Source organism: Oncorhynchus masou, chromosome 31 (genome assembly GCF_036934945.1).
Source record: "Oncorhynchus masou masou isolate Uvic2021 chromosome 31, UVic_Omas_1.1, whole genome shotgun sequence".
Classification (NCBI taxonomy): Eukaryota; Metazoa; Chordata; class Actinopteri; order Salmoniformes; family Salmonidae; genus Oncorhynchus; species Oncorhynchus masou.
Window position 1 is genome coordinate 84,888,031 of NC_088242.1, and position 125,034 is coordinate 85,013,064.

At 43.1% G+C, this 125,034-nt stretch overlaps 3 protein-coding genes across 4 annotated transcripts; 1 reads left to right on the forward strand and 2 right to left on the reverse strand.

The window, feature by feature from the left end:
• The first annotated feature begins 13,205 nt into the window (after positions 1 to 13,205).
• Positions 13,206 to 75,277, forward strand: LOC135524620 (polyamine-transporting ATPase 13A3-like). Its single transcript, XM_064952325.1, has 31 exons — positions 13,206 to 13,403; positions 51,225 to 51,309; positions 51,648 to 51,821; positions 52,382 to 52,561; positions 52,755 to 52,825; positions 52,965 to 53,048; positions 53,649 to 53,718; positions 54,449 to 54,583; positions 55,214 to 55,286; positions 55,604 to 55,735; positions 55,883 to 56,059; positions 56,207 to 56,364; positions 56,561 to 56,749; positions 56,890 to 57,102; positions 57,379 to 57,498; positions 57,763 to 57,780; positions 57,883 to 58,036; positions 60,688 to 60,933; positions 61,624 to 61,796; positions 62,237 to 62,359; positions 62,453 to 62,532; positions 62,649 to 62,691; positions 62,789 to 62,898; positions 63,074 to 63,170; positions 63,312 to 63,384; positions 63,533 to 63,710; positions 64,015 to 64,199; positions 64,381 to 64,469; positions 64,638 to 64,718; positions 67,664 to 67,756; positions 68,617 to 75,277. Exons 2-31 carry the CDS (start codon positions 51,259 to 51,261, stop codon positions 68,827 to 68,829), a joined length of 3,783 nt encoding a protein of 1,260 aa, XP_064808397.1. The 5' UTR covers positions 13,206 to 13,403; positions 51,225 to 51,258; the 3' UTR covers positions 68,830 to 75,277.
• Positions 75,278 to 79,297: 4,020 nt separating this feature from the next.
• Positions 79,298 to 85,477, reverse strand: kcnn1b (potassium intermediate/small conductance calcium-activated channel, subfamily N, member 1b). Of its 2 annotated transcripts, none has more exons than XM_064953023.1 (8): positions 84,336 to 85,477; positions 84,138 to 84,233; positions 83,607 to 84,025; positions 82,937 to 83,078; positions 81,688 to 81,798; positions 80,267 to 80,394; positions 80,086 to 80,155; positions 79,298 to 79,999 (listed from the first exon to the last, which is right to left on the reverse strand). In XM_064953023.1, exons 1-8 carry the CDS (start codon positions 85,155 to 85,157, stop codon positions 79,718 to 79,720), a joined length of 2,070 nt encoding a protein of 689 aa, XP_064809095.1. In that variant the 5' UTR covers positions 85,158 to 85,477; the 3' UTR covers positions 79,298 to 79,717. The 2 variants fall into 2 exon arrangements, with proteins under 2 accessions (XP_064809095.1, XP_064809094.1); XM_064953022.1 differs by having other exon boundaries at positions 82,937 to 83,099; positions 83,577 to 84,025.
• Positions 85,478 to 90,540: 5,063 nt separating this feature from the next.
• LOC135524621 (coiled-coil domain-containing protein 124-like) lies at positions 90,541 to 105,674 on the reverse strand. Its single transcript, XM_064952326.1, has 5 exons — positions 105,588 to 105,674; positions 94,894 to 95,077; positions 94,499 to 94,703; positions 94,289 to 94,394; positions 90,541 to 94,017 (listed from the first exon to the last, which is right to left on the reverse strand). The coding sequence occupies exons 2-5, from the start codon at positions 95,050 to 95,052 to the stop codon at positions 93,816 to 93,818; spliced, it is 672 nt and encodes a 223-aa protein (XP_064808398.1). The 5' UTR covers positions 95,053 to 95,077; positions 105,588 to 105,674; the 3' UTR covers positions 90,541 to 93,815.
• Between the last annotated feature and the right edge of the window lie 19,360 nt (positions 105,675 to 125,034).

Sequence of the window (125,034 nt, forward strand, 5' to 3'; positions counted from 1 at the left end):
TTCCAAACACGGCGTCCAGTCCAGCTCCAGGGCAGGAGCCTTCCTCTGCACCGATGTCCAGGCCAGGGCCGGTGTCCAGTCCCGCTCCATGGCAGGAGTCTTCCTCTGCACCGATGTCCAGGCCAGGGCCAGGGCCGGTGTCCAGTCCCGCTCCATGGCAGGAGTCTTCCTCTGCACCGATGTCCAGGCCAGGGCCGGTGTCTAGTCCCGCTCCATGGCAGGAGTCTTCCTCTGCACCGATGTCCAGGCCAGGGCCGGTGTCCAGTCCCGCTCCATGGCAGGAGTCTTCCTCTGCACCGATGTCCAGGCCAGGGCCGGTGTTCAGTCCCGCTCCATGGCAGGAGCCTTCCTCTGCACCGATGTCCAGGCCAGGGCCGGTGTCCAGTCCCACTCCATGGCAGGAGTCTTCCTCTGCACCGATGTCCAGGCCAGGGCCAGGGCCGGTGTTCAGTCCCGCTCCATGGCAGGAGCCTTCCTCTGCACCGATGTCCAGGCCAGGGCCGGTGTTCAGTCCCGCTCCATGGCAGGAGCCTTCCTCTGCACCGATGTCCAGGCCAGGGTTGGTGTCCAGTCCCGCTCCAAGGCAGGAGCCCTCCTCTACACCGATGTCCAGGCCAGGGCCAGGGCCGGTGTCCAGTCCCGCTCCAAGGCAGGAGCCTTCCTCTGCACTGATGTCCAGGCCAGGGCCGGTGTTCAGTCCCGCTCCATGGCAGGAGTCTTCCTCTGCACCGATGTCCAGGCCAGGGCCGGTGTTTAGTCCCGCTCCATGGCAGGAGCCTTCCTCTGCACTGATGTCCAGGCCAGGGCCAGGGCCGGTGTCCAGTCCCGCTCCATGGCAGGAGCCTTCCTCTGCACTGATGTCCAGGCCAGGGCCAGGGCCGGTGTCCAGTCCCGCTCCAGGGCAGGAGTCTTCCTCTGCACCGATGTCCAGGCCAGGGCCAGGGCCGGTGTCCAGTCCCGCTCCATGGCAGGAGTCTTCCTCTGCACCGATGTCCAGGCCAGGGCCAGGGCCGGTGTCCAGTCCCGCTCCATGGCAGGAGTCTTCCTCTGCACCGATGTCCAGGCCAGGGCCAGGGCCGGTGTCCAGTCCCGCTCCATGGCAGGAGTCTTCCTCTGCACCGATGTCCAGGCCAGGGCCAGGGCCGGTGTCCAGTCCCGCTCCATGGCAGGAGCCTTCCTCTGCACTGATGTCCAGGCCAGGGCCAGGGCCGGTGTCCAGTCCCGCTCCATGGCAGGAGCCTTCCTCGGCATCTAGGTCCAGTCCAGGCACAGTGTTCAGCCTGGGTCCATGGCTGGATTTGCGGGAAGAGCGGGTTCTTCAGTCCGCACCAGAGCCGCCACCAAAGATGGTGGATCCGCAAGCAGAGGGCGGGTTCTTCAACCCCTTTGTTAACCCCTTTGTTAACCCCTTTGTTTTCAACCCCTTTGTTATGGCAGGCCTAAATAAGTTCAGGGGTAAACCTTTGCTTAACAAGTCACATAAGTTGCATGGACTCACTCTGTGTGCAATAATAGTGTTTAACATGATGTTTGAATTAATACATTATCTCTGCACCCTTCACACACAATTATCTGTAAGGTCCCTCAGTCGAGCAGTGAGGTTCCTTGTCATCGGCAAGGACTAGGAAGTTCTTAGGATGAAAATAAACTGAAAACAGCTAAGCACAGGCAAAATCCGAGAGCAAAACCTGGTTCAATCTGCTTTCCAACAGACATTGGGAGGAAAAATCACCTTCCATCAGGACAATAACCTAAAACACAAGGTCAAATATACACTGGAATTTCTTACCAAAAGGACATTGAATGTTCCTGAGTGGCCTAGTTACAGTTTTGATTTAAATTGGCTTGAAAAGCTATGGCAATACTTGAAAATGGCTGTCTGGCATTGATCAACAACCAACCTGACAGAGCTTGAAGGCAATACATACATACATACTCATACAAACATAGAGTTGATTGTGGTCAGAGAGAGAGAGAGAGAGAGAGAGAGAGAGAGAGAGAGAGAGAGAGAGAGAGAGAGAGAGAGAGAGAGAGATGTTCTGTGTTGGTTGTTGCTCAGACAGTTTTTGTAAAGTATTTTGTTTACGTCAAAAGGACTGTTTTGATTATTGAAATTGTTTGTATTATTCTGTTTTTGTTCCTAGGGGGAAGGCATCTTGGGAGTGCTTAGGCCTGCAGACATACATATACCCGTAGTATGTACTCTGTCTATGTACACTAAGTAAGACCTGGGCGGACCATCCCCTGCATTTTGGTTAGTGCGCCAGGTGGTGCTAGTTAGGTAAGTTGTGGGTGGGTAGGTAAGGTAGGAGAGGGGGCTCTTTAACTTTAACTTTCTTTGCTTTTGTTCTGTCCAGACCCCTTTTCTCAAAATGATCGTGTGAAGGAATAAATTCCGTGTTAATGGTAAAATTCTCTGTCTCAGTCATCCTTACCCGTACCTACAGTCACATAACTCTTTCACTCCACGGGGAGTTGAGTGTAGCAGGGTGTTGTGTTCCCTCCTCCAAGAGGTGTACGTAACAGGCGTCATAACTGACCTCAGTGTGCAAATGATGGCCATTGGCACGCTGGGGAAGTGTGCTCTTCACGACGGAATCCCGGTTTCAAATGTACCAGGCAGTCATTGTGTATGGCATCGTGTGGACGAGCAGTTTGCTGATGTCAATGATGTTAACAGATTGCCCCATGTTGGCAGTGGTGTTATGGTATGGGCAGGCATAAGCTATGGACAATGAACACAATTGCATTTTATTTATGGCAATTTGAATGCACAGAGATACCATGATAATGCACGGCCCCATGTTGCAAGGATCTGTACACAATTGCTGGGAGCTGAAAACGTCCCAGTTCTTCCATGGCCTGCAAGGTGTGGATGGAGGACCACCAGATCAAGACCCTGTCATGGCCAGCCCAATCTCCAGACCTGAACCCCATTGAAAACCTCTGGAATGTGATCAAGAGGAAGATGGATGGTCACAAGCCATCAAACAAAGCGGAGCTGCTTGAATTTCTGTGCCAAGAGTGGCATAAAATCACCCAACATGAATGTGAAAGACAGGTGGAGATCATGCCAAGACACAAGAAATCTCCAATTTAAAATCAAGGTTATTCCACCAAATATTGATTTCTGAACTCTTCCTAAGTTAATTAAAACATTAGTATTGTGTTGTTTAAAAATGAATATGAACTTATTTTCTTTCATTATTTGAGGTCTGACAACACTGCAGTGTTTTTGTTATTTTGACCAGTTGTCATTTTCTCCAAATAAATGCTCTAAATTACTATTTTTATTTGGAATTTAGTAGAAATACTGTCAGTAGTTCATAGAATAAAACAAAAATGTTAATTTAACCCAAGCACATACCTATAAATAGTAAAACCAGAGAAACTGACAATTTTGCAGTGGTCTCTTAATTTTTTCCAGAGCTGTTTATATATATTTTAAATGTCAAGAAGGGGGCCCTTAAATGTTTTTCCACGAGGTGCGAGGGTCCCACAACCATATCTCGTTTGGAACCACAAAATGCTGGAGCCGGCCCTGGGACTTTGTGTTGTGCCAGACACAGCATACTTTTCAATACAGGGTGTCATTTCAATTATAGAAACATAATTCATAGAATGGACTTATCACTTGAGACAACTGCAATTTAGCTGGTACACCATTGACATTTTTTTAAATTGAATTTACATTTTACTTCCAATTACAACCAAAAATATGGCTGCTGGTCCACCCAGTCGAATGTCAACTTTAATGGGAATGTCTATTCTAGTATCTATATTTCTATGATTTCAATAGGTTTCCTGTTAAACATTTTCTGATGTGTGAATCTTCAACCATCTTTATGGTACCATTTGAAAGCTGAAGTTGAATTGTACTCACATTTCAGTACATTTATCAGCCAAAACATGACTACCACCCTGTATTCAAGAGCATGCTTAGTGTCAACCGATGGTGGGCACAACAAACACCTCTGATGTAAAATAGGTTCTAAGTTCTAAGCTATGAACATGAGAAAAAGTGTTTTTAGATATTGACATTAAAGGTAAAAATCTGTTTTAAAAAAAATGTATGAAATAGTTTAATCAACCCTAGTTTGACAAAGATTTCAAATTATATCAAAACTCAACCGTTTCTGTTTTTCAGTGATGAAGACGGATGTCTAATGGTATGGTATGCAAAGTGGATAAATTTTGAGCACCTCGATCATGTGAATGCTTTGGCATTCATTCAGGTCAAAAAAGTCACTTTCTGATCACTTCTACCACGGGCAAACATGTATGAAAGGGGTGCTGTCAGAAAGGGATTGAAATCATGTGGAACGACTCATAAGCAACCTGTCAACCTTATAATTAGGAAAAGAGTTTAGAATTGTTAGGGTGGTGATTGTGAGATGTCTTTAGTGCCTTGTGGAAAATACATTTTCTATTGGCACCCTTTTGTCCCTCACATCTTTAGAATAATGGAGCTCTCTGAAAGTAAAGTCATGGAGGACGTCATTTAATCTGAAACAATTGCAAATGGTGTGAGTGAAAACAATTGCAACCTTATACTATTCACCAAACAGGAAAAAGCTAATGATGTGAACCTCCCCTGGTTAAGTGTGTCAAAGAGCAGTAGGGCCAAACAGGGGTTCAGAACTTATTGTAGTTAACATGGCTTTGAATTGAGTCGTTGTCATTTTGTCAGCAGTGGCATGCAAGTATTTGAGGTCTTTTTCATCCAATTACATAACATTTCAAATGTTATTCTTTCCCTCTGGTTAGAATTTACCAAGGTCTGACAAAGGTCAGACGTCCAATTACTTAGTAATATGGCGGGGGAACGACTCCCGCTCAGTATTGCATAATCTTCAATCACTAACACTGACAAATCATCTATAAATGGGGATGGGCTGGCAGCCTGCCAAATGTGTTCCTATAGGCCTGGGAAGTGCTATTCTTATTGCAGTGCCAGCTACACCACCGTTCAACAGTTTAGGGTCACTTAGAAGTGTCCTTGTTTTCCATGAATATATACATGAAATGAGTTGCAAAATTAAGAGGAAATATAGTCAAGAAGTTGACAAGGCTATAAATAATGATTTTTAATTGAAATAATAATTGTCCATCAAACTTTTCTTTCGTCAAATAATCTTCCATTTGCAGCAATTACAGCCTTGCAGACCTTTGGCATTCTAGTTGTCAATTTGTTGAGGTAATCTGAAGAGATTTCACCCCATGCTTCCTGAAGCACCTCCCACAAGTTGGATTGGCTTGATGGGCACTTCTTACGCACCATACGGTCAAGCTGCTCCCACAACAGCTCAATAGGGTTGAGATCCGGTGACTGTGCTGGCCACTTCATTATAGACAGAATACCAGTTGACTGCTTCTTCCCTAAATAGTTCTTGCATAGTTTGGAGCTGTGCTGTGGGTCATTGTCCTGTTGTAGGAAGAATGTCTCCAATTAAACGCCGTCCACAGGGTATGGCATGGTCTTGCAAAATGGAGTGATAGGCTTCCTTCTTCATGATCCCTTTTAACCTGTATAAATCTCCCACTTAACCAACACCAAAGCACCCCCAGACCATCACATTGTCTCCACAATGCTTGACAGATGGCGTCAAGCACTCCTCCAGCATCTTTTCATTTTTTCTTCGTCTCACGAATGACGTTCTTTGTGATCCGAACACCTCAAATTTAGATTAGTCTGTCCTTAACACTTTTCTCCAATCTTCCTCTGTCCAGTGTCTGTGTTCTTTTGCCCATCTTTATCTTTTATTTTTTTATTGACTAGTCTGAGATAGGGCTTTTTCTATGCAACTCTGCCTAGAAGGCCAGCATCCCGGGGTCGCCTCTTCACTGTTGACATTGAGACTGATGTTTTGCGGATACTATTTAATGAAGTTGCTAGCTGAGGACTTGTAAGGCGTCTGTTTCTCAAACTAGACACTCTAATGTACTTGTCCTCTTGCTCAGTTGTGCACTGGGGCCTCCCACTCCTCTCTCTATTCTGGTTAGAGACAGTTTGTGCTGTTCTGTGAAGGGAGTAGTACACAGCGTAGAACACGAGATCTTCAGTTTCTTGGCAATTTATTGCATGGAATAGCCTTCATTTCTCAAAACAAGAATAGACTGACAAGTTTCAGTAGAAACTTATTTCTTTCTGGCCATTTTGAGCCTGTAATCGAACTCTGCTGATGCTTCAGATACTCAACTAGTATAAATAAGGCCAGTTTTATTGCTTCTTTAATCAGAACAACAGTTTTCAGCTGTGCTAACATAATTGCAAAAGGGTTTTCTAATGATCAATTAGTCTTTTAAAATGATGAATGTAGATTAGCTAACACAATGTGCCATTGGAACACAGGAGTGATGTTTCCTGATAATGGGCATCTGTTCGCCTATGTAGATATTCCAGCTCCAATAGTCATTCACAACATTAACATTGTCTACACTGTCAGGGCCTCCCGGGTGGCGCAGTGGTCTAGGGCACTGCATCACAGTGCTAGCTGTGCCACCAGAGACCCTGGGTTCGCGCCCAGGCTCTGTCGCAGCCGGCTGCAACCTGGAGGTCAAACACACAATTGGCCTAGCGTCATTAGGGAGGGCTTGGTCAGTAGGGATATCCGTCTGGCTTCTGGGTTGGATGACCACTGTGTTAAGAAGCAGTGCTGCTTGGTTGGGTTGTGTTTCGGAGGATGTATGGCTTTCGACCTTTGTCTCTCCCGAGGCCATATGGGAGTTATAGTGATGAGACAAGATAGTAACTACTAACAATTGGATATCATGAAAAGCAGCATAAAAAATAAACAATGTCTACACTGTATTTCTGATCAATTTTAATGGAGCTTTTCTTTCAAAAACAAGAAAATGTACAGTTTCATTTATAGATGTCGGAAGTTTACATACAACTTAGCCAAATACATTTAAACTCAGTTTTTCACAATTCCTGTCATTTAACACAAGTAAAAATTCCATGTCTTAGGTCAGTTAGGATCACCACTTCATTTTAATAATGAGTAATGTCAGAATAATAGTAGAGTGAATTAAATATTTCAGCTTTTATTTCTTTCATCACATTCCCAGTAGGTCAGAAATGTACATACACTCAATTAGTATTTGGTAGCATTGCCTTTAAATTGTTTAACTTGGGTCAAACGTTTTGGGTAGCCTTCCACAAGCTTCCCACAATAAGTTGGGTGAATTTTGGCTCATTCCTCCTGACAGAGCTTGTGTAACTGAGTCAGGTTGTAGGCCTCCTTGCTCGCACACACTTTTTCAGTTCTGCCCACAAATTTTCTATAGGATTGAGGTCAGGGCTTTGTTGCCCTTAAGCCATTTTGCCACAACTTTGGAAATATGCTTGGGGTCATTGTCCATTTGGAAGACCCATTTGCAACCAAGCTTTAACTTCCTGACTGATGTCTTGAGATGTTGCTTCTATATAGCCACACCATTTTCTCCTCATGATGTTATCTATTTTGTGAAGTGCATTAGTCCCTCCTGCAGCAAAGCACCCCCACAACATGATGCTGCCATACATGATGCTGCCACCCCCGTGCTTCACGGTTGGGAAGGTGTTCTTCGGCTTGCAAGCTTCCCCTTTTTCTCCAAACATAACGATGGTCATTATGGCCAAACAGTTTTATTTTGGTTTCATCAGACAAGAGGACATTTCTCCCAAAAGTACGATCTTTGTCCCCATGTGCAGTTGCAAACCGTAGTCTGGCTTTTTATGATGGTTGTGTAGCATTGGCTTCTTCCTTGCTGAGCGGCCTTTCAGGTTATGACGATATAGGACTTGTTTTACTGTGGATATAGATACTTTTGTACCCATTTCCTCCAGCATCTTCACAAGGTCCTTTGCTGTTGTTCTGGGATTGAGTTTCACTTTTCGTGCCAAAGTACGTTCATCTCTAGGAGACAAAGCGCGTGTCCTTCCTGAGCGGTATGACGGATGCATGGTCCCATGGTGTTTATACTTGCGTACTATTGTTTGTACAGATGAACGTGGTACCTTCAGGCCTTTGGAAAATGCTCCCAAGGATGAACCATACTTTTGGAGGTCTACCATTTCTTTTCTGAGGTCTTGGCTGTTTTCTTTTGATTTTCCCATGATATCAAGCAAAGAGGCACAGAGTTTGAAGGTTGGCCTTGAAATACATCCACAGGTACACCTCCAATTGACTCAAATTATGTCAATTAGTCTATCAAAAGCTTCCAAAGCCATGACATCATTTTCTGTAATTTTCCTAGCTGTATAAAGGCACAGTCAACTTAGTGTATGTAAACTTCTGACCCACTGGAATTGTAATACAGTGAATATAAGTGAAATAATCTGCCTCTGATTGGGAACCACACTCGGCAAAAAACAAAGAAATAGATAACATAGAAATCAAGAAACTAGAATGCCCAACCTAGTCACACCCTTGCCTAACCAAAATAGAGAATAAAAGCCTCTATGGCCAGGGCGTGACAGTACCCCCACCCAAAGGTGCGGACTCCGGCAGCAAAACCTGACTCTAAAGGGTAGGGTTCGGGTGGGCATCTCTTCACGGCAGCGGCTCTGGTGCGGGACGTAGACCCCCTTCGCCCGCAGATCCCTTAGCTTTGGTGGCGGCCCTGGTGCTCCTTCACTGGAGGAACCGGGCCGCAGATCATCGCCGGCGGAACCAGAACACCGATCATTGCCCGGAGGCTCCGGACCGTCGCTGGAGGCTCCTGACTGGGGACCCGTCGCTGGAGGCTCCGGTCTGGAGACCGTCGCTGGAGGCTTCGTGCCATGGATCGTCGCTGGAGGCTTCGTGCCATGGATCGTCGCTGGAGGCTTCGTGCTATGGATCGTCGCTGGAGGCTTCGTGCCATGGATCATCACTGGAGGCTCCGTACCATGGATCATCACTGGAGGCTCCGTGCCATGAATCATCACTGGAGGCTCCGTGCCATGGATCATCACTGGAGGCTCCGTGCCATGGATCATCACTGGAGGCTTCATGCCATGGATCATCACTGGAGGCTTTGAACGTGGAGCTGGAACAGGTCTCACCGGACTGAGGAGACGTACTGGCAGCCTAGTGAGTGGAGCTGCCACAACACGTCCTGGCTGGATACCCACTCTAGCTCGGTGAGTGTGGAGAGCTGGCACAGGACGCACTGGGCTATGACAGCGCACTGGAGGCATAGTGCGTAGAGCCAGCGCAGGACACACTGGACCGGGGAGGCTCACCGGAGGTCTGGAGCACAGAGCTGGCATAACTCGTCCTGGCTGGATACCCCCCTTAGCCCGGCAAGTGCGGGGAGCTGGAACAGGCCGCACTGGGTTGTCCTGGCGAACTGGGGATACCGTGCGTAGAGCTGGCGCAGGATAACCTGGGCTAAAGAGACTCACCCGAGGCCAGGAGCGCTGAGCTGGCACAATCCCTCCTGGCTGAATGCCACTCTAGCACAGCAACTGCGGGGAGATTGCAGAGAGCGCGCAGGGCTGTGGCTGCGCACCGAAGTCATGGTGCGCAGAACTGGATAAAAAGGTGCTTGACCAGTCATTCTCTCCCCACGGTAAGCATGGGGAGTTGGCTCAGGTCTACAACCTGACTCCGCCAATCTCCCCGTGTGCCTCCCCAAAAAAATGTTTTGGGGCTGCCTCTCGTGCTTACTTCGTTGCCGTGACTCCCTCGCTGCTTCCACCTGTTCCCATGGGAGAGGATCCCTTACGGCCAGGATCTCCTCCCACGTCCAGTATCTTTTGCCGTCCAGGATGTCCTCCCATGTCCAGTCCTCCTGACCACGCTGCTTGGTCCGTTTGTGGTGGGATCTTCTGTAATGTTTGTCGTCGGAAGGAGACCAAGGTGCAGAGTTGTAAGTGTTCATGATTCTTTAATTACTCAGAACACCAAACAAAAACAACAAAAAGAATAACGAACGTCACGTACTGCAGGCTTCACAGAGCTAACAAAAAACAAGATCCCAACAAACACCAAAAGGAGAATGACAGTTTATATGTGATCCACAATCAGAGACAACGATAAACAGCTGCCTCTGATTGGGAATCATACTCGGCAAAAAACAAAGAAATAGAAAACATAGAAATAAAGAAACTAGAATGCCCACACTAGTCCCACCCTGGCCTAACCAAAATAGAGAATAAAAGCCTCTCTATGGCCAGGACGTGACAGTCGTGCACAAAGTAGATGTCTTAACTGACTTGCCAAACTGTAGTTTGTTAACAAGAAATGTGTGGAGAGGTTGAAAAACAAGTTTTAATGAGTCAAACCTAAGTGTATGTAAACTTCCGACTTCAACTGTAAGTGACCCCGAACTTTGGAACGGTAGTGTACCTTTATATTTTATAAAACTAAACTCTAGGCTTAGGCCATAGAGCTGTAAAGTTGTTTGATCTTATTTGGAGAACAAATGGGCTAAGGATTTAAAGTATTTCGTTTTACAACTGAATGATATTAAAATAATTTGCATAAATCATGAAGTTAACTGAAATAATTTAGGTTGTTTTGCATTTCACTAATTGCTTTTGCATTGAAATCCCATGAGGAAATAAGGACTTTTGCAATTTGCCAGCTGCATAATCTCACCACAGGACTCTGGCTCTGTTTCATCATACTCTAAAAACAACCCCAGCCACAAGAAAGCTGTTTGGAATTTGCTTTGTATTGTGTTTCTAGCACATTTCTGCTGAGTGCTCGTTCTAGCGGGGTAGGGGTGAGGCGGAGGGGTTGAATTGTTCAAGATTTGCATTGTGGCCCGATTGTTCTGCTGTTAAAGATCTTTGATTAAAGACTGAGGCAGGGCCAGTCTGCCTCGGAAGCAAGCAAAATGGTTGCCTAGTCTATAGGGGATTCGTCACTTGGCTCTGATATTTTGGGAGCTGTTTACAGTCTCCTGTGTGATGCTTGCTGGTCAGGGGCTTGGCTCAACATTTTGCACACTGCTCTCCAATGACTGAGGAGTTGATTGGTTGAACATGTGACATCATTGAGTATCACAGTTTGCAGGTTGGAGTGAAAAAATGAACATTGTTGTGTTTTATTGCAGTGTAGAATATTTCCATAGAGAACAAGAACACAATCATGTGATTAAGATGTAGACGTAAACAACATGTCATTCATAGTGAATATGCATAATAGATAAACAGTATCTCTGCCTTATAACAAAACAACGGTGGGATTTTGAAAAAGCAAATGCACAGTGGAAAAAACTGCCAAAAGAACATGAGAAAGTGTAGCAGTTTCCCCTGCAAGAATGACCAAAGAACCGAAGCCCAAAACCCACTGTCTGAATCTGTGGCATCATTGGACAGACTATAAAGAGCATATCAAGCAGAGTGGTGACTGGAGTGGCATGATCATTTCAAACACTGGTGAATGACCTGGTAATAGTTCCTCATTATATCACATTGTGTCAGATCTGTGTTTTGTATAGTGACTATATAAGGTAATAAAGGTGCAAATAATGTATCTGTCATCAAACTTTGTGTTTTTATTGTCATGTCTCATGCTTTCATTGGGTGTCATATATGTTACTGGTTTGCCATCATAAATGTCCTGTGGAGTTTACATAACAATTTGGACATTGATCTAGCAGTTTGTTGTTTCATTAAATATTGAATGACTGGGTTAAATGGCTCATATACACATTATATGGCTGTGTATCTGTCTTGTTATTCTCTCGACTACAAATGCCGTTATCGCTCCTTAGATGCTCAGTTGGCCTTGTAGACAGCTTGCCTGTTATGGGTTTGCACCGCTCATTAAACGGACACCCAAACTACTTATCAGCCTGGCTTTTGCATGGGCTGCACTAACTAACAAGACCCATTAGGGATGTGTCACTGTAGACCTCCCCTTATAAAACAGTGTCACTCCCTGGCCGCCTCGCAAGGTCAAGGGTTCAGTTCCTGTATTTTACTAGTAAGGCCGGGTTATCAGGGCTGAACTGGAAAAGGCCCGGCAAACCTGATAAGAGTCAGACTAGACGGAATGGGCTCCTCCGTCCTTCCCAGTAGCTCCCACTCCCCTGCCTGTCTGGCCCGTTTCTCGAACTGCGGGCTGGGTAGTCACAGACTTGTTTTAACTGATGGGCATTCAAGTGACTTCCCTGGGTTCTGATAATAGGACAATACATAGATTAGAGCAAAGTTGTGAAGCACATTCTTCTCCACCCCATTACATTTCCTTTGGTGAAATGTCTGCTGAAGACATTGGTCTGTGATAAGAACGAGGGCTAGCCAAGCAATTGCTGATAAACAGTAGAAATGTGCCATTAATTTAAAACCTCTTGACTACATCAACACGAATTCTTGTGACAATGAATGTCAGTGTCCTCATTAAATGTTATTTTATATTGCACATCTATTAAGGCTTATTACCATATTTGTCTCAAGCCCCTTTTGACATGCTGAAAACAGAGACAGCATAGCACACATACAGAGTACATGCAGATCCTGAAGCCCAGTCACTGCCAGTGCCTTGTGTTCTGATGTAGTCTGAATGCTGAGCTGGCATTGCCCAGCCTCTGGGCTGTGAGGTACCAGGGCCTGAGGTTGATTATTTTCCCTTCCGAGACAGGGGAAAATTAAAACAAACTGTCCTTCCATATAAATAGTTGGAATTCTGTTTGCACAACTGACTGGGAGCAAGGATTAGAACATCTGAGGCACCAGTCCTGAATGGGCTTTCTTGTTTTTCTTTAGGATTGGTGAGTACGTCATTGGTCGCTCGCTCTGAGGGAAGAGAGACATGGGATGTATTATAGCCGGTCTAAAATGTATGAGCTTTTGCTCGTCATATGCTATGACAGACTGTTCTCGGTAGTTTCAATAGATCTCATAATGTTCTGCCATCCAGAGTAAAATACAATAAATTGCCGTGTTAACGCAATTAAGCTATATTGTCTGGTCTTGAATGAATTCATGTTATTTATACAATAATATTTAATGCAAGAAGAACACACCTAACCAGATGGAATCATGAATGGAAAACACCCTTCCATGCTGTGGGTATGCATGCCGGCGTACAAGTATGTATGACATGTAGATTGTAAAGTTTAAATACAACAAATGTGACCCCAGCGAGGTGAGTGAAGATATTGTGATGATAATATAAGGCAGAAATATGTGCGCTATTTGACCACGGAGTTTATAACCGCGTATGTTCTTTCGTGATCTCATATCCTGTGCCTCACGCCTTCACTTCCTCTTGGTAAGTGAGGAAGTTTCAGGCAGTTAATCCGACGCCTCATTCGTTCTTTCACTGAGCTGTCAACATTTAATTGTGAGGCGACTACATTCGATATAAAATATATATAGCCAGCTATACTTCTCTGCAACAACGTTTTTCTTTTTGAAAACAGCTGCTCTCGTCTTACTATGACTCTCAGGTGATCGTCAAAGAGTCCAGGTGGTTCTGGTAAGTGTCTTTATTTAATTTGAGCTCTCCACATCACCCCATGTGTTGGAGATTGCTTGCTAGCGAGCTAAAAAGCTGCGTTTAAACAGGCAGGCAGTCACTTCTGATATTTTTTCCACTGATTGTTCTTTTGACCAATCACATTCACATCAGTTCTTTTTCAGAACAGATCTTTTTAGTCTAAAGAGAAATTAAAGAGAAAAAAACTCTGAATTTGGCTGCCTGTCTAAACGCAGCCTAAGAAAGCTAACGTTAGCAACTAGCCACAGTTCAGTCATGCTCAGCCATACCATAGTAGTGTAGCCAGTTCTTGTGTATCACGAAATGGGGATTCCTCCAGTCCGTTTGCTGTCTCTCCTGTGTTTCACATTGACAGCTAAACTAGAACGAGCGTCTTAAGCTAGCTATTTATCCAGCTCATTTAATTTCTATGAGCGAGCTAGCTTTCTTGCTCTGTCATATTGGTCCCCCTCTCCCTATTATCTGATAACATTAGCTAGTTAAGGTTACATGTTTTAGCTGCTATTGTATGCAGTTCATCACTGCGTTGTCTGTCGAAAGTCACTAAGATGACTAACATTAAATAACACAAGCATTTGCTTATGTTACTAACTAGGTAGGTAGTGCATGGGTGCTTAACTTTGTCTGAAAGTGGGGGTGCAAAAGCTTGGGAGTGTGTGTCCCCCCCCCCCCAGAAAATTTGGGTGTAAACATTTCAACAGTTTCTTAACAGGGGGAATCCATATTTATGAATGGAACACAACTATTTTTCTTAGGTTTAGCCACAAATTATATTGGAAAATAGGCTTTGGTAAACCGTATATACTGTATACCGAGATATTTTGGAAAAAGCCACAGGATGGTTTTTCAATACCATTGAAACTATTTACTATTTATTTTATACATTTGAATACTGATATGCACTTTAAGTAAATACCTGCAATCAACTTGCACAATAAGTTAGGAGATAAAGAACATTACGTTCTAAATTTCACTTGTCACAATATTATGAAGCTTACGGTAGTCCCCAGTCACATGTCACGTGGTATTTGTCCGGATCCTTGTGTGAGTAACTCACTGTTGTGCAGCATGCTCCAGGTGATCTAATTACAGTAAGGAATTCACAGCTACATTTTTGCCAGCTAGATATCTTATAACTATTAAATTAACTGTCTAAAATGTGCTAAATGCTCTGCAGTTGTGCGTTTTGGTGTGCTAATTTAGTAGCTAGTTAGCTATCTAGTTAAGTGGTTAGCTATGTCCTAAATCAATTATTTGCTTGGTAACAGTGTAACAGTATAACTTTAGACTGTCCCCTCGCCCATACCCGGGCGCGAACCAGGGACCCTCTGCACACATCAACAACAGTCACCCATGAAGCATCGTTACCCATCGCTCCACAAAAGCCGCGGCCCTTGCAGAGCAAGGGGAACCACTACTTCAAGGTCTCAGAGCAAGTGACGTCACCGATTGAAACGCTATTTAGCGAGCACCGCTAACTAAGCTAGCCGTTTCACATCCGTTACACTCACTCCCCTTTTGACCTTCCTCCTTTTCCGCAGCAACCAGTGATCCGGGTCAACAGCATCAATGTAACAGTATAACTTTAGACCGTCCCCTCGCCCATATCCGGGCTCAAACCAGGGACCCTCTGCACACATCAACAACAGTCACCCACAAAGCTTCGTTACCCATCGCTCCACAAAAGCCGTGGCCCTTGCAGAGCAAGGGGAACCACTACTTCAAGGTCTGAGCAAGTGACGTCACCGATTGAAACGCTATTTAGCGCGCACCGCTAACTAAGCTAGCCGTTTCACATCCGTTACAACAGCATAGAATCCCCTCATAGATCAGGAGCCTTGCTGCCTATTATTTGTTTTGCGCGTGCAGCAAACTGTGAGTAGAATTTGAGTAACTTATTTAAATTTTTTAAATTTACATTTGGGCAAAACAGTTAAGAACATTCTTATTTACCTATACTTGTATAGTTTAGATCCGAAGCTCTACAAAATGTTCGCAATGCACACATCAGCATTTAGTTAGTATTCTCTATGGAATTGTACATGTACACTGAACAAAAATATATACGCAACATGTAAATGGTTGGTCTCATGAGCTGAAATAAAAGATCGCAGAAATGTTCCATACGAACAATGCTTATTTCTCTCAAATTTGGTGACTAAATGTGTTTCCATACCTGTTAATAAGCATTACTCCTTTGCGAAGATAATCCACCTACCTGACAGGTGTGGCATATCAAGGAGCTGATCCTTATACAGGTGCACCTAAAAGGCCACTCCAAAATGTGCAGTTTTGTCACACAACACAATGCCACAGGTGTCTCAAGTTTTGAGGGAGCATGAAATTGGCATGCTGACTCATGGAATGTCCAACAGAGCTGTTGCCAGAGAATTCAATGTTTATTTCTCTACCATAAGCTGCCTGAAATGTTTTCGAAGAAATTTGTCAGTACATCCAACTTGCCCCACAACCGCAGACCATGTTTATGGTGTTTTGTGGGCGAGAGGTTTGCTGATGTCAATATTGTGAACAGAGTGCCCCATGGTGGCTGTGAGGTTATGGTATGGGCAGGCATGAGCTTTGGACCACGAACAAAATTGCATTTTATCGGTGGCAATTTGAATGCACAAAAATACTGTGACGTGATCCTGAGGCCCATTTTGATCAGATCTGTATTCCCAATCATGTGAAGTATGTAGATTAGGGCCTAATGAATTTATTTCAATTGACTGATTTTCTCATAGGAACTGTAACTTAGTAAAATCTTTGAAATTGTTTCATGTTTGTTTTTGTTCAGTATACTTGTTAGCATTGCTAACCTTCGGATTACAGAATATTAGCGGGGTTTGATAGCAGCGCCCCTTGTGTTCAGTGCCAGTATTACCAAATATCCCAGTATGACAGTCCCGTTACCTCCCAAGCCTATTGGGGGAAAGGTGTTTTTAAATGACTAGATTACTAACCTATTCCCTTCCCCTGAAAATCCCACTCCCAATAATGAAATAACAGGTCTGAAACCCTAACAACCCTGGGACTCTCAAACATCCCATCCCTGAAATTCCCACCGATAGTGATCGATTGATAGGTCTGAAATAGAGGTCGACCGATTTAATCGGAATGGAAGATTTAATTAGGGCCGATTTCGAGTTTTCACAACAATCGGTAATCTGCATTTTTGGACACCGATTGTGGCCGATTACATTGCACTCCACGAGAAGACTGAGTGGCAGGCTGGACGACCTGTTTCGCGAGAGCCACAAGAACACAAGGTAAGTTGCTAGCTAGCATTACACTTTCCCGCATTTGCCAGCAGCTCTTCGCTGTGCTTCAAGAATTAGGCTTGAAGTAATAAACAGCTCATCAACTCCTGAGATTAGGCTGGTGTAACTGATGTGAAATGGCTCGCTAGTTAGCGGGTTGCACGCTAATAGCTTTTCAATCGGTGACGTCACTCGCTCTGAGTCCTTGTAGTTGTTCCCCTTGCTCCGCGGCTTTTGTGGAGTGATGGGTAATGATGCTTCGAGGGTGGCTGTTGTCAATGTGTCCCTGGTTCAAGCCCAAGTAGGGGCAAGGAGAGGGACGGAAGCTATACTGTTACACTGGCAATACTATAATGCCTATAAGAACATACAATAGTCAAAGGTATATGAAATACCAAATGGTATAGAGATAAATAGTCCTATAATTCCTATAATAACTACAACTTCTAACTTCTTACCTGGGAATATTGAAGACTCATGTTGAAAGGAACCACCAGCTTTCATATGTTCTCATGTTCTGAGCAAGGAACTTAAATGTTAGCTTTTTATACATGGCACATATTGCACTTTTACTTTCTTCTTCAACACTTTGTTTTTGCATTATTTAATCCAAATTGAAAATGTTTCATTATTTGAGGCTAAATTTATTTTATTGATGTATTATATTAAGTTAAAATAGGTGTTCATTCGGTATTGTTGTAATTGTCATTATTACAAATAAATAAAAAATATAAAATCGTCCGATTTAATCGGTATCTGCTTTTCTTTGATTCTCCAATAATCGGTATCGGCGTTTAAAAATCATAATCGGTTGACCTCTAGTCTGAAACCCTACCAACTCTGTGACTGTCTCAACTACCCTGCTCCACTCTGACAATCCCACCCACAGGGATGGATTGACAGGCCAACCTGCTAACCTCTCTGGGGTAGGGGGCAGTATTTTGACATCCGGATGAAAAGTGTGCCCAAAATAAACTGCCTGTTGCTCAGGCACAGAAGCTAGGATATGCATATAATTGGTTTAGATAGAAAACACACTAGTTTCAAAAACTGTTAAATTTATGTCTGTGAGGACAACAGAACTGATATGGCAGGCGAAACCCTGAGGACAACCCCCCCCCCCCAATTCAGCTTATCACTATTTTCAATGGCTAGTACTATAATTTATAAGCCCAAATCCTCCCAAATTGCAGTTCCGAGGGCTTCCCCTGGATGTCAACAGTCTTTAGGAGTTTCAGGCTGGTTTTTGGAAAAATTACCTGGAAATTGTAGTTTTTCTAGGTGGCTCCCATTTTGGCTGTAGTATTTCCAAGCGCGTGGAGGAAAGCGCGTTCTTTCTTAATTACTTCCAGGAATGAACACACTATTCTCCGTCTTAAATTTGTTTGTGTATTAGGATACCTAAGGTTTGATTTATAAATGTTGTTTGACTTGTTTGGAAAAGTTTATTAGTAACGTTTGTGATTCATTTTGATGGAGGGAAACTGAGTGGATTATTGACTGAAGTGCACCAGGTAAACTGAGTTTTTATGGATATAAAGAAGGACATTATCGAACAAAAGGACCATTTGTAATGTAACTGGGACATTTTGGAGTGCCAACAGAAGAACATCATCAAAGTTAAGGCGTTTTTATATCACTATTTCTGACATTTGTTGCACCTGCCTGGTTGAAATATGATTTTCATGTGCTTGTATGCGGGGTGCTGTACTCAGATCATGGTTTGCTTTCGCCATAAAGCCTTTTTGAAATCTGACACGGCGGCTGGATTAACAAGAAGTTGAGCTTTATTTTGATGTATAACACATATATTTTCAAGAATGTTAAATATTTGAATTTAAGTATTTTTGAATTTTGCACTCTGCAATTTCACTGGATGTTGGCCAGGTGGAACGCTACCGTCCCACGTACCCTAGTGAGGTTAAGAATGTGCCCAGGATAAATAAAAAAAGTTATTGGTCGCATACACAAACTTAGCAAAAAAAGAAACGTCCTCTGTGAACTGCGTTTATTTTCAGCAAACTTAACATATGTTCATATAAATATTTACACAAGACTCAACAACTATTGGCAGAACATGAACATTCCTCTCTTGCAGGTAATCACGCACAGAACGAGAAGTATGACTGGTGGCATTGTCATGCTGGAGGGTCATGTCAGGATGATCCTGCAGGAAGGCTACCACATGAGGGAGAAGGACGTCTTCCCTGTAACGCACAGCATTGAGATTGCCTGCAATGACAACAAGCTCAGTCCGATGATGCTGTAACCGCGCCAGACCATGACGAACCCTCAACCTCCAAATCGATCCCGCTTCAGAGTACATGTCTCAGTGTAACGCTCATTCCTTTGACGATAAATGAGAATCCGACCATCACCCCCGGTGAGACAAAACTGCAACTCGTCAGTGAAGAGCACTTTTTGCCAGTCCTATCTGGTCCAGCAACGGTGGGTTTGTGCCCATAGGCGACGTTGTTGCCGGTGATGTCTGGTGAGGACCTGCCTTACAACAGGCCTACAAGCCCTCAGTTCAGCCTATTGTGGACAGTCTGAGCACTGATGGAGGGATTGTGCATTCCTGATGTAACTCGGGCAGTTGTTGCCATCATGTACCTGTCCCGCAGGTGTGATGTTCGGATGTACCGATCTTGTACAGGTGTTACACGTCGTCTGCCACTGAGGACGATCAGCTGTCCGTCCTGTCTTCCTGTAGCGCTGTCTTAGTTGTCTCATAGTACGAACATTGCAATTTATTGCCCTGGCCACATCTGCAGTCCTCATGCCTCCTTGCAGCATGCCTAAGGCATGTTCACGCAGGTGAGCAGGGACACTGGGCATCTTTCTTTTGGTGTCTTTGAGTCAGCGGAAAGGCCTCTAGTGTCTTAAGCTTTCAAAACTGTGACCTTAATTGCCTACCTTAATTGCCTGCCGTTAGTGTCTTAACGACTGTTCCACAGGTGCATGTTTATGTATGGGAAACAGTATTTTAAACCCTTTACAATGAAGATCTGTGAAGTTCTTTGGATTTTCACGAATTGTCTTTGAAAGACAACGTCCCTTTTTCAGGACCCTTTCTTTTTTTGCTGAGTTTATTTGGCAGATTTTATTGCGGGTGTAGCGAAATACTTGTTTCTAGCTGCAACGGTGCAGTGATATCAAACAATACACACATCTGAAAGTAAAATATTGGAATTAAGAAATGTATAAATATTAGGACGAGCGGTGTGTGTGTGTAGATATACAGTGCATTCGGAAAGTGACAGGAAAAAGAGGTCTGAACAAAGGAAAAAACAGGTAAAAAAAATATAATTACATTGACATAAGTATTTAGAGCCTTTTGCCATAAGACTTGAAATTGAGCTTTGGTGTATCTTGTTTCCATTGATCCTTCTTGATGTGGTAATTTCAATTGATTGGACATGATCTGGAAAGGCACACACCTGTCTATATACGGTCCGACAGTTGACAGTGTATGTCAAGAATGAAAACCAAACCACAAGGTTGAAAGAATTGTCCGTAGAGCTCCGCGACAGAATTATGTTGAGGAACAGTTCTGGGGAAGGGTACCAAAACATTTCTGCAGCATTGAAGGGCTCTAAGAACACAGTGGCCTCCATCATTCTTAAATGGAAGAAGTTTGGAACCACCAAGATTCTTCCTTAATGTGTCCGCCAGGCCAAACTGAGCAATCGGGAGAAGGACCTTGGTCAGGGAGGTGACCAAGAATCCGAGTTCCTCTGTGGAGACGGGAGAACCTTCCAGGAGGAAGGACAATAATCTCTGCAGCACTCCACCAATCAGGCCTTTTATTGTAGAGTGCCAGACGAAGTCACTCAGTAAAAGCTACATGACCGCCAGCTTGGAGTTTGCCAAAGGGCACCTAAAGGACTCTCAGACAATGAGAAACGAGACTCTCTGATCTGATGAAACCAAGTTTGAACTCTTTGGCCTGAATGCCAAGCGTCACATCTGGAAGAAACCAGGAACCGCTCATCTGGCCAATACCTTCCCTACGGTGATGCGTGGTGGCAGCATCATGCTGTGGGGATGTTTATCTGCGGCAGGGACTGGGAGACTGGTCAGGATCGAGGGAAAGATGAACGGAGCAAAGTACAGAGAGAGCCTTGATGACAACCTGCTCCAGAGCGCTCAGACTAGGGTGAGGGTTCACCTTCCAACAGGATAACGACCCTAAATACAGTCAAGACAATGCAGGAGTGGCTTCGGGACAAGTCTCTGAAGTGGCCCAACCAGAGCCCAGACTTGAACCTGATCGAACATCTCTGGAGAGACCTGAAAATAGCTGTGCAACACCGCTCCCCATCCAACCTGACAGAGCTTGAGGATCTCAAAATCATTTTTTTTTTGTCACACGTGCCCGAATTCAACAGGTCTTACAGTGAAATGCTACTTACAAGCCCTTAACCAACAATGCAATTGTTAGAAATATAAGCAATAAAAGTTATAAATACTTACAGCAGCAGTAAAATAACACTAGCGAGGTTATATACAGGGGGTACCGGTACAGAGTCGATGTGTGGGGAAACCGGTTAGTCAAGGTAATTGCGGTAATATGTAGATGTAGGTGGAGTTATTAAACTGATTATGCATAGATAATATCAGTAACAGTAGCGTAAAAGGGGAGCAAAGTAAATAGTCTGGAATACTCCTTCCTCTGGCACCCCCTGGTATAGAGGTCCTGGATGGCAGGAAGCTTGGCCCCAGTGATGTACTGGGCCGTACGCACTACCCTCTGTAGTGTCTTGCGGTCGGAGGTTGCCATAACAGGCACTGATGCAACCCGTCAGGATGCTCTCGATGGTGCAGCAGGTAGAACCATTTGTTCTGCAGAGAAGAATGGGATAAACTCCCCAAATACTGGTGTGCCAAACTTGTAGCGTCATACGCAAAAAGAATCGAGGCTGTCATTGCTTCCAAAGGTGCTTCAACAAATAACTGATTAACGGTTCTGTGTACTTATATAAATGTGATTTCATTTTTAAAATATTTTTTATATACTTTGAAAACTTTCTAAAAACCTGTTTTTGCTTTGTCATTATGGGGTATTGTGTGTAGATTGAGGGGGAGAAACTATTTAATCCATTTTAGAATAAGGCTGTAACGTGACAAAATGTAAGGAGTTTGAATACTTTCCAAATGCACCGTATCGTCGCTGTCTGGTCCACTGCCTGGTCTACATGTGCATTCCATCATCGCAGAATGATTAGGATTTGCCACAAGTCAGCAACATCACACGGCCTAGGATGTGAATAAGTGATTTCAAATAATGATTATAAGTAAGTGTGACCAACGTTATTCTCTTTTCCATGTCCTGACTGACTCAGTGGGCGCACTAGAAGGTAAAATTGATTGTTAGATGTCTTCTGGCAGTTTTCTCTCTCAGCTGTGAACTTGCCAGCTCAGCTACCTGTCAAGTCAGTTAGCTAGCTATAGCTTTCACAACTGATGGCCAGCTATTTGAAAGACACTTGACACTACCCAAACACTGAACTAGAGGTCTACCGATTATTATTTTTCAACGCTGATACCGATTATTGGAGGACAAAAAAAGCCGATGCCAATTTAAAAAAAAAAAAAATAATAATAATAATTAAAAATATATATTGAAATGTATTTATATATATTCACACACACACACGTTTGTAATAATGTCAATTGCAACAATACTGAATGAACAATGAACACTTATTTTAACTTAATATAATACATATTATGGGCTTTTGGATGGGTGTTCTTAAGGTGATTCCACAGGTTTGTGATATTTTTTGATTTAGCCGTTGCTGACCCGACGCTTACATCTTTATCACTAATAAGACACCTTGCTTTCCCTGGTGCCAATTCCATGTAATAGTCCCACACTGGTGCTCTGCTTTTCTCTGCCATCTGTAAAACACACACAGCTCTGAAGTGACAATGATACTGAAGAGTCTGCTTAGGAGACAAATACTCTCAACTGTTTGAATAAAAATAGAGTTTAAGTTACCTGTGATGAATGTTGAAAACAAAAACTGTAATTTCTATATGCAGGAAATCCTATTTTAATAATGGGCATGGTAAGAATTGACTACCAAAGTGTGAGTCATAATTCCCATGAAAACCTAGCAAAATCTGAAAGCGGTTCCTTCATTCATTTATTCCATAGGATATTTTTAGATTCACTTAAAATAAGGTCTGTTTCGTGTAGGCTTACACCACCTTGCCAATTTTATAACTGTAGATTTCCATAGGACAAGGTAACTCTGATCAATATTGGCTATATATAAGCAAAGATCATATTTTTTGTAGAGTGGATTTATGAAAATATGTTGACTAACGTTACCCTATCCTAGTGAAATTTACACGGGTATCAAAATGCTGAGGCGGTTTAAGCCTGCACGAAACACAGACCTTATTTGAAGAGAATGTCTTGATCTACTACTATCTACTCTCGCTAGCAACTTACCTTAGCTTACTGCATTTGCATAACAGGCAGGCTCCTCGTGGAGTGCAATGTAATCAGGTGGTTAGAGCGTTGGTCTGGTTAACTGTAAGGTTGCAAGATTGGATCCCCCGAGCTGACAAGGTAAAAATCTGCCGTTCTGCCCCTGAACGAGGCAGTTAACCCACCGTTCCTAGGCCGTCATTGAAAATAAGAATGTGTTCTTAACAGACTTGCCTAGTTAAATAAAGGTGTAAAAAAAAAAAAAACTGCGCCCAAAAATACAGATTTCCGATTTGTTATGAACTTGAAATCGGCCCTAATTAATCGGTTGACCTCTACACTGAACCCCAATGTTCATTATAGTATTTTGTTTTTGATTGGATGAGGGTCAAAGTACCAGTTAGTCATATCAATGTTCCCTTCTGTAGTGTATGCTATGCTTTCTCAATTTTTGTTACAGCGATAGTTACTCTGTTACTACACACTGGTTTGATGCAGGTTCGACATCATTGGTAAATTAATTTCTTCCCATGATTTTAAGCTTGATGGTTGAATTGTATTTAGATTTTTAAGACTGCTACAGCTTGGTTTGGAAATTATCTGCATTTTTCTGTCATACATTACTCTTTAAAAATTAGTTCACATTTTGTGGGACATTCTTTCATTGTTGAATCTGGATTCTTATTCAAATTGAATGATAATGAAAAATCAATTAAAGCCAACAGTTGTTTCTAGTTAAGTAGGCTAGCTTATTGTTCCTGTTGGCTAAACCACATTCTACTTCTGTGGAAGTAACTTAGTTGTCATGTTTTGTGACATAGCATATTTTCTTTTGTCCACTGAAATGCTTTTCAGGGCTTGAGAATAAACATTATCCATGAGTGTATAGAAATTTGTGGGTTTTTCTAGTAGATATGATCCATGTAAAAGCAATGAATGAAGGTTGAATAGAAAGACCAAGAAGGAAGTGGAGAACTATATGGAACTCTGCACAAATATAATATGCGCAACTTTCTTTCCGGTTCCTTAATATTTTTTTTTGCTCTTTGTATTAGTAGGCATACAGTATCAATATCATTTGATACTGTATGCCTACATTGCATAACCTTATTTTGGAACCAGGCTTTCTCCCGGGCGTGAGCCAGGTGGCCTGTCTTAGCCGAGTGTGATGTCTACTCAAAACAAAAGCATGCAGAGTAATGAGTAGGATTCTGTTTTCAAATTCAAAAGTGATTGCTTTTGATAGTTTTTATTGGGAAGGCAGATACAGACTTTGACATTTCAAAACATGTTTTATCGAAAAGGGATGTTCTATGTTTCTGAAAATGTATCCTGCTCCGTTGTTGATAACACGACTGAGCAGCGCGGATTTAATGTTAGCTTTAAGAAGGGCGCTCCTCCGGCACTGCTTTTGCCCGTTTCCTAGTTTGTCATTTTAGAAATATGGTAAAGTCTAGCCTAACTATGGCAGATGGTGTTAATGGTATTTCTCCTCTAACAATCCAGAGGTGCTGTCATGCCAATGATTAACCCATTGTTTGTGTGGCTTTAAGTATGAGTCTGACCTTTCCTGTAGTGGTTCACCGGTCAATGCCAAGACTTGCCAAACTAAATATGATGCTGTAGGTTCTGTTGACCCATAGCGGGTTTTTACTACTGACTGATTCACTATTCCCTTTCAGGGATATGATGATATCATTTTCACAATCACCCTTCAATTGGGAAGGATGAGTCACTCTTTGAAATTACAAATCATCATGAGACCTCTCTCTCTCCCCAGAGTGTTTACTCCTTGAGTCATTTCTGACCTTCACTTGGTGTGCCAACTAGGCCCTTAAGGAAATTAGGACTTACCCCAAATCAAGGAACTTGAGTGAACCTTGGGATAAAAGTGAACAGGAAATACGTTTATTTGAAAAAATAACTAAACTGCTTGGGAGGAATAAAATGACTTCTACCATCCTATATTTATTTTTATTTTCTGTGATCAGGAGCATCTTGGAGGTAGGCTAAATCTTTGATAATAGGAGATTAGCCTGGCTGTATCTTGGCCTCAAGTTTTCACCTTAGTTTCCTCATGAATGCTCCAACTGCAGAGAAAATCTTGATGCAAGGCTCTTGAGCATAATTTTTCGCCTTGATTTGTATCCCATTGATCATGTCTATTTCATTCTCAGGATGTAGACCAGTACCTTGTTGCTTTTTCTGCGTCTGGCTGCAGGGTTCAGGATCACGGTTAAAAATGCCTCTTATTGACCTTGCCCAGTTGACCCCTGAACTCCCTGCTTTCTGGAAAGTTCAAATGCATACAGGATGTCCTGGCCAAACTGGAGATTTGGAGGTGGTTAGTGAAGGCTTGGGAAGCGCGGCGCCAATCTCCCCTAGGCCTTTGAGCCGAGGCCTGTGTACTTTTCACAGGTGAGCTGAAATACAGCAGCCTATGACAGAAGGTCTGCCAATGTTGGTCTGGAGTTGGGGTGAGAAATATTCTGACATGATGCAAGTCCCTTCAGCAGCCCGGCACTGTTTGCACTCCGAGCCCCCTGGCCGCGTTGCAGATAAGCAGGCCTTTCTAGTCCCGGCCCTGCGGTTTACCTCCAACAAGCCCAAGACAAACTAGCAACCCCCATCACTGGAAGCATGATTTAAGAGCTTTTGATTTAAAATAGAAACAACCTTGAAATTTTGCACAGCGGCGTGAACCAGAGACAAGCTTTTCCGCCAAAACGAGGAGTCCAAACTTGTGTCCTCAAGGACTGAACATTGAAGTGAGATGTTATGTCACGCTGAAACTATATCCCAAGGGTTAAGTCCTCACATGTATACTCACTAAGCTCAGTGGGTTTTATAGCCTCACTGTTGCATGTGGACATAGACTTGTGATATGTGGACCTCCCTCCACTTTGAAGTGCTTATCAAGCATGTCTCTCCTTGAAAGGCACTTTGCTAGAGATCTAGCTAGATAGTTCAGGATCAGAGGGAAGTCATTACCTCTCGTGTTTTTTGTATTACAAAATTAATTCATAAAGAGTTCCTAGGTTTGTTCTGAGGACCTACACTTGCCGTGCCAAGAAGCATGTGTCTCTTATGTAAAAAATATTGCTTAATCTCTCTGAGGGTGTTATCAGCAGTTATTATCCACGGCCATTTTGATGTCTACATTTTGTTTTTGTCTTCTCCTCCGAGTTCCTCTCTCCTGGCCTACACACACCTCTAACCAGGGTGTAGATTTTTCTGTGTTTTATATATTTCCACACTTCTACACTGCCCTGTTTTGAGGACTGCCTAAAATTTCTGCCTGGTGGGATGGAGTTTTGACCTGCCTGGTGACACCAGGCGATTTAAATTAGTTAATAGACCAATAAGAAAGAGTTCCAAACCTCTACCAATAACATCTAGTTTTCATTTTTCTCATCTACTCATACCACTCCCAGAAATTCTTGCTTGAGAAATTGCTCTTAGCTAAGAAGCTATTTTTTACCATTTTAATTGGAAACAGAGTAAGGTACTTGTTACCCAGAAACAATTTGATATTGAGAATAGCTGCATTAGACCTTTTTTAACCTCACTCCCCGATCTCATCTCTTGATTTAAAGAAATGTATTTTACATTTTTCCCCGTCCTGGTTGGTGTATGAATGCCATCTCTAACATTAGCTCCATGGTCTTGTCTGTTCTGAGATATAGAGTTTGAGCGGTCTCCACTTAGGATTACGTGAGTCCCTCATCTTGACACTAATAAGATTTGAGTGAGACCTGACTACTACATTTGGCTATGGCTTAGAGTTAGGGACTCCTACTGCATCTTAAGGTGAGTTTGACTAAGTGAGTCATGTTGTTTTGACAGGTTGGGATTGAGTTCAGCATTGCATATACATTTGCAAAAGGCCGGTGCTCTTTATTTTCTGTTTAAACGTCAAGGTTTAAAAAAATGTTGATCTAAATACTCCTGCCATTTGCATTGTTTGTAAAACATGTTTCTACTTTACCTCTACAATCAATCCAGTTCAATTCAACTTTAATTGCACCCGTTTAACAGAAATTATTGCTCTTTGAATTAATCTCATACCACAAAATGTACAGTCGAGAGAGGGACACATGAATTGCAACCATGGATTTCACAGTACCTTGTCGGTACTTGGCTCAGTAGAGGCTCTAACAGGAGGGGGGTTCACACTAGAACAAAAGCCAAGGCAGCGCTGACCTGCGAGTCGAGGCAGGGGGTCCAGGGTCCTGGCCAGAGCTGATCTGAGAGCAGGTGACCAAGGCCACTGGCGGGGGGTGATATATCACTGAATGTTAGCACGGCCGGGAACAAAGCCCAGTGATTAGTAGGGGAAGTGATAAAGAAAGCGTATTGAGTTGAGAGCATGACTGCAACAAAACATTTTTCCTCCAAATGCTTCCATGAATTATGACCTCCGTCATTGGGTCAGGGCTTATTGTTAGCTATTCTCTCCGTGTCCAAGAACAGGAGAGGGAAAACAAGAGAAGGACTGGCGTCTGTCTCTTCTGAGCCATCCAAATAGCTGAGTTAATGGTTTTTGAAGACTTGGTTTCCCTGAAGTCAAGCCTTTCATTCAGGTTGTTTTGAAATGTATGCAGCCGGTGTGGGTGGCTGAATTGTTGCTGCTGACTAAGAAAAGCCTCCTTGATGACAGAGAGTGCTCAATCATAGAGTGGCGTGTACAAATCTGCCCAGCTGCCATCACAACTGTTTTCATCCTGAGAACAAACTCGTGACATTTAGGACAAAAATGTTAAAGAATACAAAACAAACCTGCTGGGTAAAGACTGAAGTCCTTTGATTATTTCTCCTTTTATTTAGAACCTTTGTGCAAATTTTCAATTAAGCATGTAACAAAATATATTGATGTATTTAAAATCTAAAAAGGTAAATAGAAAACACTTCAAAATAAAAATAGGCCTAAAAAATATGTTTTGGGACTTGCCTGTTTTGCATGTTATTTTGGTACATATCAATTTGCATTTGGTATCTTGGATCTAGTGTTAGCACCAACTCAGGAAACCCCCGTTTCTCCACCGTGTAAATTTGGGGCCATGTTTTTGCAGATGTAAGTTGTAATGGCAGCTGTTATCTCCTTCCATCTTCGTGCCATATGTTGTGCCACAGGCAAAAACCCTCTTGCAACGTCTGAGTCGGGCGTTTGTTTTGAGCTCTCAGCTCTACCTTTTTGCGTCTCATCCGTAGACTCTGTATTGTTTCACATGACTTTTGCGTAGTTGTTTGAGCCTGTTGTTGGGACCGTTCTGCGGCATATTTTGCAGAGGACGGATTTCTGGTCCGTGTCAGACTTTTCGTACCCAAATCACGTCCATGCGACCGAAGTAGCATACGAGCTCTGTGTCATGTTCACTCTCCTCCATGTTTTTTTTTGTGTTGCAAATTTCCTTCCACACGGCACTTGAGTAAGAGCGCAAAGCATCGTCCTATTGACAAAGTATTGCCGTAAAGTGTGATTTACAACACAACAATAAACGATGAGCATAATATGAAACAAAAGACGTTTTTCTATCATCACACGATATACACTGCTCAAAAAATAAAGGGAACACTAAAATAACACATCCTAGATCTGAATGAATTAAATATTCTTATTAAATACTTTTTTCTTTACATAGTTGAATGTGCTGACAACAAAATCACACAGAAATTATCAATAGAAATCAAATGTATCAACCCATGGAGGTCTGGATTTGGAGTCACACTCAAAATTAAAGTGGAAAACCACACTACAGGCTGATACAACTTTGATGTAATGTCCTTAAAACAAGTCAAAATGAGGCTCACTAGTGTGTGTGTGTGTGGCCTCCACGTGCCTGTATGACCTCCCTACAACGCCTGGGCATGCTCCTGATGAGGTGGCGGATGGTCTCCTGAGGAATCTCCTCCCAGACCTGGACTAAAGCATCCGGCGCCGCGCTTCCCAAGCCTTCACTAACCACCTACAAATCTCCAGTTTGGCCAGGACATCCTGTATGCATTTGAACTTTCCAGAAAGCAGGGAGTTCAGGGGTCAACTGGGCAAGGTCAATAAGAGGAATTTCTAACCGTGATCCTGAACCCTGCAGCCAGACGCAGAAAAAGCAACAAGGTATTGGTCTACATCCTGAGAATGAAATAGACATGATCAATGGGATACAAATCAAGGCGAAAAATGATGCTCAAGAGCCTTGCATCAAGATTTTCTCTGGATTCAGGTCTGGGGAACGGGCGAGCCAGTCCATAACATCAATGCCTTCCTCTTGCAGGAACTGCTGACACACTCCAGCCACATGAGGTCTAGCATTGTCTTGCATTACGAGGAACCCAGGGCCAACCACACCAGCATATGGTCTCACAAGGGGTCTGAGGATCTCATCTCGGTACCTAATGGCAGTCAGGCTACCTCTGGCGAGCACATGGAGGGCTATGCGGCCCCCCAAAGAACGTTCTCCACGGCGTCTCCAGACTGTCACGTGCTCCGTGTGAACCTGCTTTCATCTGAAGAGCACAGGGTGCCAGTGGCGAATTTGCCAATCTTGGTGTTCTCTGGCAAATGCCAAACGTCCTGCACGGTGTTGGGCTGTAAGCACAACCCCCACTTGTGGACGTCGGGCCCTCATACCACCCTCATGGAATCTGTTTCTGACCGTTTGAGCAGATGCATGCACATTTGTGGCCTGCTGGAGGTCATTTTGCAGGGCTCTGGCAGTGCTCCTCCTTGCACAAAGGCGGATGTAGCGGTCCTGCTGCTGGGTTGTTGCCCTCCTACGGCCTCCTCCACATCTCCTGATGTACTGGCCTGTCTCCTGGTAGCGCCTCCCTGCTCTGGACACTACGCTGACAGACACAGCAAACCTTCTTGCCACAGCTCGCATTGATGTGCCGTCCTGGATGAGGTGCACTGCTTGAGCCACTTATGTGGGTTGTAGCCTCCGTCTCATGCTACCACTAGAGTGAAAGCACCGCCAGCATTCAAAAGTGACCAAAACATCAGCCAGGAAGCATAGAAACTGAGAAGTGGTCTGTGGTCACCACCTGCAGAAACATTCCTTTATTGCAGGTGTCTTGCTAATTGCCTATAATTTCCACCTGTTGTCTATTCCATTTGCAAACAGCATGTTTGATTTCACAGAAGTGTGATTGACTTGGAGTTACATTGTGTTGTTTAAATGTTCCATTTTTTTTGAGCAGTATATATCGCCCAGCCCTATTTGAAAGTATTGAACTGATTTCACTCAGAACGTTGTTAGAAAACCAAGCCTTGTTTGAGTCACTCATAGAAAAGGCAACATGAAGTACGACTACAAACTGCCTGTGGAACTGTGTGTCCGTTAGCCTGTTGTAAAACATGGGTGGTGGTGCAGGTTTGTCCGTGATGTGCGGAAGTCCCTTTTAGGGTTGCAAAGGATTGGAAACTTTTCCGGTAAATTTCTGGAAATTTTCCACAGGAATTTTGCTTAAATTCATCAAAAGTTAGCTTATAACAGTGAACTTCTTTTGTGGGATACACAAGGCAATTCTAGGTCTTGTTGGATATTGTTTTGTGAAACTATCCCCAATTCAATGGAATTGCAACCCTCTGCATGCACAGTGCATTCTTCCATCACATGCACAGCTGATTCTCAAGATCTTGCACACTAGTAAGATGCTATTACACTGTGCTGCTACACTGTCTGAGCCAAGGACTACATGCTTTCTGGTAAGTTTTGATTACAATACTGGGTGGGGTGAATATATTTTCTGTGACACATTATTTTTTGTTAACTAGTAAATAGTAGCCTACAGGAAAGTGTGTTTTAAATCATTTCTAATCTATTAACAATTTTTGCTGGTTAGTTTTTGCTACCATGTGGGTTTTAGCTTGCTTGAGCCTGCTGACTGAGTGTTAATTCACCTGTTTCTTCCATACATGTTTCATTTAAAAACATTTATTTTACAAAGGAGTTTAATCTAACTGCTTAACTATTTATCTGTACATGGAATTGTATTTATTCATTTTCTTAATACATTTCTTTTCTAATCTTTACAGGAAAATTCCACGGGCACTATCTGATGTGTAGAGACATTTCACTGCAGCTAATGTAGAAGGAAAAGCTGCGTACATTTTGCAAATACTGTGCAAAATCATATGTGAAGAATGCAACAAAGATGTAGAATCATCTGGCCAAGTCCACGAAGTTCCCTTAGCTCTCACAACAAGCAACCTCTGACAAAAGCTGTGTATTGCAACTGGTTCAACTCTGATGCTCACAGGCAAGGTGTATTGGAAGAGATTTCTGAATGTTCTTCACCCAGCATACACCCCTCCAAGCAGACATGCTTTTTCTACTCATTTGATGGATACAGAGTTCAAGTGAAGGTCAAGCAAATCAGAGATGGCAGACTGTATTGCCATCATCTCTGATGGGTGGTCGAATGTTCGTGGGCAAGGACTAATTAACTACATCTCCATCTCTCAACCAGCATTCCACAAGAGCACAGACACAAGGGACAACAGACATACCGGTCTCTACATTGCAGATAAGCTGAAGGCAGTCATCAATGACCTTGAACCACAGAAGGTATTTGCACAGGTGACAAACAATGCTGTGAAAATAAAGTGTCTAAAGTGGAGGAGTTCTACCCTCACATCACACCCATTGGCTGTGCTGCTCATGCATTGAATCTGCTCCTCAAGGACGACATGGCACTGAAAACAATGGATACACTACAAGAGAGCCAAGGAAATGGTTAGGTATTTGAGGCTTCATCAAGTTATAGCAGCAATCTACCTCACCAAGCAAAGTGAGAAGAATAAGAGCACCACATTGAAGCGACACCCGTTGGGGTGGTGTTATCATGTTTGACAGTCTCCTGGAGGGGAAGGAGTCTCTCCAAGAAATGGCTATATCACAGTCTGCCGACATGAACAGCCCCATCAATAGGATCCTCCTGGATGAATAATTTTGGGAGAGGGTAGTAAGCAGCCTGAAACTCCTGAAACCTGTAGCCATTGCACAGGTTGAGGGAGACAATGCCATCCTGATGTTCAGACTCTGCTTGCAGATGTAGGAGAAGAAATCCGTACTGCCCCGCCCACTTCACTGTTGCTCCAAGCAGAGGAAACTGCAGTTTTGAAATACATGAAAAAAAGCGTGAAGACTTCTGCCTGAAGCCCATACACGCCGCTACGTACATGTTGGACCCCAAGTATGCTGGCAAGAGCATCCTGTCTGGCGTAGAGATAAACAAGGCCTATGGTGTCATCACTACCGTGAGGGCAAGGTTCTTGGCAGCCTGGCGAAGTACACTTCCAAGCAAGGGCTTTGGGATGGAGATGCAATATGGCAGTCGTGCCAACATATCTCATCAGCCACCTGGTGGAAGGGACTTTGTGGATCTGAGGCTCTTTCCCCTGTTGCCACACACACAACAGGCTGACCAATACAAGGGTTGAAAAATTGGTGGCCATCCGGGCAAATTTGAGGCTTTTTGAGCCTGACAACGAGCCATCCTCAACAAGGTTGGAAAGTGACAGTGAAGATGAGGTGTCAAGAGTCTGATGTTCAAGGTGGACATTGAGGAGGTCCAGGGAGAAGACATGGAAGCCTGAGAGGAAGACAACCAAATCTTTAGTTTCTAGACTATAAATTTACAGATGCATTTACAGATGCATGTTAAAAATGTTTTGGGGAGATGCAATGGATCATTGGTGATCATTCAATATTCCTTTTCTTTTGTTGTTCAGTGATATCATCCCATGTGAGTAGTCAACTCATTTAATTAAAGTTCACTTCGTAACAAAATATATATTTTTATTTCTATTAGAAGGATTTAATAATTTCCAATTATGTCTACTTATGATAAAACTTTTACCTTTATGTTTCTGTCTCTGGTAAATATGTCCAATGCAAAAAAAAAAACATTTTAAATGGTATTAATATTAATTTACATATATTCCTGTTAAATCCCAAGTGTCCGTCTCTGAATATTCCCCAAAATGTGCAACCCGACATGCAGTCAAAGTATCTATATAACATCGTTCAAAATAACATTGGGATACGCAACTATTGATTTTCCCCCCCATCACAAGCAAACACACTGTCCTACTCGAGTTTGCCAAATTAAGTAAAATCAAATCAAATTTTATTGGTCACATGCGTGTGTTTAGCAGATGTTGTTGCAGGTGAAGCAAAATGCTTGTGTTTCTAGCTCCGACAGTCTATGTATCCCTACTGTATGACCGTGGGCTTGCGTATGACTGGGCTTGCCTATGCGGGGTCCTACAGGCATAGACAGTCGGTTGACCTTAGAGCACCTGAGTGGCGAAGCTGTGACACCCAGCATGAACACTCCCACAGACAATGACAAGCTCCTTTCCAAACAGCTGGCCTGCCCTGTAGAACAGCTGAGAGGGAGAGAGAAGAGGCATGGGGGACATTGAGTAACACCCATCTGATGACTCAGGAGTCTCTGTGCGTGTGTTCTGCAATGATCTTGAAGGCTCCCGCCACCTGTATGAGTTGAACCTGACCTAGGCCTCTGTACCAGAGAGGACGGTGTTGAAGGGGAATGTCAGGGTCAACGGGCAGTTGGAATAAACCAGTACAGCCAATGATAAAAGGAGAATCAAAGATGCACCAAGAGACGCTACAGAACGTGCAGCTGGCTAAATAAACATCTATTCAATCAACTATATGTGTAGTGTCTGCAGCAACAGTCTGTTTCAAAACAATTAGCTAACCTCCCATGGGCCTGATTGCTCCACTCTAAAACTTCCCCAGTGTTTTGGTCATGAAGTGACTGCATTCCCTTACATCGTCTTCTTTCAATCAAAGCGTCCAACATCCGCAACAGATCAGCCCTAGACTGAAATCCAACCGAATAACCCATGGAATGTTTTATCACATATCCTGACATGATGCCCAACGCGATGCCCAAAGCAAGGGACTAGGAAGTCACTACAGAAGGCTTCCCGACGGATGACCGCGTTAGACTTCATGATGCCCACCAGAGTATGGCGGCAGAAGGTTGAAATTCCGCACATTAAAAAAGCATTGTACCAGGTGCACAGGGTAGCAATGAAAATATAAATAAAATACTATTAAATTATCTTTTTTTACAATAGCAAGCCTGGTTGACCCAGAGGGAGGTCCATCCTCTCCTTGTACATGTGCCGGTAGTGTGGTGCTGGAATGCCAGATTATTTATCTGGGCTAATTGCTGAGAGGGGGGCTAAGGGGGGAAACCGGCTAGCCCGTGCATGTCTGTGATTAGCTGCAGCAAGGGAGATGCACATTTAAACACACACCCCCAACATAAACAGGGTGGGTTTTACCATCGCTGGGCTGGTGTCGTATCATGCTGGAGAGAATCCCGATGAGTTCATGTATATCTGCAGCAGGGGCTGTGCGCACCACATCACTCATAAGGACAAAAGGCTCCAACTCTGTTGCTCTTACAGGACTAAGCTTGCCAGTTAACATTGGAAACCGACAAGCTTTTTCCTGCCAGTGGTTATTATAATCATCAAAGCCTCAACTTTTATTAGGTGTGTCCACTAAAAACACATCAAACAGATTCCGTAGTTGTGCAGCAACATATAGGTTGAACCCCATTGAAGCATTGCACACAGCAGGTGCCTCCTGCTTCTGCATACACAGTGTAGATCACTCTATGGTACAGACTAGAGACTATTCCTACCCCAACAAGGCCTCTGAGCAGACACTTTGCCTGTGCTCTCAAGGGACTGTCTTTTCTCAAGGCCCAAAGGTGAAGAAAAAAAGACGCCTGAGGGAGGCCGGTCGGCAGCGTTTTAAAAGACTTTTGGCAGAACATGCCATCGTATAAACAATGGAGCGACGCAAGGGAAAAGAGATGGGGAGAGAGGGAGCAAAGAAGGGGGGCCCAGCAGAGGGACTGACCCTGGCTGACTGTCGGGGCTGGAGCAGTGGGTTGGGCGTTGGGCCGTCCCTTTGCAACGTGCCCCTGCCCTGTGCCACTGGCCCCCGGCCCTGATCTTATCTGCCCCCAGCTCTCTGGCCCTTTCTTCCCCTCGCACACAGCGGGATATTTTTCTTGGGACCAAGCCCTTCCTACTATTTAACAGCAGGTCAGGATCCCGGGCAGGCGGCTGGGAGCTGGGCAGGTCACCCTCTAGTGTGTGGAAATGACATGGGCGGTGTATTAAAGACAAGTAGACATTTCATAAGTTTATACCAGGGGTGTCAAACATATGGCCCGAGTGCTGGATCCAGCCCGAGAGAGGGTCCAAGCCGGCCCGCTGGTAGTTTGGGGGAAGGGGACAAACTCGAGATACTTTTAAAATGACTAGTTTCTTGACTGTGTCCTGCTCGGTAATACTCATCTAAATTAAAGCTAAACCGTTAGTGAGCATCGGAAATTCCAAAAACGATGAATAGAGCACTATTTTTTTGCTAATTTTGACCGCAAGGAAATATAACCAATTTGCAGTGCGGCCTTCCGGACCTCATTGAAGACCAAATGCAGCCCCCAGGGCAAAGTTAGTTGGGCACCCCAAGTGTCGACAGTATACCAGTATGGGACTTTTGAGGCCACTCATTGTTAAACATTGCTGGATGGTTTGCACTGGAGTCAATGCACAAAGCAGAGCACTGGGGTAATTTGAGGCAGCATCATCCATTGGATTTGTCACCTGTGTGTGTGTGTGTGTGTGTGTGTATATACAGTGGGGAGAACAAGTATTTGATACACTGCCGATTTTGCAGGTTTTCCTACTTACAAAGCATGTAGAGGTCTGTAATTTGTATCATAGGTACACAAAAATCCAGAAAACCACATTGTATGATTTTTAAGTAATTAATTTGCATTTTATTGCATGACATAAGTATTTGATCACCTACCAACCAGTAAGAATTCCGGCTCTCACAGACCTGTTAGTTTTTCTTTAAGAAGCCCTCCTGTTCTCCACTCATTACCTGTATTAACTGCACCTGTTTGAACTCGTTACCTGTATAAAAGACACCTGTCCACACACTCAATCAAACAGACTCCAACCTCTCCACAATGACCAAGACCAGAGAGCTGTGTAAGGACATCAGGGATAACATTGTAGACCTGCACAAGGCTGGGATGGGCTACAGGACAATAGGCAAGCAGCTTGGTGAGAAGGCAACAACTGTTGGTGCAATTATTAGAAAATTGAAGAAGGTGATGGTCAATCACCCCTCGGTCTGGGGCTCCATGCAAGATCTCACCTCATGGGGCATCAATGATCATGAGGAAGGTGAGGGATCAGCCCAGAACTACACGGCAGGACATGGTCAATGACCTGAAGAGAGCTGGGACCACAGTCTCAAAGAATTACTAACACACTACGCCGTCATGGATTAAAATCCTGCAGCGCACGCAAGGTCCCCCTGCTCAAGCCAGGTTTCTGTACCAAATATTAAGTTCTGCTTTTCTGATATATCAAATACTTATGTCATGCAATAAAATGCAAATTCATTACTTAAAAATCATACAATGTAGTTTTCTGGATTTTTGTTTTAGATTCCGTCTCTCACAGTTGAAGTGTACCGATGTTAAAAATGACAGACCTCTACATGCTTTGTGAGTAGGAAACACTGCCGATTTTGCAGGTTATCAAATACTTGTTCTCCCCACTGTATCTGGAGAGACCTGAAAATAGCTGTGCAGCGACGCTCCCCATCCAACCTGACAGATCTTGAGAGGATCTGCAGAGAATAACGGGAGAAACGCCCCGAATACAGGTGTGACAAGCTTGGAATGTCATACCCAAGAAGACTCGAGGCTGTAATCGCTGCCAAAGGTGCATCAGCAAAGTACTAAGGGTCTGAATACTTAAGTAAATGTAATATTTGTTTATTTTCAATACATTTCTCAATAAGGCACCTGCAAGTTCCCAGACATTTCTGGGGGGAATGGCCCTAGCCCTCACCCTCTGATCCAACAGGTCCCAGACATGCTCAATGGGATTGAGATCCGGACTCTTTGCTGTCCATGGCAGAACACTGACATTCCTGTCTTGCAGGAAATCACGCACAGGACGAGCAGTATGGCTGGTAGCATTGTCATGCTGGAGGGTCATGTCAGGATGAGCCTGCAGGAAGGGTACCACATGAGGGAGAAGGACGTCTTCCCTGTAACGCACAGCATTGAGATTGCCTGCAATGACAACAGCATCATCGGACTGAGCTTATGTCACACCGCCCCAGACCATGCCGAACCCACCTCCAAATCGATCCTGCTCTAGAGTACAAGCCTCGGCGTAACACTCATTCCTTCGACGATAAATGCAAATCCGACCATCACCCCTGGTGAGACAAAACCGCGACTCGTCAGTGAAGAGCACTTTTTGCCAGTCCTATCTGGTCCAGCAACGGTGGGTTTGTGCCCATAGGTGACGTTGTTGACGGTGATGTTTGGTGAGGACCTGCCTTACAATAGGCCTACAAGCCCTCATTCCAGCCTCTCAGCCTATTGCGGACAGTTTGAGCAATGATGGAGGGATTGTGCGTTTCTGGTGTAACTTGGGCAGTTGTTGCCATGCTGTACCTGTCCCACAGGTGTGATTTTCTGATGTACCGATCCTGTGCAGGTGTTACATGTGGACTGCCACTGCGAGGACGATCAGCTGTCCATCCTGTCTCCCTGTAGTGCTGTCTCAGGCATCTCACAGTATGGACATTGCAATTTATTGCCCTGGCCACATCTGCAGTCCTCATGTCTCCTTATAGCATGCCTAAGGCACGTTCACGCAGGTGAGTAGGGACCCTGGACATCTTTCTTTTGGGGTTTTTCAGAGTCAGTAGAAAGGCCTCTCTCGTGTCCTAAGTTTTCATAAATGTGACCTTAATTGCCTACTGTCTGAAAGCTGTTAGTATCTTAACGACCGTTCCACAGGTGCACAGTCATTAGTTGTTTATGGTTCATTGAACAAGCATGGGAAACAGCGTTTAAACCCTTTACAATGAAGATCTGTGAAGTTATTTGGATTTTTACAAATTATCTTTGAAAGACAGGGACTGAAAAGGGCCATTTCTTTTTTGCTGAGTTTAGTTTCAAATCAAATAATTGTATTTGTCACATACACATGGTTAGCAGATGTTAATGCGAGTGTAGCAATGCTTGTGCTTCTAGTTCTGACAATGCAGTAATAACCAACAAGTAATCTAACAATTCCAAATCTACTGTCTTATACACAAGTGTAAGGGGATAAAGAATACAGTGCCTTGCGAAAGTATTCGGCCCCCTTGAACTTTGCGACCTTTTGCCACATTTCAGGCTTCAAACATAAAGATATAAAACTGTATTTTTTTGTGAAGAATCAACAAGTGGGACACAATCATGAAGTGGAACGACATTTATTGGATATTTCAAACTTTTTTAACAAATCAAAAACTGAAAAATTGGGCGTGCAAAATTATTCAGCCCCCTTAAAACCTCTTGAAACTCCCCATCCCGGATCCGGGATCGTGACTAAAGCCTCAGGCTCATTAGCATAACGCAACGTTAACGATTTCTGAAAATCGCAAATAAAATTAAAATAATGCGTTTGCTCTCAAGCTTAGCCTTTTCTTAACAACACTGTCATCTCAGATTTTCAAAATATGCTTTTGAACCATAGAAATGGACTAATTTGTGTAAGAGTATGCAAAGCTAGCATAGCATTTTGTGTAGCATGTAGCACGCAACATTTTCACAAAAGCCAGATAACCAAATAAATAAAATCATTTACCTTTGAAGAGCTTCTGATGTTTTCAATGAGGAGACTCTCAGTCACATGCCAAATGCGCAGTGTTTCCTGAAAGCGTCTGTGTGTAGGAGAAATCGTTCCGTTTTCTACATTGCGCCTGGCTACTGAAACGAACCGAAAATGCAGTCACCTACAACGTAAAACTTTTTCCGGATTAACTACATAATATCGACCGAAACATGGCAAACGTTGTTTGGAATCAATCCTCAAGGTGTTTTTTCACATATCTCTTCATTGACATGCAGTTCGTGGAAGCTTGCTTTCCTCTCTGTATTCCTTGGAAAAATACTGGCAGGTGACTTTTGCGCACCAATTTCGGCGCAGGACACCGGGCGGACACGTGGTAAATGTGGTCTCTTATGGTCAATCTTCCAATGATCTGCCTACAAATACGTCACAATGCTGCAGACACCTTGGGGAAACGACAGAGAGGGTTGATTCATTCCTCTTGCGTTCACAGCCATATAAGGAGATCATGACAAACAGAGCCTCAAAAATCCTTGTCATTTCCTGGATGCCATCTCATCTTGGTTTTGCCTGAAGCTCACGTTAAAGGGCACGCACAGAGAAGATCTTTGTATTTCTGGACACGTCAGAGTGTTTTCTTTCGAACAGTAGCAATTATATGCATAGTCGAGCATCTTTTTGTGACAAAATATCTTGTTTAAAACGGGAACGTTTTTCATCCAAAAATGAAATTGCGCCCCTAGAGTTCCAAGAAGTTAAGTTAATTCTTTGTAGCGCCACCTTTTGCTGCGATTACAGCTGTAAGTCGCTTGGGGTATGTCTCTATCAGTTTTGCACAGCGAGAGACTGACATTTTTTCCCATTCCTCCTTGCAAAACAGCTCGAGCTCAGTGAGGTTGGATGGAGAGCATTTGTGAACAGCAGTTTTCAGTTCTTTCCACAGATTCTCGATTGGATTCAGGTCTGGACTTTGACTTGGCCATTCTAACACCTGGGAATGTTTATTTTTGAACCATTCCATTGTAGATTTTGCTTTATGTTTTGGATCATTGTCTTGTTGGAAGACAAATCTCTGTCCCAGTCTCAGGTCTTTTGCAGACTCCATCAGGTTTTCTTCCAGAATGGTCCTGTATTTGGCTCCATCCATCTTCCCATCTTCCCTGTCCCTGCTGAAGAAAAGCAGGCCCAAACCATGATGCTGCCACCACCATGTTTGACAGTGGGGTTGGTGTGTTCAGGGTGATGAGCGGTGTTGCTTTTACGCCAAACATAACGTTTTGCATTGTTGCCAAAAAGTTCAATTTTGGTTTCATCTGACCAGAGCACCTTCTTCCACATGTTTGGTGTGTCTCTCAGGTGGCTTGTGGCAAACTTTAAACAACACTTTTTATGGATATCTTTAAGAAATGGCTTTCTTCTTGACACTCTTCCATAAAGGCCAGATTTGTGCAATATACGACTGATTGTTGTCCTATGGACAGAGTCTCCCACCTCAGCTGTAGATCTCTGCAGTTCATCCTGAGTGATCATGGGCCTCTTGGCTGCATCTCTGATCAGTCTTCTCCTTGTATGAGCTGAAAGTTTAGAGGGACGGCCAGATCTTGGTAGATTTGCAGTGGTCTGATACTCCTTCCATTTCAATATTATCGCTTGCACAGTGCTCGTTGGGATGTTTAAAGCTTGGGAAATCTTTTTGTATCCAAATCCGGCTTTAAACTTCTTCACAACAGTATCTCGGACCTGCCTGGTGTGTTCCTTGTTCTTCATGATGCTCTCTGCGCTTTTAACCGACCTCTGAGACTATCACAGTGCAGGTGCATTTATACGGAGACTTGATTACACACAGGTGGATTGTATTTATCATCATTAGTAATTTAGGTCAACATTGGATCATTCAGAGATCCTCACTGAACTTCTGGAGAGAGTTTGCTGCACTGAAAGTAAAGGGGCTGAATAATTTTGCACGCCCAATTTTTCAGTTTCTGATTTGTTAAAAAAGTTTGAAATATCCAATAAATGTCGTTCCACTTCATGATTGTGTCCCTGTTGTTTCTTCACAAAAAAATACAATATTATATCTTTATGTTTGAAGCCTGAAATGTGGCAAAAGGTCTCAAAGTTCAAGGGGGCCGAATACTTTCGCAAGGCACTGTATGTACATAAAGATATATGAATGAGTGATGGTACAGAGCAGCATAGGCAAGATACAGTAGATGGTATCGAGTACAGTATATACATATGAGATGAGTATGTAAACAAAGTGGCATAGTTAAAGTGGCTAGTGATACATGTATTACATAAGGATGCAGTAGATGATATAGAGTACAGTATATACGTATACATATGAGATTAATGTAAACATTATATTAGGTAGCACTGTTTAAAGTGGCTAGTGATATATTTTACATTTCCCATCAATTCCCATTATTAAAGTGGCTGGAGTTGAGTCAGTGTGTTGGCAGCAGCCACTCAATGTTAGTGGTGGCTGTTTAACAGTCTGCTGGCTGTTTTTCAGTCTCTCGGTCCCAGCTTTGATGCACCTGTACTGACCTCGCATTCTGGATGATAGCGGGGTGAACAGGCAGTGGCTCGGGTGGTTGTTGTCCTTGATGATCTTTATGGCCTTCCTGTAACATTGGGTGGTGTAGGTGTCCTGGAGGGCAGGTAGTTTGCCCCCGGTGATGCGTTGTGCAGACCTCACTACCCTCTGGAGAGCCTTACGGTTGTGGGCGGAGCAGTTGCCGTACCAGGCGGTGATACAGCCCGCCAGGATGCTCTCGATTGTGCATCTGTAGGAGTTTGAGTGCTTTTGGTGACAAGCCGAATTTCTTCAGCCTCCTGAGGTTGAAGAGGCGCTGCTGCGCCTTCTTCACGATGCTGTCTGTGTGAGTGGACCAATTCAGTTTGTCTGTGATGTGTATGCCGAGGAACTTAACTTACTACCCTCTCCACTACTGTTCCATCGATGTGGATAGGGGGGTGTTCCCTCTGCTGTTTCCTGAAGTCCACAATCATCTCCTTAATTTTGTTGACGTTGAGTGTGAGGTTATTTTCCTGACACCACACTCAGAGGGCCATCACCTCCTCCCTGTAGGCCGTCTCGTCGTTGTTGGTAATCAAGCCTACCACTGTTGTGTCGTCCGCAAACTTGATGATTGAGTTGGAGGCGTGCGTGGCCACGCAGTCGTGGGTGAACAGGGAGTACAGGAGAGGGCTCAGAACGCACCCTTGTGGGGCCCCAGTGTTGAGGATCAGTGGGGTGGAGATGTTGTTGCCTACCCTCACCACCTGGGGGCGGCCCTTCAGGTTGTCCAGAACCCAGTTGCACAGGGCGGGGTCGAGACCCAGGGTCTCGAGCTTGATGACGAGCTTGGAGGGTACTATGGTGTTAAATGCCGAGCTGTAGTCGATGAACAGCATTCTCACATAGGTATTCCTCTTGTCCAGATGGGTTAGGGCAGTGTGCAGTGTGGTTGAGATTGCATCGTCTGTGGACCTAATTTGGGCGGTAAGCAAATTGGAGTGGGTCTAGGGTGTCGGGTAGGGTGGAGTTGATATGGTCCTTCCAAATCAAATTTTATTTGTCACATACACATGGTTAGCAGATGTTAATGCGAGTGTAGCGAAATGCTTGTGCTTCCAGTTCCGACAATGCAGTAATAACCAACAAGTAATCTAACTAACAATTCCGAAACTAATATATTATACACAGTGTAAGGGGATAAAGAATATGTACATAAAGATATGAATGAGTGATGGTGCAGAGCAGCATAGGCAAGATACAGTACAGTTGACTAGTCTCTCAAAGCACTTCATGATGACGGAAGTGAGTGCTATGGGGCGGTAGTCGTTTAGCTCAGTTACCTTAACTTTCTTGGGAACAGGAACAATGGTGGCCCTCTTGAAGCTTGTGGGAACAGCAGACTGGTATAGGATTGGTTGAATATGTCCGTAAACACACCAGCCAGCTGGTCTGCGCATGCTCTGAGGGCGAGGCTGGGGATGCCGTCTGGGCCTGCAGCCTTGCGAGGGTTAACACATTTAAATGTTTTACTCACCTTGGCTGCAGTGAAGGAGAGTCCGCATGTTTTCGTTGCAGGCCGTGTCAGTGGCACTGTATTGTCCTCAAAGTGGGCAAAAATGTTTATTTAGTCTGCCTGGGAGCAAGACATCCTGGTCCGTGACTGGGCTGGTTTTCTTTTTGTAATCCGTGATTGACTGTAGACCCTGCCACATACTTCTTGTGTCTGAGCTGTTGAATTGAGATTCTACTTTGTCTCTATACTGACGCTTAGCTTGTTTGATTGCCTTGCGGAGGGAATAGCTGCACTGTTTGTATTCGGTCATGTTACCAGTCACCTTGCCCTCATTAAAAGCAGTGGATCGCGCTTTCAGTTTCACGCGAATGCTGCCATCAATCCACGGTTTCTGGTTTGGGAATGTTTTAATCGTTGCTATGGGAATGACATCTTCAACGCACGTTCTAATGAACTCGCACACCGAATCAGTGTATTCGTCAATGTTGTTGTCTGACGCAATACGAAACATATCCCAGTCCACGTGATTGAATCAGCTTGGTCGGACCAGCGTTGGACAGACCTCAGCGTGGGAGCTTCTTGTTCTAGTTTCTGTCTGTAGGCAGGGATCAGCAAAATGGAGTCGTGGTCAGCTTTTCCGAAAGGAGGGCGGGGCAGGGCCTTATATGCATCGCAGAAGTTAGAATAACAATGATCCAAGGTTTTGCCAGCCCTGGTTGCGCCCTGGTTGCGCAATCGATATGCTGATACAAGAAGAATAAGAGTGTTTCTGTGCAACACTGCTTCATTTTAGAATGTGATACTAGGGCTGGGCGGTGTATCATATTTTACGATATACAGGTATTTATGCTCGGACCGGTTTGGGTTTTTACTTTATAGCGGTATTTGAATGTTTGTTTTGTTAAATGTTATACGCTGTGTGTAACATCCGTTTTTATAGATTACATCGCTACTTCAAAATCAAATGTTATTGGTCACATACACATGGTTAGGAGATGTTAATGAGAGTGTAGCAAAATGCTTGTGCTTCTAATTCCGACAGTGCAGTAATATCTAACAAGTAATCTAACATTTCCCCAACAACTATCTAATACACACAAATATAAATGGGTGAATGTGTCACGACTTCCACCGAAGTCAGCTCCTCTCCTTGTTCGGGCGGCGTTCGGCGTCACCGGCCTTCTAGCCATCTCTGCTACATTTTTCATTTTTTCCATTTGTTTTGTCTTATTCCCCGCACACCTGGTTTACATTTCCTAATCACATTGTGTGTGTGTGTGTATATATATATATATATATATATATATATTCCTCTGTTTCCCCCCCATGTCCTTGTGTGGAATTGTTTTTGTTACATGTTCAGTGTGCCGCGCCAGGCTGGTTATTTCCCCCCTGCGTATTCGTTTGTAACCCATAGGAGGTTGGATTATTTTGTTTGTTTTGTGACGCTATTTTGTGCATTTCTCTTTTATTTATGCCTGGAGGTTTGACGCTGTTGCATCCATTTGTTGTGCTTCTGCCCAAATAAAGAGTGTGCCTGATCACAATGATCTACTCTCCTGCACCTGACTTCAACACCAGTCGCGCATACGCTGACAGAATGAGAGTATGTATATGGATGAGAGATGGCTGAGCGGCGTAGGCAAGGTGCAGTAGATTGTATAAAATACAGTATATACATTTGATGAGTAATGTAAGATGTGTAAACATTATTGAAGTGGCATTATTTAAAGTTGTGTAGTTTAACTCTTGAAACTCCCCATCCCGGATCCGGGATTGTGACTAAGCCTCAGGCTCATTAGCATAACGCAACGTTAACGATTTCTGAAAATCGCAAATAAAATTAAAATAATGCGTTTGCTCTCAAGCTTAGCCTTTTCTTAACAACACTGTCATCTCAGATTTTCAAAATATGCTTTTGAACCATAGAAATTGACTAATTTGTGTAAGAGTATGCTAAGCTAGCATAGCATTTTGTGTAGCATGTAGCACGCAACATTTTCACAAAAGCCAGATAACCAAATAAATAAAATAATTTACCTTTGAAGAGCTTCTGATGTTTTCAATGAGGAGACTCCCAGCCACATACCAGATGCGCAGTGTTTCCTGAAAGCGTCTGTGTGTAGGAGAAATCGTTCCGTTTTCTACATTGCGCCTGGCTACCGAAACGAACCGAAAATGCAGTCACCTACAACGTGAAACTTTTTCCGGATTAACTACATAATATCGACCGAAACATGGCAAACGTTGTTTGGAATCAATCCTCAAGGTGTTTTTTCACATATCTCTTCATTGACATGCAGTTCGTGGAAGCTTGCTTCTCTCTCTGTGTCCCATGGAAAAATACTGGCAGGTGACTTTGCGCACCAATTTCGGCGCAGGACACCGGGTGGACACGTGGTAAATGTGGTCTCTTATGGTCAATCTTCCAATGATCTGCCTACAAATACGTCACAATGCTGCAGACACCTTGGGGAAACGACAGAAAGGGCAGACTCATTCCTCTTGCGTTCACAGCCATATAAGGAGATCATGAAAGACAGAGCCTCAAAAATCCTTGTCATTTCCTGGATGCCATGTCATCTTGGTTTTGCCTGAAGCTCACGTTAAAGGGCACGCACAGAGAAGATATTTGTATTTCTGGACACGTCAGAGTGTTTTCTTTCGAACAGTAGCAATTATATGCATAGTCGAGCATCTTTTTGTGACAAAATATCTTGTTTAAAACGGGAACGTTTTTCTTCCAAAAATGAAATAGCGCCACCATAGGTGTAAGAGGTTAAAGTGACTAGTGATCCATTTATTAAAGTGTCCAGTGATTGGGTCTCAATGTAGGCAGCAGCCTCTTGGAGTTAGACTGCTAAACAGCAATCACTAATGGCCTTGAGTTTGAAAAACAGCTTCCCTCTCTCGGTCCCAGCTTTGATGCACCTGTACTGACCACGCTTTCTTTGTTAAAATAAGGCTTAGATTGTTTGCCCATATCGTGCAGCCCTACGTGGCAGTGTGGAAATGATCTCAAATGAGTGCAGGAAATGCTGAAAATTATTTGTAAGTTAAAGTTGAACAGTATAAAACAATCAGAATGGAGAAAGGCCCATTGAAATCACTAAAGTGTATGTACAGTTGAATAATACAGTTGAAGTCGAAAGTTTACATACACCTTAGCCAAATACATTTAAACTCAGTTTTTCACAATTCCTGACATTTAATCCTAGTAAAAAATCCCTGTCTTAGGTCCGTTGGAATCACCACTTTTATTTTAAGAATGTGACATGTCAGAATAATAGTAGAGAATGACTTATTTCAGCTTTTATTTCTTTCATCACATTGACTTCTTAGGGCTAGGCCCCTTTTTTTCAAAATTTGTCTGAATGACGTGCCCAAAGTAAACTGCCTGTTGCTCACGTCCTGAAGCCAAGATATGCATATAATTGGTTCCATTGGAAAGAAAACACTGACGTTCGTAAAAATTTAAAAATAATGTAGGAGAATATAACACAATAGATATGTTAGAGAATCCTCTTCAAAAGGCAAGTAAAAGTTAATATTGAAAATTTGCTCCCCGGATGCATTTCCTATGGCTTCCACAGGGTGTCAGCATCCATGTTCAAGGTTTCAGGCTTGTAAAACAAATATGAAATCAGTTTTAGTACAGGGACACCGTCTTGGAAATTCGTGTTTGCTCGCGCCATGAAGACAGGACGCACCTGCTAAAATCGGTTTCCTATTGACCATACTACTATCCATAAGAAATATTATAGTTTGATTACATTTTAGTTAGTTTAGTTGCAGTTACATTAACAAGAATTTAAGCTTTCAGCCGATATTACACTTGTGTACCTAAATGTTTAATATCCATAATTGTATGATTATTTGTTTGAATTGCGAGCCCTCCAGTTTCATTGGACTTCTATCCCGAAATTGTGTAACTTGGGTCCAATGTTTTAGGTAGCCTTCCACAAGCTTCCCACAATAAGTTGGGTGAATTTTGGTCCATTCCTCCTGACAGAGTCAGGTTTGTAGGCCTCCTCGCTCACACATTTCCTTTTCAGTTCTGCCCACAAAATGTCCATGGGATTGAGGTCAGGGCTTTGTGATGGCCACTCCAATACCTTGACTTAATATCTTGACTTAAGCCATTTTGCCACAACTTTGGAAGTATGCTTGGGGTCATTGTCCATTTGGAAGACACATTTGCAACCAAGCTTTAAATTCCTGACTGATGTCTTGAGATGTTGCTTCAATATATCCACAGAATGTGTCTTCCTCATGATATCATCTCTTTTTTTGGAGTGCACCAGTCCCTCCTGCAGCAAAGCACCCCCACAACATGATGCTGCCACCCCCATGCTTCACGTTTGGATGGGGTTCTTCGGCTTACAAGCCTCCCCCTTTTTCCTCCAAACAGAAGGATGGTCATTATGGTCAAACTATTCTATTTTTGTTTCATCAGACCAGAGGACATTTCTCCAAAAAGTACTATCTTTGTCCCCATGTGCAGTTGCAACCCGTAGTCTGGCTTTTTTTATGGTGGTTTTGGAGCAGTGGCTTCTTCCTTGCTGGGCGGCCTTTCAGGTTATGTGGATATAGATACTTTTGTACCCGTTTCCTCCAGCATCATCACAAGGTCCTTTTGCTGTTGTTCTGGGATTGATTTGCACTTTTTGCACCAAAGTACGTTAATCTCTAGCAGACAGCACGTCTCCTTCCTGAGCGGTGTGGCGGCTACGTGATCCAATGGTGTTTATACTTGCGTACTATTGTTTGTACAGATGAACGTGGTACCTTCAGGCATTTGGAAATTGCTCCCAATGATGAACCAGACTTGTGGAGGTCTACAATTTATTTTCTGAGGTTTTCTTTTGATTTTCCCATGATGTCAAGCAAAGAGGCAGAGAGTTTGAAGGTAGGCCTTGAAATACATCCACAGGTACACCTCCAATTGACTCTATCAGAAGCTTCTAAAGCCATGACCTCATTTTTTTGGGGCATTTTCCAAGCTGTTTAAAGGCACAGTGAACTGACCCACTGGAATGATAGTGAATTATAAGTGAAATAATCTGTCTGTAAACAATTGTTGGAAAAATGTCTTGTGTCGTGCACAAAGTAGATGTCATAACTGACTTGTCAAAACTATAGTTTGTCAACAAGAAATTTGTGGAGTGGTTGAAAATGTAGTTTTAATGACTTCAACCTATGTGTATCTAAACTTCTGACTTCAACTGTATGTGTTTCCACCCTAGGGTCATGTACTACTCATAAAAGCAAATTCTGAACTTGTATTATTCAAAAACATAAAATACCTTTAAATACTGCCATAACTTCTCCCCCCAAAAAGTTTACTGTGATAACATATTTTGGTCATATTGCCCAGGCTTACGTGCGACTAGTAGGTAGCCAGGGTTAGGGACAAGGGAAGGGACTAGGGAATATTCAGACATGGAACCTTTCTGTGAGAATTAATGGGAATATATGCATATTAATACCATTTAAATGTAGATGTTTTTTTTGCATTGATATATTTACCATATCATATGGAGACCGAAACGTAAACCTTTTACCTTATCATAAGTAGACATAATGGCAAATTATTAGATCCTTCCAATTGAAATAAAACAAACTTTTTAGTTACGAACAGAACTTTAATTAAATGAGTTGACTCTTCACATGGGATGATTTCACTGAACAACAAAAAGAAAGGGAATATTGAATGATCACCAATGATCCATTGCATCTCCCAAAAACGTTTTCAACATCTGTAAAATTATAGTCTAGAAACGTAAGCTTTGGTTGTCTTCCTCTCAGGCTTCCATGTCTTCTCCCTGGACCTCCTCAATGTCCACCTCTTGAACATCAGACTCTGAGATCTCATCTTCACTGTCACTTTCCAACCGTGTTGAGGATGGCTCATTGTCAGGCTCAAAAAGCATCAAATTTGCCCGGATGGCCACCAATTTTTCAACCCTTGTATTGGTCAGGCTGTTGCGTGCTTTGGTGCGTGTGTGTGTGTGTTCCCAAACAAGGACCAGTTGCGCTCTGAGGCGGCTGATGTTGGTGGGATTTGGAGGATGATTGAGGCAACAGGGGAAAGAGCCTCAGATCCACAAAGTCCCTTCCAACAGCTGACTGATGAGATATGTTGGAACGACTGCCATAGTGTATCGCCATCCCAAAGCCCTTGCTTGGAAGTGTACTTTGCCAGACTGTCAAGAACCTTGCCCTCATCCAGGCCAAGGTGGTGGGACACGGTAGTGATGACACCATAGGCCTTGTTGATCTCTGCGCCAGACAGGATGCTCTTGCCAGCATACTTGGGGTACAACATGTACGTAGTGGTGTGTATGGGCTTCAGGCAGAAGTCTTCACGCTTTTTGAAGCATTTCAATACTGCAGTTTCCTCTGCTTAGAGCAACAGTGAAGTGGGCAGGGCAGTACGGATTTCTTCTCCTACATCTGCAAGCAGAGTCTGAACATCAGGATGGCATTGTCTCCCTCAATCTGTGCAATGGCTACTGCAATATGTTTCAGGAGTTTCAGGCTGCTGACCACTCTCTCCCAAAATACATCATCCAGGAGGATGCTGTTGATGGGGCTGTCCATATCGGCAGACTGTTATATGGACATTTCTTGGAGAGACTCCTTCCCCTCCAGGAGACTGAAACATGATGATAACACCACCCCAACAGGTGTTGCTGGGCAGCTTCAATGTGCTGCTTTTATTCTTCTCACTTTGCTTGGTGAGGTAGATTGCAGCTATAACTTGATGACCCTTCACATACCTAACCATTTCCTTGGCTCTCTTGTAGAGTGTATCCATTGTTTTCAGTGCCATGATGTCCTTGAGGAGCAGATTCAATGCATGAGCAGCACAGTCAATGGGTGTGATGTAAGGGTAGGACTCCTCCACTTTAGACCAAGCAGCCTTCATGTTCACAGCATTGTCTGTCACCAGTGCAAATGCCTTCTGTGGTCCAAGGTCATTGATGACATCTGCAATGTAGAGTCCGGTGTGTCTGTTGTCCCTTGTGTCTCTACTCTTGTAGAATGCTGGTTGAGTGGTGGAGATGATGTAGTTAATTATTCCTTGCCCACGAACATTCGACCACCCATCAGAGATGACTGCAATACATTCTGCTGTCTCTATGATTTCAAGTGAAGGTCAAGCAACTCTGTTAAACTCTGCCTCCAGCAAATAAGTAGATTAAGCATGTCTGGTTGGAGGGGTGTATGCTGGGTGAAGAGCATTCAGAAATCTCTTCGATTACGCCTTGCCTGTGAGCATTGAGGTGAACCAGTTGCGATACACAGCTTGAGCGCGACAATCATCGGCATTTCTGACTACGTTCCTCCATTGAGCCTACAACACTTCTGAATCCAGGCGTGTCATGATCTGTTGCTATCGATAAGGTATCTGATTCATCTTTTTCACCTCGAATAGAAGTAGCGGGACTTTTGTCAGAGGTTGCTTGTTGTGAGCGCTGAGGGAACTTTATACACTTGGCCAGATGATTCTGCATCTTTGTTGCATTCTTCACATATGATTTGGCACAGTATTTGCAAAAATAAACACAGCTTTTCCTTATACATACCTGTAAAGATTGTTTCCCCAAATACAATTCCATCTACAGATAAATAGTGAAGGAATTTTACAGATGTATGTTGAAAACGTTTTTGGGAGATGCAATGGATCATTGGGGATCATTCAATATTTTCTTTTTTTTTCAGTGAAATCATCTCATGTGAAGAGTCAACTCATTTAATTAAAGTTCAGTTAGTAACTTTTTTTGTGGGGTTTTTTCTATTGGAAGGATTTAATCATTTGCAATTGTCTACTTATGATAAGGTAAAATGTTTTTCTCTCATATGATATGGTAAATATATCCAATGCAAATAAACATCTACTTTTTAAATGGTATTAATATTAATTCCCATATATTCCTGTTAATTCCCACAGTTTCCACCTCCTGAATATTCCCCAAAATGTGCAACCCTATTAGTGAGTAATATGTTTGGAAATCACAATAATATTTCAGTATCAAATACATTATTGTATTGGCACCTAAGAATCGTGATTATATCGTATCGTGAGGTCCCTGGCAATTGCCAACCCTAATGTTTGCTCCCAAATATTCAAGCCCTGTCCGATCTATTCTAGTTCATCATTCATTCATTCAGATGTCTGTGTGTATATGGTTCTGGTTTCAGTCACTACACTAGTGGTGTAGTTGATTCATGTTCTGGTATGCACTGGGTTGGACACATACTCTGGGATATACTTTTCCTCTCGTACTGGGGAAGACTCACATTCTCATGTAGTGGTGTCATTGTGTTCTTGTTTCAATGAAGCTGTGCTCTGTGGCCTTGGTGACTTATCTGCAGAATGGAGAAGGAAGAACTGAAGATCGTGAATAAGGATGAGGAGGATGAGATGGTGTGTTTTTTTATTTTACCTCGAGTTCTTTCCCTCACGCTCTTCTTTTCCCTCACGCTCTTCTTTTCCCTCACGCTCTTCTTTTCCCTCCCGCTCTTCTTTTCCCTCCCGCTCTTCTTTTCCCTCCCGCTCTTCTTTTCCCTCACGCTCTTCTTTTCCCTCCCGCTCTCTCGCAATTTCTTTCCCGCTCTCTCTCTCGCTCTGAATTGCACATATGCCAATGCCTAATAGTTTATTCAAATCAAATGGGATAGGAACTCATGTTAAAACTTGACTCCAACTCCTCTGATGACCCCATATGAACTGCCATTTTAACCGCCCCCTCTGGCCCCCGCTAGGAGCTCCAGGGGTACCATGTGTGTCGGTGGCGTGTGGCAGTGGTGGGCCTGGGGGTGCTGTGTACAGGGGGTTTCCTCCTGCTGCTGCTCTACTGGATGCCAGAATGGTGTGTGAAGGCCACCTGCACCCGGACCACCGTCAGAGAGGCCGAAGTGGTGCTGCTCCAATCAACCGTAAGCCATTCTGAATATTTTCATAAGACTTAATTTTAAAGTAGACATATCAGCCACCAATTTGTAGTTCGTTAGTGTATCTTATTAGCCATTTATTAGTCCTTAATTAAGTGCTGTCTTATTCAAACATAAGTCATGTGTTACTGGACAATCCTTAATAACCACACATTTCCACACCCATGAGCAAAAGTTTATAAGGATTTCCTGACACTGGATTTGTGTAGGTTCTTGAAATACGGCCAACATTCAACTAATGTTAGCATCGAAACTTCCATGGTAATCACAATGGCCACTTTCAGGACACACGTCACCATTCAATACTTATTGGGAATCTTATCAATCATATTAATGTTCCTTCCTACTGTAGGATATGAGAGAAGTTGACTTAAGGTGTCAATCTGACTTTTTGCACCACCTGTACAAACACGTATAATTCATCAAAATCTAAATGTCTTTCACTGAATCGTACGCTCTTCACATACGAAGGAAATTTAGCTTCACTGTCCAAATACGTGAATACCAGAGAACCTGTCACCGCTGATGGTATGTGTGTGTCTCAGGATGACTTTAAGCGCTGGTTCCTGGCCAAGGTGCGTGTGATGCTGGCCCCTGGAAGAAACCCCTTTGACAGCCTGGAGACCCAGACCACTCCCCCCATGACCAATGGACACTCCCCCCACCCCTCGGACGGCTTCACCCAGGAGTTAATCAGGAAGTACGCAGAGTACCAACCCACTCAGGTAGTACCACGCGATGGCACACACAATAACACACATCTGTATTTTTGCTTTCTTTACTGGTTTCTTTCTCACATACGCTCACGCTCAAAAGTATACATCTTTATGGTCAATGAAATGGGGAGGAAAAGCACAAATCAAAAAAGTTTCTGCCTTAGTTATTTTTGCTAACATTCTTATTTCTTTCTCCCTTCAGATTCGCTATTTTACACTCCATAGCACAAAGTACTACTGGAACGACGAGGTCCACAATTTTGAAGTATTAACGTAAGCAATTTAACAGACCATTATTATAGCCAGTGACCTGGATACTTTCCAAATGGTTTGTGTAATGCATGTCCAAGCAAATGTTCTAATGGAGGCCTCGTTTCCCTTCTTTCACTCACACTCACACACACACTCACAGTGGCCTGGAGGACCGGGAGGTGACCTGTTCCACCGTCCACTCAGTGCACAGCACGGGGCTCACCAGCAACCAGCAGGAGTACAGGTAACTTATACCAAACACGTTGTACAGAGTGGAAGGCCATGATGGTTTGAGCAATGTGATGTGTTGAGGTTAAATTCACCCCATAGGAATGCTTGGTTTTGGTGCATTAGCTAAGTCACTCAAAGGTGGTACTGATACCCGCAAAATGTTTATTGTTACTCTATTACACTTAACCCTAGCCTTCCTACGGTAGATTCATTACCCCCATCCCCCACTGCCAGACTTCACGGTTAAAAGCAGATACTGCAGGCCACAGCAGCCTCTCTGTCACCTTAGACGCCCAGACTTCCAATGCCCAGTCACCTCACAAAGCCCTGACAACACCTTCTAATAGCCCTGTTGGGTGTCAGTCTTCTCAGAGCTGGCCTTCTGTTCCCCATGTGTCACTCACCCAGCATCTAGAGGGAGGGAGAGAGTGTGTTCATGTGTGTGACTCTGACCTACTTAATGTAGCACTGTCAGTGTCACACCTTATCAATGGTTTTATTAGACACATTGTGTCTGTGTGTGTGAGAGAGACGAACATTTGTTATAAAGTTGAATGAGTTGTTAGTTTGAACTGTAAATGATCAACCTTTGTTCTCTCATGCTTTCCCACAGGAGACTGTTTTTCGGAGTGAATGAAATTGCAGTGAAAGTGCCTTCAGTTTTCAAGCTTCTAATCAAAGAGGTATGAGAGGTTTTGGGTGTAAATGTGAATAAGGTGTTCATACCCACTACTTAAAGGATGCTTGATTTTCTTACCAGAGCTCATTTTCTCTGACACCTAATTGATAACATAAGTCTATATGAATTATTTACATCCAAAGGTGCCTATCAAAATCAATAGCTAATTTAGCTGAGATAATGATCAAGATAATGAGCTCCTGTGCCTGGTATTTTAATGGGAAAGTTCTGTTGAATGGAAGCCAACTTGGTTTTAAGCTTTTTTTTCTGACCAGACAGATTTAGATTCTGAGTTGTTGCGGGGAGGTTGTCTTTAGTCTAATGAGTGAACACTGTGAACAGGGCCAACAATGGCAGTAAAAACAGCATTTTCCACCTCCGCAGTTCCGCTCAGCTCCTTATTGTCTTTCTATTTCTCTGACGTCTCTCTCGCTCTCTTTGACCCCACGGTCTCTGCGACAGTCTCCATGTCTCTGTGTTCTGTCTGTCTCACTCTGTCTGCTGCACTCTCTGTATAAAGAAACAAATTGAACCATATGTGTCGAGAGCTATTTCACATTTATACCCTTTTCCCACTATTGAGCCAAACATGACATATTATGGTTAGCTTGCTATAGGGCTTAATCAGGCATTATTCTAGTGAATGTCAAAGTGGATGTCTTGTTGCAGCTTGTTGTTTTGAAGAAGTTGTTTGACATGCCTCTTTCTTTCCCTCCTTTCCTTCCCTCCTGCAGGTCCTCAACCCTTTCTACATCTTCCAGCTCTTCAGTGTGATCCTGTGGAGCGCTGATGAGTACTACTACTATGCCGCAGCCATCGTCTTTATGTCGGTCATTTCCATAGCTACCTCGCTGTACACCATCAAAAAGGTATGTCTGTCCCCGCCCCTTGGTCTCCTCTTATTTCTTTACTTACCTACACACACACACTTTTTTTTTCTCCGCACTATTGGTTAGAGCCTGTAAGTAAGCATTTCACTGTAAGGTCTATTTGGCGCATGTGACAAATAAATAAACTTTGATTTTGATCTATCCCTTTTTGTCTGTCCTCTCTTTCTCTACCCCTCTCATCCCCAATCTTATTATTCCTTCCACAATTTGGAAAAATGTATTCAATAATCAAAAGGTGAGTCTGGGGCCTTTCAGAACTGGCTGAAACCAGGCTGAATTAGGCTCATCTGGACTAAAACAGTTGTTTAGCCCCCTCCCCACTCTAGGGCCCTGGGTTCACCCCCTTACAATCACACTGCATAAGTAGAGAGATGGAGGGAGGTGAAGGGGTGGAGGCTTCACCTGGGGCCCTAGGTTTACACAAAGAAGGAGATCGCCCCCTTAGAATCACACAGCATATGGAAGAGGGAGATCAAAAGAGAGGTTGGATGGATGGGGAGGGGGCAGCAAAGTCTTCTCTGGGAATTTCAAGGGACATTGAGAATCTATTAACTGTTTTTGGAGCACCTGATATGTGGTTATGCTTATTGGCTGTTCTCTCCTTTTCAGCAATACGTCACGCTTCATGACATGGTGTCAGCACACAGTATTGTCCGAGTTTCAGTCTGCAGAGCCAGCAACGGTTTGTTTAATATAACTCACTAAGATTTCATGCACTTTGACTAGTGTTCAATTCACCAGTAGAACGGCACACTTATCCGTGTGTGTGTGTGCACTCCCACAGCAGGCTCAGGCTGTGCATGTGATGCCTCAGCATTTTCCCCCTGCTGCCCAGAAGGGTGTGAGTAATGAGAGATGTTCTGAACAAGACTGGGGCTCTGACGCACAGAACACCTCTTTTATCCTCCTCCCTTCCTTCCACTCCTCTCTCCCTCTGTACTTTCCCTGCATTCTCCTCCTCTCTCCACACCTGCTCTCCCCTCTGTTGAATCCTAATAGACATCGAGGAGGCCCTGTCCACTGACCTGGTGCCCGGCGACGTCATGGTCATCCCTAGCAATGGGACCATTATGCCCTGCGACGCAGTGCTGATCAGCGGCACCTGCATCGTCAACGAGAGCATGCTGACAGGTGAGACTTGGAGATTCTGCCTTCTCGCTCTCTCAATGCTGGTCACTTGCCAAATACAGAATTCTAAAATGTATTTATTTTACATTTGTGCAAAGCCTCACACAACACAACACTCTGTAAATACCTTGCTCTTCCCCCTCCCCCAAGGTGAGAGTGTGCCAGTCACCAAGACCAACCTCCCCAACCCGGGCGAAGGGGACAAGGATGGTGACGCAGCTTACAGCATGGAGGAGCACAAGAGACACACCCTCTTCTGTGGCACTCACGTCATACAGACCCGCTTCTACTCAGGGGAGCTGGTCAAGGCAGTGGTGGTCCGCACAGGTTAGCCGTCTGTGTGTCCGTTCGTGTCCTCAGTCACAACCTTATGCCTTTTCAAATTGTTGTACGATCATGATCTGATTTTGGATAATAAAATAATATGAGTGTTTACCATATTCTGAATGTAGCTCCTTCCATCCCCCCCCCCAGGTTTCAGCACAGCTAAGGGCCAGCTGGTGCGCTCCATCCTGTACCCCAAGCCCACCGACTTCAAGCTGTACCGCGACGCCTACCTTTTCCTGCTGTGCCTGGTGGCTATAGCTGGCATCGGCTTTGTCTACTCCATCGTCCTCAGCATCATGAACAATGTACTGGGCCACACAGTACACTATACTCTGGCTGGGCTGGGGAGGGAGTGGGAGGGAGAGTGACTAGTCCTATAGAGGCTGTAGAAGGTTTCTAGGTCACAGTGGACTATTATGGCTAGTTAGCTTCACGACCAATTCAATCCCTACAGTAACCCCTGCTGTATTGTCATTTTTTTCCTTGTCTACTGTACCCCAGGTGCCAGCCAAGACCATCATAATTGAGTCCCTGGACATCATCACCATCACTGTGCCCCCCGCGCTTCCCGCTGCCATGACGGCGGGCATCGTGTACGCCCAGCGCCGCCTCAAACGCATCGGCATCTTCTGCATCAGCCCCCAGAGGATCAACATCTGTGGCCAGCTCAACCTGGTCTGCTTCGACAAGGTGGACACACACACACACACACATTGGTAGAGGAGAGGCTGTGCTGGGGAAACTAGTCGTGGTGATCCGGTATGGTAATCGCCCTGCTCAACAGTTAGTGCTATATATCTCCCCTATTCACTTTGTGCCTCTGTCTTCAGACAGGTACACTCACAGAGGATGGATTAGACCTGTGGGGAGTCCAGAGAGTGGAGAAGGGGACGTTCCACCTGTCAGAGGAGAATGCCTACAAGGACACTCTGGTTAAGTCCCAGTTTGTAGCCTGCATGGCCACCTGCCACTCTCTTACCAATATCGATGGCAAGCTGTCCGGAGACCCTCTGGATCTGAAGATGTTCGAGGCCACAGGCTGGGTGAGTGACTGAAACTTTACCCTCAATCTCTAACCTGTGTGTCCTTCACTCTTTCTTTACCCAAACAATGTGTTTCATGCTCAGAAATGTTGACTCAAAATATGTTGCTTTGAGAGATTTTCCAGCTTCTATTTTCAGACATATATATTTGCTTCTCTCTGACTTTCAATGTTGTTCCGATCACACTTATGGTATCCATTTTGAGATGCTGGTCAGCTGAAATCTTGACTTTCGATGCTGCTTAGATTTTCTAATGTTGACTCCTCTCCCTGTCAGATCCTGGAGGAGGCCACTGAGGAGGAGACCTCCCTCCACAACCGTATCATGCCCACCGTGGTGCGGCCCCCCAAGCAACTGATGCCCCCCGAGCCCGTCGTGTCACCTGAACAGGACATGGTGCGAACAGGTTACCCCTCCTGAGAGCAAGGCTCAGTGCTGCCCCCAATGGACACACACCCTCAGCATTGATCATGTCTCCCTCATCACATGTTGATTTGGTCTGTTGCTGTTAGCTCTTGGTCATGTGTAAACGTTCATGTTAATCATAGTTCTGAATGGTATCTGGCTTTTCTAGGTTCACATTCTATGTTCCTCTCGCATTATTTGAAATGCACTGTTTGACTGTACGTTCACTCTATGTTCTTGTCTTTCACATTGTAGGAGCTGTATGACTTGTCGGTAAGTAGTGCAATCTCAAGTTTTTAATATTTATTGTACCTTTACGTAGAGGTGAAATATCTGGAGGTTAAAGGTCATTCTGTGTGTTGTGTCCTCATGTAGTCGGCCTATGAGATTGGTATCGTGCGTCAGTTCCCCTTCTCCTCGGCGCTGCAGAGGATGTGTGTGGTGGCCCGTCTGCTGGGGGAGAAGCGCATGGATGCCTACCTCAAGGGGGCGCCAGAGGTTGTGGCCAGCCTCTGCAAGAAAGACACTGGTTGGTGTCTTAACTGTTTACTCTGAATTTGCCTATACACTTTGCAGATGCTCCTACTGAGAAGAAGTTACGGTCAGTGTAGTAATGAACAAATGCTCTGCTACTGAATTGTTAGTCCCTTGGTCTAACCAAGTGAGATAATTGACCGCTTTGATGTCAACGGTGTAGTGGCATGATCAAAGACCAGCAGTTTCAAAGGTTTACTGGAATCTTGTCTTTTCCTTAATTTCCAAGACGTTTCTGAACCCATCTCTCACTCTCTCACACACACAAACAATGTCTATTTAAGGGCTATATTGGCATGGGAAACCAATGTTTACTTTGCCAAAGCAAGTGAAATGGATAATAAACTATAAAACATTTACTGGGAACATTACACTTACACAAGTTACAAAATAATAGACATTTCAATGTCATATGTCTAAACTCAGCAAAAAAAGAAATGTCCCCTGTCAACTGCGTTTATTTTCAGCAAACTTAACGTGTAAATATTTGTTTGAACATAACAAGATTCAACAACTGATACAAACTGAACAAATTCCACAGACATGTGACTAACAGAAATGTAATATTGTGTCCCTGAACAAAGGGGGGGGTCAAAATGAAAAGTAACAGTCAGTATCTGGTGTGGCCACCAGCTGCATTAAGTACTGTAGTGCGTCTCCTCCTCATGGACTGCATCAGATTTGCCAGTTCTTGCTGTGAGATGTTACCCCACTCTTCCACCAAGGCACCTGCAAGTTCCCAGACATTGCTGGGGGCAATGGCCCTAGCCCTCACCCTCCGATCCAACAGGTCCCAGACGTGCTCAAAGAGATCCGGGCTCTTCGCTGGCCATGGCAGTACATGAACATTCCTCTCTTGCAAGAATTCACGCACAGAACGAGCAGTATGACTGGTGGCATTGTCATGCTGGAGGGTCATGTCAGGATGAGCCTGCGGGAAGGGTACCACATGAGGGAGAAGGACGTCTTCCCTGTAACGCACAGTGTTGAGATTGCCTGCAATGACTACAAGCTCAGTCCGATGATGCTGTGACACACCGCTCCAGACCATGACGGACCCTCCACCTCCAAATCGATCCCGCTCCAGAGTATAGGCCTCTGTGTTACGCTCATTCCTTCAACGATAAACGCAAATCCGACCATTACCTCATGTGAGACAAAACCGCAACTCGTCAGTGAAGAGCACTTTTTGCCAGTCTTGTCTGGTCCAGCAACGGTGGGTTTGTGCCCATAGGCAACATTGTTGCCGGTGGTGTCTGGTTAGGACCTGCCTTACAACAGGCCTACAAGCCCTCAGTCCAGCCTCTCAGCCTATTGCGGACAGTCTGAGCACTGATTGAGTGATTGTGCGTTCCTGGTGTAACTCGGGCAGTTGTTGCCATCCTGTACTTTTCCGCAGGTGTGATGTTCGGATGTACTGATCCTGTGCTGATGTTGTTCCACGTAATCTGCCACTGCGAGGACGATCAGCTGTCCGTATTGTCTCTCTCAGGCATCTCACAGTACGAACATTGCAATTTATTGCCCTGGCCACATCTGCAGTCCTCATGCCTCCTAGCAGCATGCCTAAGGCACGTTCACGCAGATGAGCAGAGACCCTGGGCATCTTTCTTTTGGTGTTTTCCTCAGTAGAAAGGCCTCTAGTGTCCTAAGTTTTCAGAAATGTGACCTTGAATGCCTACCGTCTGTAAGCTGTTAGTGTCTTAACGACCGGTCCACAGGTGCATGTTCATTAATTGTTTATGGTTCATTGAACAAGCATGGGAAACAGTGTTTAAACCCTTTACAATGAAGATCTGGATTTTTACGAATTATCTTTGAAAGACAGGGTCCTGAAAAAGGGACATTTCTTTTTTTATGCTGAGTTTATACAGTGTTGTAATGATGTGCAAATACATAACATGAATAAACATAAATATAGGTTGTGTTTACAATGGTTTTTGTTCTTCACTGGTAGCCCTTTTTCTTGTGGCAGCAGGTCACAAATCTGCTGTGATGGCACACTGGTATTTCACCCAATAGATATGGGAGTTTATCAAAATTGGATTTGTTCTTTAATTCTTTGTTGGTCTGTGTAATCTGAGGGAAATATGTGTCTCTAATATTGTCATACATTGGCAGGAGGTTAGGAAGTGCAGCTCAGTTTCCACCTCATTTGGTGGGCAGTGTGCACATAGCCTGTCTTCTCTTGAGCCAGGTCTGCCTTCGGCGGCCTTTCTCAATAGCAAGGCTATGCTCACTGACTCTGTACATAGTCAAAGCTTTCCTTAAGTTTGGGTCAGTCACAGTGGTCAGGTATTCTGCCACTGTGTACTCTCTGTTTAGGGCCAAATAGCATTCTAGTTTGCTCTGTTTTTCCAATGTGTCAAGTAATTATCTTTTTGTTTTTCTCATGATTTGGTTGGGTCTAATTCTCCTGTCTGTGTCCATCTGTCTCTGTCTGTGTGTCTCTCTCTGTCTGTGTGTCTCTCTCTGTCTGTGTGTCTCTCTCTGTCTGTGTGTCTCTGTCTGTCTGTGTGTCTCTGTCTGTCTGTGTGTCTCTGTGTCTCCGTCTGTCTGTGTGTCTCTCTCCGTCTGTCTGTGTGTCTCTGTCTGTCTCTCTTTGTCTTGCTGTCTCTCTCTCTGTCTGTGTGTGTGTGTGTGTAGTTCCAGAAGACTTTTCAGAGGTTCTGGAGGACTACACCAAGCAGGGCTTCCGGGTCATTGCCCTGGCCCACCGCCGCCTCGAGTCCAAAATCACCTGGCACAAAGTACAGAATGTCAACAGGGATCAGATGGAGGCCAACATGGAGTTCCTGGGGCTGATCATCATGCAGAACAAGCTGAAGGCTGAGACCTCCGGGGTACTGCAGGACCTCCGCAGGGCACACATCCGCACCGTCATGGTCACTGGTGAGAACTGGCACACCATGTTTAACATATAAACAGACATTCAGTAACACACTAAATCTATCCTTCCTCTCTGCAGTAGACTTAACTTTTTGTTGTCGTTTTCAAAGTTTGATGGAGGTATTCCTGGAATCCTGACGAATATAGTTCTGGGTCTTGCAGCTTAACGGCCAGAAAGCTCCAAAGTCCAGCCTGTCCCCCTCTTTTTTTCTCTCTCTCTTTTTGTCTCTCGCTCGCTAGCGCTCTCTCTGTCGCTTTCAGCAGTGTAAATGTAATCAAACTATCAGATAGAATTTCAGCGCCCGCCAAGTCCTTTCATGCAGGTCGCTGGTCCAGAGCCAGTACCCGCAGGCCACCCGATCCCACTCACAACCCCTACCCAGGTTTGGAGTGTCACAATGGGGAGAGCGCCAGGACAATACCCGCGTCTCACACTCGAGAATAGAATGAAGTCCCCTCTTAGGAAATTATTTGTTTGGAGTTCCCCCTCATGGTTTTGAATAGGTTTGTGCTTAAGGGCAACATACACGGAGTATACCAAACATTAGGAACACCTTCATAATATTGAGTTGCACCCCTTCCCAATGACATCAATAAGGGATCATAGTTTTCACCTGAATTAATCTGGTCAGTCTGTCATGGAAAGTGTGTTTTAATGTTTTGTATACTCAGTGTAAAACATCTCTCCTCCAGGTGACAACATGTTAACGGCCATCTCGGTGGCTAGGGACTGTGGCATGATTCCCCCTCAGGACCAAGTCATCATCGCCGACGCGCTGCCCCCTAAAGATGGCCAGGCAGCCAAGATCACTTGGCGCTACGCAGACAACCCCAGCAAACATGTGGGCAAAGCACCACGCCTGGAGGTGAGGGACCCCTGGTGGTGGGTGTGGCTCATTACAGCTCCGACAGACACACACACACACACACACACACACACACACACACTGATCCCCCTTAGATCCATGCAGGAATACATCAGAACTCAGAAATTGCCCAGTGAGCACACGCAGCAGGAATGAATGAATGTGTGTGTTCTGTGTTCCAGACACTGGCACACACAGAGGTCACACCGCCAGCCAATCATTGTGTCAGATTGTGTCTAGATGCTATCAGGGATATGTATATTTAGTGGCATACCTTGAGGTCTCCACGTCAGTTTATATGGAAACTGAAGTTGTTTGTCTCTATCTTGAACGATTGTTAATCTACAAAGGCCATGTTGTACCATTCAATCATTTACAAGATGTCATTCTTCCCTTGCTCACCTGCACCTGCTTTTCCCTGCCCCTTCCTGTCCCAACAGGAAGTACAGATCAATCTAGAGGATGTGCATCACACTCACAAGCCTCAGGACCAGTACCACTTTGCTATGAGTGGCAAGTCCTTTGCTGTCATCACCGAGCACTTTCAGGACCTGCTGCAAAAGGTACACCACCCCTCCATTCCCCTATAAAAGCATAGCTACTGTTGTTGTGATTTGGTTGTGTCTAATGCATTGTTGTTGACCTATCTGGTATAGTTGGTGCTGCATGGCACCGTGTTTGCCAGAATGGCCCCCGACCAGAAGACCGAGCTCATTGAGGCACTGCAGAGTGTGGAGTGAGTAGAAACCCTGTTGACTCAGTTCACTCTCTTCATAGATCTTTTCAAATATTTAAACAATTCATTAATTACATTTACAACAGTCAAATGATCTTCTCTTTCCCCATCTGCAGTTATTTTGTGGGCATGTGTGGAGACGGCGCAAACGATTGTGGTGTAAGTACAGACTCTTTGAAAGCAAAGACACCGTCATTCCTTTTAATGTTCTTGTTTCTGACAACTTTCTACCGTCTCCTCCACCCTCGCTCTCCAGGCTTTGAAGAGGGCTCACGGTGGGATCTCTCTCTCTGAGCTGGAGGCCTCTGTAGCCTCTCCCTTCACTTCCAGGACACCCAACATCTCCTGTGTGCCTAGCCTCATCAGGTAGGCCTGCACTGGGCCTCGAGCACCACAATACTACCCTACACCATCAGCTGAACATGGCTAACAAACTAACACCATCCTACTACCAAGCTTCCAGGCTAATCAGTCAGCCTTATGAACTTGCATGCTGACTCACTCGTTTGCGGCGCAATAAAAAACGACTCTTTCTCCACAGAGAAGGGCGAGCGGCTCTCATCACCTCCTTCTGTGTGTTCAAGTTCATGGCCCTCTACAGCATCATCCAGTACATCAGTGTCACCCTGCTCTACTCTGTGAGTACAGTACCCCTCCTTTAGTCTTCTCACTCCTGGCAGGAGAATACCTCAGAGATCCTATTAAATATGTCATTCTATGGATATTACTCTGGTGTATATAGTAGCTGACCTCTGACCTTCTCTCTCTAACCCTGTCAGATCCTCAGTAACCTGGGAGACTTCCAGTTCCTCTTCATCGACATCGCAATCATCCTCCTCGTAGTCTTCACCAGTAAGTAAACAACACCAGTTAGATGGAGCGTTATGCTATTGCAAAATTCCCTTTTTTGATGCTGCACACATTACTTGTTTGATCAAGTACCAACTTTCTATCTTCTGGTTCCTTACTTCTCTTTTTCTCTCCCACCTTCTCTGTCCAGTGTCTCTGAACCCAGCATGGAAGGAGCTGGTGTCGAGGCGTCCCCCCTCAGGTCTGATCTCTGGCCCTCTGCTGTTTTCTGTGCTGACTCAGATCCTCATCTGTCTGGGCTTCCAGACCATTGCCTTCCTCTGGGTCCGACACCAGGCCTGGTACCACATCTGGACGCCACAGTCCGAGTGAGTCCAAGTTCAACCCCCACAATAACTACTGGACCTATTCAAAACACACTATTTGGAGGATAGCTGTATCAGTCTAAAATCACCAATAAGACACCTGTAACAAAACACCAATGGACCAATGAGACAACTGTACCAGACCCAAAACAAACCAATAATCAACTGTAAACACAGTAACATTAGCCGTGATTGTCTTCCTGTATGTCATTACCTCAAAGAGTAGGGACGTCGCCAGTAAGCTTTTGACTTGTAAAGCTGCTTCCTGCTAAACATCTGTGTGTGTGCCCTGTGTCTCCTCTCCCAGTGCCTGCAACTCGTCCCTCCGTGCCAACTTGGGGCCAGAACACAACTCCTCAGAAGAGAGGGACGACCACAACATCAAGAACTACGAGAACACCTCCCTATTCTACGTCTCCTCCTTCCAGTACCTCATCGTGGCCATCGTCTTCTCCAAGGGGAAGCCCTTCAGACAGCCCAGCTACAAAAACTGTGAGGATCACTACTTACACCAATGTTCCCACATACCTACCTGAAAATCAGATAAAGTTTTAAGTGTTGGTTCTAAAATCAGTTGACGGTTTGAGATTTGTTGAAAGTGCAACATTGGGGGGAGTGTCTTTTGTTGTGTGACTGACATGTTGGTTTTATTGTCTCTCTTCCGTCTCTGCAGGGCCTTTTGTGGTGTCATGTATTGGCCTGTACATATTTATGTTCTTCATCATGTTTTACCCTGTGTCTGCTATCGATGAATTCCTAGAGGTGAGTGGACGTCAACCATGAGAGACAAGCGTTATACAGATATTAGCCTCAAGCTTTGGTTGAATTGAGTCCTACAATAGTGACATTGTGAATTAACATGGCACTGCTCCACTGTCTGTTAAATGTACTCTTGTGAATCTGTTTCTCTTTTTTATATTTTTTATATAGATTGTGTGTGTTCCGTTTGAATGGAGAATCACTCTGTTCTTCATCATCATAGTCAATGCAGCCGTGTCTGTATTGGTGGAGGTAAGACACACACTAACGCATGAACATCAAAGTGAGATGTGCGCTGTCCATTTTGCATTATTCTGAGCTCTCTTTACACCATGTTACATAGGTCATTTTCTCATGTACAATTTTTGTTTTGTCATGCAATGTTTTCATTAGTGGCACTTAGGTTCAGTCAGGTGGTGCTGGATTGTGTGTTGACTGTTTCCTACTGACCGTCTGGAGAGTGACTGTGGCCTACTGACCGTCTGGAGAGTGACTGTGGCCTACTGACCGTCTGGAGAGTGACTGTGGCCTACTGACCGACTGGAGAGTGACTGTGGCCTACTGACCGACTGGAGAGTGACTGTCGCAGAATATTAACAGATGAAGCTGAGGGCTGAGCCAATGTCTGTTTGACATACCATTTGACTACCTTTTCATTATGAAAAAGCCAGACATTCTTCATTGTCTTTCATTGAGGGGTGGCAGGGTAGCCTAGTGGTTAGAGCGTTGGACTAGTAACCGAAAGGTTGCAAGTTCGAATCCCCGAGCTGACAAGGTACAAATCTGTCGTTCTGCCCCTGAACAGGCAGTTAACCCACTGTTCCTAGGCCGTCATTGAAAATAAGAATTTGTTCTTAACTGACTTGCCTAGTAAAATAAAGGTCAAATTTAAAAAAAATTAATTAAAATTGATGTAACCCAATGAAATTCTACCTTTTAGCGGACACATACACACAATTCCTCCCAAAAAACATTCCTTACCCCAGGACTTCAACGGGTGACTATCCAGGAACATAAGGAACACTCAATTTCTGCCTAGATTTGACATTCATTGACGGGATATACAAAAACAGGCTTAACGTTTTGGCTTAATCATCTTCATCGCATAATTCCTACCTGTAAATACAACCTGCAATCACCACAGTGACTGCTATACTGTAGTCCACTCATTCAACCTAATGGGTGGTTGGTTACACACCTAGTTCCTTTTCTCTCTCAATCTCCAGGTGTCAGAAAATGATGACCTAAAGATTTGTGGCCCAATGATAATGGCTTACCAGTGATTTACTATTAGAAAATGTCCCTGGCTTACCCTGCAGGGTAGAGCAGTAGCACTACAGTGCCTTCAGGAAGTATTCACGCCCCTTGACCTTTTCCACGTTGTTACAGTCTGAATTTAAAATAGAGAAGAAAACATTTCACTGGCCTACACACAATATCCCATAACGTCAAAGTGGCATTATGTTTATTTTGACTAATTAATACAAAATGAAAAGCTGAAATGTCTTGAGTCAATAAGTATTCAACCTCTTTGTTATGGCCTGAATAAGTTCAGGGATAAAAAATGTGCTTAATAAGTGCATGGACTCACTGTGTGTAGTACTTGTGTTAATATGATTTGTTAATGACTACCCCACACATACAGTTTATCTGTAAGGTCCCTCAGTCGAGCAGTGAATTTCAAACACTGATTCAACCACAGTTTTCCAATGTCTCGCTAAGAAGAGCACCTATTAGTTGATGGGTAAAAATACAAAAAGCAGATTTTGAGTATCCCTTTGAGCATGGTGAAGTTATTAATTACACTTTGGATGGTGTATCAATACAACGATACAGGTGTCTTTCCTAACTCAGTTACAGGGGGGGAATTAAACTGCTCAGGGATTTCACCATTAGGCCAATGGTCACTTTAAAACAGTTTGCATTTAATGGCTGTGATAGGAGAAAATTGAGGATGGATCAACATTTTATTTACCCCACAATACTAACCTATTTGCAAGAGTGAAAAGGAAGCTTGTACAGAATATTCCAAAACATTCATCCTGTTTGCAACAAGGCACTAAAGTAATACTGCAAAAAATGAGGCAAAGATATTCACTTTTGGTCCTGAATGCAAAGTGTTGTGTTTGGGGCAAACTAATACTCTCTATATTTCCAATGCATCTTGTGGGTATACTTGTAATAATTAAGGACTGGAGTAAAAGAAGAAAAAGTAAAAAAACAAAAAAACAAACAGAATGGAGCTAAGCACAGGCAAAAACCTGGTTGTCTGCTTTCCACCAGACACTGGGATATGAATTCACCTTTCAACAGAACAATAACCTAAAACACAAGGCCAAATCTACACTGGGGTTGCTTACCAAGAAGACAGTGAATGTTCCTGAGTGGCCGCGTTAGTTTTGACCTAAATTTGCTTGACAATCTATGGCAAGACTTGAAAATAGATGTCTAGCAATGATCCACAACAATTTGAGAACTTGAATCATTTAGAAAATTCTGTGGGAAAATATTGTACAATCCAGGTGTGCACAGCTCTTAGACTTACCCAGAAACACTGGGTAATCACTGCCAAAGGGGATTCTAACATGTATTGACTCAAGAGTGTGAATACTTAAGTAAAATAGATATTTCTGTATGTCTTTTTCAATAAATGTGCAACATGGTATTGTGTGTAGATGGGTGAGGGGGAAAACATTTGTAACGCAGGCTGTAATGCAACAAAATGTGGAATAAGTCCAGGGGTATGAATACTTTCAGACACTGTATTACTGTGCTGCTCTTATCCCCCCCTCTTGAGCCTCACAAGCCCAAGAACAGCTTAGCAGTGACAAGATGGTGCTCTCTCCAAAGCTGACAACCTCTCACTCCTCAGCCAATGACACTCAATGGATAATCACCAGCAACGGATCTGTCACAAAACATAATCATCACAACAAATTCCAAAAAGCACAGTTCTTCTGTTGTAGATGAAGTTAACACTCTCTCGCTTTATTTGTTTTCATTTATTTTGAGAGTAACTCCTTTTGCCTATCATCACGACTAAGGCACAGCCCTGAAATCACCCTAAATGTCCTTTCAATAGTTTGACTATTAAAAAAAAACGAATGTACAAAATCTTCTTGAGAGACGCTGTGTGATCAAGTAGCCACTCTACTCTTTGTAATTGTTTCCTGCCCACTGCGCCTATTATTCCATAGACCCTCGTCCTTGACGTCGTCTTATGGAAGCTTGTCTTCAGCCGAGACAAGCAGGGCGGCTATGGCACCACCCATTCCGCTCCAACAACACAGGTTGGGAAATCTGACGCTCCTCCTCTCTTCCACCGTCGCTTTTCACCTCCCCCTGTGCCCCCCTCTTCTTTCTTTCCTTCTTTCTATATACCCTCCCCAGACCTTGCATGTGCAGACCTGATTGTGCTCTGGCCCCTCTTCTGCCCCCTGGTGGGTCTCCTGTGTTATTACTCTCCTCTGGGAACAAGATTGCCCCAGTCTTCCCTCCTATCTAAAGCTCCAGCAGTAGTACAGATATTGCTCCAGTAAGCTCCCCCTGTTGCATGTACCTCACAGCTTTCCTGTAAGCCGCTAAGAGTGGAAATAGCATGGCCTAGATCAGGTATGTATACACTGCAGGTTAGCTGGTATGTCCCACACATGGTCACTCTTGGCCTCCTTCCATATGTAGCAGGGAAAATGGGCTCCCATTTCCAATTGCAAATAGTCACAATGACCTTTTTTCTGAACCGCAGCATCTTAGCTTGTCTGCTTGTTTTGAGGTAATTCTCTGGCAGAAAAACTTCAATCCTCAAAACGTATTGCAATGCTGGACGTTAATTTGAATGGCCTAAGAACATTTTCTGTTGAGGGGAAAGTTCCCCAGGAAATTATTTAATTGTCTCAATTATTATCCATTATAAAACAATGTGCATTCTGCAATAAAGTGAACCAATCTGAATCCCATCGCTACCTTCTTTTGGTTATATAGTGCATGTGGTGACATAAGCATGTGATGTCATTCTACTGTCTAAAGGCATGAAAAGAAAAATCTATAATTTAAAGGGATCAATTGGAAAGAGAATGAGTGGGGAATATTCATTGTTTTCTTTGCTGTTTCCTTTGCCCTTTTCTCATTGTTGTTATCGTGCTGTTTCCAGGGGGGCATCGACCTTTGGGGAGCCAAGTGTCTGTCGTGGCTGTGCTGCCGCCGGAGGAAGGTACCCAAGGCGCGCTACATGCACCTGGCCCAGGAGCTTAGCGTGGACCCCGACTGGCCCCCCAAACCCACCACCACCACCGAGGCCAAGCACCCACTGCCCGGCAACCCCCCTGAAAATGGCTCCTCCTACCAGATAATGGCCGACTCCTAGCACCCCCCCGCCCCACTCTTGGCTAAAGCAAAAACACACACTCCCGACAAAAAGAAACAGTGGTCTATGGAAAGAACAAGGCGAAAGATGGGGTGATTGTAGAAAAGGATTTTGGGGTGAAGAAATGGTAGTGTGGATCTCTCCATGCTCTTTGCTGCTCAGATCCAGCACACTGTTCAGACCCTGGCTGGTCTACGTAACTCTAACCAACCAAACCCCTCAACCTGCCACCACCCCCTGGTATACAATGGTTTGTCTACTACCCAAATACACCCCCAGTATGGTCTACTCTATATCCACCCCGCCTTCAGCTGGTCTACCTGCAGTCCATGTTGTCCACAGGCTGGGTCCTGTGGCAGAGTCAGACCCCTGTGTCATCATTATGAGTTGAATCATTGCCTCACTGCTTTTTAACCCTTGCAGAACTATGCAACGAACTGACAACTCCAATCGTAGTCTTAAAACGGTAATGATTTTTACAATTGTAATTGATGTTGCTGTGATTCCTCCATGAGCTCCAGACCTCGCATTTTTGCTTTTGTTTGTAAGCAGCCACCAGCCATCTCCACTAACATGGTTATCATACAGGGGACTTGAAGCATAGATGTGCATGAACCCAGCTCCGTTTAGCCATTGTTATATGGTGGTTGGAATACTACTGCTTACCCAACAGTACTGTAGTATTAATATTGCTGAACAGGGACCAGAACCTTTTTGTATTATGAAACTAGGCATAACAAGAGGTAGTATGCAAACGGCTTGGAATCACAGTTAGCAGCAACCCACCCCCCTGCATGTAGAAACCATCCAAAGGCGAATAGACTTGCAAAATCATGTCAAACTGGCCTCACATGGGCTAGCGTTGCTCCACATGGAGAAGGTCTGTCTTTAAAAAAGAAAAAAAATGATATGATAATGGTGAAGGGCGAGGCATTGTGAAATTCATTACCTAGCCGTATGCGTGCGCTCTCTCCATACAACCATGCAACTGGCAAGATACTGTACTACCAATGTATACTCCACTAAAGCCATGGTAGCATGAATGTATTGTATTGTATTAGCATTGCTCACTACACAGTCAAAAGAGAAATCAAAGGGCTTAAAACTCATTGTCCATCAGAGGAGGCTGCTGTGTAGCGATATAGGATGACGTGCTCATTGTAATGGATTAATTAATTTCATTCCAACCATTACAAGTCCGTCCTCCTATATCTCCGCCCACTAGCCACCATTGTTATCCAAATTCTCAAAGATACAATACACAATCTGTCACTGTATATATTTTCTCAACAGTTTATTTCATAACAGAACATGTGCATTGCTGTCCAGCCTCATGATGTGTTGGACATGTCATATTTTCTGCCAGTCAGTCATAAGCCAGTCTTTCTCCTCATAGTAGCAGGTCGTCACATATCGTCAGAGATCCTAGTTTGTGTTCATCTGATGTAAATATATTATTTGATGACATTCCAAATGTGTGTCAGAATTGCCGGAAACAAAATACTGAGAGGTATCGCGAAGAATGCAAGTTCAAATATTTAAATATGATGTATTTACTTGGTGTTAAAGGTCCAATGCAGCTGTTTTTATCTCAATATCAAATCATTTCTGGGTAACAATTAAATACCTGACTAACCAGGTTTACATCCAACCTTTTTATGCGAGTAAAGTACATGTCGGATAAAAAATGTCATGACAGGCCTGATGGAAACCATTTTTTCCGGTAAACTTTCCAAATGTCGACAAAACAAAATCCACTAGACAAGGTGGGATCTTTTTGTCAGTAAAAATGATTATGCGGGGGAAATAGTAATGCTTTTATGATATAGTAACCATCATATCGATGTGAACTTGGAGTCACGCGATGACCTGTAGTCCTCCCACTAATACTCATCAGGAAAGCATGCAGTTTATGTTACAGATCTAAATAATTGATGAACTTCAAAGGGTGGTGAAAGTGCAAGTAGATGCGCTTAATTATTTCCAGTAAATATCAAGGGTCTTATTTTGGTGACATAATTCATCCTTGGCTGCAGTTTGACAAATAAAAATAGTCTTGATCTTTTGTCCATAATAATAATCTCATGTAGGCTATATGTGAGCTCTAAGCAAAAATGGCTTCTTAGCAATTTTGCTGGGAGTGGTCCGAGTGGTGCAGGGAAAACTGAGAATGAGCTATTATTTCTTATTGGTCTATTCACTAATTTACCACCTGGTGGAGTCACAAGGCAGGCCAAAACTCCACCCCAACAGCTCTTACACTAAGTGGTTATCATTTTCACAAGTTCACAGTATTATTCCAAACTCAGTGTGAAAATATAAAACGCAGAAAAATCACATTTGACTTCACTGGGCCATTAAGGCAAAGTGTTAACTCGTTTTATTTTTCAGATTCACACTTCAATTTCAGGAATGACAACAACAGATGTCCTAGTTATACATTTTATTTGCATGATCAAACCTTCCAGATCTCTACGAGACATACACTACCGTTCCAAGGTGTGGGGTCACTTAGAAACGTTTTTTGTCCGTTAAAATAACATACAATTGATCAGAAATACAGTGTAGACATAGTTAATGTTCTAAATGACTATTGTTGCTGCAAATAGCGGATTCTTTTCAAATGGAATATCTACAGAGGCCCATTTTCAGCAACTATCACTCCTGTGTTCCAATGGCACATTTTTAGCTAATTAAAGTTATCATTTTAGAAGGATAATTGAACATTAAAACCTTTTGCAATTATGTTAGCACAGTTGAAGACTTGTGCTGATTTTAAAGAAGCTTTTAAACTGGCCTTCTTTAGACTAGTTGAGTATCTGGAGCATCAGCATTTGTGGGTTCGATTACAGGCTCAAAATGGCCAGAAACAAATGTTTCTTCTAAAACTCGTCAGTCTATTCCATGCTAGAAATTGCCAAGAAGATCCCGCACAACGCTGTGTACTACTCCCTTCACAGAACAGCGCAAACTGTCTCTAACCAGAATACAAAGAGTGGGAGGCCCCGGTACACAACTGAGCAAGTGGACAAGTACATTAGTGTCTAGTTTGAGAAACAGACGTCTCACAAGTCCTCAACTGGCAGCTTCATTAAATAGTACCCACAAAACACCAGTCTCAACGTCAACAGTGAAGAGGCGACTCTGGGATGCTGGCCTTCTAGGCAGAGTTCCTGTGTTCTTTTGCCTATCTTTACTTTTTATTGGCCAGTCTGAAGTGGCTTTTTCTTTGCAGCTCTGCCTAGAAGGCCAGCATCCCGGAGTCGCCACTTTGCTGTTGACGTTGAGACTGGTGTTTTGCGGATACTATTGAAGCTACTAGTTGATGACTTGAGGCATCAAACTAGATACTCTAATTTACTTGTCCTCTTTCTCAGTTCCCACTCCTCTTTCTATTCTGGTTAGACAGTTTGTGCTGTTCTGTGAAGAGTAGTACACAGCGTTATGTGGGATCTTCCATTTCTTGGTAATTTCTCGCATGGAATAGCCTTCATTTCTCAGAACAAGAATAGACTGACGGGTTTCAGAAGAAAGTTTTGTTTCTAGCCATTTTGAACCTGTAATCGAACCCACAAATGCTGATGCTCCAGATACTCAACTAGTCTAAAGGACAGTTTTATTGATTCTTTAATCAGAACAACAGTTTTCAGCTGTGCTAACATAATTGCAAAAGGGTTTTCTAATGATCAATTAGCCTATTAAAATTAGAAACTTGGATTAGCTAACACAACGTGCCATTGGAACACAGGACTGATGGTTGCTGATAATGGGCTTCTGTACACCTATGTAGATATTCCATTTAAAAAAATCTGCTGTTACCAGCTCCAATATTCATTTACAACATTATCAATGTCCACAATGTATTTCTGATCAATTTTGTTATTTTAATGGACAAAAAGGGTTTTTCTTTCAAAACAAGGACATTTCTAAGTGACTCAACTTGAACGGTAGTGTATATTGTTCCTGATATTTGGAGTGTTGGTAATATGACACAGGTGATTTTGGAGCGTTGGTAATATGACACAGGTGATTTTGGAGCGTTGGTAATATGACACAGGTGATTTTGGAGCGTTGGTAATATGACACAGGTGATTTTGTAGTGTAGGTAATATGACACAGGTGATTTTGTAGTGTTGGCAATATGACACAGGTGTATAAAGAATGCACAGTAGAGAGCACATTCTCCAGGAATATCCAGCAATTTTGGTCATTGACAATATATGACCCAGGAACAAGAGTACATCCTCCTGTGACAATTAACCTGTTTCTGCAAACCAACTCTAGATTGAATCCATGACAGTTCTGCTTTTAGTAAAGGTATATTTACTCAATGTTTCTGAATAATGATTTACATTGGTGTTGGTATTTAATTATGTTGAGGGGATCTTTCCTAAATATCTGTACAAGATGCAAATTTTTATTTTCAGAACAAAATGTTCAATTTTACATTTAGCTATTCAAATTAAAAATGTAATTTTTGTTGAATGATTATAGAGTAAAAAACATTTTAAATGTTCAAGTAGTTGTAAACACGTCATGTTTCCAGAAAGTTCAAAAAAGCCCACCTCCAAATCAGACTGGAACATTATGGACTTTTTAATGTTAATAATACAAAGAAAATTGGACTAGCTGTATTTTAAAAAATGTACATTTACAGTATGTGTTTTTAGATGTACCTTCAAAAACATTGTTTAGAGATGTGCTTGAAATATGGATAATGCACTTATATCGAAGGGCTGTAGTGGTGCTTTCTACTCTCGGTACTGTTTTGTCACAATCAGTTGTTTGTACACTTTTTTTGTTGTTGTAATGTTTGGATTTCTTTCCAGTGTTTTGTCACTATCAATGTTATGGAACAAGCGATGCTATGTGTTTATCTTCCTGAATCAGACCATGAGTCTATTGGGCATTTCTATAATTATTTAAGTCAATGATGTTGAGGTGCAATTGTCTGATACTACTAGGGCCCTCAAACTAAACTTTGGACCTCGAAGCCAGTTAGCCTTTTTCTTCTTCTTTCTCTCCATTGTTAATTCAGGTAGAACAGAACCGGTAGGCGCCGGACCTCGTAGGGAAGGGTTGTCAAACTCCGTCTGTGGAGGGCCTAGTGTTTGCAGGTTTTAATTTTTTCCATTCAATTAAGGCCTAGACAACCAGGCGATGGGGAGTTTAGTTAGTGACCTTAATTCATAAATCGAGTACAAGGGAGGAGCGCAAACCTGTAGACAATGGTCTCTCTGAAATGAGTTGGACACGTGTCGTAGGGTGAAAGTTAAATACCCCTGCTATAGGGCTTGTGACCTAACCAGGGAAAAACTGGGGCCTAGTTATATCTAAAGCAGGGGTGTCAAACTCATTCCATCTAGGGCCGAGGGTCTAATGTTTTTTGTTTTTTCCTTTCAATTTGTGTCCAATTAAGACCTAGGCAGTTCCCAACTAATCAATAACCTTAATTTAGCAATCAAGTACAAGGAAGGAGTGAAAACATGCAGACACTCAGCCCTCCATGAAATTAGTTTTGACACCTGTGCTCTACGACCAATATCTAGTCGTGAGAAATATCTTCTCACTGTAAACGGTTACCATGAGTCTAATGATTGAAATAAGGGATTCTATTAATATATTGGCACCTCAGCTCAACAAACACTGTTTCTGGACAGAAATATTCTGACCTTTTAGCTCAATGTTCATTTTCACTAGCACCTGTCACATTAAATGTGTAAACCATGCTTTGAGTTTTATATACTCTGTCTGTCTTTTTTGTCAAATCTCAATGTTACAGGCTGAAGAATGTGCATTGCTGTGGATATTGCAACCGGTATTCTCTCTCTTGTCTAGAAGGGATAATTTTGCTGCTAGGGGAATGATTCAGACTAACCTTAATGCTTCAACTTTCAATCAATGATGATTACCCTAAAACTTGCAAATAGTTAGTATGCTTCCTCATTTTCCCCTTCACTTACAAAGAATCTGCTAAATCAAAGCGATTAAGTGTATGTTGAAATTCTTTTTTTAAGGTACATTATACCACCTGTTGACATCTCTAATCACCTGCTTTTTATTTAAGTGTTTGAAACAAACCATTAAGAGGCATTTAGAACATATCAGACACTGAGTCTGAACTTCCAGTGGAATTGTTTCCTCAGGGAAATGTGTATTTGTAACAAATCAAGAAATACAATGAAGTTAATTACCTAACTGAATTAAAAAACAATCCTGTTGGTAAACATTTTATTACAGTTCTATTGTATGTAGATTGGATTTGGTAGCACAACAAGCAATCTCCCAAACTCTAAGAGGCTTCTCTGAAAAAGAAAAAAAAAACTTTTGTAAACGTAAATTACTTAGCAAATTTTTGTACTTGTTATTTATTTGTATTTCTTTACTTAGTATTGTATTTCTAATTTTCTTTAGTTTTCATTTTCAATAAATGTGGTTGTCAAATAAACACCTATGTTTTTGACTACTTTTTCAGGTTAAAGTATACTGAACAAAAATATAAAGGAAAGTGTTGGTTCCATGTTTCATGAGCTTAAATAAATGATCCCATACATTTTTGCAAACACACAAAAAGCTTATTTCTCTCATTGTGTTAACAAATTTGTTTACATCCCTGTTAGTGAGCATTTCTCCTAAACCAAGATAGTCCATCCACCTGACAGGTGTGGCATATCAAGAAGCAGATTAAACAGCATTACACAGATGCACCTTGTGCTGGGGGCAGTAAAAGGCCACACTAAAATGTGCAGTTTTGTCACACAACACAGTATGACACATTTCGCAAGTTTTTAGGGTGCATATAGTTGGCATGCTGACTACAGGAATGTCCACCAGAGCTGTTACAACAGAATTGAATGTACATTTCTCTGTCGTTTTAGAGAATTTGACAGTATGTCCCACCGGTCTCAAAACCACACGTGTAACCACGCCAGCCCAGGACCTCGACATCTGGCTTCATCACCTGTGGGATCATCTGAGACACGTCACCCGGACAGCTGATGAAATTGTGGGTTTGCACAACCGAAGAATTTCTGCACTAACTGTCAGAAACCGTCTCAGGGAAGCTCGTCATCCTCACCAGGGTCTTGACCCGGCTGCAGTTTGGCTTCATAACCGACTTCAGTGGACAAATGGCCACTGGCATGCCGGAGAAGTGTGCTCTTCATGGATAAATCCCGGTTTCAACAGACAGCGTGTATGGCATCCTATGGACGAGCGGTTTGCTGATGTCAACGTTGTGAACAAAGTGCTCTGTGGTGTTGGGGTTATGGTATGGGCAGGTATAAGCTACAAACACAATTGCATTTTATCGATGGCAATTTGAAAGCACAGAGATACTGTGATGATCCTGAGGCCCATTATCGTGCCGTTCATCCGCCACCATCACCTCATGGTTGAACATGATAATGCATGTCCCCGTGTCGCACGGACTTTTACATAATTCCTGGAAGCTGAAAATGTCTGTTTTTCCATGGCCTGCATACTCACCAGACATATCACCCATTGAGCATGTTTGGGATGCACTGGATCAACATGTAAGACAGTGTGTTCCAGTTCCCGCCAATATCCAGCAGCTTCGCACAGCCATTGAAGAGGAGTGGGACAGAATTCCATTGAAGAGGTCACAATCAACGGCCTGATGAATCTTTGTGTTGGTCACACCAGACTGACTGGTTTTCTGACCCATGCCCCTACTTAAAATAAAAAGTTGTGACTAACAGATGAATATCTGTATTCCCAGTTGTGAAATCCATAGATTAGGGCCTAATGAATTTATTTCCGTAACTGTGTAACTGCTGTGAAATGGCTAGCTAGTTAGCGGGTCAATCGGTGATGTCACTTGCTCCTGAAGTAGTTGTTTCCCTTGCTCTGCAAGGGCTGAGGATTTTGTGGAGCGATAGGTAACGATGCTTTGTGGGAGGCAGTTGTTGATGTGTTTAGAGGGACCCTGGCTCAAGCGAGGAAAGGGACGAAAGCAACACTGTTACATCAGAAAAATCTTTGAAATTGTTGCATTTATATTTTTGTACAGTGTAAAGCACCTTTCTCTATAGTACTATTTGATGAACTTGTCGAGGTGCCTGTTCAAGCCATTGTCCCAAAGTTGGGAACCTCTTCAGCATAGCATGTTGCACACTATAATGTTTGCACCCAGAACCATATCTCGCATGGATTTAACATTGATAAAACAAGCGGGATTATGGTATTAATACACATTTCCATAAATTCCCTGGTGCAATATTGTCTGATTTAGTAATAAAAAGTGAATAATTTAACACATCAGGAGCTAAAAATATTTAAATGTTATCAATATTATTCATTTTAGCCTAGTTGCTGAGAACCGTAGGCTACATTATGTAGTCAAAATTCTGGAAAATAGCACATCCCATACAAACAGAGCAGAAATGTAGGGCTCTATTTAATCCGCATCATCAGTGACTGAAATTGAAATTTCAATGTTCCCGCTTTAGTGGAGACAGCATTCACAGTAAAGGCTGCATATGTCGGCTTAATTGGAAATTACCTTTACATTTCTATCGTGGAATCTGTAACACTTCAACTTTAGGCCGGGATTCAATCCAATCATGCTTAGTTGACACAGTTAATTTCTGATTGAGCAGGCATGCAGCCTTTACCATGAATGCAGACTCCGTGAATGCGTTAACATTGCCTTTTCAAAAGGTACATTTTGGAGACAAAATGTGATTGGATTGAATCCAGGTCAACTTTTCTTTCCAATTTGCAAGAGGCTTAATCCAGAGATCTGTATATAATGACGAGATGCTCATGTCTGCCCTAACAATGGGAGTATTTGTCCTAAAGGCGGGAAGGCAGGTGACAAGTTTAGGGCTGCATTTTATTCCCATATAAATGCATTGGGCTTATTCTGGACATATTTTGACGAGAGTTAGCCCTCTCCCTTCGTCTCTTCCTCTCTGCCGAAACTACAGTATATCGCTGGAGAAAGCATCTGAGCGAGCGAAACAGCACCCCTCTATATGTAGCCCATGTATCTGATGCTGTCTGGCCAGAAATAGTATGACATGCCATACTCTTTTGGTCCAGGCAGCATCAGATACATGTTCTACACATACTGAGACAGAGGGGCGCTGTTTTACTTGCTCTGATGCTTTAACTGAGATGTGTCTTTCTGTTGGCGTGCGTCTCGGTCAAATAAATTATCAATATTTTATTTGCATGGGCAAGAAGGTACGGTAGGGCAGGCCAGGCCCCCTAAGGCCCGCCCATAATGCCAGCCCTGGCACCCCCTTCCCGGGGCCAATAGGTAGACCATAGTGGCGACCCGACCTGAAAAAATGAGGGCGTGGGGTGTCTCGCTTACTTTACCGTCTCTGACGCAGTTACACCACCGATATGATCTAAACAAAGGCAATGAAAAGCTATGCGTTTGTTGGCTAACACTGTTACCACTAATCTGATTGAATCCTGGCCTTAACCCATAAATCTAAGCCAGGGGAGGGGGAATTGTTTTAAGAAAGTCATATATATAAATATATAAAAAGGAAGTTTGATGAAGTGTATGTCCTATATCTGAGATCAGGGAACACATATTTAACCCCCTTATTTTTGGCAGTAAACAGTCTCCAAATATATAGCACCAGTCAAGTTTGGACACACTTACTCATTCCAGGGTTTTTATTTGTTTTTCAACTGGACAATGACCCAACACACCTCCAGGCTGTGTAAGGGCTATTTGACCAAAAAGGAGAGTGATGGAGTGCTGCTTCAGATGACCTGGCCTCCACAATCACCTGACCTAAACCCAATTGAGATTATTTGCACTGTGGTGTGAAGGAAAAGCAGCCAACAAGTGCTGAGTATATGTGGGAATGCCGACTGTTGGAAAAGCATTCCAGGTGAAGCTGGTTGAAAGAATAAAGTTGTCATCAAGGCAAAAGGTGGCTACTTTGAAGAATCTCAAATATAAAATATGTTTTGATTTGTTTATATGATTCCATATGTGTTATTTCATAGTTTTGATGTTTTCACAATTATTCTACATTGTAGAAAATAGTAAAAATAAAGAAAAAACCCTGAATGAGTAGGTGTCTACAAACTGTACTTCCATTCATTATTTCAACTGGTACCGGGGGATCTTCAGACAAGTGAGGCCTGTGGGTGTCCTGGAGCAAAACGTGTTTGTTTCCACAGAGGAGTCATATTAGTGTGTAGCCCAAACTGTTTGGACACTACAGACAGACGTTGGCAGATCGGCTGTATATCGACTTCAGACAAGTCCCAAGACGCTTGTAGAGCAAAACGGAGAACACGATTTTGTGAGAAGACCAATTTTTGGGACATCTCATGGTCTGACAAACACCTCCCTATCTCTGTCACCTATCACCGCAGATGCGGAATTGCCACATAGGCGGATGCGGTGGATTGAGCCGCATCCAATGCAAAAACATATCTCTAGCTTAAACTGACAGATTTTTTATTAGGATGTTTTTACTATACTAATTAGACTTTAGGGGGTTAAAGACAGTTATTAGCTAATCACACTTTAGTATGACATGTTTGAGAATTCCATTGATCATTTGGTGTCATTGGTGTTACAAAAGATATAACACCCAAATAAATAAAAATTAACCTCAAATTAAGTAAATTGTTTTCCAAAATGCCATACCCAAATTCCACCGCAATTCAAGAATGACCCAGGTACACAGGCAGGAATTTGGGATTCTGAAAACCTTCAAATCGGCCACCCTGTTACTTGTTTTGGTAAACAGCTGAGGGATGGTGCTGGAGATATCGAACCAATCTCAAATTCATACATAGGCTAGAATGTCCCTGGCTAGTATCAAATACAATATTAAATAAATACATAATAAGAGGTCACAACAGTGGAGATGGCGCTGGCAGGCTGTCAGCTGTAAGATATGGTCTGTGGTGCAGTGTAGGGGGAACGTTTGCGCCTGGTGGGAACCCAATTGTCCTCGGAGCCCTTCGAGGCTGTCTGAACACAGGGGGCCAAGCCATCCAGAAAGTCTCTGTGCTGCTGTGTGACGGCCTGGGAGACCAGGCTGGGTAGGGTCTGCAGACTGACTAGGATGGAGTCCAGTTTGTCATCCAGACTACCGATCCTCCTATCCAGCTCCTTGCTGCGCCGCTGCAGATCAGACACCAGATCATGCATCATTTTCTGAGTCTGTGGAGCAAAAACGGTGTCAAACTTTCATAATCAGTGTTTAGAAAAAAATCTATCAATTAGAGATGATGAAGGTGCTTAGTCACCTTGGCTAGATCCACAAGTGTATTAGCCTGGTCGATGAGTTTCCTCTGTTCCATTTTGACTCTGCGCAATCTAGATGAAGTGGGAGATGGAGGGAAAAGGGAAGGGTTAACTTAGGCAGTGTAACATACACACAAATATACATCTTTATTTAACAACGGTTTGAAAAGGCACAGTCCTTACTGGTGAATGGCTTGCAGGAATTTCCGCTGATGTTTGCGTACCCTGGCGTGATCGATCTTCTTGACTAATTTCGTGTGTTTGTAGATCAGCCATGTCTCCCTGAGTACATTGACAGCTGTGTTTTTCACCTTTGGGAACATTCCAGAAAACAGAGACATGAAAGACTGGCTGACATGGCAGACTGTCATAATGGACTGCCCTAGCAGTGGAGTCTGTCTTGCCCATAGAGATAGATAGACACTAATTCCCAAAAGCCTGTTAGCATGGCCATTGAGGACTTTCACCATTTTGAAGTAGGTAACTGAGTGGGGCTTCCTATGGGTTAATGGATGACTAAATAAGTCCATCCAGGTCACCGGGAGAGATCAGCCAATTAATTATACTTGTGAGGAAACATTCCATAACTGCAAGTGGAAGTAAATCACCAACCTTGGCTTTATACCTGTTCAAACACACTCCAGGTGGCAGTGTGCACCCTTTCAGTTTGTTTGCCAACTCATAGAAGTAGTAGAAGAAGAAAATGGACTACTTCGAAAGCCTTCTACTAATTGGATAGTAACTTAACTTTAATAGAATGATTATTATTATATATTTAGGCCAAAACTTCATCTAAAACAGACTGAATTTCAGGCCTTCTTTTCAAACAGCTCTTATACTAAAAGGGCATTATCATTTTCACAATTTAACAGTATTATTCCAACATCATAGTGTGAAAATATATATAAAACACAGGAAAATCATATTGTTGACTGCACTGGGCCTTTAAACTTGCACTTAGAACTGAAAATGAACATGCTTTCAACATTAGACAAATACTCCTTTTCAACAACATTTTGCTTATTGGGTTGCTGATTGGGGGCATTATCTTTTTTTATAATGTCTATTTATTTAAAAAAAAAAATCAGGTATGTATCAGGTTTGGGTAGTAAATCCACAGGTCCGCATCCTGAGTGGCGCAGTGGTCTAAGGCACTGCATCGCAGTGTTGCCGCGTCACTACAGCCTGGAATTCGATCCCAGGCTGTGTCACAACCGGCCATGACTGGGAGACCGATAGGGCGAGGCACAATTGGCCCAGAGTTGTCCGGGTTAAGGGAGGGTTTGGCCGGGGGGGCTTTACTTGGCTCATCGTTTTCTAGCGACATCTTGTGGCGGGCCGGTTGCCTGCAATCTGACTTCTGTCATCAATTGAACAGTGTTTCCTCCGACACATTAGTGCTTCTCGGTTAAGCGAGCGGGTGTTAAGAAGCGTGGCTTGGTCGGTCATGTTTTGGAGGACGCATGACTCTACCGAGCCCATTGAGGAGTTGCAGCGATGAGACAAAGGGAAAAGGGGTTAAAATGACTCAAATGAAATAATCCACGGGGTTCAGGTCAGGCACAACTTTTTATAGCCATGAAAGACCTCTAATGTCCACTTACTTGTTTGTATAGCTGAGAGTCCATCATGAAGTTGTGAACGTGCTTTTCAGCTCTGGTCAACTCTGACCTCCTCGCAACTACAGCAACCACCATGGCAGTGCAGCCGGCCCCCTTGAGAGAAAGACACAGGCACTAATACTTTCAAGAGTCGTTATATATGATTTATTCAATATCATAAACTGGATGGTTCAAGCCCTAAAAGCAGATTAGCTGACAGCCATGGTATATCAGACCATATACCATGAATCTGACAATATAGTCAACAAAACTAAGGAGCTGATCGTGGACTTCAGGAAATAGCAGATGGATCACCCTCGCTATCCATATCGATGGGACAGCGGTGGAGAAGGTGGAAAGCTTCCACAACACTGACAAACTGAAATGGTCCACCCACACAGACAGTGTGGTGAAGAAGGTAAACAGCCTCTCTTCAACCACGGGAGGCTGAAGACATTTTTTTGGCACCTAAAACCCTCACAAGCATTTACAGATGCACAATTGAGAGCATCCTGTCGGTCTGCAGCACCGAGTGGTAGGCCAACTGCACCACCCGCAACCGCAGGGCTCTCCAGAGGGTGATGCGGTCTCCCCAACGCATCCCCGGGGGCAATCTACCTGCCTTCCAGGACATCTATAGCACCCGATGTCACAGGAAGGCCAAAAAGATGATCAAGGACAACAACCACTCAAGCCACTGACTGATCATCCAGAAGGTGAGGTCAGTACAGGTGCATCAAAGCTGGGACCAAGAGACAGAAGCTGTTTTTCAATCTCAGACTGTTAAATTGCCATCACTAGCACATTAGAGACTGCTGGCCTATATACATAGACTTGAAATCACTGACCACTGTAATAATGGAACACTCGCCACACAATAATGTTTACATATTTTGCATTACTCATCTCATATGTATACTGTATCCTATCCTATTCTTTGCCGCTCTGACATTGCTCGTTCAAATATTGATATATTCGTAATTCCATTCCTTTACTTTAGATTGTGTGTATTTTTAGATATTACTGCACTATTGGAGCTAAACACGTGTATATGACGTTTTTTTTATTTTATTTGGATTACTTTGGAACAGACTTCCAAAATGAAAGTCAATTTGAGCTAATTTTATGGTGTTTTAGTTTTTTGTCCAACAATAAAAATATAAATAAAATAACCCTGCCCAAGAGCTACCTCATCATGAATGTCAAATATCTCTTTTGGCACTTGTCAATGGGGAATGTGTTGGAAACATACCATGATTCCAGTCAGCAGACAGACACCCTTTCCACAGTAAGTGTGAGGGACCATGTCTCCATAACCAATGGAGAGAAAGGTGACAGAGATGAGCCACATGGCCCCAAGGAAGTTACTGGTCACTTCCTGTGTGTCATGATATCTGGAAGAACAAGAAATATACCTGTTGTAATAAACACATCTACCCACTGGGCAAAAACTGGTTGAATCAATGTTGCTTCCACCCCCCCAAAAAAAACAACAACTGTGTGATGATGTAAAATCAACCTGGAAAACTGATTGGACTTGCAAAAAGTCACTGACGTAATGGAATTGTCTTTTTTCCACCCAACTTTAACCGAAATCCAATGACAGTGTGACGTTTTTCTTGTTGTTGATTTCATGATAAATTCCTGGTTAATTGATAACAACCAAATGTTAATCCAAACTAGACATTGAATTGATGTCTGTGCTCAGTGGGTTTTTCCTACAGTGTATTAACATCTTCTATAATTAAACAAAGAAATGTATGAACTATATCAAGCAGAAAGGCAAAGTAAAGCCATAATCAAACTTCAGGCTGTAATCTCTCATGATCTCAAATACGGATCTTTTTCAGTGTGAAATCTACTGGGTACGAATGATACAGTGCTGGTGGAACAGCCTACTGTGTTGGGGGCGGGGCCTGTACCTCTCACAGATGCGCACTGTCCATGAGGCGATGATCCAACAGGAGACACTGAAGACCAGCAGCACGGTGCCGGGGCAGATGGTCATGAGAGTCTTCATGACAAAGCGCGTGTTGAAGTTGATCTTGTTAATTGCGCCGATGCTGCGCGACGAGGCGTCTGTGAAGAGCTTGCTGTTCAGCAGCATGACGCGACTGATCAGGTAGAGCCTGAGGAACATGGGGATGGAGAGGACGATGTCCACGTTGGCATCAGTTACTGAGGGCATGTAGGTGAAGGCCAGCCGGGCCGTCCAGGTGAAGACATACTGACCCGGGATGGGGTGGATGGCACAGACCAGCAGCTCCAGCAGAACTAGGAAGATCCGCTCATAAGTCATGGCAATCCTCCAGTCATCAGCTGCATTATCCACCATGAAGAGCTGTGTGTGTAGGTGTAAGGAGAGTAGGGCGAACAAGGGGATTTATTCAATGGGGAAATAAGAGCAAGGGGGAAAACTATAATATTATTGTCGAGATGGGGATGCATATCACCTGTATTTCCCGTGCATGGTACATCATGATTAGTCCGAGCAATATAGCAGTTGAAAGGCTGATAAGGCATTTCAGAGAGAATGAGTATAAGGATTCCTGCAGAGAAGACAGACAATTTAGATTTTGAATCAGTCTGGTCTTACCAATGCTAGCTTACATTATTTGAGGTCAATCCACTACAATAGAGACATTTCTTACCTTCGTGTAAACCCCCCAGGACAATTCCGTCTCCATCACCATGATGACGATCCCAAGCATCCCAAAGATCAAGGCATAGTCGCTCAACTGTTTGCGCTTTCCAAAGAGTGCCTTACGCTGGCTCAATCTATAGCCAATGTCCTTGGTCCTCTTCTGTGGCGTGTCGCTTCCTCCTTCACTGTTGGCCTTACTGTTGTTCTCGCTGAAGCCTTTCGAGAACACCTCCTCCAAGACAGACCTTTGGAGTGTCTGAAGGGGCTCTTGTCTCTCTGAGTCCAGCTCTGAAAGGTTTGGTGGCGAAGCTCCAAGGCTGTTCGGGGGTCTTCCAACATCCCCACTGTATTTAGCGCTGGTCACAACTGTGTCGGGAAGGAGTGGGCCACTGCTCTTGGGCAGGGAAGTCATTGATCCAACATGGCCAACCTTTTTGGTATGAGGATGTACCTTCTGCTCTCTTTGTCGTTGCCTTTTCCCCACTTGACTATGGTTCTCAGGCCACCGATGGCAACTGGAAGAGGAGTGAACACTGCTTTTGTTGCTAGTAGCCGCGGATGAATTATTCACTCGTGGGCTGCTGGATGGGTAAAGAGAAGACTGATGGCATTTTAGGGTGCTAAAATGGTCACAACAATGCTGCCATTCAGGGTCTTGATGTAGATGCTGGTGTAAGGAAGGTTGTTGGCTCCCACAATGTACTCCACCCTCATTCGCACCATTCCTTAACATCCATTGGTGTTGCGTTTCTATGGGAGGTTGCTGCTGGTCCTGAGGTTGAGACAAAACCAAGAGCTGCCTAACTTCACTTGACTCATTGCCTTTCATAGGTATATTGAGCGAAGGTTCTGGTTTTTCAGAAGTCAATACTGGTGGTAGGTTATGCTCTTTAAGCTTGAAATGATTATGGGTCTGCTGCCATTGACTATTCTCCTTCAGCCAGTATTTTCCTCTGCGTCGGGATTTGAAATTATCCTGCTGGTGATCAATGGTCTCTGTTGAGGGATCTGCTTGATTTGGTTTCTGCGTGAAAAACTGGGATGACGATGAGGCCAGGGTGTTCTGAGGATAGGAGTGGGTATACTGCAGAGAAGGAGGAGTTCCCTTAGAAAATGTGGAGAAGCAGTCCTTCAGGAAACCCTGCTTTGATCGTGGCTGGAAACCTGCCACCCCTGAACCATGTTTTGTACAAGGAGAAGAGCAAACATAGCCACAGTTGTCATTAGGACGTTCCACCGTGGTCCCATGCCACTCGGCCATGAGTGGGCTTCCGCGCTGCAGTTCAAGAGTACCACCCACCTGGCTACAAAAGCATAGGAGTTCTTGATTGCTCAGATGGGAAAGTGTAATTTTTAATGGTGGAGATGTCCTTGGTGGAGCGACTCCATTCGGAGTAGCCAGTGGCAGAGAAGTGGAAGGGGACATGCTGTTAGTGCTCTGCTCTGGTACTAACGTTTGATAGTGGAGGGCAGTTCCAGAGTAGCAATCCTGCATGACATCAGGGGCTTTGTCTGGTAGGGACTGCCCTCTTGAGTTACTGTGATCGGGGTCTCGGTCATTGCAAGCATCTCCTGTTGAATCAAGCCGAAGTGTTGCATTGGTGGGTTTGACTAGAACCAGCCTCATAATTAATGTATGATGATGATGATGGTTTATTTAATTTCATGTGTACTATGGCAGCTAAAAGCTCAATTGCAGTAATACATACAAGTAACCACATTTCATTTAATAAAATGTGATTCAAGAAAATGTAAAAGTCAGGGAGTTGAGGCAAGAACGGAAGTAGAACGATCCAAGTGGTGGTGGGAGGGGGGAGCGTCTTGGTTACAGCGAGGGAGGTCAGTGGTCATATCAGAGTCAGTCAGAGACAGGTGCGGAACCTTTAGCACACCTCATTGTCCTCAGCCTCTCCTTATGGACTCCATAGCTAGCTGGCTAACTACTCCTCTACACTACTAATGTGTAGCACCCAGTTGGATGATGCCCCAGAGCCGCTGGAAGATTAACTTAATGGCTCCTGTACATTTTGAAAATTTGATTCATATTTAGTTGTTTTTAATTGTCTTTTTATTCAACTTTTTGTTTTGTTTGTTAACTAAGAATGTATTAATAATCCGGTGATTTTGTCCAGGTTTTTCAATACTGTGATGCTGGAAAGGCAGTTGGGTAAATCTTGTCACTTTTAACACAGTTTACATTGTAGTTCATCAAAGAGTTTGCTCGGAAGGAATCCAGATTCGAATAAAAATGTTTCCCAAAGCAAGCTCATGTTTTAGTGTAACCATGTGCACTTGCCAATGCATGGTGTATTACAGTCGTCCAGCTAAAAGGGTGTTGCGTTAACACAAGAATAATCTGCAAGAAAGCAGAGAAAACATGAACAAATACAATACAAAGACATTGACTCAACTCCCTCAAAGTTGTAAAGTGTCATATCTGATCATAAAGACAATTTTCTAAAGCCTTTTTAAGTGAATTAAAGCAGTGTGCACTACAGTTGAGGGCAAAAGCTAACAAAGATCTAAAGCAAACATAGGACTTCTAACAGAGATATTTTGTAAGACTGGAGACCCCCTGTCAAAACCAGATGAGAGCCTCTCTGATATGAATCCTCCTCCAACAGGGATATCACCATTGCTACTGAAAGGATGTAGGGCAGGCTTGAATAAAATAAAACTATTGTCAACAATAACTGGCGCGTCATTGTTGAATACACTATTTAGACATTTTTACATTGCTTTTTGTTTTTACTCAAATCTTTTTTGTCGTTATGTAGCCTTGTGTATTTGCCAACTGTCCTAAAACATCCACAGTACTATTTATTTAAGAAAATTATTAGAATCAATATCACAGATTATTCATGATTCATAATTTCCGTCTCCTGGTTTACTGAGTTTTCCATTCTTTTAACAACTGCACCACAAATACTTGCCCTCAACATATAACTGATAATAATTTGGGGTGGCAGGGTAGCCTAGTGGTTAGAGCGTTGGACTAGTAACCGAAAGGTTGCAAGTTTGAATCCCCAAGCTGAAAAGGTACAAATCTGTCGTTCTGCCCCTGAACAGGCAGTTAACCCACTGTTCCTAGGCCGTCATTGAAAATAAGAATTTGTTCTTAACTGACTTGCCTAGTAAAATAAAGGTAAAATTAAAAAAAATAATAATAATAATAACCAAGAAACCTAGTCTAATTTATCAAGCAACTACACAATATTCAAGAAACTCTACAAGGAACTGGTTAAATGCATTTTAAGTTATTGCCTTTAAACTGAATTGCTATCGACCCTCTCTTTGCTAGCTCAATTTTCTTTTTACCCAATCGTGTGTCCCTTTAGGAAAAAGAAAAACTATTGCATGTATTGTCATTTTCTCTACTCTAATCGACCCAAAGCATTAGACAACTGACCAGACCAGTAGTCATACCCCTTAGCCTGGAGACTCTTACCTTATTCCTTCAGATACATTTCTCTCCCTGTCCTTGTAGAAATCCAGACACAACTTGGAGGTGATCTTGGCCAGTGCCGAGGAAGGGCACCGCTCGAAAGGCATCTGAAGTGGAAGCCAGACAACAGGCTGTTCTTAGACAGGCTCTTCCTACACTTGAGATAGGGCCGCTTTCCTTTGAAAGTGATCATTAGGATTCAAATTGAAGAAAGGGCAGCTGCTGGGCTTATTAAAGGCTTGGCATGCAAATAGAATGGGGGACAAAGCAACTGGATACAGAAAAGGTTGTGACATCGGATGTAAGCAATAAGGACCACATCACAGATCACACATACATGGACTCAAAGCAGGCCCATAAATAGCTAAAAGAACTGTTGGTTCTTCAAAGCAGAATTGTCAATTAGCGGTCAGAGAAACTTGTTATTGATGCTTTGTAGTTCAAAGGCCAACACAGAGCCTCTTATCTCCTCCCTCAAGGACAGGCCATACAAAGCCTTTTTCTTATTCATCTTTCCTTGATTCCTCACATTCTTTCTCCTTCTCAAAGCGCATTGGGAAAAAAGGACTCAGGGTTAGGATCTTGTTCTTGACAAACTGAAATGGGGTCAAAGTGTCTTATCTGCACACGAATGTGACCACCAGAACATTATAATAAATCTAAAATCTGTGACCTGTTATATATCCTCCAGAAACACAGATTAACATTAATTATTGAATCATAAACAGTGAAGATTGTATGTTTATAATAATAATCCAAGCTATCTGCTCCAATCCAACGTAATAATTTACGGTTAGGTTGGGCCACATCGAGCTCCCGAGTGGCGCAGCAGACTAAGGCACTGCATTCGATTCTGGGCTATATACAGACCCTGGTTAGATTCTGGGCTATATCACAACCGGCCGTGATCAGGAGTCCCATAGGGTGGCGCACAATTGGCCCAGCGTCGTCCAGGTTAGGGGAGGGTTTGGTCGGGGTAGGCTGTAATTGTTAATAAGAATTTGTTATTAACTGACTTGCCTAGTTAAGTAAAGGTTAAATAAATATATTTTGGGGGGGGGGTGAAGGTTCTCTTACCCAGCTCTCTCTACCTGACATTGTTTAATGTAAGAATAGCCTACACACAGCTATTACTTCCTTATGTGTCATTCACATATACAGCTGTAATAAATGAAGGCTCTTGCATCAGACTAATGTCTAAAAGTGAAATTGGCTTTTGCCACAGCAAGTCATCATTATACATCTGATCTATACTGGACAAAAATAGAAACACAACATGTAAAGTGTAGGTCCCATGTTTCATGAGCTGAAATAAAAGATCCCAGAAATGTTCCATCCACACAAAAAGCTTCTCTCAAATTTTGTGCACACATTTGTTTACATCCATCTTAGTGAGCATTTGCCAAGAGAATCCATCCACATGACAGGTGTGACATATCAAGAAGTTAATTAAACAGCATGATCATTACACAGGTGCACCTTGTGCTGGGGACAATAAAAGATCACACTAAAATGTGCATTTTTGACACAACACAATGCCACAGATGTGTCAAGTTGAGGGAGCGTGCAATTGGCATGCTGATTGCAGGAATGTCCACCAAAGCTGTTGCCAGAGAATTTAATGTTAATTTCTCAACCATAAGCTGCCTCCAACATTTTAGAGAACTTGGCAGTGCATCCGAAAGGCCTCACAAACGTAGAAGAAGTGTAAACAACACCAGCCTCGGACCTCCATATGACTGGTCCATGTGTGGGCCAGGGAGGGCATAGGCCCACACACTTGGGAGCTAGGCCCACCCATGGCTGCGCCCCTCTCCAGTCATGTGAAATCCATAGATTAGGGCCTAATACATTTTTTAATGTTTTTTATTTACTCATTTCCTTATATAAACTGTAACTCAGTAAAATCGTTGAAATTGCATTTATATTTTTGTTCAGTATAATAAAGCATTTGATAACATGCACACTGCTTAATGCCGTCATTGACTAATGTATACATTATTAAACATATAGGCTTAATATAAGTGTTATATTATGCTTAATGTAGCTATGGAGTTGAGGGCTTTAACACAAAGGATACCAGTGATAGTCTCTCGCCAATCGAAAGAGGTTCAAAATAATGCTTTGAGTTATGACATTTGAATGAACAATCATATTCACTATTATAATTACACAATCAGAATAAATTCTACTTTCAAGAAGCCAGTGAGATGGAGCTACAAACATTTCCTTTAAGTAATACGTTGTGGTCACACACTTTCAAATGGGTGGCAGGCAACGTTACAAAGACTGTGGTGTGTTTGGTCAGCAGGCTACCATTTGAATGTGGCTGTGCTGTAAACAACAACAAAAAACGTTATAGAGAAAGGCAGCACAGGACACTGTCATAAGCCAAATAAATAATTGCCAAGCTTCATCAAAGCTCAATGTCTAATGTGTTCCAAGTGAATTGTAATATTTTGACACAAATTAATATCAAAAGGCAGTTGATTTCACAGCAAATGTATTGGTCAGCCTCAGTTACAACGTTCATTGAAACTAAGAAGTAACACTACCTATGCATAATTATTTGGATCAGAGGGTTATGACTATTATATTCTACAGTAACAGTATTTTCTTACACCTGTATGGTATTGGCATGTATAACAGTATTGTAGCAGAGTAAAAGGCATGGCTACAACAATACTGTATTGATCTTTAAACACTGTGGTGGCTAATTTTCTGTATTACCAAATGAGGAGAGACAAACTTCACACACCAGTCAGAGTTATACTTAAACTACATCTTTAATAATAAGAGCTTTGCATTAGCACTTGACTTTCAAAGATTCGCCATTTCTAATGAACCGTTGAGTGTCAACACAATGGCTACTGAGATCTTTTTTTTTTTAGCAAAGATCCACCCCACTTTGACATGACAAACCACAGATATCTAGGAACTGTTCACAAATAAGGACTTTTACTTGAGGAGTATCCCATAGCCAGATAGCATTCGCTATAAATTATCGTTCAGTTTGGTCCCTAAGATGAGGTTCTAATCTCGTTCCTGGTACTGCATAGTAAAAAAACAGCAACTCATCCAATGGCATATATCAATTATCAACTCTAGAAACTCCTATCTCAAGTAAACCCCCTCTTGACCCCACTCCTGGACAAGCTCAATGAGGGGAGTGACTTGCGCACAGACATTGTGGAGACAAGTAATTGGTTCCCCATTAATCACGCCATCTCTTCACATGGTTGAAGAATAGGTAAAGACACATTCACATATGAAGACAATGTTCCATTCTGACCTCTCCCCTCTCTGGGCCCCAAGTGACTGAGCCCTAGCTGAGGGAAAAGTGCAACTGCCAACACTAGAGTCCAAAGGGATGCATTCTAATGACGTTTTTCACATAAGCATATTATGCAACTAAAACATCTTAATTATCTGTTACCCAACTAATTGTGATTCATCCGCTACAGCGCGAACAGCCGATACAACATTAGATTTATAACATTGATGTCATTGTGTTGTGCCATACATTGTGTTGTGCCATACCTGCACTGTTAATAATCATGCTGCTGAATCAGCTTCTTGATATGCCACACCTGTCAGCAGCACAGCCAATGGGTGTGATGTGAGGGTAGGACTCCTCCACTTTAGACCAAGCAGCCTTCATGTTCACAGCATTGTCTGTCACCAGTGCAAATACCTTCTGTGGTTCAAGGTCATTGATGACTGCCTTCAGCTCATCTACAATGTAGAGACCGGTGCGTCTGTTGTCTCTTGTGTCTGTGCTCTTGTGGAATACTGGTTGAAGGGTAGAGATGTAGTTAATTATCCCTTGCCCACAAACATTCGACCACCCATCAGAGATGATTGCAATAGTCTGCTATCTCTGATTTGCTTGACCTTCACTTGAAATCTGTATCCATCAAACAAGGAGATAAAAGCATGTCTGGTTGGAGGGGTGTATGCTGGGTGAAGAACATTCAGAAATCTCTTCAAATACACATTGCCTGTGAGCATCAGTGAACCAGTTGCAATACACAGCTCGAGCAAGACAATCATCAGCATATCTGACTACATTCCTCTATTGCGTCAAAAACACTTCTGATTCCAGGAGGACCATGAGCTGTTGCTATCGATAAGGTATCCAACAAATCATTTTCACCTCAAATAGAAGTTGAGGGAACTTTATGCAATTGACCAGATTCTGCATCTTTGTTGCATTCTTCACATATGATTTGGCACAGTATTTGCAAAATGTACACAGCTTTTCCTTTTACATTAGCTGCAGTGAAATGTCACCACACATCAGATAGTGTCCGTGGCATTTTCCTGTAAAGATTAGGAAAAAAACATGGAAAACCCTAATACAATTCCATGTACAGATAAATAGTTAAGCAGTTAGATTAAACAACTTAAACTAAAATAAATGTTTTAAAATGAAATGTGTGGAAACAGGTGAATTAACACTCAGTTAACACGCACAAGCAAGCTTAAACCCACATGGTAGCAAAAACTATCAGAAATTGTTAAGTTAGAAATGATTTAAACACACTTCGCTGTGGGCTACTTACTAGCTAGAAAATAAATTTAAAAAAATTGTCCAAATATATCCACCCCACCCAGTATTGTATTCAAAACTTAACAGAAAGCATGTAGTCCTTGGCTCAGACAGTGTAGTAATGTGGGCTTAATAGCATCTCAGTGTGCAAGAGCTAGAGAATCAGCTGTACATGTGATGGAAGAGTGCACTGCACATTTGATGGAAGAATTCACTGTGCATGCAGAGGGTTGCAATTCCATTGAATTGGGGATAGTTCAACCAAAATATGCCACAAGACCTAGAATTGCCTTGTGTATCCCACAAAAAAAGGTTCACTGTAATAAGCTAACTTTTTTGATGAATTTAAGTTAAATTCCCTAAATTCCCAGGCTTACTGTAACTTCCCATGGAAATTTACCAGCAAGTTTTCGACTCTTTGCAACCCTAGGTACACCTAATAAGGCCCTGTTAATGTCTTGTTGCACCTGTTCCCCATCCTATCATAGGTAAAGGGGTAGTCATTTCCAATGGCGCTGAAAATAGTTTATGACAAGGCAGTGCTCTTATAAGTCCACAGCTGGCTCTGGTCATGATATTTTCTTTTGTGGTTCATTATCAAGGGTTAAAGGCCCGGTGCAGACAACTAATTTTGTATGTTTCATATCATATTGTACAACAGCTGATGAAACTAACACTGTAAAAGTATAAAACATTTCATAAGTAATTTCCTGATAATTGCTGGTTGAAAATACAATATACACAAGACCATCTAAAAGCAGCAGGTTTGCATGGGAGGGATTTTCAGCTTGCCTGGGTCATCACCAGGCCGTAAATTAGACCAATAACAAAGAGAGCCAAACAGCTAGTTGAGTTTTCCCCTCCCCACTCAGACCACTCCCAGACAGTCCTAGGAAAAGTCTGAGAATTTTGCTTAACATAATTTACAATTTTAATGGAAAACTAGTACAGTAAGTTACTTAATTGTAACCCAGAAATGTCATATTTGTATAAAACAACTCAATTGGGCCTTTAAAAAGGTGGTTACTATAGCAAGAGTGCAGACCACATTTTAGTCATTTAGCAGATGCTCTTATACAGAGCAACATACCTGTAGTCTCACTCTCAGAAACAATTAGATGCTAGTATTGTGAACTGTAATAAATTACTTTTAATCTCAAACTTCTGTCACACCCCCCCCTTTTTCAATTTAAGTGTGAAAAACTGATAATGGGAATAAAATCCATAAACCACTGAGATGCTTCACAAGTGGGAATTCACAGTAACAGAAAAATCATCAGGAACATGGGGGGAATTTGCTTCTCCTCTAAATGAAACAAGCTGAAGTCCCAAGGTGATTCCTTGCATCAGAGGTCCTTCCTAGGGAATGAGTGCAGCTTTTCCAGCAACGTATTCATAATGAGGGAATAATTCTAGGTTGGAGGCATCTTCCATTGTAAGGTCCAAAATGCATAGGTAACAGTTTTGTGTTAGCTGCTGCTGAAGTTGGTTCACTTGGCATTGTAGTTGGCAAAGCGCTGGTTCAGGGGGTTCTCTGGCGACTTCATCCACTCCTTTTTCAGTTGCTGTTTGAGCTGCGACAGCCGCATGTTGGGGTTCTCTTTTTTAAGGAGGGGCATGTTCAGTTCCTCGTACGCGGCGAACGCTGCCTTCACCCTGCGCTCGGGGTGGCGGTCGAGCTCTTCAGCTGTGCTGGGAAAGAAACAAAAACGAGGAGAGGGCTGAAACTTGGTTCTCTATGGAACCCCATACTTGTTATGATACCCGTCATGTCTGCGTTATATAGCCTGGAGTATGAAAAGTAACTTGTTATATGTCTACGTTGTAGGTCACACCAAACCCACTTTATGTTGATAACGTATGGTAAACTGATGGAAAGGCTCCCCTAGTTCTATACAGTAATTTCAATATTGCTTTTGTAGGGGGTAACAATGAGAGGTTATGCCTCGTCAGTATTCTGTACCTGAGCACAGCAATGGCATCCTCTATGGATCTAGCGTCCACTGCACCTTCCTCAGGGATGAGGCGATTCACATTCTCCTCCAGGGGTGACTCCAGTTGACTCTTCTCTGTGGACACGAACATAGGAGAGGAGGAACATAAAAATACAACAGAACCCTGAGAGGAAAGGGAGCCTGGTTAATGCTTAAAGGAATAATGGTGAGGTCGTTGCCTTTCTCTTTGGGTTGCTCCTGCGGTTGTAACGCCTGCTCAATACGCAGCGTCTCCTCAATCTGGGCACGGGTCACTTTGCACGCCGCCATAGCAGCAGCCGCCTCCTTGGCCTTGCCCTTAATCTTTGCAGCCTCCTCATCCAAGAGCCGCTGGTTCTCTTTCTTTCTCTCCAGGGCCTCAAGGCGCTTCTTCTCCTTGTCGTCCTGCAGGTTCAGAGCAGACATTTAAAGCCAAAATGATCAGACCCACGTCAACATATCAGGGTATTACTTCGCATATTCGTCTGGTCTGTACATACATCGCCAGATATTGGTTTGTGATATAGCCCAATTGAATAGTGCTGCCGACTATTTGACCCAGTGTGGGAATAAGAAACGGAGCATGAAAAATCACCTTCCTCTGTTCTTTCTTCAGGACATGTTTATCGTTCTCCTGCCATAAAGCATCCTCCAGCTCCTTTTTCTTGCGGGAGTCTTCCACAGCTTTGGCCTCTGCCTTGCGGGCCTTGGCAGTCATCGCCTTGGAGTTCTCGCCCTGGAACTTCTTCGGCATTCCTAACACTAGGCCTACTCTTCAGCTGACACAAACAAAGTATGATTTAGACATTCTATCATAAACCAAACCAGGTGGCAAGCTTACTTACTGAGCCACCATCTAATTGAGCCATGGGCCAAAGATAAGAGTAAACCAACCAAAAGCATCTTAAGGCTAAGTTAACCATTAGAACCATATAACCGTACAATTCTTAACAATGAACTTAGTCTGCAAAGGCCTTAAAGGCTATGTCAGTATTTTACAAATATCAGGTCACACTGTGTAATGTTACCTAATCAAAATCTTGATATCAACCTGGCCAGATTGTACAATTTGCTTCAGTTCTGTCATCACATTCTGTGATTGGCTTGCGAGTAGTGATGATCAGTTCGAACATTTTTTATTTTTAACTACTCTTTATACTGACGAGGATCATTAGCTTTTCTAAAAAGACTTGTTCATTTTAATTGTTCATTTGACCTGCTAGTGCTAGCTGCAATGAGTCCTACAGCAGGGCTAATACACGCTCCTCCAGCTCAGCATCTCCAGAGATGTGCTCAAACTACCAACTCTCTGTCATATGAGTGCAGGGAAATAGATCATGAGTATAAAGAATACATGTTTAGAACTCATAATTGATCGCAAGAATTAACGCAATTAATGGATTACTGAATGTTATGGACACAGCTCTGTAGAACCAAAACGTACACAGCCTCTGCTCAACAACCTCAAACTTGAGAACAAATCTGGGTTGTTTTTTTTGGGGGGGGGGGGTGCAGTTCGCAAACGACATTGTGCTCATCGCCCTCACGGCAGTCGAGCAATGCATTTCGCAGAGTCAATCACAATCTAGTCCGGTTGCGGCCACAACTAGACAGTTTCAAATGTATCAAGAAATAATCTTATTTGTATGCCTAGCAATCAACAAATGTGCATTGTTTTAAAGCACACGTTTGCAAGTCTCAGTCACAAATGACAGCTCCAATATGACCCTTATGGTGAAAGAGGCTTGTAGAATCATGACTCGAATTTCCAGTTCATCGTTCACCGGTAGGTGGTCCTGCATGTTCTGGGCAGTACTGAACAAAATTAGTAGAAAGATCAGTTATTTTGACTGAACAAGTTTAAAAGATCTCAGTCAGTACTACTTGCGATGCTACGTAAGTCGACGTAGGCTACGTCAAATGCAGCGGTGTATTTGATCTGCGCATGTGACAGCAGCGCAAGCTTCACTCTGCTTCACTCTGCTCACTCTCTATTTGTCAACAAAGACTGGTATGTGATCCCAAATATTAAGTCTCAAGGTTCTGCTTGCCTGAGTTAGAATACCTCATGATAAACTGGAGACCCTAATATTTACCAAGAGTTTATCTATATTTCCGTAGCTGTCTATTTACCACCAAACTGATGTTGGCACTAAGACCGCACTCAACAAGCTGTTTAGGGCCATAAGCCAACAAGAAAATGCTCATCCGGAGGTGGTGCCCCTAGTGGCCGGTGATTTTAATGCAGGGGGGTGATGCCTAATTTCTACCAGCATATCACCTGTGCAACTAGAGTAAAATAAACTCTACATCACCTTTACTCCACAGAGATGCATAGAAAGCTCCCTCTCACCCTCCATTTGGCAAGTCATTGGATTCTTTCTAACAAGCAAAAACTCCAAACAGGAAGTATTCGTGACGCACTCAATACGGAAGCTAAACTACAGGACTGTTTTGCAAGCACAGACTGGAATATGTTCCAGGATTCATCAGATGGCATTGAGGAGTTTAGCACATCAGTCAACGGCTTCATTAATACGAGCTTTGACAAAGTAATCTCCACTGTGACAGTAGGTACATATCCCAACCAGAAGCCATGGATTACAGGCAACATCCGTACTGAGCTAAAAGGCTAGAGCTACCACTTTCATGGAGAGGGACACTAATCCAGACGCTTATAAAGAAATCCTGCTACGCCCTCAGGCAAACCATTAGACAGGCAAAGCGACAATACAGGATACTCGTCAGATGTGGCAGGGCTTGTAAACTATCACAGATTACAAAGGGAAACCAAACCGAGAGCTTCCCAGTGGACACAAGCAAAATGCCTTCTATGCTCGCGTTGAGGCAAGCAACACTAAACCATTCGCGAGAGCACCAGCCGTTCGACGACTGTGATCACGCTCTCCGTAGCCGATGTGAGTAACACCTTTAAACAGGTTCCCGTTCACAAGGACCAGACAGATTACCAGGACGAGTACTCAGTGTCTTCACTGACATTTTCAGCCTCTCCCTGACACAGTCTGTAATACCTACATGTTTCAAGCAGACCACCATATTCCCTGTGCCCAAGAACAACAAAGTAACTTTTCTAAACAACTACCACACCGTAACACTCCCATCTGTAGCCATGAAATGCTTTAAAGTCTGGTCATGGCTCACATCAACACCATCATCCCAGACACCCTGGACTCACTCCAACTCCATACCACCCTAACAGATGACAATCTTTCCCATCTGGACAAAAGGAACACCTAGGTGAGAATGCTGTTCATAGACTACATCTCAACGTTCAACACCATAATGCCCTCCAATCTAAGCTCCCTGGGAATGAATGAACATCTCCCTCAACTGATTCCTGATGGGCCAGGTAGTGAGGGTTGGCGTTTATCGTGGACTACAAGAATTGGAGTGACAAATATGCCCTAATTCACATCGACGGGGCTGTAATGGAGCGGATCGAGAGCTTCAAGTTCCTCAGTGTCCACATCGCTAAGGACTTATCATGGTCCAAACACACCAAAAGAATTGTGAAGAGGTCATGGCAATGCCTCTTTCCCCTCAGGAGGCTGATAAGATTTGGCATGGTCCCTTATATCCTCAAAAAGTTATACAGCTTGCACCATTGAGAGCATCTTGACTAGCTGAGTCACCGCTTGGTAGGGCAACTGCTCGGCATCCGACTGGAAGGCGCTACAGAGGGTAGTGCGTACAGCCCAATACATCACTGGGGTCGAACTCCCTGCCACCCAGGACCTTTATACCAGGCGGTGTCAGAGGAAGGCCCTAAAAATTGAGAAAGACTCCGGCCACCAAAGTCATAGACTTCGCTCTGCTACCGCACGGCAAACCGTACCGGAGCGCTAAGTCTGGGACCAAAAGGCTCCTGAACAGGTTCTACACCCAAGCTATAAGACTGCTAAATAGTTAGTCCGAGTAGCTATTGGGTTATCTGCGTCGGCCCTTTTTGCACCAACTCTTTTTAACTATGCACACACTGGACGCTACCCAAACACACAATCGCCACACACTGCTGCTACTGTCTTATCTATCCTGTTGCCTAGTCACTTTATCCCTACCTATATGTACATATCTGCCTCGATTTCCTTGTTTCCCTGCAAGTCGACTCAGCACTGGTACCCCATGTATATAGCCATGCTATCATTGAGTATTTATTCCTTGTGTTACAGTTTTTTGGGAGGGAGTATAGTGCATTGTTGGGAAGGGCCTGTAAGTAAGCTTTTCACTGTTAGTCTACAACTGTTTTTATGAAGCATGTGACAATTAAAATTAAAAAGTGAGTTCGGAAAAACTAATTATGCATCTTAGAAATAGTTCTCACATACAAACTTCATGTGTCTGAACTCAGAATCAAATATGCTTCCCCGAAATAACGTGGTCGCATTGCTCCCCCCAGTATCTGCATGAACCATCAGGCCAAGTATTTTTGGTTGACTCTTCTGGACAGAAAGAGGAGGAATCAGAACACGCTGCATTCAAATTCAGGTCTTAGTTATTCCATTGTACTGGATCTAATATATATTAGCATTTTACATACATTCATAAGTGTAATACTTTTTTATGACATACTGTGAAAAAGTATCTTGGCTGCTGTCTCGGTCACTTTCAAACATGCGCAGAGCAGACTGAAAGGGTAAGGGTAGCTCTTGACTTGAACCACAGGGGTTCCATGTAAAGCGAGAGTAATCCGAAAGGCACAGACACACCCCTTGACTTCCAATTGGCACCCTTGACCTGTGTATTCTCTCCTGATTGGCTCTGTGGTGCTTAGTCAATGAGAACTCCGTTGCCGGCCCCATCATAAAGTTTTTACACAGTCTGGCAGTCTGACCAAAGTGCCAGAGGTATGAGGAGAGACATCCTCCTTTGTATTTATGGGAACAAATGTCCTAACACTTTGGATCCATTTCTTGGACAGTTAATGAAATAAAATATATATTTATTTTTTTCACCTTTATTTAACCAGGTAGGCTAGTTGAGAACAAGTTCTCATTTACAACTGCGACCTGGCCAAGATAAAGCATAGCAGTGTGAACAGACAACAAGACAGAGTTACACATGGAGTAAACAATAAACAAGTCAATAACACAGTAGGGAAAAAAAGAGAGTATATACATTGTGTGCAAAGGGCATGAGGAGGTAGGCGAATAATTACAATTTAGCAGATTAACACTGGAGTGAAAAATGATCAGATGGTCATGTGCAGGTAGAGATACTGGTGTGCAAAAGAGCAGAAAAGTAAATAAATAAAAACAGTATGGGGATGAGGTAGGTAAATTCAGTGGGCTATTTACCGATGGACTATGTACAGCTGCAGCGATCGGTTAGCTGCTCAGATAGCAGATGTTTAATGTTGGTGACGGAGATAAGTCTCCAACTTCAACGATTTTTGCAATTCGTTCCAGTCACAGGCATCAGAGAACTGGAAGGAAAGGCGGTCAAATGAGGTGTTGGCTTTAGGGATGATCAGTGAGCGACACCTGCTGGAGCGTGTGCTACGGGTGGGTGTTGCCATCGTGACCAGTGAACTGAGATAAGGCGGAGCTTTACCTAGCATGGACTTGTAGATGACTTGGAGCCAGTGGGTCTGGTGACGAATATGTAGCGAGGGCCAGCCGACTAGAGCATACAGGACGCAGTGGTGGGTGGTATAAGGTGCTTTAAGGTGCTTTAGTAACAAAATGAATGGCACTGTGATAAACTGCATCCAGTTTGCTGAGTAGAGTATTGGAAGCTATTTTGTAGATGACATCGCCGAAGTTGAGGATCGGTAGGATAGTCAGTTTTACTAGGGTAAGTTTGACGGCGTGAGTGAAGGAGGCTTTGTTGCGAAATAGAAAGCCGATTCTAGATTTGATTTTGGATTGGAGATGTTTGATATGAGTCTGGAAGGAGAGTTTACAGTCTAGCCAGACACCTAGGTACTTATAGATGTCCACATATTCTAGGTCGGAACAATACATCAATTCAAAAAAAAAAACAAAAAAAAAAGAGTAACCTCAACTTTATGGGTCTGTGGGCCAATAAAGTGCCAACTCAATTCTACCACTGACTAGTCTCTCATGCCCCTATGAACAGGGACACAGGGCAATAGTTTTTAATCTAAACCAGCCCTTTTTTACTTGAGTACACTAACCCCTAACTGGGTCTCTTTTCTTGACACATAGTAGCAGTTTACCAGATAAGTCAAGAAGATCAAAAAGTAGATTGTTGTAAGGGTGTATTACGTCCTGTGCTGGCCCCATTGTCATATCCATTCTGGATTCTGAGTGGTAAAATCACAGCTGAAAAATGCCTCTAGGTATGTATATACTGTATGTGGGAATGTCTTATGTCCATCCTACATGTAGTGTTGGTACATGGAATATTCCTCAACTGCATATATCATACATTGCTATTGCAAATAGAAGTATTATGTTCAACAACTGACATGTTCAGATATTATTTTGACACAGTTTAACACCCTTTTGTGCTTACAATTAATTATCTTGACAGTGCCCACCAAATCTGACATCTGTGATCTTTGTGATATGACTTTCTTTAAGCACGTACTGAAGAAACTCACTTAATATTTTTTCTTAAAGTCTACAAATGCTCTACATTTATTCACTCTGATAGGGTTGGATCCTATATGCTACTTTTATCATTGTCCTATAAATGGTTTAGTGCCTATAATTTAGGCTGAGTGTAGAATGGGGCATAATGGAAATTACCTCTACTAGATTATAGTGATCGGGAAAACAGCGTACAATTGTGGCATGTGTATTCATCCCTTCCCAAATTGATATAGAACCTTCACAAAAACACATGGAGCAACTGCGAAAAGAAACGGCTGAGGATATACTAAAAATGTCTGGTTTGTAATGACATTTAATTCAAAGTAAATGTCAATTCTTTATTTTTATGTAGTTGTGAGGGACAGCCATATGTTCAATTCATGCCCATGATTTCAGAGTTCAACAAAGCCAACAACTGCTTCATGTAAGACCATTTAAGATATAACCCAATGGATGGCTAATTTGTCATACTGCATTGATATTTGATATTATTTATAACGTGTTATGCTTTGTTTTGTTTTAGATTGAATGTTTTGCATGCCAACGGTGGTTCCATGTGCTGTGCCTAGGAATGAATACAAAAGAGTTCAACAGAATAAAGAACACAAACTGGAAGTACAGTCTGTTGTTGAAAATGTATGATATGCCCCATCCACAGTGAAGAGGCTCTGAAATGTACATCAACCAGGGCTAAAGAGAAAGTTAACACAAACATGTTGTACTTATTTGAAGTGTCTGTTGACATGTAGGAAAAGATTAAAGGTCTACACTTTGTTTAATTTGTCAATATTACATTTGTATTTATTTATGGTGGTTACATGTTCAGTATATGTATTGACCAGCAAACCCACTGCAGCCTACCTCACTCTCCATCCCTGCTTTGGACAATTAATAACATGACACTCGTACTCTGCCCTTTTTCTTTATGGTTGATATTAACAATATAAAGAGATTCTGTCTCACTCCTAGTGTGTTAAATACTGTGGATTTATTTATTTTTTAACAGGGAAAATAACTACTTAGAACTACCAATTATTATTAGATAAATATTAAAGAAAATGGTAAACACTGGACTGAACCCCCCAATTGTCAAACTAATATTAATGTACAACAATATAGAAGATACATGACTAGAGGTTATGCAATATGGGTGTATATCCACTGCACGCTTCTTAGGTGTGTAATTGACATGACCAAGGAGCTATTGAAATGTAACATTCTGAAAAATGTGCGTTACGCCGCGTGATTTTACACTGCAAACAAGAGTGTGCAATATACACTGCTCAAAAAAATAAAGGGAACACAATGTAACTCCAAGTCAATCACACTTCTGTGAAATCAAACTGTCCACTTAGGAAGCAACACTGATTGACAATACATTTCACATGCTGTTGTGCAAATGGAATAGACAACAGGTGGAAATTATAGGCAATTAGCAAGACACCCCCAATAAAGGAGTGGTTCTGCAGGTGGTGACCACAGACCACTTCTCAGTTCCAATGCTTTTTGGCTGACGTTTTGGTCACTTTTGAATGCTGTCGGTGCTTTCACTCTAGTGGTAGCATGAGACGGAGTCTACAACCCACACAAGTGGCTCAGGTAGTGCAGCTCATCCAAGATGGAACATCAATGCGAGCTGTGGCAAGAAGGTTTGCTGTGTCAGCGTAGTGTACAGAGCATGGAGGCGTTACCAGGAGACAGGCCAGTACATCAGGAGACATGGAGGCCGTAGGAGGGCAACAACCCAGCAGCAGGACCGCTACCTCCGCCTTTCTGCAAGGAGGAGCAGGAGGAGCACTGCCAGAGCCCTGCAAAATGACCTCCAGCAGGCCACAAATGTGCATATGTCTGCTCAAACGGTCAGAAACAGACTCCATGAGGGTGGTATGAGGGCCCGACGTCCACAAGTGGGGGTTGTGCTTACAGCCCAACACCGTGCAGGACGTTTGGCATTTGCCAGAGAACACCAAGATTGGCAAATTCGCCACTAGTTCCCTGTGCTCTTCAGATGAAAGCAGGTTCATACTGAGCACGTGACAGATGTGACAGAGTCTGGAGACGCCGTGGAGAACGTTCTGCTGCCTGCAACATCCTCCAGCATGACCGGTTTGGCGGTGGGTCAGTCATGGTGTGGGGTGGCATTTCATTGGGGGCACTCCATGTGCTCGCCAGAGGTAGCCTGACTGCCATTAGGTACCGAGATGAGATCCTCAGACCCCTTGTGAGACCATATGCTGGTGCGGTTGGCCCTGGGTTCCTCCTAATGCAAGACAATGCTAGACCTCATGTGGCTGGAGTGTGTCAGCAGTTCCTGCAAGAGGAAGGCATTGATGCTATGGAGCCCGCCAGTTCCCCAGACCTGAATCCAATTGAGCACATCATGCCTCGCTCCATCCACCAACGCCACGTTGCACCACAGACTGTCCAAGAGTTGGCGGATGCTTTAGTCCAGGTCTGTGAGGAGATCCCTCAGGGAGACCATCCGCCACTCCATCAGGAGCATGCCCAGGCGTTGTAGGGAGGTCATACAGGCACGTGGAGGCCACACACACTACTGAGCCTCATTTTGACATTACATCAAAGTTGGAACAGCCTATAGTGTGGTTTTCCCACTTTAACTTTGAGTGTGACTCCAAATCCAGACCTCCATGGATTGATAAATTTGATTTCCATTGATAATTTTTGATTGTCAGCACATTCAACTATGTAAAGAAAAAAGTATTTAATAAGAATATTTCATTCATTCAGATCTAGGATGTTTTATTTTAGTGTTCCCTTTATTTTTTTGAGCAGTGTAGAAGGGTAGTCAATGTACATTCTGAACCTTGTTGAAGTCAGCAGGTCAAATGACCAAGGAGCTATTGAAATTTTAAATTTGGAAAAATGAATGTAAAACGTGAGATGAAAATTGACAAACTAAAGGTGTGCAATGTGTCGGGCCACAGAGCACATTCTGAACCTTGTTTGAAGTCAGTAGGTCACTTAACCAATGATCTATTGAAATTTTACATTTGGAAAAATTCATGTAAAAATGTGTGAGATGACAATGGACAAACCAACGGGTGTGCAATATAGAAGGGTAGTCAGTGGACATTCTGAACCTTGTTTTGAGTCAAGTAGGTCATATGACCAAGGAGCTATTGAAGTTCGAATGTAAAAAAAAAGTTTGCACTTTGTTTACGCTCCCTAACCAATTCTACTCGGAATACAAAATGCTGCTCACATTTCCACTAGCTTTGGAAACCGAATTAATGTCCAAATCATGAAAATAAGAACTGCGCAATGTTGTGTGCAATTTTCCAACATCATGACACTTATTTGGAGTCTGTGGGTCCAAAATGGTTCACTCTGCCAGCTCCTATTTGTTCTATTGAGCACTGTGGCACCAACTCGCCTTCCGAACGTTCTATTCCCAGTTTATTGTTCAACGTCACAAGGCCTGCTTCGCTATTGTTGGCAATGATACCTGCTCACGTTGTTTTATAGTTATAATGTAAACAAAAATTATATTGGAACGCTGAGGTCGTCCCATCGTTTCCTATGGGGGAAATATAGGCATGTCTGACCATTTCGCCAAATATCTCGCAATGCGTGTATTTTTATTTGTTTCAAGTCGGACGCCATTTTAATCATGTGAATCTCTTTCTAATTACGTAAGCCTGGGCAGCTAGCTCGGGTGTCATCAAATGCTAGCCCCCAAAATATTTTTTTTGCCATGGAAAGCTGAGCTCCCCCCATTGTTTTCCTATGGAGAGGCATGTCGGTCTATTTCGCCAAATATCTCAGTGTATATTTAGATTTTTTTCAAGTCGGGCACCATTTTAAATCGGGAGAATCTCCTCTTTGTAATTATTTAAGTCTTGGGCAGCGAGGTCCTTTGTCATCGATCGTTAAACCAGAAATAAACGTTTTATTTTTTCCTTACTATCTCATTACGCTGACATAAGCACCGTTGACACCATCGAGGTGCGGATGTTTACTTTCTACACAAGTTGGGGGTTTTCAGTTTCGTCCGACGAACAGATTGTAGTGGTAAAATAAAAATGAATACATTTTGTGCCATTTAGGCGAAATTTAATTCTAAACATCACCCCAGTCAAAATAGACTCTGCGAACGTTCGATTCCATTCATTTGCTATGGGCTCGCGCTAGTGTTCCAGTTTAGCCAACGTTCTTGGGTGAATTTTATCTCGTCCAGCCTAGTGTTATAAGGCAGACAACGTTAACAATGGTTTTGGGAAACAGCTCGGACATTTAATGATGCACCTTCGAAGGATGAACTTTGCCTTCAGATGCTTTTGGGAAACCGGGCAAACGCATGTTACACACTGGCTAGCTGATATAAGTAACATTACATTAGAAGTTATACATATCAACCATGTAGCCTAACTCTAGCAATCCTGCAAGGTAACGTTAGTAGTAAGCATACAAAACATTCGACAAACCGTTAACTACCTAGCAAGATACTTTAGTCATACGAGTTATGTATTTACCCAACATATTACCAGTAACCACTCATAAAACGTCTTGCAACCAAGCTAGTTTCCAGCTTCCATAGCGATGAATATATAAATGAGCAAGTGACTGCTAGCTAGCTAAACAGCCTGTTATGAGCAAGTTATCTAGCAAAGACCAAGATTTCAGTGTTTCCGTGACAATTGAATCTCTTAACCAATGTAAAAATAAAAGTGTGAAAGGAGAAGGGCTGTACCTGAGCGACAGATGTTGTTTTTGAAAAAGGCATCTGAGTGTCAGACCATTGAGCTATGAAATAACCCTTTCGTGACGACGCACCGTGATGACGTACAGAACGAAATGGCTTGATTAAAGAAATAAAATGTAGTAATAAACAAATTAGGAATATTGTTTGTCATACTACAATTCCCTTAGCAATCTTATTTTAGTCAAATATCTCTGATGATATACAATGTTAACAAATATTGTATCAGTAACAAGGTAAAGGAAGTTTCATTTAAAATGTTACATCGAATTTATCCTTTGAAACGTGTTTTGGAAAGATTCAAGCTGAATATTGACTATAAATGTGATTTCTGTGGAATGGAGAAGGAGACCATTTTGCATTTTTTTAATTTTTTTAATTGACATACAGAATTGTGTTATAAAAAATTAGGACCGGTTGTACTATTTAATGGTTTTGATATAATGATTTATTTCAGATATTATGACATAAATATGTAGTATATTTAATTGGATTGCTAATAATAATATGTGAATTTCATATTCACAAATGAAAATATGAAAATTCAAAAACTAACTTTTTTCATTTTTATAAATGAATTTAAAAAACATGGCACTACATTAACTAAAATGGAAAACAAAAAGGCAATTAAAACTTGTATTATTAATGAATATGATTTGTTTGTTTAGGATTCCTGACAATGTAAATAGTTTGTATGTATGCTTGTATGTAACTAATCCTGTTTTGTTTGTTGATATTTGTTAATAAAACGTTTTTTTAAATGGCTCGTTTAAGTGACGTCCCAAACGAACTCAATCTGTTTGATTGACCTGTTTATTGGATTTACACTTTGTGTCTAATACATTCTAGTTATATATTTAGTATTGTTATGGTTTCCAAGCAAAGGATTTGAATTTTAAAAAGTAAAAGGACTTGCTTTTTCCACCAGTTTCCTATCAGTTTGTTGATATTATTAGAATACATCTAGAAACTAAACCCAATTATTTTCAACACGAACAAACAAGCCTTCTCACTACACAAAGAAATAGAACATTTAAAACGGTCCAAATTGGAGGAACAGACGTATCTATTTTCATGACGTCACATGAAGCATTATGGAGCCAGCTGAAGAAGCTCTCGACAACGAAGTTGAGTTGTCTGAAAATGAAGCTAGTCATGCATGCTCCAACGCAGGCACTACACACAGCAAAAGATTAAAAGAGCTGGAAAACTCTGCGTTGCAAACGAGCTTGAATTTTCTACGAATGGAGTCGGAATCAGCCACAGATACCGGTAGTAAGCGAGGCCAAGAGTCCGGGGAGGAGGAATATTCGAACGGCTTGTTGTCCAATGAGTCGGGGGCCTTACCACCACAAACCCCAAGGCCTGAGGCAGTAGAAGAATCCGATACAAATGTTGAAGAAGAAAGGACCCTTACAGACCACTTAAATAAACGTCTCCTCTCATCATTTCTTGATAAATTGAATCAAAGAGACCTGGCTCTTCCCGGTATTCAACGCCTGGACTGCGCTGTCGCAGACGAGGATTCTAACCGGGCCGCGGAAGAATGGTGATGGAGTTGGGAGATATGTGGCACGAGAAAGGAACACGGACCTCCAGTAGCTGATGCTATCAATGTGGACAGGCAGCAACATTAATTTCACAAAACTTGGGGTTTATTTAATTCATAATACAAGCCTCGTGTCGTTTAAGAATGAGCGTCTTGGTCTCGGTTTGTCCCAAATGTATTTGTCGTCAATTTAGCTAAAAGCGGACCAAAGAGGGTGGTGACTGCAAGAAAACAAAGACGTGTAACCCATGTTGAATCCTCAACAACATTTGTCAGCATTATATTTGCTAGGCAATGTTTTGATCTCGGTGATTGAAATAAACTACACATTCTGTCCAGAATTTAAGTATACATGTGTTTATCCCCATTAATATATAGCCTATGGCCATGGCAACATTACACAGCTAATGCATGCACAAGTTTGTCTATTAGACACAACCTGGTAAATAAATTACATAATTTTGACATAGGTGTTGCAACATTTCATCAGTAGCCCACTCATCCTATAAAAATGACCTACTTTTAATGCAAATGTTTGATATTGATACATCTGATCTATTGCATAGGTAGCATGTTCAGTTGGATTTATCAGGATATAAAGCTGTCCTACCTCTTATGGTTTTTCAATTAGTAAAATTGTGTAACCATAGGCAAAAAACAAGGTGATGTAAGTTTCCCTCAATTAGCCCATTAGGATAAAGTATCTCATATCCAAATTGCTGGAATAGAGCAAAAATTCTAATTTTTACTTCACTGTCCAATATATTACAAATACTTGCACATAGGATTCATTACATCAATTCCATGAACTAAAATATTTTGAAAGCATTCTTTGTCAATGGCTTATTCTATTAGAAGTTGTGGAAATTGTCGCTTGAGAAGAACATCTTGTGAAATAAGTTACTCTTTCATTTGTTTTGTATTTATTAAGTATTCCCATTAGCTGATGCAAAGGCGGCAGCTACTCTTCCTGGGATCCAAACGAATAAAACCAAAAATCAAATAGCAGTACATATTACACCATGACATATCTACAATACATGTCTAATACCACAATACATACATGTGTGTAGTGTGTGTGCTAGCATTTGTGTGCCTGTGTGTGTGTCTCCTCAGTCTGCAGTGTTCCATAAGGTGTACTTATGTTTTCTAAATCTGATTTTACTGCTTGTATGAATTAGTTGATTTTGAATAGAGTTCCATGTAGTCATGGCTCTGTGTAGTACTGTGCCTTTTCCAAATCAGTTTTGTACTTGGGGACTGTGATGAAACCCTTGGTGGCATGTCTTATGGAGTATGCATGGGTGTCTGAGCTGTATGCTAGTCATTTGAACAGACAGCTAGGTGCTTTCAACATGTCAATACCTCTCACAGACAAGTAGTGATGCAGACAATCTCTCCTCTATGTTGAGCCAGGAGAGATTGACATGCATGTCATTAATGTTAGCTCTATGTGTACATTTAAGGGCCAGCTTGTGGCACTTGACCATAATATGGTCACAAAGAGGGACATTGGCAAATTAGTTTGATTTAAACATTTACATGCTGTACAAGAAGAACAATTTCCTCTGCAGTTGACATAGCCTATGTCGGCTGACATAGCCTCTCAAGCAAATCGCAGAATGTGACGACAGAATTTAAGCAAACCGTACAATTTGTTCAGGTCGACATCAAGATTTTAATTTGGTAACATCACACAGTGTAACATGATAATCGTAAAAGACAATCTGTGACGTGCAGTCTGCAAAGTCCTTTTTGCTGGTCATACACTATACGACTTCTAAAATCTTAGCAACTTGGATGTGCTCACATTTCCATACTTCTTTGTCCCAAATCTTTTATTCTGTCCATCCTCAACCCCAGGATGTGGGTGCTCACATTACACAACATTACACAATAATTCGTTAGTTGATCTTGCACTGCGTTTCTCGGTTGTTGTGGAACAAAATGCAAAGGATAACAGGGAATGAGGTCTGGATTAATGCAGGGTCTTACCGGTGCTGAAGCCCTGGGCCCAGGCCTATGGTGGCCCAAGAGGAATTAAAAAATAAATACATTTATAAGATAGCTGTTTTACAAAAAAAATATAATACATGAAATATATACAAATCAAATATATTGGTGACATACATGTTTAGCAGATGTTATTGCGGGTGTAGCGAAATGCTTGTGCTTCTAGCTCCGACAGTGCAGTAATATTTTAAGTTTCACAACATATACCCAAAATACATGTAAATCTAAGTAAGGAATTAAGATTGTGTGTGTGTGTATCTACTGTATACACACACACACACACACACACACACAGTTTGAAGTCGGAAGTTTACATACATCTTATTCGCCAAATACATTTAAACTCAGTTTTTCACAATTCATGACATTTAGTCCTAGTAAAAATTCCCTGTCTTAGGTAAGTTAGGATCACCACTTTATTTTAAGAATGTGAAATGTCAGAATAATAGTAGAGAGAATTATTTATTTCAGCTTTTATTTCTTTCATCACATTCCCAGGGAGAATGTCAGAAGTTTACATACACTCAATTAGTATTTGGTAGCATTGCCTTTATATTGTTTAACTTGGGTCAAACGTTTTGGGTAGCCTTCCACAAGTATCCCACAATAAGTTGGGTGAGTTTTGTCCCATTCCTCCTGACAGAGCTGGTGTAACTGAGTCAGGTTTGTAGGCCTCCTTGCTCGCACACGCTTTTTCAGTTCTGCCCACAAAATTTCTATGGGGTTGAGGTCAGGGCTTTGTGATGGCCACTCCAATACCTTGACTTTGTTGTCCTTAAGCCATTTTGCCACAACTTTGGAAGTATGCTTGGGGTCATTGTCCATTTGGAAGACCCATTTGCCACCAAGCTTTAACTTCCAGACTGATGTCTTGAGATGTTTCTTCAATATATCCATATAATTTTCTTCCGCATGATGCCATCTATTTTGTGAAATGCACCAGTCCCTCCTGCAGCAAAGCACCCTCACAACATGATGCTGCCACCCCCATGTTTGTTGGTGTTCTTCGGCTTGCAAGCCTCCCCCTTTATCCTCCAAACATAACAATGGTTATTTTGACCAAACTGTTCTATTTTTGTTTCATCAGACTAGAGGACATTTCTCCAGAAAGTACGATCTTTGTCCCCATGTGCAGTTGCAAACCGTAGTCTGGCTTTTTTATGGTGGTTTTGGAGCAGTGGCTTCTTCATTGCTGAGCGGCCTTTCAGGTTATGTTGGTATAGGACTCGTTTACTGTGGATATAGATACTTTTGGACCTGTTTCCTCCAGCATCTTCACAAGGTCCTTTGCTGTTGTTCTGGGATTGATTTGCACTTTTCGCACCAAAGTACACCCATCTCTAGGAGACAGAATGAGTCTCCTTCCTGAGCGGTATGATGGCTGCATGGTCCCATGGTGTTTATCCTTGCTTACTATTGTTTGTACAGATGAACGTGGTACCTTCAAGCATTTTGAAATTGCTCCCAAGGTGGAACCAGACTTGTGGAGATCTATAATTGTTTTTCTGAGGTCTTGGCTGATTTCTTTTGATTTTCCAATGATGCCAAGCAAAGTGGCACTGAGTTTGAAGGTAGGCCTTGAAATGTATCCACAGGTACACCTCCAATTGACTCAAATTATGCCAATTAGCCTATCGGAAGCGTCTAAAGCCATGACATCATTTTCTGGAATTGTCCAAGCTGTTTAAAGGCAGTTAACTTAGTGTATGTAAACTTCTGACCCACTGGAATTGTGATACATTGAAAATAATCTGTCTGTAAACAATTGTTGGAAAAATTACTTGTACAAGGTAGATGTCCTAACCGACTTGCCAAAACTGTAGTTTGTTAACAAAAAAATTGTGGAGTGGTTGAAAAACGAGTTTAATGACTCCAACATAGGTATGTAAGCTTCCGACTTCAAATGTATGTATGTTTGTATGTATGTATGTATGTATGTATGTATGTATGTATGTATGTATGTATGTATGTATGTATGTATGTATGTATGTATCACACACACGTCAGAGCGGCATTGGACAGTGGCATAGTATAGAATTCAGTATATACACATATGGGTTGGATGATGCACTATTTACAGACAATTAAAGTGACTAAGATAGCATAGAACAGTATAGAGCACAGTTTATACATATGAGATGGATGAGTAATGCAAGATACGGAGACATTAAATTGGCTAGTGTTTAATTTCCTTAAAGTGGCAAGTGATTCCTAATTTATGTCTTTAGGTAGCAGCCTCTGATGTGCTGGAGATGGCTGTTTAACAGTCAGTAGTGTAGTATAGAATACAATACAGTATATACATATGAAATGATTGATGCAATATTTTAACACAATTTAAAAGTGACTAAGATACTGTAGAATAGTGTGGAGTGCAGTTTATACATATAAGATGAGTAAATACGGAAACATTCAAGTGGCTAGTGATCCATTTCTAAAAATGGCCAGTGATTCCTAATCTATGCCTACAGGCAGTCGCCTCTGATGTGCTAGTGTTGGCAGATTGCCTTGAGATAGAAGCTGTTTTTCAGTCTCTCAGTCCCAGCTGTGATGCACCTGTACTGGCCTCACCTTCTGTATGATAGCGGGGTGAACAGGCAGTGGCTCGGGTGGTTGATGTCCTTGGTGATCTTTTTGGCCTTCCTATGGCATCGGGTGCTGTAGGTGTCCAGGAGAGTGGCAAGTTTACCCCCGGTGATGCGTTGGGCAGACCACAACAACCTCTGGAGAGCTTTGCGATTGTGGGCGGTGCATTTGCTGTACCGACAGGAGGCTCTCAATTGTGCATCTGTAAAAGTTTGTGCGGGTTTTAGGTGTTATGCTAAATTTCTTTAGCCTCCTGAGGATGAAGAGACGCTGTTGCACCTTCTTCACCACACTGTCTGTGTGGGTGGACTATTATAGTTTGTCAGTGATGTGTACATCGAGGAACTTGAAGCTTTCTACCTTCTCCACTGCGGTGTGGATATGGGGGTGCTCCCTCTGCTGCTTCCTGAAGTCCACGATCATTTCCTTAGTTTTGTTGATGTTGAGTGAGAGGTTATTTCTGTCACCACACTCCCAGATATACTGTATATATTATATGTACAGTATATATTATATTGTTTATTTTTACTGCAATCGCCAACCACAGGAGGACTCAAGGTTGGTCCTTGTCGCGTAGAGTAGGCCAGAAGGCTAAACTGGAAAACCTTACCTCTATCAAATAAAAAGATGGCGGAGCCATCAAGGGTGTTTATTTACGTAGTGAATCTGGGAGTGAAAACAACAGTACTGCCACCAAAAGTATACATTATGGGATAGCTAAACAATGCTGCCCCATCAACAGCTCAATCCAAAATGGTACCCCACCCTTTGAACTGAAAGAGAGGATCCTTTTGTAGGGGAAGCCCATCCCATTCGAACATACCAAATGCTAATTTGTTAAGCAATTACCATCATCAATGCCTACATTTTCCACTCAGCTAAACATCATGAATTATATACATTGCACCTTTGCAATCCATTTCTCATGATACAATATGACACATTTACAAAATCCCATCACTACTGACATTGTGTCTTCCAATATGCCCATTCACATTAACGAGCCAGTCGGGACAGGCACTACAAAGCCACCCTGATTGCCGTAGCTCTGGTCCTTATCCCAGCATACCCGGAAGCTACAGAGACGGAGAGAGAGAGGAACAGAACCAAACAAACAGCACGTCCATCCATATTGATAAGTACAATAACGTTGCTTAACTTAAACATGAACGCTTGTCTGAATATTCTTTAAACCATAACAAACTGTTACTGACCGGAGGTAAGAATAAAGTATGTAATGTATGTACTAAGATAGCAAAGTTAACTTGTGTGTCAACCCACATTGCTAACGTTGCTGATAACAGAGCAGGGAGGGGGCGATGAGTGTGTGTGTGTGTGTGTGTTAGTGTACCAAACGCAGCCCGCGGCCAGTGATGGACTTCTCTAACGGACACAGAACCTGAAGGGCTGGAGCTCCAGATACCACCTGGTCACACAAGAATTCCGGTCCTTCATGGCCTGGATCCAGGTCAGAGCTCTGTGGTCCGTGTGCAGGTCAAATTCCCTCCCAATAAGGTAGTACTGGAGGCTATCTAGTGCCCACTTTAAAGCCAGGCACTCCTCGATTGTCGAATACCTGGTTTATACCTTGCGACTCAGGTACAGCACGGGGAGATCTTCTCCTGGCTCCCCTTGGGCCAGTACAGCTACAATTCCCATAGCTGAAGCGTCCACCTGAATGAGAAACCTCTTCTGAAAATCAGGGCTCTGGAGAACAGGGGCTGAGCACAGGCGTTTTTTCAGTATTATGAAAGCTTCCTCACACTCCTCAGTCCTCTTCACATGGTTGCTGGCCACATTTGAAGTAAGAGGGACCAAGATGGTCAAGAACTGCGGACCTAGGACCTAGGAAGGATTTCACCTGTGTCTTGGTTCTGGGTTGAGGGCTGATCCTCATGGACTCCACTTTGTCCACCTAAGGCCGAACTTCACCATTAGCCAGCTGGTAACCCAGGTATTTTGTCTGTTTTGCCCACTCACACTTCAGGAGGTTAAGCGGAGGCCCGCATCATGGATCTTCCCCAGGACTCTGCTAAGACGCTGTATGTGCTCCTCCTAGGAGTGGCTGTAGATCACCACGTCATCCAAGTAGGCAGCACAGCAATTGTCATAGTCCTGGAGATCTTTATCCAACCGTCTCTGGCAAGTCGCAGTGGCCCCATGAAGGCCAAATGGCATAACCTTGAACTGGAACAGGCCCATCGGTGTCCGGAAGACAGTGTAGGCCTTGGACTGTTCGTCCAGGGGCACCTACCAGTACCCGTTGCAGAGATTCAATGCCGTGATGTACTGAGCTCTGCCTATTCTCTAGGCATCAAACTGGGAGATGGCATTTACCTTACGGAAGTCCATGCATAGTGTATGTTCATGCATACGCACAAAGAGCCATCCTTCTTTAGGACAATGACAATGGGGCTGCTCCATTCACTTGAAGATGGCTCGACAACATCCATCTCTATCATGACGTGGACCTCATCCTTGAGGACTACCACCAGCCTCTCAGGCACACGGCAAGGATGCTGGCAGACAGTGCTCTGGTCAGGCTTCAAACGGATGATGTGTTCCAGGACTTTGGGTCTTCCTGGCCTCTGACTGAAGAGTGCCGGATACTCTTCAAACAGCTGCTTCAGCTCATCTTTCTTGCCTTCTACCAGGTGAGCCAGTATGACCTCTGCTCGTCCTTTCCATGCCTCTGTGACCCCCTCCGACTGGTCCTCTTCTTCTACTCTGCGGACCAGAAAGGACTTCCCCCTGGAGAGTTCCTCTCTCCTCCCAGGCTTTGAGGAAGTTCATGTGATCGGTTTGCTTCTCCTTACCATTGTCCAGGTGCAGCACTTCGTAGGTCACCGGGCCCATCTTCCTCCCAATTAGGTATGGCCCTTGCCACTGAGCCAGGAGCTTGCTAGTAGACGAGGGAAGGAGGAGCAGGACTTTCTGTCCTGGCCCAACTCTGTGGCGATCATGCTGGTCATACCCTCTCTACTGGGCCTGCAGAAGGTTTGCCCTAGCTTCCTCTCGGTACCGCTATAACTGTAACCTGAGAGCTTGGATTTACCTCATCACTGCTTGAGGATCCTGCTCTGGAGTTGACGTCCCTGCTGCGTCGAGCCTTCGTCGTCCTGGTGTTGGCAGACCCAATCTTGGGCTCTAACTGACAAGTTCTGCTAGGTGAGGAGCTGATGAAGAGCTGGTGAGGAGCTGTGAGGATAGATTGGCGTAGGCCTCAGAACTCCTGCTTGAAGTCTTTGTCCCTCCTCTCAAGGCACGTGAGAAGTTGCTGTTTTCAAAGTAGCAAAAAAATAAAACAGCAGTTACAATTCCCTAAAAGGCTTTGTTTAATGTTCATTGGAGTGTCAGCTATGGCCTTGTATTAGTTATATTCAACAATAAAGCCAATCATTCATTTTTTATTGTGATTCATATGAATGTACCCTAGTAAAATTTAATTCAGTATAGCTGTGTTTAAAAAAAAATCACAAGGTTATATATCCATGCTTAGAATGGCAGAAATATAACTACCCAGAAAAAATGTAAATTTTATTTTGAGAACCACATATTTGATGTGTCATGGGTCCAACTCTAAATTTTTCTACGTTTTTTACAAAAACTTCCTGCCTTACTGTAATGGCCGTTGGTGGAAGAAGGTGAGGACCAAGGTGCAGCGTGGTACGTGTTCATCATTATTTAATTGAACAGAACACTGAATGACAAAACAACAAAGCGAACAACCGAAACAGTTCTGTCTGGTGCAGACACAAAAACAGAAAGCAACTACCCACAAACATAGGTGGGAACAGGCCACATAAGTATGGTTCTCAATCAGAGACAACGATTGACAGCTGCCTCTGATTGGGAACCATATCAGGCCAAACACATAGAAATACAACACACAGAGCAAAACAGAATGCCCACCCCAACTCACGCCCTGACCAAACCAAAATAGAGACATAAAAAAGGAACTAAGGTCAGACCCCCCCCCCAAAAGGTGCAGCCGCAAAACCTGAACCTATAGGGGAGGGTCTGCGGTGGCGCAGTGGCGGCTCTAGTCTTGGCCCACTTAGGTGGAGCCTCTGGGGGAGGGCTACCCTCGCGACCCTTACAGCAGACCCCGAACAGGCGGGAGATTCTGGCGGCACCAGACAGGCGGGAGACTCTGGCGGCGCCGGAGTGACGTGTGACTCTGGCAGCGCCGGAGTGAAGGGTGGCTCTGGCGGCTCCGGACAGACGGCTGACTCTGGCGGCTCCAGACAGGAGGGCGGCTCTGGCGGCTCCAGACAGGAGGGCGGCTCTGGCGGATCCGGACTGGAGGGAGACTTGGTTCTGGGAGCAGGCACAGGACTCACCAGGCTGGGGAGACCTACAGGCGACCTCTTCGATGGCCGAGGCACCGGATGCACTGGGCCGTGGAGGTGCACTGGAGGTCTCGAGCAACGAGCCTGCACAACCTGTCCTGGCTGGACACCCCCTGTAGCCCGGAATGTGCAGAGAGTTGGAACAGGCCGCACTGGGCTGAGCTGGCGAGCCAGGGACACCGTGCGTAGGGCTGGTGCCGTATAACTCGGGCCGAGGAGACACACTGGAGACCAGATGCGCTGAGCAATAAAAGTTGAAAATGATAATATTCAGTATTCATACAAGTAAATATCAATTGCATGATTAAATGTTGTAAACTAGTGAAAACATGGGATAACAAAGCTACGGTCCTTCAGCATAATGGGTGAAATTGTGGTATAACATGAAACTTTTGTTGTGCTGAAGGACAAAAGCATTATACTGAAGGACGGATTTCATACATAAATATATTTAACAGGCAGTTCCTTGGCCACCTATATAAGTGAATGACCTTGACCTAAAGTTTATCCTTACTTTTCATATTTAATATAGCTGGGTAAGAGTTGGGTAAGAGTTGAGTGAATTTAATATTATATTTATACATTTATCTTTTTATGTTAAATGAATGGCCTTCAGACACCAAATTTACGCGTCTCATCTTTGACCCATATGCAGTACCAGTCAAAAGTTTGGACACACCTACTCATTCAAGGGTTTTTCTTTATTTTTTACTATTTTCTACATTGTAGAAGACATCAAAACTATGAAATAACACATATGGAATCATGTCGTATCCAAAAAAGTGTTAAACAAATTAAAATATATTTTATATTTGAGATTCTTCAAAGTAGCCACCCTTTTCCTTGATGATAGCTTTGCACACTCTTGGCATTCTCTCAAACAGCTTTACCTGGAATGGTTTTCCAACAGTCTTGAAGGAGTTCCCACATATGCTGAGCACTTGTTGGCTGCTTTTCCTTCACTCTGCGGTCAACTGTATTTCCTCCTAATACTGTACAATCTGTGTGTCGCTTCATTGGCCTGAGGTATACTGAGTGGCGCAACGGTCTAATGCACTGCATCTCAGTGCCAGAGGCGTCACTACAGACACCCTGGTTCGAATCCAGGCTGTATCACAATCGGCTATGATTGGGAGTCCCATAGGGTGGTGCACAATTGGCCCAGTGTCATCCGGTGTAGGCCGTCATTGGAAATAAGAATTTGTTCTTAACTGACTTGCCTAGCTAAATAAAAATGTAATTGTTTGTTTGAATTCAAGACCAGATTGTTCTCACTTTGTCAGTCAGAGTAGCCACTAATTTCAGTCATTTGTGTGGTATTAAAAAGATTCAGCTAAGTTCTTCTGTTATGTAAATGATGTTGAATTGCATGAAACTGCATTTTTCAAATACTTATTTTTTCCAGACCTGGCTAAAGAATGTTCTCCATGTGTGGAAATCCTAAAACGCCTCTGCTCAACTGTAGTTTGTGCCACATGGCAAACGTTATTATGGCAAACGTTATGGGGGAGAGGTTATAAAACAACCAAAGCCTCGGGGCCTATGATTTCTTAATCCGGCCCTGCAGGGGATGTAAAGCCATAACACATGAGTTTTTCCAGCAGCAGATTATGATGGACAATGTCAAAAATAACAATGACAAAAATAACTCCAGGGTTTCTCAGTACATTTCATATCTGGAGAATTTACATGTGTGTAACCCAAAATTTGGACAATAATTAAGTACTTCTGAAAATGTCATTTGTGTGCTCTTTAAATTGCATCCTTTCCAACCCGTGAAGAACCTACAAAAACCAAATTAAAAGACACCACAGAATTAAATCAGACATGGTACTAACACCACCAACAAATACTCGGTGGGCTGTGTGTGCATGTGCTGGTGTGTGTGGTAAAACGTAGGGCAAAAACAAACAAATGGCCAGGCCTTACTTAATTTACAACCGGATCTGGGTACCTTTATACTTGATTAAACTGCAGAATTTCACTAACTGCTCTCCCAAGACAACAGCCTCTGGAAACATTTACAAGAGAAAGGTAGGGACACCCCCTTCTTCTCCTGCAAGAGAAAATGTACATTTCTTTAGTATTCACTATGCTAAATCTTAATCAGCAACACAAAAGTTTTAATTACAGACAAAACATCATAACTTCTGTTCACCGGGAGTCCACTGTCCTCTCTCAGACAGTAGCGTCCCACCTGGCCAACATCCGGTGAAATTGCAGAGTGCGAAATTCAAACTACAGAATTATAAATATTTAACTTGCATAAAATCACAAGTGTAATACATCATTCATCACTCTCATTCACATGCTTGGAAACACTACAGACAAAATGTGAGCCACCTAGAAAAACTACAATTTCTAGCTCATTTTTCCAAAAAACTGCCTGAAACACTTTCTAAAGACTTGACATCTAGTGGAAGCCCTAGGAACTGCAATCTGGGAGGACTTCGCCTTATAATAAAAGTGACAGCCATTGAAAATAGTGGTAGGCTGAATTTTTGTTTGGGGGGGGTTGTCCTCAGGGTTTTGCCTGCCATATCAGTTCTGTTATACTTATAGACATTACTTCAACAGTTTTAGAAACTTTAGATTGGGGATCAAATTTTTTTGGGAGCTGCCTCTTGGGCTTCCGTTGTTGACCTAACTCCTCGTATCGTCGCCGTTCCGCTCTCACTGCCTCCATCTGCTCCCTTGGACGGCAATACTCTCCGGCCTGCGTCCAGGGTCCTTCTCCATTCAGGATGTCCTCCCATATCCACTACTCCTGGCCACGCTGCTTGGTCCGTTTTTGGTGGGATCTTCTGTAACGTCTGTCGTTGGTGTTAGGAAGACTAGACCAACGCAAACAAAATAACAAAAGCGAAAACGCACAATTCTGTCAGGCTAAGACACTAAACAGAAAACAAGATCCCACAACCTAAAAGGTGGGAAAAAGGGCTGCCTAAGTATTTTTATTTTATTTTACCTTTATTTTACTAGGCAAGTCAGTTAAGAACAAATTCTTATTTTCAATGATGGCCTAGGAACAGTGGGTTAACTGCCTGTTCAGGGGCAGAACGACAGATTTGTACCTTGTCAGCTCGGGGATTCAAACTTGCAACCTTTCAGTTACTAGTCCAACGCTCTAACCACTAGGCTACCCTGCCGCCCCAATCAGATGATCCCCAATAAGAGACAACGATAGACAGCTGCCTCTGATTGGGAACCACACTCGGCCAAAAACAAAGAAACAGAAAACATAGAATTTCCCACGAGTCACACCCTGACCTAACAAAACATAGAGAATAATAAGGATCTCTAAGGTCAGGGTGTGACAAACGGTGTATTCAGCTTTTTATTTTTATTTTATGTCATTGTGCCAAATCACAATAGCATCTATGAATTCTTTATTAGATTGGATTTTATTTAGCCTAATTTTTCCCATATTCTAGCCGAATTGGTAAAATGCTTGTGCGTTTCTTTTAGCACATTAATGACTTTGCTATAGTTTTCCTCTTCTATTCCCCCTTTTACGGGAGTGTCAGAAACCATGGATGTCATTTCAATGTTGGTTATGTCTAGGGTGTTCAGATTTCCTCACTCACAGCTCTAATACACACCCTCTAACATTTTTCAAGGTAGTGATACCCTCTTCCCCGTAGAGCAGTTATGGTGGCCAAGCTACTTCCGGCGCCGACAGAGATGGCCGCCTCGCTTCGCGTTCCTAGGAAACTATGCAGTTTTTTTTTTTTTTTTACGTGTTATTTCTTACATTAGTACCCCAGGTCATCTTAGGTTTCATTACATACAGTCGAGAAGAACTACTGTATATAAGATCAGCGTCAACTCACCATCAGTACGAAGAATATGTTTTTCGTGACGCGGATCTTGTGTTCTGCCTTACAAACAGGACAACGGAATGGATCGCATGCAGCGACCCAACAAAAACGACTCCGGAAAAGAGGGAAACGAGGCGGTCTTCTGGTCAGACTACGGAGACGGGCACATCGTGCCGCACTTCCTAGCATTCTTCCTGCCAATGTCCAGTCTCTTGACAACAAGGTTGATGAAATCCGAGCAAGGGTAGCATTCCAGAGGGACATCAGAGACTGTAACGTTCTGTGCTTCACGGAAACATGACTCACTGGAGAGACGCTATCCGAAGCGGTGCAGCCAACGGGTTTCTCCACGCATCGCGCCGACAGAAACAAACACCTTTCTAGTAAGAAGAGGGGTGGGGGTGTATGCCTTATGGCTAACGAGGCATGGTGCGATGAAAGAAACATACAGGAACTCAAATCCTTCTGTTCACCTGCTTTAGAATTCCTCACAATCAAATGCAGACCGCATTATCTACCAAGAGAATTCTCTTTGATTATAATCACAGCCGTATATATCCCCCCCCCCAAGCAGACACATCGATGGCTCTGAACGAACTTTATTTAACTCTTTGCAAACTGGGAACCATTTATCCGGAGGCTGCATTCATTGTTGCTGGGGATTTTAACAAGGTTAATCTGAAAACAAGACTCACTAAATTTTGTCAGCATATCGATTGCGCAACCAGGGGTGGAAAAACCTTGGATCACTGTTACTCTAACTTCCGCGATGCATATAAGGCCCTGCCCCGCTCCCCTTTCGGAAAAGCTGACCACGACTCCATTTTGCTGATACCTGCCTACAGGCAGAAACTAAAAAAAGAAGCTCCCACGCTGAGGTCTGTCCAACGCTGGTCTGACCAAGCTGACTCCACACTCCAAGACTGCTTCCATCACGTGGACTGGGACATGTTTCGTATTGCGTCAGATAACAACATTGACGAATACGCTGATTCGGTGTGCGAGTTCATTAGAACGTGCGTTGAAGATGTCGTTCCCATAGCAACGATTAAAACATTCCCTAACCAGAAACCGTGGATTGATGGCAGCATTCGCGTGAAACTGAAAGCGCGAACCGCTGCTTTCAATCAGGGCAAGGTGTCTGGTAACACGACTGAATACAAACAGTGCAGCTATTCCCTCCGCAAGGCTATCAAACAAGCTAAGCGTCAGTACGGAGACAAAGTAGAATCTCAATTCAACGGCTCAGACACAAGAGGCATGTGGCAGGGTCTACAGTCAATCACGGACTACAGGAAGAAATCCAGCCCAATCACGGACCAGGATGTCTTGCTCCCAGGCAGACTAAATAACTTTTTTGCTCGCTTTGAGGACAATACAGTGCCACTGACACGGCCTGCAACGGAAACATGCGGTCTCTCCTTCACTGCAGCCGAGGTGAGTAAAACATTTAAACGTGTTAACCCTCGCAAGGCTGCTGGCCCAGACGGCATCCCCAGCTGCGCCCTCAGAGCATGCGCAGACCAGCTGGCTGGTGTGTTTACGGACATATTCAATCAATCCCTATACCAGTCTGCTGTTCCCACATGCTTCAAGAGGGCCACTATTGTTCCTGTTCCCAAGAAAGCTAAGGTAACTGAGCTAAACGACTACCGCCCCGTAGCACTCACTTCCGTCATCATGAAGTGCTTTGAGAGACTAGTCAAGGACCATATCACCTCCACCCTACCTGACACCCTAGACCCACTCCAATTTGCTTACCACCCAAATAGGTCCACAGACGATGCAATCTCAACCACACTGCACACTGCCCTAACCCATCTGGACAAGAGGAATACCTATGTGAGAATGCTGTTCATCGACTACAGTTCGGCATTTAACACCATAGTACCCTCCAAGCTCGTCATCAAGCTCGAGACCATGGGTCTCGACCCCGCCCTGTGCAACTGGGTACTGGACTTCCTGACGGGCCGCCCCCAGGTGGTGAGGGTAGGTAACAACATCTCCACCCCGCTGATCCTCAACACTGGGGCCCCACAAGGGTGCGTTCTGAGCCCTCTCCTGTACTCCCTGTTCACCCACGACTGCGTGGCCACGCACGCCTCCAACTCAATCATCAAGTTTGCGGACGACACAACAGTGGTAGGCTTGATTACCAACAACGACGAGACGGCCTACAGGGAGGAGGTGAGGGCCCTCGGAGTGTGGTGTCAGGAAAATAACCTCACACTCAACGTCAACAGAACTAAGGAGATGATTGTGGACTTCAGGAAACAGCAGAGGGAACACCCCCCTATCCACATCGATGGAACAGTAGTGGAGAGAGTAGCAAGTTTTAAGTTCCTCGGCATACACATCACAGACAAACTGAACTGGTCCACTCACACAGACAGCATCGTGAAGAAGGCGCAGCAGCGCCTCTTCAACCTCAGGAGGCTGAAGAAATTCGGCTCGTCACCAAAAGCACTCACAAACTTCTACAGATGCACAATCGAGAGCATCCTGGCGGGCTGTATCACCGCCTGGTACGGCAACTGCTCCGCCCTCAACCGTAAGGCTCTCCAGAGGGTAGTGAGGTCTGCACAACGCATCACCGGGGGCAAACTTCCTGCCCTCCAGGACACCTACACCACCCGATGTTACAGGAAGGCCATAAAGATCATCAAGGACATCAACCACCCGAGCCACTGCCTGTTCACCCCGCTATCATCCAGAAGGCGAGGTCAGTACAGGTGCATCAAAGCTGGGACCGAGAGACTGAAAAACAGCTTCTATCTCAAGGCCATCAGACTGTTAAACAGCCACCACTAACATTGAGTGGCTGCTGCCAACACACTGACACGGACTCAACTCCAGCCACTTTAATAATGGGAATTGATGGGAAATGATGTAAATATATCACTAGCCACTTTAAACAATGCTACCTTATATAATGTTACTTACCCTACATTATTCATCTCATATGCATACGTAAATACTGTACTCTATATCATCGACTGCATCCTTATGTAATACATGTATCACTAGCCACTTTAACTATGCCACTTTGTTTACATACTCATCTCATATGTATATACTGTACTCGATACCATCTACTGTATCTTGCCTATGCTGCTCTGTACCATCACTCATTCATATATCCTTATGTACATATTCTTTATCCCCTTACACTGTGTATAAGACAGTAGTTTAGGAATTGTTAGTTAGATTACTTGTTGGTTATTACTGCATTGTCAGAACTAGAAGCACAAGCATTTCGCTACACTCGCATTAACATCTGCTAACCATGTGTATGTGACAAATTTGATTTGATCTTGATTTGGTATGTGTGCTTTTTAATTGGTTATTGCACTGGATACTTTGTATTAGAACCAATAATAAAGCATCTGCCACTACTGGAGAATACAGGAGACCTAATGTCTTATACCAGTGTCATGCTTCAAATATATTTTTTGTTAACAACACACATTGCTAAAATTATTCACAGTTGTCTTCCTATTTCCACATAATTAGTCACATAATCTGTCACGGATCCCCGACCCAATTGAGCATAAACCAACCTCTCTCCTTATTGCTACTGTTAATATACTCAAATCATGTTCAAACAACGTTCAAATATCTTTTTGCTTTTCTAAATCATAGATAATGCTCTCCTCCATAACTTTATCACTATCCACATTCCCACTCACTGACAATGTTTCATCTTTAAGAACAGATATTCTCAGAAATCTCCTATTCTCCACCGTATGCACTTCCTTCCTTTATCCTTCTACATGGACTACTTCTCTACAAAATGTTGTACTAGTACACAAGCATGATAATTTATCCATACACACACTCTATGGCCTCACAGCCACTGAGGCTGAGACTTTCGTCCCACTTACGGATCTCGCAGAGGAATACCCCCACTTCGGACCTATCCTATCCATAAATCGTGGTGAATCCTGCTGATAACGCCAACTGTTAAATTCTGAACAAACAGAGTGAAAACTCACGGGCAACTAGTAAAAGATCAAACCAAGTTTATTCACCCACTGGGTCAAACAGCTACAAAGACAAATACAAGCACTTATACCAGCACTTATACCCTCCTACTAGGTGGAGTCAACTGCTTGTACATCTAAACAGCCAATAGATCTCTGTTGCTCGGGATAATATTTTTTGGACAAATTTCAAATGTAGAAACTGTCAGCTTACAGAGGAAAATGTCTGAACTGAATGTCCAGAGTAAACAAAATTGAGACATTGCAGAATATCCTGGATAGGGCTCACTCTAAAACCTTTTCCACTTCTCAGCCTGGTCATCGTGCCACTGCCTCGCCACCATGTTACCACTCTCTCTCTGACTGACTGGCCAGAGCTGCCCTGCAGAGACCCCTCCCTAGTGAATTCATATCTCCCCTTCCATCTCACCATCTTATCAGTCAAATAGCACAGGAATGAAATCATCATATTGTATTAGTCACATGTGCCGTTTACCACAGGTATAGTAGACCTTACAGTGAAGTGCTTACTTACAAGCCCCTAACCAACAATGCAGTTTAAAAAAATACAGATAAGAATAAGAAATACAAGTGACAAGTAATTTAAGAGCAGCAGTAAAATAACAATAGCGAGACTATATACAGGGGGGGTACCGGTACAGTGTCAATGTGTGGGGGCACCGTTTAGTTGAGGTAATATGTACATGTAGGTAGATGCAAATAGTTTGAGTAGCCATTTGACTAGATGTTCAGGAGTCTTATGGCTTGGGAGTAGAAGCTGTTTAGAAGCCTATTGTATTGTATAAGCCTAGACTTCGCACTCTGGTACCACTTGCCGTGCGGTAGCAGAGTGAACAGTCTATGACTAGGGTGGCTGGAGTCTTTAGCAATTTTTAGGGCCTTTCTCTGACACTGCCTGGTATAGAGGTCATGGATGGCAGGAAGCTTGGCCCCAGTGATGTACTGGGCCGTTCGCACTACGCTCTGTAGTGCCTTGCGGTCGAAGGCCGAGCAGTTGCCATACCAGGCAGTGATGCAACCAGTCATGATGCTCTCGATGGTGCAGCTGTAGAACCTTTTGAGGATCTGAGGACCCATGCCAAATCTTTTCAGTCTCCTGAGGGGGAATAGGTT

Coding starts and splice junctions, on each gene's coding strand:
- LOC135524620 (XM_064952325.1), top strand. CDS start 51,259: ATGGAGAAGGAAGAACTGAAGATCGTGAATAAGGATGAGGAGGATGAG. Junction 56,060..56,206: donor GGCAGTGGTGGTCCGCACAG/GTTAGCCGTCTG, acceptor CCCCCCCCCCAG/GTTTCAGCACAGCTAAGGGC. Junction 63,171..63,311: donor GTGTCACCCTGCTCTACTCT/GTGAGTACAGTA, acceptor TAACCCTGTCAG/ATCCTCAGTAACCTGGGAGA.
- kcnn1b (XM_064953022.1), bottom strand. CDS start 85,157: ATGAAAGGCAATGAGTCAAGTGAAGTTAGGCAGCTCTTGGTTTTGTCT. Junction 83,100..83,576: donor CGCCCCCAACACAGTAGGCT/GTTCCACCAGCA, acceptor TTATTACAACAG/GTATATTTCTTGTTCTTCCA. Junction 80,000..80,085: donor CACTTGTGGATCTAGCCAAG/GTGACTAAGCAC, acceptor TTTGCTCCACAG/ACTCAGAAAATGATGCATGA.
- LOC135524621 (XM_064952326.1), bottom strand. CDS start 95,052: ATGCCGAAGAAGTTCCAGGGCGAGAACTCCAAGGCGATGACTGCCAAG. Junction 94,395..94,498: donor GGAGCAACCCAAAGAGAAAG/GCAACGACCTCA, acceptor TCGTGTCCACAG/AGAAGAGTCAACTGGAGTCA. Junction 94,018..94,288: donor GATGCCATTGCTGTGCTCAG/GTACAGAATACT, acceptor TTTCTTTCCCAG/CACAGCTGAAGAGCTCGACC.